Genomic DNA, 144,179 nt, shown 5'->3' with positions numbered 1-144,179 from the left:
GGTGCTCAGGCTCCTCTCCCAGCCAGCCGCTGTCACGGGGGATCATGCTCTCCCTGAGAAGCGTACAGCACCACCCATGCACTGCTTCCTAACCCAGCCATGAAAACACAGTCAGGAAAACCCAAATTGAGAGGCATCCTGTAAGATAACTGGCCCGGACTTTTCAAAAATGTCAATGCCATAAAAAAACAAAAAATAAAAGGCATAGAGAAACTGTTCTTGATTAAAATGAGATTAAAGAAAACTAATGACTAAATATAAGGCATGACCCTTGACTGCATCCTAGAACTTTTTTTTAAAAGCTCCGAAGAAGGCCAGGCGCAGTGGCTCATGCCTGTAATCCCAGCACTTTGGGAGCTCCAAGCGAGAGGAGCACAAGGTCAGGAGTTCGAGACTAGCCTGGTCAACATGGTGAAACCCCATCTCTACTAAAAATACAAAAATTAGCCGGGCGTGGTGGCAGGTGCCTGTAATCCCAGCTACTCAGGAGGCTGAGGCAGGAGAATCACCTGAACCTGGGAGGTGGAGGCTGCAGTGAGCTTGGATTGCGCCACTGCACTCCAGACTGGGCGAAAGAGTGTGTCTCAAAAAAGAAAAAAAACCTCTAAAGGCGACCACGATGGGCACGACTGGAGGATATTTATGATGCGTACGTCAGCTCGCAGCACAAAGCAATGCCACCATGTCTCAGTGGGCCAGCGTCCTCGTTCTTGGAGACACAGGCCGAGGCACCTGGTGGGAAGCCTCACGATGGCTGCCCCCAGCTGGGAAATGGTTCGGAAAAATACACGCAGGTGCAAACAGAGAGAAAGCAAACGTGATTAACTCAATCACTGAATGTAGATCAAAGGTATAAGAGGGTTGCCTGTATGGCCAGGCGCGGTGGCTCACGCCTGTAATCCCAGCACTTTGGGAGGCCGAGACAGGAGAATCATGAGGTCAGAAGTTCGAGACCAGCCTGGCCAGCATGGTGAAACCCTGTCTCCACTAAAAGTACAAAAAATTAGCCAGGCGTGGTGGCACACACCTGTAGTCCCAGCTACTCCGGAGACTGAGGCAGGAAAATTGCTTGAACCCAGGAGGTGGAGGTTGCAGTGAGCTGAGATCTGGCCACTGCACTCTAGCCTGGGGACAGAGCGAGACTCTGTCTCAAAAAAAAGAAAAAAAAAGTGTTCACTGTACTAGTCCTTTTTTTCATTCATTGTATTTACAACATTTTTGTAGGTTTGAAAAATTTCAAAATAAAACACTGGAAAAATACATATCTAAAATAGAAAATGGGTGTGACAAGAGAAAGGTGTGAAGACCCGCTTCATTTTCCCTCACCTCTCAGGAAAGTCAAAAGGTTACTGAACCACCCAGCCAGGGCACCTCCCCGACCCTGGAGCACTAAACCGAGCCTCCGCCTCCACATCTCTCCCCATGCCTGCCTGAGCCCTGGTCCACTCTCGCTGCCCCGGCGTCCATCTCCTTCTGGCTTTCCTTTCTTTTTTTTTTTGAGATGGAGTCTTACTGTGTTGCCCAGGCTGGAGTGTAGTGGCATGATCTTGGTGCACTGCAACCTCCACCTCCCAGGCTCAAGTAATTCTCCCACCTCAGCCACCCCCAAGTAGCTGGGACTACAGGCACCTGCCACCATGCCTGGCTAATTTTTGTATTTTTAGTAGAAATGGGGTTTCACCATGTTGGTCAGGCTAGTCTCGAACTCCTGACCTCAGGTGATCCGCCCGCCTTGGCTTCCCAAAGTGCTGGGATTATAGGCGTGAGCCACTGTGCCTGGCCCCATTCTGGCCTTTTTTACAGCCAACTCTCTATAGAATCACAGGCCTAGGCCGAAGCTCAGTTTTCCAACCTGGGCTAGGCCCGATCTCGCTTCACTGTAATCTGTTGCCACCAGATAATGACTTCCCAAAAGCTGCTTTTGTGAGATCCTTTTTGTCCCATTCCACAGCCTAAAAGGATTCCCAAGAGCTGCCAGGTGAGGCCTTGGGACCCACCCAGGCCTTCTGCGTTCACCGTTAATTGACCTGACCTTTCTGATGGTTTCCCAGCCTGCTCATATCCAGCCACATACTCACCCCTGCATCAACTGACCTGGCCTTTCTGATGGTTTCCCAGCCTACTCACATCCAGCCACACACTCACCCCTGCATCAGCTCATTCCCTCAACAATCCCCGGGCATCTGTGATGCAATCTATGCCCCAGGCTTCAGGTCCACCGTGTACACGGAGAGAGATGAAAACCACCCATTACAACATGACACGAAGGGTTCCACAGAGGACTGGGTAGAAAGCTGTGGAAGAGGATGGGCTGGGAGTCCGGAAATGAAGTGAGTTATGAACCAAGCCTCGACATCACATAGGCCTGGCCAGCTACGGCCTGAAGCGGTGGAGAATGCCACAAGTTTAAAGAGAACAAAGGTAGCCGGGCACAGTGGCTCACACCTGTAATCCCAGCACTTTGGGAGGCCAAGGCAGGCAGATCACCTGCGGTCAGGATTTCAAGACTAGTTTGGCTAACATGGTGAAATCCCGTTTCTACTAAAAGTACAAAAAATTAGCCGAGCGTGGTGGCGCATGCCTGTAATCCCAGCTACTCAGGAGGGTGAGGCAGGAGAATCGCCTGAACCCGGGAGGCGGAGGTTGCAGTAAGAGGAGATCGCACCATTGCACTCCAGCTTGGGCAACAAAAGTGAAATTCGCTCTCAAAAAAAAAAAAAAAAAGAGAGCAAAGCATGTTCAGGAAGCCCTCACACTGAGCATGGGGAAGGCGTGAGGACTGCACTGGAGCCTGAGGCCGGCCGGACGGGCAAGAGCCAGATAACATGGCCGTGTCGGTCATGAAGGGGTTCCTGCTTTGTACTGCAAGCCGTGGCGGGCGTTGAGCAACAGACTGGGGTGACCAGATGTTGGGAAGATCGCGCTGGGCTCGAGTGGTGCAGACAGAGTCCTGAGAGGGAAGGAAGGGGATGGGGAGAGGTGCTGCAGCTGCCCAGGCGACAGTGAGCTAGGACGAGCAAGGTGGTGGCAGTGCAAACAGAAGAGAGTAGAAAGGTTTCGGGAATGCCCAGGAGGCAAGGATGTAGCTGAAAGGTTATCATGGGATGGGGGAGAGGGGAGAGCCATCCTCGTCCCTCTGGCTCAACTCCTCATGATCCCAATACCCGGCATGGACACCCCCATCCAGCTCTTTGCCCTGTGCCTGCAGGTTTCCACCTCCCTCCTCCAAGCCCTCCCTGTTCACCCGGCGACCTCAGCTCAAGACCCCGCTTTCATGAAGCCCTCTCTGCAAACTCAGCCAATGGGTAAGTCTGACAGTGTTTGATTGTATCAGCAGACTCAGCCTCTCATGTTTAAGGCATGCACGTCAACCAGCAGCTGAGAGACTGGCTGTGAAGATGCAGCCACTGATACCCCCCATGGTGACCCCAGGGGCTGGAATGCAGCTGGGAATCGCGAGTGCTCAGGTGGAACTTCTGATGTCCCAAACACTCTTCTCGATGTTGACACAGTAAGCTGTTTTATCCCTGAAACAGCCCTGCAAGGTAGGGTCACCCTTTTTAAGATGAGGAAGGCACAAAGAGAGCAACTTGCCAAAGATCATATAGCTAATATGTTGTAGACCACAGTTGGAACCTAGGCAGCCTGTGCATTTAACCGCAACGTGATGCCGCCTCCCGGCAGTGCCCGATGAATGCATGATGACTTAGTCATGTGCTCAGGGTCCCGTGACACCAGGCCCCTGCACACCTCACACCTCCATGCCTCTGCATACGACACTCCCTTTGTCTGGAAGGTCTGAGCCACCTGGTCCAGCTGACAAACACCCTCACCTTCAACCCTCAGTTCAGACACCCATGTTGAGTGTTCCCAACAGTCGCCCTCCCCAGTCCCTCAGGCATATGGGTTTAAAATTCTAAACTCTACATGCTGGGCCCAAGGGAGCCTGGACACAGCCCTGGCACAGCACTTACTGCACGTGTGTGTCATGTCTTGTCCCTACCCTCACAAGTCTGTGGCGCACAATCTGCAGGGACCAAGTCCTATTCACGTTCTCTCTAGTGTCAATAATAACCATGGGTGTTGAATATTAATTGCACTACACATTGGCAGAAGCATGACTGATGATCGATCAACACAGGATGAAGGAGAAGGAAATGAGAAAGGAAGCAATGAAGCAAAGGAAAGGAGGAAGCAGTGCAGGACAACAGCGGTGTTCTTAGTATGCACCCAGCCATTTCCTAGCTCCACCTGCTGACGGGGCCTGGACATGACACCATGGTGACAATGAACACACTAAGCAGCTGGACTTTGGTCTCTAAATACCATCCCCAGTAAAGGCCTCCTTGGAGAAATGGCTGGTCCTAGGGCTGGGCTGGGGACACACAAGATGAGCCTATTGTACCTCATAGTGCCAGAAAGCAAGGACGTGGCTCAAAAAAGGAAAGAATGGGGCATGTCAAAGAGGCACAGAAGCCAACCTCAGAGAGCAGTGGTTGACCCAGGCATGGTGGCTCACATCTGTAATGCCAGCACTTTGGGAGGCCAACATGGGAGGATCACTTCAGCCTAGGAGCTGGAGGCCAGGCTTAGCATTTAGCAAGGCTCTGTCTCTACAAAAATTTTAAACTAGCTGGGCATGGTGGCATATGCCTGTAGTCCCAGCTACTTGGGAGGCTGAGGCAGGAGGATTGCTCAAGCCCAGGGGTTCGAGACTGCAGTGAGCTATGATTTGCACCACTGAACTTCAGCCTGGGTGACACAGTGAGACTCTGACTCACACACACACACAGACACACACACAGAATTCTTAAGCTCACATTACTCCAAAAAAAAAAATCATCCCTGCTCTGGGTGAAGTTGGGTGTGACAGAATGAGACAAGGGATTGTCTCAGGCTGGACAAAGCTACATGTCAAGCACCCAGCGAAGCTGGGGACCATGGAGCTGGGTCCACTCCCCACAGGCTTTTGCTGTCTGTCTCCATCACCCAAGCCCTGTGCTCAAGTCTGGCTCTGCCACTTAACAGCTGTGCCACCTCGAGCAAACATCTCGACTTCTCTGAACCTTACTTTCTGTACAATGAGGAGACAATCGACCTGCCTAACTTGCTGGGGGTCTTAGGAGAGGCACAGAGACAGCACCTGGCTGCCAGTGGGCACTGAATCCAGTGAGTTTTTATTGTTACTGTTATTAAGCCCCGTCCTGGGATATCTGCTCATTTGGTTTGGACGCTTGCTGCCCAGGTTGAAATGGGATCCCCAGTGTTGGAGGTGGGCACGGTGGGAGGTGTCTTGGTCACGGATCCCTCCTGAATGTTTTGGTGCCCTCCCGAAGGTGATGGGTGAGCTCTGAGTTCACACGAGGCTGGCTGCTTAAGAGTCTGGGACCTCCTCCTGCTCTCTCTTGCTCCCGCTCTCGCCATGTGATGTGCCTGCTCCCCCTTCACCTTCTGCCATGGATGGAAGCTCCCTGTGACCCTCACCAGAAGCAGAGGCTGGCACCACGCTTCCTATACAGCCTGCAGAACCATGGGCCAAATAAACCTCTTTTCTTTATAAATGACCCAGTCTCAGGTATTTCTTTAGAGCAGCTCAAGAATGGACTAACACATGTGCCAATCCCTCCAATGCCCTTCCTTGATGCCAACCCACCCTGGCATGACTCCCAGATGCAAGCGGCCAGTAAGGAGGCTCCCTGCTGCCCACCCAGAGACCCACCTGAATCCTCTGTCATCGATGTAGCAGTGCGCGGCGGAGACCAGCCAGTTGGGAGAGATGAGGGAAGCACCGCAGACGTGGCCCTGGCCCAGCGCATGCAGGCTCACCTGCCAGGGCCACTCGCCCTCATCCGCATCTGTGCCCCCAACAACACGAGCCTGTCTGGTGAATGACCGCAGCCCACAGTCTGCAGAGGGGGGCAGAGAACCAGAGGACAGCAAGTCAAGGTGGGGACATCGAACCCCAAGGAGATATGCGTGGGTGCCAGGAAACCCTGTGTGGGGAAGCCAGCTTTTGGTGTGCACAGCACTGCTGGAGTGGCCAGGGCATGAGGGACCCCCAAAACTATCTTTGAGCTTCACAGACTCCCTTCTGCCATGCCCCTCCTTCTCCCCGCTCCCAAATTCAAACCCGCGTCTTCCCACCTCCCCCTCCCTCATAAATGCAGCGAGGGCCTCCGGAGGCTGGCTGCTCGGCTTCACTTTGATTTGGGTGTCATCTGCCTGATTTGACGTTATTTGGGGCGTCACAGGAGAGGGGGCGGCGTGGAGCAGGGAGAAGCATCTTTGAATGCTGAGGGACACAGCTCTCAGAGGGACGAATGAACCACTGATGTGAGGTCACAGAATAGCTGCAGCTGTGCTCAAATCTGATCTGTGGCCAGCCAACGCTTCTGAAACACGGAGACTGCAAATTAAAGTATGGGCGGGCAAGGGTGAGGCCCTGCCTTGGGCTTGGGTGAGCTAGGCTGCTCTTCTCCAGGCTACTCCCCTACAGCTGTGTCTACACAGCAGGGGCCAGCAACGCACTGCAGCCACGACCTCGCCATGCTACAGAAGCCCTGAGATGCTGGCTGTACGGGCCTTTCTCCAAGACCAGAGCCAGCCCATGGGGTGGTGCCTTCATGACAACTGGCAAGGCTATCCTTTCCTCCAGGAGACGCAAGCACAGAGCTGCTAAGAGAGGTGCTGGCGGGATTGCGCCTCCAGGTGCGCCCTCTGGTGGGCACCTCACACAGTGAACGACCTGCACAACCGTACTCAGATGCCTTGCTCACCGCAGTCCTTCTCATCTGAGCCGTCGCTACAGTCCGTCTTCCCGTCACACTCGGGGTTGCCCTTGCTCAAGCAGAGCCCGTTGAGGCAGCGGTAGGTGTGTTTGGTACAAGTGACGACGTTCACTGTTCAAGGAGGAGGACACAGGGAGGGGATCAGTTCCTCTGCAGCATCTGACCAGAAGCCAGAAACCACCAACGGCGCCTCATGGCCCCTGCACCTTACCCCTCACCCAGGCCTGCCCCACCCACGCCCACTGGCCTCCCAGCCCTGCTACAGGTTCTCCACCTTCCGGAAAATTCTCCCCGCACCAGAGCCCTTTCTCATCACACTTCACCCACAGGTGGTCTGTGTTCATTAAACTCGGGGCATCCTGTGCGTGCGTGTGCTCAGGGCAGCCTCCTCCAGGGGCGAGGCCCCCAGCAGGAAGGTGGGCAGGGCGGGCCTCACCTTTGGCGCAGGAGGCCTCGTCGGACCCGTCCCCACAGTCGTCCTTCCCATCGCACTGCTGGCTCTTGGAGAGGCACTTTCCATTGGAACACCTGAAGGTCTGGGTGGGACAACCTGGAGAGGCACCAGGACTCAGCCACCAGGAGCCACCGTGAGCTGCCCCGCCCACCTGCCCGCCCAGGCCGCCCCTTCCCAGCACTCACTGCACCCCTCTTCGTCGCTGTTGTCTCCGCAGTCGTTCACACTGTCGCAGACCCAGAAGAGGGGCTTGCAGAACTTGTTCTTGCATGTGAACTGGTGGGTGGCGTCGCAACCTGGAGCGGGTTAAGGGGAGGGTCGGCCGTGAGGCCCTCATCACCCACTGCTTCCCCAGGATGCCCAGGCGATCAGAGCTACCTGGGGACCGCTTTCCGATCTGCGGAGAGACCCAAGTGGCCCTGCTCCACCAGCTGCCAAGCTGACCTCAGCACTTCCGAGACACCCACCACCTGCCCCACAGAGGCCAAGATCTCCCTATGGCAGGGTGGGGAGGGAGGCCAGAGGTCTCTACACAGGGCCAAGAGCAAAAACTCCCACCACCTCCAGCCTTTCTGCCTCGGCAGTCAGCCAGCAGGGCCATGGGACGCAGGCAGGGTGGGGAAGGAGGGTGAGGAGACCGGGGCTCCCAGCCTGACTCACTGCAGTTGAGCTCATCACTGTAGTCGGTGCAGTCGGCCCAGCCATCACAGCGCATCTCCTTCCGGATACACCGCCCCGTGCGGCACGTGAACTGCCCCGGGCACGCTGCGGGCACATGCAGGCCTGAGGCCCCCAGCACCCACCCACCTCCCTCCACTGGCTCCCGGCTCCCTCCCTCGGGCCAACCTCCCAGCCACAAACACAAAGGAGCAGGGTGGGTGCTGTGGCCCAGGGCAGGGGTTGCCCAGGCCCATCAAGGTATGACAAAGGGGTTCCTGCACCTGCAGCTAGTGTGGGAAGGGGGCTGGCCACAGACCCCAACCTGGGCTGGCAGGGTCTCTCCCCACCACTGAGGATCAAAGCCCAGGAAGCCCCGGGTGCCCTGCAGAGAGGCCGGCTGGTCGCAGGCCCTGCCCTGCCCTGTGTGCCGGGCTGCCTGGGGACCCGGAGGGCCAGGCCCCGCCTGTGAGGCTCAGCAGGTCGCCGATGCATGCGGTATGTCCTGTCCAAATGCAGTGCGGCATCGCGCTTCCTTCACTCTAAACATTTTCCATATTTCAATGTTTCTGAAATCAGGAGGCATCTGACCACTTTGCAGATGACAATGTTGTAAGGAGGCCATTGTCACCGCCTCAGCACAGGTACAATTCAGTCGCAGATCTAAGTGTTTAGATCAAAGGTGTTGGTTTATCTGAGTGTACTTTTGGCGATGAGCTAGGCCCTTGAATTTTACCTCAAATTTGGATTCCTAAGCATAGTTAAATGTCTTCCCAAGGTTATTCTATGTTGCAGGGTTGAAATAAAAACACATTGTGTATGTGGAAGAACCGCTGCTCACAGAGCCAACGGTGCTTCCTCATGTGTCTCACAATTACCCTATGAACCTAACGGTGCTAACAGGCCACAGAGGCAAGATGATCAGAGTCACCGTGAAGGTAGGCCTGAGGGACAGATGGCGGGGGAGCTCAGATGAGGGCGTCTCCAGCCGCAGGTACCTCATGCTGGGACTGTGACCCAGAAGGAAAGGGCACAGTGTGCACCAGCGCTCACAGCCAGCCTGCTTTAATTGATGCATCAAAGGTAGCGTGTTTTCCTCGCAAAGGTACGGGAGGAGTGAGATGCTCTTACGTTCTCCAGCATCTTAGAATCAGCAAAGCATGATGCTAACGAGATGCAGGGTAGACAGAACATGCGGAGCAGGCTGCCCTCCTCCCAACAACGTTCACTCACGGTCATTGGAGTCGTAGGAGAGGTATTCAGCTAAGAACCCGGTGTCGCTGTAGGACTGATCCGAGTGGAAGCGAACTGTGATCTTGTTGCTGTTGCTGGTGACGACGAACTGGGACCTCTCTCCGCAGTACCTGGAGCGGAGGCGGGGCACAAGATGAGGAGGGACAGCTGGGAGTGGGGGGGCTGGTGGGACCCCTCCCCCTGCAGCATGGGCCAGGCAGCCCCCATACCCCCGGGGACTCACTTCTCGCCATTGATCTCCACGTAGTCCTTGGGGCAGGTGCCCGTAGGCACGCCAGGCTCCAGCAGGTAGAAGAATTTGAAGCGCACCTTCACGTGCTGGTTGTTGGGTACCTGAGGGAAGAGAGGCTGCTGGGAATCCGTGGCTTCCCTCCCTCCTCCCTGAATCTGAGGACGTCAAAGGGAGGCGGCATGGACCGGGAGAGATGGTTTGCCTTCCATCACCAAGACAGGCTGGAAAGTTCTCCCAGCATTTTTTGTTTGTTTGTTTTCGTTTTTGTTTTGTTTTTGTTTTTGTATTTTATGAGATGGAGTCTCACTCTGTCGCCCAGGCTGGAGTGCAGTGGCAACATCTCAGCGCACTGCAACCTCCACCTCCTGGGTTCAAGCGATTCTCCTGCCTCAGCCTCCCCAGCCTCTGGGATTACAGGCACATGCCACAACGCCCAGATAATTTTTTTTGTATTTTTAGTAGAGATGGGGTTTCACCATGTTGGTCAGGCTGGTCTCAAACTCCTGACCTCAGGTGATCTGCCTGCCTTGGCCTCCCAAAGTACTGGGATTACAGGCGCCAGCCACTACACCTGGCCTCTTTTCTTTTCTTTTTTTTTTTTTTTTCTGAGACGAAGTCTCGCTCTGTCGCCCAGGCTGGAGTGTAGTGGCCAGATCTCGGCTCACCACAACTTCCGGCTCCCAGAAGCAGAAGGTTAAAGCGATTTTCCTGCCTCAGCCTCCGGAGCAGCTGGGACTACAGGCACGGGCCCCCACACCCGGCTAATTGTTGTATTTTTAGTACAGACAGGGTTTCACCATGTTGCCCAAGCTGGTCTTGAACTCCTGACTTTGTGATCCACTTGCCTGGCCTCCCAAAGCGCTGGGATTACAGGCATGAGCCACCACGCCCGGCCCTCCTGACACTTTTAAAGAAAGGAAAGGGAGGCAGCTCGGGCTGGGATGGCGTGAGCGGCACAGACTGGTGACTCTCTTCTCTCACACACCTTCTTTGATTTCCTCCTGACGGCACCTCTGAGACCCAGGCACTATCACCCTCACTTCACCTGGGGGCAAGCTGAGGCCCACGGACCTTCAGCCACTGCCCAGGTCGTTCTGTCACCTGACAAGGAGCTAGGATAAGAGTCTGGGTCTGCCCGACACTGCGGGGGAAGACCTGACCCCCAGACACATGGTCTCTGTGGGATTCGTTTATTTGGTTTTGCTGTTTTTGAGACAGGGTCTCACTGTGGCCCAGGCTGGAGTGCAATGGCACTGTCATAGCTCACTGCAGCCTTTAACTCCTGGCTTTAAACCATCCGCCCATCTCGGCCTCCTGAGTAGCTGGGACCACAGGCCTGCACCACCACGCCTGGCTAATTTTTGTATTTTTTTTTTTTTAAGATGAGGTCTCACTATGTTGCCCAGGCTCATCTTGAATTCCTAGCCTCAAGTGATCCTCCCGCCTTGGTCTCCCAAAGTGCGGGGATTACAGGTGTGAGTCACCACATTTGGCTGCCTCTTTGGGGTTAATAAAGGATCTCCTCTTCCCTTTCTTCTGTCTCCCTCATTTGCCATCCACCCCTCTCTCTCTCTCACACACGCACACACACCCACACACACACACACGCACACACACACCCACATACACACACGCACACACACACCCATACACACACGCACACACACACCCACATACACACACGCACACACACACACCCACATACACACACGCACACACACACACCCACATACACACACGCACACACACGCACACACATACACATCTGCAAACACACACACACACACGCACACGCACACACGCACACATGTACACATCTGCAAACACACACGCACACACGCACACACACGCGCACACACGCACACACCTGCAAACACACGCACACACACGCGCGCACACGCACGCACCACACGCGCGCACACGCACAATGTACACATCTGCACACGCACACACACGCACACGCACGCACATGCACACACGCACATGTACACATCTGCAAACACGCACACGCACGCACACGCACACACACGCATGCACACACGCACACACACACACCCACATACACACACGCACACACACACACCCACACACACGCACACACACATGTACACATCTGCAAAGACACGCACACACACACGCACACGCACACACGCACACATGTACACATCTGCAAACACACACGCACACACGCACACACACGCGCGCACACGCACGCACCACACGCGCGCACACGCACACACATGTACACATCTGCACACACACGCACACGCACGCACATGCACACACGCACATGTACACATCTGCAAACACGCACGCACACGCACACACACACGCACACGCACACACACGCATGCACACACGCGCACACATGTACACATCTGCAAACACGCACACGCACACACGTACACATCTGCACACACGCACACACACGCACACGCGCACACACACGCACGCACACACACGCACACACGTACACACACGCGCGCGCACACACGCACACACATGTACACATATGCAAACACATGCACACACATGTATGCACACATACACACAGCGAGACATACACATGTGCATATACATGCTCACACGCACACACACACATGTTCACATACCCCATAGTTCCTACCTCAATGTTCCATGTGCAGTCAATGTTGGGTGGGTAGTGGCCCGGGTAGTAGGGGCTGTTGAATGTCCCCTGGGCTTTACGTAAGTGGCCTCCACACCCTGAGAGGAAAGATGGGAGAAAACAAGAGGATCAGGAACCTGCCCAGCCAAGCAGGCAGGCAAGGACTCTGCAGCCTGAGGCCTGGAGCTGCCTCCTGGATGCCTGGATGCTGCACAGCAAGTGCGCAGCCAGGAAGGCCGGGTGTCGGCTGCTGTAGCTTGAGGAGGGCTCCTGACCCAGGCGGTCGGCCAGATGCCTTTGGCTCAAGTTTCAGCCTCTGCTGCTGACCTAGGCCAGTTCCCCAGCCACAGGGTCCAGCCTGTGGCCTCCTAAGCTCAGTCACCCCCACTAAGGCCTTCCCCTTCTCTGCGGCCCACAGGCAGTTCCGCCCTGCCCTGCCCTTCCTTACTGCTCCTCTTAGGCAGCTGGAAGAAGGTGGCCTCAAAGCCGGGATGCCGCCGCTCCGTGTTGGTTATCAGTGTGATGAGCAGGACGTTCTGGGAGGAGAGGAAGGTCAGGTTGTAGGAGGGAGGGTAGGTGCCACACAACCTGTGGGGGCAGAGGGTGGGCATTAGGAAGAGCCGACAGAACCCAAGCTTCTCACACGCCCAAACCAGGCTGCCAGGCAGAGGTGCCCGAGGACCCCATCCCTAACTCTGGCCCCATCCACAGAGGGCTAAGAATGGAGTCACAAAGACCTTCATTCAGGTAAGTCCCTCCCCCACACAATCACTGATGGAAGGAGTTAGTGATAAACGGTTCACCTTTGTTTAAAAGAGCAACACCCAGCCGGGCGCAGTGGCTCATACCTGGAGGCCGAGGTGGATGGATCACCTGGGGTCAGGAGATCAAGACCAGCCTGGCCAACACGGTGAAACCCCGTCTCTACTAAAAATACAAAAATTAGCCACGTGTCGTGACGCATGCCTGTAATCCCAGCTCCTCAGGAGACTGAGGCAGAAGAATCGCCGGAACCCAGGAGGCGGAGGTTGCAATGAGCCAAGGCAGCACCACTGCACTCCAGCCTGGGTGACAGAGCGAAACTCCATCTTGGGAAAAAAAAAAAAAAAAAGCAACACCATAGACATGATACATGCCCACAACAGAGGATTTACTACATAAGCTGTGGGTTCAATCAGAACAATAGCAGTGGTAACAACCACCATCTATCAAGAACATGCCAAGGTCGGGCCTATAATCCCTGAATATTGGGAGGCCGCAAGGCAGGAGAATTCCTTGAGGCCAGGAGTTTCAGACCAGCCTGGGTAACAGAGGGACACCTCATCTCCATAATCAAAAAAGCTAGCTGGGCATGGTGGCGCTTGCCTGTAGTCCCAGCTACTCAGGGGCGAGGCCAGAGCCTCAGGAACTCAAGGTTGCAGTGAGCTATGATTGTGCCACTGCACTCCAGCCTGGGCAACCAGGACACTCAAAAAAAAAAAAAAAAAAAAGAAAGAAAAAAAAGAGGAACCTGCCTGGCATGGTTCTCGGTGCTCTTCAATCTGTTAACTCACAATCTTCATAACAGGTCTGTGAAGTAGATACTGTTATCCCTGTCTCAGAGCTGAGGAAACTGAGACTCAGAGATCTTCAGTCACCTACCCAACATCCCATGGTTAATAAGTGGCAGGCTTAGAATTGAAACTCAGGCATTCAAGCTCCAGAGCCCACACTGCTCACAACCATATCATCCTGATTGTGTCCTCGCCTTCCAAACAATGCAACTTTATAAAAACCCTGAGAGACAGGGTGACTGATTTGGAAAGAGCATCATAATATACTTCATTTGTTAAAGCAGGTAATGAAACTGCATGCATGGGATAATCCTATTTCTTAACACACACACAGCAAAAAAGGCTGGGAGAATAGACATCAAAAATTTGGCCAGGTGCTGTGGCTCATGCCTGTAATCCCAGCACTTTGGGAGGCCAAGGCAGGCGGATCACCTGACGTCAGGGGTTCGAGACCAACCTGACCAACATGGTGAAACCCCATCTCTACTAAAAATACAAAAAAAAATTAACTGAGCATGGTGGTGCATGCCTGTAATCCCAGCTACTCAGGAGGATGAGGCAGGAGAATTGCTTGAACCCAGGAGGTGGAGGTTGCAGTGAGCGGAGATCTTGCCACTGCACTCCAGCCTGGGCGACACAGCAAGACTCTGTCTCAAAGAAAAAGAATTAACAGTGGTTATTTCTAGGCAGTAAGATGACGAGTGACTTTAGTCTTCCTTTTGCTTGTCAATTTCTTTTTCCCACTGGGACCATGTAGTTCTTTGTTGTATGATTAATAAATTAGAGAGATGGAAAAGAAGTCCTGGTTGCGAAGCTGTGGCAGCAGATGGTTCTAGATTATTCTTGGCCTGAATTTTAGCCCATTATTAATCATTAAATGTCCACCCAGCTCATTTCCATAGTCAGCCACAGAAGGCTCTGGCCCAGCGAGTGCAGGAGAGGCAGCTCACCCACCACGCACAGCACCTCTGCGCAGTACGCTCCACCCTGACGTGGGGTATCCCACAGGTGCATTAACTATGCCTTTCCGTTTTCTGTAATGCAGGTGCTTTGACATCTGGGGCCCTGCTGACTGTGGAGGGCTGGCCAACGCTTAGAGATAGGAAAGGACTCACCTGCAAGCAAACCTTCCCTATACAAACCCACCCCTGGAGGGCCCAGTCCCACCTCCTCCAAAAGGATCTCACACTCAGGGCCACTATTCTTTGCCCTAACCACCCCAGACCCAAGTATCAGAGAACTAGGAATAGCTCCTATGCCCCAGAGCCTACTGAAATTATTCAAACAAGTCAATTCTAAACCTCTCACCCTGATTTGTCTTGCCTTTTCTGTGTAAACCATATAAAGGCTCTTTTTGTTGTTGTTGTTGTTTTGAGACAGAGTCTGGCTCTGTTGCCCAGGCTGGAGTGTAGTGGTGCGATCTTGGCTTACTGCAACCTCTGCCTCCCAGGTTCAAGTGATTCTCCTGCCTTGGCCTCCCGAGTAGCTGGGATTACAGGTGCCCACCATCACACCCAGCTGATTTTTGTATTTTTAGTAGAGACCACACCCAGCTGATTTTTGTATTTTTAGTAGAGATGGGGTTTCATCAGGTTGGCCAGGCTGGTCTCAAACTCCTGACCTCAAGTGATCCAGCTGCCTTGGCCTCCCAAAGTGCTGGGCTTACAGGCATGAGCCACCATGCCCAGTCCATAATAAAGGCTCTTGCTTACATTTCCCCCTCATTTCTGTTACCCCTTGACCAACCTAGTGCTTCCTCGTGTAGCCTGAGACAGGGTCTTGCTCTGTTGCTCGGGCTGGAGTGCAGTGGTGCAATCACAGCTCACTGCAGCCTTGACCTCCTGAGTTGGAGATCCTCCTGCATCAGCCTCCTGAGTAGGCATGCACCACCACACCCAGCTAAGCTTTTTATTTTTTATAGAGGCAGAGTCTTGTTGCCCACGCTAGTCTCAAACTCCTGGCCTCAAGAGATCCTCCCACCTCCGCCTCCCAAAGCGCTGAGATTATAGGCATGAGCTACCATGCCCGCCAACAAAATAGTCTTTTCAAGGGCAGTCATCTCCTGATCTGTTGGCCTTCATATAGCTTAATACCAAAGCCTACATTTTACAACTGCGGGCAGAGCCTTCTTTCTGGTAGTTCAGGGGGGCGCACCCTGCACAGGCTGGATTTGGTATCTGGGGACCACAGAGCCTTCCTCTGCCTTGCCAAGGCTGAGAAAAATCACCTCCCAGACTCCACTGGACCTCCAGCTGAGGATCACACCACACATGCACCTTGCTGCCTGGACGTTTGGCAGTGGCCTGTGGCCAAGAGTCGTAAACTGTATCCCAGGCCTGTGCTGCAATCCGTTGAAGAAGCTGGCCCCCATGGGGCAGCTGCCAAGCTCCCACAGCCCCACCCGGCCCCCGGGGTACTCACTGCACCAGGGCGTGGGGCTCCATGGGGCTCAGGGTGTTGTACACCGTCACCAGGTCGCTGCCGCGCTCATCACAGGACGCGAGGTCAAAGCTGTGGAAGGTGAGGCTCAGCACTGAGTCGGCATCCCCCCGCAGGGCCCACTGGCAGCGGGCATGAGCCGGGTAGGGGCTGTCAGGGAATCCGGGCGTGGTGAAGCGCATCACCTCCACACCGCGGGCGTGCAGGGCAAAGCTGCAGCTGTCTGCGCAGGAGACGAGAAGGGCGTGTGTGGGGGCAGGACTGGGCAGAGCTGGGGGAGGAACCTGAGACCCCGTGGGCCTGGCCCCTTTGAGATGCCCCAGGCTGCCCTGGGCCTCAGGAAATCAGGAAAGGGGCTTCTCAGAAGGGCCTGGAAGAGGAAGGGCCTGGAAAGATCATCATAGTATACTTCATTCAGAGGGACATGCACTGGGGACCCCACTGGCTCAAGGGCATCTGGCCACATCCCCGCTCTTCCCCACCCAGAGGAGGAGGTGGGCACGATACTTACTGTCCTGGGTCCTCTGTACGGTTTTGGGGTCAGTGGCTGAAGAATAAGAAGGAGAATAAAGAATTTCCTGATACAATCCATTTCCTTATTCCTGCTTCCTTATTATCTAAAGGGAGGTGCCCGGCCAGCACGTAATCTTCTCTCTGGTGCACTGGGCCCTGGGAGTGCCGGTCCCCTGCAATGGTCCAGGGCCCAGCCCCACTCCTTGGAAGGCTGGCCAGTCCCATGCCCACCCCTGGCCCTCGGACTCACGGAAAGCCACCACTGAGGTGACCACAAAGGACTTCAGGGAGCGCGCCCGCGGGGGCAGCATGACTACGCGTTCCTCGGCCATGGCGCGCTCGGCCTCCTCCACCAGGTGCTGCGGGATACTGAACTCAGACCAGTAGTAGGCGATGACACTGCCCTCGCTGGGGAGAGAGCGGGGGCCTGAGGCGGAGCTCTGGGCCCCATTGCCCCCACGTGCACTTAGAGCGACTCCAGGGCACATGGGCCGCTCAGGCCACCCGCGGGGGCCCACCTGGGCCCTCCATCTGCAGAGGCCCTGCCCCAGCTCCTCTTTTGTGTCACCCGTCTTCCCACCCCGAAGCAAGAGGACTTGCCCCTTTGCCCGCTGCTCTCAGTCTCATCCCCAACCAGACCAATTCTGGAGGCCGCTCAGGGGTAGGAATGAGGTGGGGGGAACCCACTGGAATTTGGCCACAAGCAAGGACCCCCGAGTGTCACCTTCCTGAGCCTGTTTTCTGACCTGAGAAAGGAACTAGGAATGCCACCTGCCACTCAGCATTCCCCAGGGTTCAAACGAACTAGCAAAATAAAAAGCAGTTTGAGAATAAAGTCTATTTTTTTACAAAAGTATGCGTGAAAAACTGTACAAGCACAGAAAATATGGGGACTCATTGAAGCCTGCCTCAGCGCCCCAACTCCCCCAAACCCAAATTTGGAAAAACAACAAAGAATCACAGCCATTCCTGGCATCATGCCAAGCACTTCACAGGCCTTTGGGCAGCTCATCACAGCAACAGCTGCAGTCACCTTTGCCGTGGGGCAGAAGAGTCAGGCTGCCAAGTAACGCACAGGAGGACACGGCGACGACCCTCCTTGGTTCTCCAGGCCAGGACATGCAGCACCATCTCCTGCTTTCTGCCCCATACACTGCACCCCGATCATACTCCCAGCCAGTCTGGGATGCATCCCATTGAGCCTTCTCTCTGCACCCACCTGAAGGCTGTCACGGCCGACTCCTTGTGGTAGGGGCCCAGGAACGGGACTCCGCTGTACAGCAGCTTCAGCTGAGGAAGGGCAGAGACTCAAGGCGGATCCCACACAGCAATGACGCTGCCCTAAGCCCGGGCTGCCCCCTCCCCTCCGGGACCCGGGGCCCCGTCCCAGATCACCCCCATCCCAGGGCCCTGGGAGCACAGGCGAGGTATGTCCCTCCTGCCCAGCAGGTGGGACACCAGGGCACACAGCCAGGCAGGGCTCTGGGCAGGCCGCACTCACCGCGTCCTTCACCTTGCCGGCCAGGCTTACAAACTCAGTGGAGTTGGAGTTCTCGTAGGCATCCACAAAATTCTCATTTGTGATCCTCAGGTAGCCATTGAAGATCTTCTGGACACGTACGTCCCGGTCTGTGTGAGACCAGAAGGCGCTCGGTCAGGGGAGGTGGTACCACCCCGCCTGTCCCTCGCCATCCACACGGGGAATGAATGCCAGGAGGGAGCAGTGGGCCAGCCCTGACGGCTTCCCATCACTCCCCACTGGGGTTCCAGAGAGGCCAAGGGACCCTCGTGTCCTCAGTAGGCGGCCCTGGGTCTGTCCACTGAGGGAGGAGGGACAGCCACCCCTCCTCGTCCTCCCCGGAGCCAGCCCCCGCTTTACTCACACTGCAAATGCCACACGAGGAGGCCGATCCCCAGCGAGACCAAGAGGAGGCCGATCAGCACGGCGGCCAGCACCACCCAGCGCCCCGGGCCACGCTTTTCCACCTTCTTGACGTTGTTGACCGGCAGGAACTCCACGCCTTCCTCCAAGCCATTCACTTTCTGCGGGGAGAGAGGTGCCACCACTCAGACCCTCTCAGCCCTTTCCCCTGCGCCCCGCTGGGGAAGATGTTCACATTTTGTGAGGTCCGGCTTGGGTGAAAGAAGAAAGCAGGGGCTTGGGTGAGAAGAAGGGGGCTTCCCCCAGAGGCATGGGGCCCACTGCCCAGAGCGCAGACTCTGCGACATGAACCCCGGGCATGCTCTGGGAGGAACATGAGGTCGGCCTTCCCGACCACGCATCTCAGGGTCTGGACAGCACCAGGCGATCATTGCTTACGAATTGTTCATTTAAATTAAAACGCAATGAAGGGCTGTGGAAACTCGGTCTTCGAGGTCTTCCCTTCAGTGAATCATCTTTGACATTGGTGGGTGCCCCGGCCCGGAGAGGGGCCCCAGGCCAGGACCATGACCGGTGACTGTGGTGCCCCTGTGTAGACTTCTACGAGCAGGCCCTTCTCACTCGGACACAGCCCCTACCAGATTCAGTCCCCCTATCACCTGGCCCAGGAGCCTGTGGCCAGCACTCAACTGCACACCCTGTTGCCCAGTGGCCTTAATCAGCCAAAAGTAAAAAGGTGGTGCCGTCGTGGAAAAAAACGGCTCTGTGTTTAACCTTGGGAAGCCCAGTCCAGGACCGGAAAGCACAGTGAGAGGCCCACTGTGGGAATCCACACCCATGCGCAGCCCCAAGAGAAGGAAAAGCAAACAAACCAAATGCCCAACAAACAGGATGGTGACTTCCCTGGGGTCCTCCCTGCCAAGGGTGTCCATGAGGAGGGGCCAGAATACGGAGGGGCAGGTGGGGTGTCTGCTGCCCACAGTGACGGACTGGCAAAGGTTTCTGCCCACAGCACATGCCATCTACCCACCCTGAATCCTGGGGACGCACCATGGCCTGGCGCTGTGGCACTTCACTTTCGGTTTAACTACCTCACACCCCCTCAATATGGCTCACAACAAAAGCAACAGCCCATCCCAAACCCACGTGTTGGCCCTTTTAACGGTTTCCCGATGTTGTTCTTCTGGTGGTGATCTCATAATTCGACAGTGTAAATTTAAGCTGACATGTCTTGGTTTGTGACATTGACTCACTATCAACTCACTGCATGAAAGATTCTCCTCACTCCTGCCTTACTGGGATACTTATAATTCCAATTTTGGTTTCCTAATTGGCTATATTTGTGACTTGATCTAATATCACACACAGACACACATTCCAGACGGCCACTGAAAATGTGTTCAAGCTGCTTGTTCTGGAGTCGTCTCTATATTTCTAAATAATATGGCAACACCATAATCTCTTGACTCATCCATCTAGAAATCGGTTGACTTTCTATTATGACAGTGTGGATTTTAGAGTCCTTCTGCCCTTTCTCTCCCAATCCTCCCAATAGTTACAAGCCCAAAGTGGAAAAAAAATCATATCCATACTCTAGGTTTTCATTATTAGCCTGTGAAAATATTGTTCACTATTATGTTTCTTTTCTTTGTACAATTTCTTTGTTTTCCCTGCTGTGAATTTTCACTTACTGGGGTTACTTTTTAATTTGTACCCAAATCCTTACATATAGTCTAAGAGCTCTGCAGTACTCTTCTCAATCTTCTACATATAAAATCTGTTAAATAACTTATTTCATATTCTTCCTGAGGGCCACACTTTGAGAGTCCCCTGTCCCTTCTCATAGCAGTTGTCCAGAACTTCCTTCACCATCACCCTGGGATTTTTCTTAATCTTCTTCTGTATTAAAACCCTTATTTCCTGGATTCCATGTCTTCATCTTTCTTGGGTTACACTTCATTTTGGTGGAACATATACTTTTTTAAAATTTTTTTCTCACTATAAAGACCCAGAAGAGATGAACATTTACTTTCTGAGAAGAATATTTTTTGATACTTTGTATGTTTCTGAAAATACCTTAATTCTACACTCACATTTATGGAAGTTTGGCTGGGTATAGAACTACAGGTTTAAAATAATTTTCACTTAGAATTTTGAGGGCTCAGGCTGGATGCAGTGGCTCACGCCTGTTATCCCAGCACTTTGGGAGGCCAAGGCACGTGGATCATCTGAGGTCGGGAGTTCAAGACCAGCTTGGCCAACGTGGTGAAACCCCGTCTCTGCTAACAATACAAAAATCAGCTGGGTGTGGTGGCACGTGCATGTAATCCCAGCTACTCGGGAGGCTGAGGCAGGAGAATTGCTTGAACCCAGGAGGCAGAGGTTGCAGTGAGCTGAGATTGTACCATTGCACTCCAGCCTGGGTGGCAGACTGAAACTGTCTCAAAAAAAGAAAAGAAAAGAAAAGAATTCTGATGGCTCTATTGTTTTTTAGCTTCTAATTTGCTTTTGAGAAATATGATAATATTATAAACTCATTATCTTTTACTTATGACTTCATTTTCTTTCTTTGAAAGCCTTGAGGATGTGCTTGGAATTGGGTCTTTTTGTTTCCTTGAGACAGGGTCTTGCTGTGTTGCCTAGGCTGGAGTGCAGTGGTCTAATCATAGCTCACTGTAACCTTGAACTCTGGAGCTCAGGCAATCCTCCCACCTCAGCCTCCTGAGTAGGTAGGACTATAGCTGTACACCACCATGTCCAGTTAATTTTTTAATAATTTTTTGTAGAGGCAAGGTCTTGCTATGTTGCCCAGGCTGGTCTCGAACTCCTGGCCTCAAGCTATCCTTTCATCTCAGCCTCCCAAAGTGATTTTCCTGTCTTATTTTTTAGATTATGTCTCCTTTTCATCTTCCCTAGTCTACCTTTCTTTAATCCTTATTATATTTATCCTCTATTTATCCTTTCTCCATATTATCCATCTCATTATTTTTAACCTTTCAATTGAGTTTTTCATTCTTGGTATCAAAATTTTAATTTCTAAGAGCTTTCTTGTTCTTTGAATTTTCCTCTTTTATGGCATCTTGTATTTGCTTCATGAATGCAAAACATTCTCATCTTTTTATTTCCACTGAGTATATTTTCTCTGTTTTTGACTTTCTCTTCAATGTTGAAGACTTTCCTCAAATGCTGGGGGATCCTGGGTGGTTATTTTTATTTAGAAACAAGCTCCTGAAGGCTGTTTGGAAGCTCTGTGTGCATGCCTTGCCACAACTGGCTTCACTTGGGGGGACACAAGTAAGTGGCGCAACAGATTTTTTTTCTGGGCACTCCCAACTATTAGACTATATACATCTTCCTGTGGATGGTTCCATTGCTCCAGAGAATAATTTTATAATCTCCTGGCTGGAGTGATTTAAACCCAGCCACTAGCATTCAGGAACATGTAGGTGAAGAGACTCTTTCCCCTTCTTTTCACCTCTCACGACAGCTTTCCTCTGTACCTGGGGTCCTCAAGCCCAGACATTCTTTGATTCGATCTCTCCAGACTACTTTTCCCATCCACTGTGGGAGTCTGTGGGGTCTTTGTCTTTTGGCTTGGGGCCGAGGTGGAGATTTGGGGATTTCCCACAATGTCCTTTCTTGTCTCACCTCTGTCTTCTAGAATACTTGAGCCCAATCTTTTCTGAGCCTGGCAGAGAAGAGACCATTACCAAAGAAATACTGGAAGGATATTTCCAAGAGCTGAAGAGAGTCCTAAACCTTCCAATTCAAAGGGCTCAGTGAATGGTGAGAAAGACAAATGAAGCAGCACATGTAGCCAAACAGACTGTACTGTGGTGACATTTTGGAACATCACGGATAAGAATGGATCCTCTACACCTCCAGCTGTCTTTTCTCTCCCGTATTTTGCGTTTCTTCAGCGTTTGGTTCTATTTTGGGAATTTCTTTGACTTGTTCTTGCAAACCTTCCATTAAATTTAAAAAATAGCTTCATTGAGGTATCACTGCGTAAAATAAAGTGTAAATATTTAAGTGTGCAATTTGGGGCATCCATGTGCATCCATGAAACCATCCACAGCTAAGATGATGCCCATGTCCGTGGCCTTCAAAGTCTCCTCCTGGCCCCTCCCACATGTTCCTCCCTGAATCCATTTCCTGTCCCCAAGAAACCACGCATCTGCTTCAGGCTGCTTTTCCCAGAGCTTTATGTAAATAGAAATCTGCAGTATGCACTCTTCCATCTGGCTACTTTCACTCCGCACGATTCCTCTGAGACTCACCCAGGTTCCTGTGTGCACAGCAGTGCATGCCTTTCGGTTGTTGCTGCATTTATCCCATCGTTTGGGTACACAAGCATGTGTTTACCTGTTCACCTATTGATGGACATTTGGGGTGTCTCCAATCTGAGGTCATTACAAATAGAGCTGCCAGAAACACTCCCGTAGCTGTCTTTGTACTGGCGTATCAGCAATGAACAACTGGAAACTAAAACTAAAAGACACCATTTACAATAGCTTCAAAAATATGAAATACTTAGAGGTAAATCTGACAGAAAATGCACAAAACCTGTACACTGAAAGATGCAAAATACTGCTGGGAGAAATTCTAAAATACCTAAATTAGTTAAGCAATACATGCTGTTCATGAATTAGAAGACTCAATATTAAGATGTCTATTCTCAAATTTAGCTATAGATGCAATGCAATCTTTTTTTTTTCTTTTTAAGATACAGGGTCTTGCTATGTTGCCCAGGCTAGTCTTGAACTCCTGGTTCAAGCAATCCTCCTGCCTCAGCCTCCTGAGTAGCTGGGACTACAGGGTGCACCACTGCACCCAGTTGCAACTAGATATTTTTATATTATCTTTGGAACTTCCCCTTTGACCTTCTTTCAGGCTAGGTTTTCTTTAGACATCTGGTGGCTTCTGGTAGTCTTATCATACTTAAGAATGATACTTATCATACTGAGTCTTATCATACTTAGTCTTATCATACTTAAGAATGAGAAAACAGAGATTTCGGCTAGACTCTGAACAGACTGTATATGTGTATATAAGTGTAAGAAATGTAGCCGGGAACAATGGTTCCCGCCTGTAATCCCAGCACTTTGGGAGGCTGAGGCAGGTGGATCATTTGAGGTCAGGAGTTTGAGACCAGCCTGGCCAACATGGTGAAACCCCATCTCTACTAAAAATACAAAAAAATTAGCCAGGCGTGGTGGTGGACACCTGTAATCCCAGCTACTCGGGGGGCTGAGACAGGACAATCGCTTGAATCTGGGAGGCAGAGGTTGCAGTGAGCCAAAATCGCGCCATTACACTCCAGCCTGGGCAACAAGAGCGAAACTCCATCTCAAAAAAAAAAGTAGCAAAAGTGGCCAGGTGCGGTGGCTCGTGCCTGCAATCCCAGCACTTTTGAAGGCCAAGGCAGGCGGATCACCTGAGGTCAGGAGTTTGAGACCAGCCTGGCCAACATGGGGAAACCCCATCTCTACTAAAAATACAAAAAAATTAGCCGGGTGTGGTGGCGGACGCCTGTTACCCCAGCTACTCGGGAGGCTGAAGTACAAGAGTCTCTTGAACCCGGGAGGTGGAGACTGCAGTGAGCTGAGATCATACCACTGCACTCCAGCCTGGGCAACCGAGTGAGACTTGGTCTCAAAAAAAAAAAAAAGAAAGAAAGAAAGAAAAAAAAAGAAATGTAACAAAAGGGCCAGGCATGGTGGCTCACACCTGCACTGTGAAAGGCCAAGGTGGGCAGATCACTTGAGCCCAGGAGTTCGAGACCAGCGTGGCCAGAATGGCTAAATCCCATCTCCTCAAAAATACAAAAAAAAAACTAGCCAGGCATGGCAGCATGCACCTGTAGTCTTGGCTACTCAGGAGATTGAGGCAGGAGGATGATCTGAGCCCAGGGAAGCTGAGGCTATAGTGAGCCATGATCATACCACTACCCTCCAGCCTGGGCGAGACAGCAAGACGAATGAAGGAAGGAAGGAAGAGAGAAAGGAAGGAAGGAAGGAAGGAAGGAAGGAAGGAAGGAAGGAAGGAAGGAGGAAGGAAGGGAGGGAGGGAGGGAGGGAAGGAAGGGAAAAAGAAGGGAGGAAAGAAGGGTAACAAAATAATAATTTATTATGTTTAGATGTATATCCAATTCACAGGGTAATTTCACAACCATTTTCTTACTGGATCTTCACAACAATCCTGTGACTCATTCCAGACTGGCTGGTGCTATCACCTCTGTTATATAGAGAAGGCAGGGAAGAATGCTAATTTTGCAAGGTCACCCAGCACTTGGTGGCAGATCCAGAATCTGGTCCTGGTTTACTGCCTCCCAGTGTGGTTAGGTTCCAGAATTCAGGGAGCAAGGATTCAGAGAAACAGGAAAGTAGGCAGAGACTCCCATGAGAAGGGGGAAGGTGGCTGAGGGCATTGACTCAGGGATCTCCCCAGGCTCTGCCACGGAGCGAGGCTGCCAGCAGTGGCACTAGCTCAATGGTGGGTCCTCCGTCCTCCCTGCAGTGTGAGCTCTGTGGCGCCACTCAGCCCAAAAGTGCTGTCTAATCAGTAACTGGGCTGCTTCCTTTTATAACCTTAGCTCTTGGCTCCATGTTCAGGTATAACAGAGATACTGTTGCATAATCCCATCGTTTTATTGATAAGAACACTGAGGCTGAAAGAGAGGGAGTGGCCTGTTCCTCCAAGGTCACGAAGCTAATAAAGTCAGTGAAGCAGCAAAGCTCTTTTAACTCCTGGGTGGGGGAGGAGGAAGGAGGAGGTCTCAGGGAGCTCCCATCCACTTAGACACTTAGACAACTGTAGACATAACACCTCCCCATGGGGCCACAGCCGACAGGCGAGATCCTGTGCCTGTGCCTGCTTTCACTTCCCTTGTCTCTCTTTCTGAAAAGCAAACATATTTGCAGGTGCACACAAAAAACAGTGCTATGAAGCCAGGTGTCTGCTTACCATAAACACAGATAGAGGCCACGTAACTATCACAGCCTCTTCCTGCTGGCCCACTTTAGTTAGCTCCTGGCCAGAGGGCCCAGAAACACAGCAGCTCGGCTCCAGGCCACTCAGACAAGGGAGCAAGGAATGACTTCCAGGCGGGAGGTTGGGGAAAAGGGCTTGGGACAAGCAGGGTACAGACCCTAAAGGGCCAGGATCTAACAGGGACCACCACCACCCCACCCAGCAGACACGAGATCCAACCATCGCCATCCCACCCAGCTTTCCTCAGGGAGAAAGGGGTCAGATCCAGAAACCCAGGAAGGGGAGTGGAGAAGTCCTGGGGCACACCCTATTTCATCTTATCTCGTTGTCTGAAGCACACTAGAGCAACTGATGCGTATCCTCCCCAAGGCCAGGCTCTCCAAAATGAAAAGAAAAAAACACTGATTTCTAGAGGGCCAAAAAAAGAGACCTATTTTATTTGATAATATAGGAAAGATTCCTGTGGCCAGCCCACTCTCATTAATTCAGAGAAACTCACCAGGGCTGAAAGCTAAATGCTGAGCTAACAAAACCGTGTGAGTCAACCAGAGAATCCTCCCTCTGAGAGAAACGCTCTCCTGGTTCCTCAAACACACTCAGACTTGTCGCTGGGTGCAAATCCACCAGGGCCCACGACCCCACTGGCTCTGGGGACCAACAAGTCCAAAGCCAGAATTTGCCATGGGTAGCTCAGAGCATGGTTCTCCTTAGAGAGAAGCAACGGGGAAGGGCCCCTACACTTATCAACAACAAAAATACTACGAACTGCCCACAAAGCCACACACGATTCCAACCAAAGCAGATAGGGAAAATGAAGTTTCGGGCCAGACCCTTTCTAAAGATGTTCCTCATGTGGCTAAGGTTGGGTGTGATCTGCTGGGAAGGAAGGGGCTGAACCTGGAAACCTGAAGAGGTCCCTTGGAATCCTGGGGAGGGACCGTGAAGGGCAATCGCATGACAATTGGTAACCTGTTTCTGAGGCTGAAGATCAAGGTCAAGGGGCAGGGGCGATGCCACCGGCTAGGGACACAGTTCTGCTGCTCAGACCTGAGGTGAGGACAGGGGTGGCTGGATTTGTGTGCTGCTGCCAAGTGCCACTGATTTGTGGCCAAGGCTCTTGACTGACACGCTCAGTGACTCAGTGTACCCACTGACCAGGTGGGACGGATTTCAATCCCATGACGTCGTCACCCCCACCAGGGTCATGAGAACCATAAACTATCCCTGTAATTGTTCAAGCGAGAAAGGAAAGCAGAGCCCGAGCACCTGCAAGGGTCTCCCCGGGGAAGAAAGCATTCCGTGGCAGGCTGAAGATGCCTTCCTTTGCAAGGGAAAGACAGAGCCAGCACAGCCTCGTGGGCGCTCCCTGCCGGACTGGCTACAGGTTGCGCTGGATCCTAGCCAGATTCCCTGGATACCCAGCACGACTCGAGCCCACCTCAGATGACAGCAGGGAACGACTGCCAAGAATGAACTCTGTGCTGTCACCTGGGCAATGCTGAGCTGAGACAGATACCACAGGGATGCTGCAGGACGGCCTCTTCATCAGGCTGCTGATTATAAACGGACCTGTCTCCGGCTAGGAGGGACCCCACATAGACAGGCCCTCCCTAGTTAAATCAGCAGCCACCGGGAAGCTCCAGGAGCTGGGCACAGAGCAGGCAGTCAGCAGGCTCCTGAGGGCGGGACTTCACCCCACCTGCCACCATGGCAGTCCAGGGCCCAGCACGGGACCTCATAAGAGAGGACACTTGAGTGCTTATCTGGGAATGACCCAGGGGCAAATGAGAAAGGAAAAGAAAGCCCACACTGGAATCCTCCCACCCACTCCCCAACTAGGGGCAATCGATCTCTCTAGAAGCCAATTTTCACGAAACCTGCAAAAGCCTACGGTTCCCATTGATTGCAACCCCCAGCATTTCCTGGCCTTGTCTGGTCGTGAAAAAGAACAATAAAAATCAACTGAAACAAATGCAGTGTTTGTTCCACATCCAGATTCCCAAACCCCTCTCCCTGGAGATGCTGATGTCATGCGTCAGAAGCAGGGCCTGGGATTTGGAAGTTTTTATCAAGTGCCCCAGGTCATTCTTGGGAACCTGAAAGTTGGAGAAACTCCACCCACCATTTCCTGGAGGCTCACCCCTTCCCATCACCAGCAGGAGGAGCTGACTTAGTCTCAGCTGGTCTATTCTGAGCAACCACCTGGGATGCAGGGAAGCTGCTGTGCCAGGTTGAACTTTGCTTCCACGCCCTGCGGACCCTCCCACAATTGGTTATAAGCATAGTCCCAGAAGTCCCTGAGGCTATCACTTTTCCCAGAAATACACACTCTAGCTCCTCCTGGGAGAGCACAGGGCCAGCTGCAGGCCCAGCGAGCTGGTAGTAGACACCCCAAAACCCCAGCCCACCCACCTTTCCCTTTGACCCGTCACCGCCCTCAGCTGCCTCACCAGAAGGAGCTGCTGGAAAACAGGTGGGTCTACAGGGCCCCAAGGAAGATCCAGAAATATCTGTAGATCTGTAACCCCAGCCCATCAGGGGAACACAAAGCTGACCCACAGCCAAGAACTCCCACTGAAGGAAGTAAACCACGAGTCTCCACACCTGGTTAGAGCCTGAAGGAAAGTCCCCCAGGGCCTGACTCAGCCGGCTGTGAGGACGTTGTCAACACAAAAACCCAGTGGTTCTCTGCCAGCGAGCAGCCAACTCCTGCAGGTTCCAAGTCCCATCCCAACTCCCAGCACTGCCCAGGGCCCTCCCCATGCAGCCAAGGGACCAGGAGCCTTGCACAGAGCACTCTTGACATAAGTAACGCCATCTTAGAAAACGACTTCATCTTACATTTCACAGGGCACTTTGCCGATAGGAACAAGACGTTTTGCTTAATAAATAACCAACCAGACAAGGGAATACACAAGCACACTCCTTCACTGTCGTTCCAGAGGACTCTGTGGCCATAAAAAGAGCAGGACTTTGGCAGCTCAAGATGCCATCTTCACTGACACCGTTTTGCTGTCACTCGTGATAAGCACCCAGAATCTGCCAATGAAGGCTCTGCCAACATCAGAAACTCTTCCCTGCAAGATCCACAGATGACCCAGCTCACACCAGGAGATTCTTTTTATCTTCGTGGCTCTCCCTGGACTGGTTTGTTAACCCTTTTTCCTATCCCCTTTCTCTTGATGTTAAATGTTACTTTGATGTGGAATGTTTAATCTGTACTTTTATATATTGGTTAAGAATATTATGACGTATAGTTTGCAATATTGATTGGAGTGGTTTGAGCCTGTGTGCCTGAGGCTCTGACTGTGGAGTGAACAGGAAGTACTAAGGAGAACTGTCTCTTTGGGAACTCCATGCTCGGGGCTTGTGTGATTGAAGTCGCATCAATGAGTCTGACCTTGTGGAAGGACACAAAGGTGCATGGACCTGGTGGTCTCTGACCTCGTACCACTCATGAGAATTGGCACAGTCAGCTTACTGGGCATAGTTGATTCTAAGGCCAAAGCCTCCACTAAAACTTAAATTAGAAATCAAGCCGTTTGAAAAAACAAACCGCCACCCTCTTGAAAAAGAGGCATCATCTCACTTCACCTTGAAAGTCTGGCTCCCTGAGGAAAACCTCAGGTGCTAGGGTTCTTTACCCAGGTCCTGCAGCTCCAAGAGCTGACAAGGTCTCGGCTGTTGCCAGGCTAGGAAGCTGGTGGAGCCAGAAAGGCTCATAGCAAGCATGGTCTCAACTTAGGAGATGGCGATTGACAAAACAATTTTTTTTTTTTTTTTTGAGACAGAGTTTCGCTCTTGTCGCTCAGGCTGGAGTGCAATGGTGCCATCTCGGCTCACTGCAACCTCCACCTCCCGGCTCCAAGCGATTCTCCTGCCTCAGCCTCCCGAGTAGCTGGGATTACAGGTGCCTGCCACCACGCTTGGCTAATTTTTGTATTTTTAGTAGAGACAGGGTTTCACCATGTTTGCCAGGATGGTCTCGATCTCTTGTCCTGGTGATCTGCCCACCTCAGCCTCCCAAAGTGCTGGGATTACAGGCGTGAGCCACTGCGCCCGGCCTAAAAACAAATTTTAACTCGGCTGAAAGAGGAAGCCAGCTGTTGCATAACCCCCACTCATACGGCTGGCTAAGGTGGGAAATGGAACCATTGCCCAAATAGAGCTGGAAGTCAGAAAGACTCCCTGCATGACCCCCTGAGGATGTACAGTCAGACTTGAGGACCCTAAAAATGTTAAGCCCGGCCAGGTGCGGTGGTTCACGCCTGTAATCCCAGCACTCTGGGAGGCCAAGGCAGGCGGATCATGAGGTCAGGAGATCAAGACCATCTTGGCTAACATGGTGAAATCCCATCCCTACTAAAAATACAAAAAAATTAGCCAGGCGTGGTGGGACGGGTCTGTAGTCCCAGCTATTTGGGAGGCTGAAGTAGGAGAATCACTAGAACCCAGGAGGCAGAGGTTGCAGTGAACCGAGATCACGCCACTGCACTCCAGCCTGGGTGACAGAGGAAGACTCCATCACAAAAAAAAAAAAAAAAAAAAAGTTAAGCCCCAAAAGAAAAAAATCCCTGCACTTTAAATGCAAAGTATCTCACAGATTGCCAGACAGGCAAAGAGCCAGCTTAAAGAATTTTAAGGAAAAGTAAATCCCTGTCAGAGGTAACTTTTTGGGAGGAACCCCTGGGACCAAAGGAGCCCCCTGCAGAGAACTTAGGAGATTACAATGAGCTTTGGGGTGGGTATATACAGCAAGATGTATAACAACCAGAAAAATAGTTACCAAAGATATTACGAGAATCACAGTCCTCAGGACACCAATGAGGACAGAGAATACACCAAGCAGAGTTACCAAAACTAAGACCAGATTTTTGCCAAAGACAGAGCACAGATGCAGACTGGCCCCTCCATCTGTGGGAGAATGGAGCAGACACCATGGCACTATCGAGCACAGAAATGCATCACATCCCTACACAAGCAGGAAACTGTCATGAGCTATTACAAAACTACCAAACCATAAACCATTAGAACCATCAACAAATCAGCCAAGGCTGGGTGTGGCGGCTCACGCCTGTAATTTCAGTACTTTGGGAGACTGAGGCAGGTGGAGTGAGGAGTTTGAAACCAGCCTGGCCAACAGGGTGAAACCCCGTCTCTACTAAAAATACAAAATTAGCTGGATGTGGTGGTACACGCCTGTAGTCCCAGGTACTCAGGAGGCTGAGACAGGAGAACTGCTTGAACCCAGGGGGTGGAGGTTACAGTGAGCCGAGATTGTGCCACTGCAATCGAGCCTGGGCAAGAAAGAGTGACTCCAGGCCAGGCATGGTGGTTCACGCTTGCAATCCCACCAGCACTTTAGGAGGCCGAGGCGGGCAGATCACCTAAGGTCAGGAGTTTGAGACCAGCCTGACCAACATGGAGAAATCCCGTCTCTACTAAAAATACAAAAAATTATCCAGGCAAGGTGGCGTATGCCTGTAATCCCAGCTACTCAGGAGGCTGAGGTAGGAGAATCACTTGAATCCGGGAGGCGGAGGTTGCAATGAGCCGAGATTGTACCATTGCACTCCAGCCTGGGCAACAAGAACAAAACTCCATCTCAAAAACAAACAAAAAATAAATAAAGAGAGAGAGAGAAAGAAAAGAAAAGAAAGAGTGAGATCCTGTGTCAAAAAAAAAAAAAAAAAAAAAAAAAAACAATCAGCCAAGATGTGTTCTAGCCCTCTAGGACTGGATCACATCAGCCTGGAGATCTGTCCACCCATACTCAGACCCAACAAAATCTGGAGACAGACTTGAAAAAAATCTAACACAGGGACAAAGGAATCCAAGAAAATCAGCGATCTTAGGGATGGTATGTGATAGATACAATGAATTTGCCATTCCGCTTGGAATTCCAGCCGTAAATGAAATTCAGAGAACACTTCTGTGAGGAGCACCACCTAGTCTGCAGTCCTCCTACAGGGCCGCTCTCTTGGCAAGCAGAGCCATGCAAGATACACTAGACGCGTAATTATCAGAAACCCATAAGGTAACATTTATGGCAAACTTGAAAAACATATCAAGAGAAAGGGGGTAGGAAAAAGGGTTAATGAACCAGTCCAGGGAGAGCCACAAAGACAAAAAGAAATCTGGGCTTGGCTAGGCTGGCTGTTTCATCAGTCTTTCAGGGAAGAGTCTGTAATGTGGGCAGAGCCTTTGGCAGTGGACGTTGGGTGCTTATCACCAGTGACAGCAGAGGGTGAACTGCCAAAGTCCTGCTCTTTTTATGACCACAGAATCCTCTGGTGAGGACTGACAGTGGAAGAGTATGCTTGTCTGTTTGGATGCAGTCTTTAAATTTATCAAGCAAAACACCTTGTCCTTGTTGGCAAAGTGCCCTATGAAATGTAAGATGAAGTCTTTTTCTAAGACGGAGTTACTTATGGTCAAGGGTGGCTCTATATGGGGAGTTGGTAATAACTGCCACCCACACCCCCACCCCACACCCACACACCCCACCCCGAGGAGAAGCAGCAGAGGGCCCAGGAGAGCAACACTGGATTTGGAGTCAGATAGATTTAGGTTCAAAATTCAGCTCTGCCACACTTTCAGCTATCTGGGTTTTTGAAAAAGTATCCTCCCTTAACCCTTTTTTCATCTGAAAATGAAGCCGAGCTGCTGTAAGAATTAGACGTGATATTGAAAACACCTACGTGGCACAAAGATGTCCAAAAATAATGAGTGTATTTGCCATGGCCACCACCTCCTTCACCTGGCCGTGGGCCCCAGGGGGGAAGGAGGGGACGATCCCTTGGGAGCCCTCAGAGGCGGAAGAGCAGCTCCTGGGGCCGCAGCCGTGGGCAGACTCCCTCCTCCTGCCGCTCTGGGTCTGCCCGTGGTTTTGGATCCCTAACTTGTCCTAAGGAATGATCCAGAGGCCCTTTGTGTCCTGCTCCTGCTTCAAGCCAATTGTTTCATTATTTTCAGGCTGTGCAAAAAAAGTATTTGAAACAAGGTTTTCATTGTTTTAAAAAAAGTTTTTGGAAACTACCAGAAGCTTGATGTGTAAGCTGAAGCCCAGAGCATGCTGCGAGCTGGCCAGCACTCTCTGGCCTTGTGGGGTAAACCACCCATGGGTGCAAGTGAATAGGGACACCCTGGCTGGCCTTCTTCTCTCTGCCAGAGAGTGGACAGAGGGGCTACGAGGAAGCAGGACAGCGGTGGAGCTCTCCTGGAACCGTGGGTCGGGGCAGAGTGACAAGGGCGGGCAGATGTGGACCAGCCAAGGATGGGCTCCTGGGCTCCTGGAAAGACCTGCCAGGTTGCTCCCCGCTAAGGCCCAGTAGACTTGCGCTGTTAAGGTCTTTTATGTTTTTGTTGGGGGGGAGGTGTCTATTTGGTTTTTGTTTTGTTTTTTGTTTGTTTGCTATGTTTTTTGTTTTTGTTTTGTTTGTTTGTTTTGAGACAGAGTCTCGCTCTGTCGCCCAGTCTGGAGTACAGTGGCACCATCTTAGCTCACCGCAACCTCCACCTCCCAGGTTCAAGCAATTCTCCTGCCTCAACCTCCCAAGTAGCTGGGACTACAGGCGCCCGCCACCATGCCTGGCTAATTTTTATATTTTTGTATTTTTAGTAGAGACAGGATTTCACCATTTGGCCAGGCTGGTCTTGAACTCCTGACTCAGGTGATCTGCTCACCTCGACCTCCCAAAGTGCTGGGATTATAGGCGTGAGCCACCGCACCCAGCCTTTCATTTTGTTTTGAAGTTTGAATGGGAACTCCAGCTGTTCCACCAGACCGGAGGGAGGAATGGGGCTGCCTGGCTTTTGGCAGATGGGTGAACAGTGGGTGGAGAAATTAAAATCAAAGGGAGACAGTAGGTACGCCTCAGTCATTAGCAGGAATTAGCTAATTATGTTCTATTTGGAAGGCCATAAGTGGTTATTAACCCACTTTTAAGAGGGGAAAACTGAGACACAGAGAAAAGTATTTGCCTCAACCGCTCAGGGCTCTCAGTCCTGACCACTCACCTGGTTATGCCAACCCCCCTCTGCACCGGCTCCCAGAAAGGAAAGTAGAGGCTTGTGTCAGGCAGTCCTCACTGAAGCTGGTTCTTTGCCCTCCTACAGGGTCCCACTGCAGATGCGTGAGGCTTGTACAGAGCACCCTTGACATAAGTAACTCCATCTTAGAAAAAGACGTCATCTTATGTTTCACTTTGTCAACAGGGACAAGATGTTTTGCAAATAAATAAACACAGCATCCAACCAGACAAGGACATACACAAGCTTGCTCCTCCACTGTCCGTCCTCAGTAGAAGACTCTGTGGCCATAAAAAGAGGACAGCTGCGGCCGTGCGTGGTGGCTCACGCCTGTAATCCCAGCACTTTGGGAGGCCAAGGCAGGTGGATCACGAGGTCAGGAGATCAAGACCATCCTGGCTAACACGGTGAAACCTGGTCTCTATTAAATATACAAAAAATTAGCTGGATGTGGTGGCGGCGCCTGGAGTTCCAGCTACTCGGGAGGCTGAGGCAGCAGAATGGTGTGGACCCGGGAGGCGGAGCTTGCAGTGAGCCGAGATCACCCCACTGCACTCCAAACTGGGCGACAGAGCGAGACTCCGTCTCAAAAAAAAAAAGAGGAGAGCCAGGCACAGTGGCTCATGCCTGGAATCCCAGTACTTTGGGAGGCTGAGGTGGGAGGATTGCTTGAGCCCAGGAGTTTGAGACAAGCCTGGGCAATGCAGTGAGACCCCATCTCTACAAAAATTATTTAAAAATTCGCTTAGCATGGTGGCATAGCTACTCAGCAGGCTGAGGCGGGAGGATCACTTGAGCCTGGGATGTCAAGGCTGCAATGAGCTGTGATCATGCCACTGCACTCCAGCTTGGGCAACAGAGCAAGATCCTGTCTCAAAAAAAAAAAAAAGGCAAACAAAAGAAACAAAAACCAAAACAAGAGAAAAGAGCAGGACTTTGGCAGCTTGAAATGGCTCTTAATTGACACTATCTTGCTGTCACTCGTGATAAGCACCTAGCATCTGCCAGCGAAGGCTCTGCTGACCTCAGAAACTCTTCCCCATGAAACCGACGGACTGCCCAGGTCAGAGCAGGAGGGTCTTTTGTCTTCATAGCTCTCCCTGGACTGGTTCATTAACCCTTTTTCCTAACCCTTTCTCTTGATGATAAATGTTACTTTGATGTGGGATGTTTAATCTAGACATTTATATACTGATTAACTATATGATTAAGTATGGCCTGCAATGTTGACTGACTTGTGGAGTGTCTTGAGCCTCTGTGCCCGAGGCTCTGACTCCTGAGCGAACAGGAAGTACTAAGGAGAATTGTGTCTTTGGGAACTCCATGTGGCTAGTGGTTTTTATGATTGAAATTGCATCAATAAAAGTCTGACCTTGTGGAAAGACACAAACGTGCAGGGACCTGGTTATCCTTGACCTTGCACCACTCAAGAGATCCCCCCAATATTGCAGAAAAGCAAACTGAAGCCCAGAGAGATCATGCTCTGCAGATCCAGCAAGCCCGTGCCTGAGTATTTATCCAAAGGAAGGAATCGAAACAAGGATCTGAAGAGACAGCTGCATCCCACGCTCACTGCAGCACCGTTCACAGAAGCCAAGAAGTGGGAACAACCTAAGCGTTCCTTAGCGAATGAATGGATACACACAAGGTGGTCCATACATTCAATAAGAGATCCTGTAATAAGTGTTCTTATCACAAAATAATCATAATTATTATAAATAAGTAGAATAATAGATAAAGGGGGCAGGAAGAAACTTTGGAAGGTGATGGATATTTTGCAGCCTAACTTAGGTGATGTTGTCACTGGTGTTTGCACACATCCACACTCATCAGGTTGTACACATTAAATAGAAACAAAAGAAATAAAAAACAAAACGAGAAAAGAACAGGACGTCAGTAGCTTGAAATGGCTCTTAATTGACACTATCTTGCTGTCACTCGTGATAAGCACAACACTGGTATCATCTGCGGGTCTTATTCAGACTTCCCGTTTCACTGCTACTCATGCAAATATTACATTCCATTCTATGTCATTGCTAGCACAGGCCGCTGTCTCTAACATCACAAAGAGGTACAGCTTTTTGTAGATCAATCATACCTCAATAAAGTAGTCTAAATCAATAAATACAGTGTTGATTTCAACAACAACAAAAAAAGAACACTGCAAATGGGCCCAAGAGATGGTCCCCTGCTGTGCCCATCCCTGTCTATGGGTTGTCACTCCTTCCACATTGGCCCAAGGGCACTGGCTCCCCCAACTCTCACCTTGGCTCTAGCCAGGAGGGCCCCCAAGCCTGTTAGGGACCAAGAGGTTCCTAGGCAGACGCATCTGCCTGCTCAGAATGGCTGCGCTCCCCTGCCGCCTACCGAACCCTGCCTGCCCTCGAGCACACGGGCCAAAGCTGAGTCTCACCAAGAATCCTCCCGGGACCACAACAAGCCATGGTACTTTCTCCCTGGAGCCTTACCTCTTCCCCAACCTGCACCATGCTGGGTGGACCAGGAAGTCCTGGCTGGTCACGGGGCCCCGGTTTCCTTTTCCTACTGCCTCTCTCCCTCCCCTTCCACCCTCGACCTTGCCCAGAGTTAGCACTTGATTGATTAATTGATGGATTGAGGGAAGGTCTTCTCTCCTCATAGCCAGACTTAGGCAGCCTCCTCCCCAGGGCAGGCTGGAATAATCCACCAGTTGCCAAGTGCCCTCAACCAAGAAGGGGAGAAAATACTCAGTCCACATCTCAGGGCTCTGCTGACAGTTCCCCAGGCTCTCTGGGGTCAGACCTGGCCTGGCCACCCACTGTCCTCAGGCCCCATTTAAGGTTGGACTTTGCTGGATCTCTCCTGGTCCTCAGTTCAGTGTGTCGCCCTCAAAACACACACACCAGGACATAACCTCTTTTGCCAATTCTAGCCAGAGAATTCCATCTCTGCCTCTCCAGTTCCACTAAGTTTGCACCAGCCCTCTCCTTATGTGCCAAAGACCTACTTCCCGGCCCAGCTGCCCCACCTTCCTCCTGCCCCAAGTCACCGGACTCACAGCAGAAGCATCTGCCTGCAGCAGCACAACCAAGTAGATCCCCCAAAACCCAACAAGAGAAACAAGAGGTGCAGCCAGCACCTCATAACTTCTTTTCATTCATTTTCTTGACTTTTTATTAAATTCACATTCTGATTTCACGAGCTAGTGTGCCTTCTATTACTGACATTTTTATGGAGATACTTGTAGATTTCCATACAGTTGCAGGAAATCATACTGAGATAATTGTGCAACTTGTCCAGTTTCTCCCAACAGTCACACCTCATAAACCTCTATCATAATACCACAACAGCAGGATCATCCGCGGATCTTATCAGACTTCCCGTTTCACTGCTACTCACATGAGTATTAAGTTCCATCTATGTCATCGCTAGCGTAGTCCCGTCTCTAGCATCACAGTCAACATTTTGAACAGCTCCAACACGAGGATGCCCAGGGCCTTCTGTAACCACAGCCACCTCCCTCCTGTCCCCCACCCCTTCAGCTCCACAATTGCTAATCCATCCTCTACTACTAACGTGCTGCCATTTCAAAAATTATGTTATATAGGCTGGGTGCAGTGGCTCACGCCTGTAATCCCAGCACAAGGCGGGTGGATCACCTGAGGTCAGGATTTCGAGACCATCCTTGCCAACATGGCGAAACCCTGTCTCTACTAAAAATACAAAAATTAGCCGGGTGTGGTGGCGGGCACCTGTAATCCCAGCTACTCGGGAGGCTGAGGCAGGAGAATCGCTTGAACTCAGGAGGTGGAGGTTGCAGTGAGCCCAGATTACACCACTGTACTCCAGCCTGGGATAGAGCAAGACTCTGTCTCTCAAAAAAAAAAAAAAAATTATGTTATATAAATAAATAGTATGGTATGTATGGGACTGTTGGCTTTTTTTTAACTGCACAAAATTCCCTGGAGGTCCTTCAAGTCGTTGCATCTATCAGCTTGTTCCTTTTCATTGCTGAGTCGTATTTCATGGCATGGAGGTGCCAGGTCTGTTTCTGTCTTGGTGGACCCAGGGATCTGCAGAAGCTAGTGGGAAAGACCCAAGCCCGCCTGCAGCCTCTAGAACTGGTTAGGTTCTAAAACACTCTTCCACAGCTACAAATCTGAGCACCTGTTTTGGGGAAAGGACCAACTGTGCAAATAGGGCCCCCCCTCCCCAGGGGAGGGCACCAGGAGGTCTATGTCCTCTCTTAGAACCAGACTCTGTCCTGGTGGAATAGGATACAAGCGAGGGGAGAACTGCTGGATCTACCCTCAAAACTGGATTCTCAGAGCTGGGACAGATTCTCCAGGGCACGTCACCCACTTCTCATCCTCGCGGGACCATCCTTTTGGAAGAAACAGTGTTTTCCTTAGTACCAGCATTAGGAAGCTCTTCTTTCCACCACGTGTGATCAGCACCGCAATCACCTCTGCACTAATTAGCACTGCAACAGACCCAGCCTAGTTTCCCAGCTCAGGAGACGCTCCAGTGGAAGCTCTACCTCAGTGTTCGTGTGCTCGCTCACTCTGCACATCCTCTGGCTAAACATGCTCAACTCCTCTGATCATTCAAACAAAATGTCTTCTAAACCCTGGCCATCTGACTCAATCTCACTCTTAGTCAGCTTCCCTTGAAGACACTATTTCCAGAATTCACCAGCATAACCCACAAAAAGTCTGACCAGCGTGGCCTGCACAGAGGCTGCTTGCCAATTACCTCCCTCATTCTGTTTGCTCTTTTTCCATTAATTGTCCAATAATGCGTTCAAGTAACACACCCAAACAATAAAATGATTAAAATAAGAAGAAGGAAAGAATGATACGTTCCCGTGATGAAAGCTTATAAGGCAATCAAAAATAGTTTTTCGAAAAGTAGAGGCCGGGCGCGGTGGCTCACACCTGTAATCCCAGCACTTTGGGAGGCCGAGGTAGGTGGATCATGAGGTCAGGAGATCGAGACCATCCTGGCTAACACAGTGAAACCCCATCTCTACCAAAACTACAAAAAAATTAGCCAGGCGTGGTGGCAGGCGCCTGTAGTCCCAGCTACTTGAGAGGCTGAGGCAGGAGAATGGCATGAATCCCAGAAATGGAGCTTGCAGTGAGCTGAGATCATGCCACTACACTCCAGCCTGGGCACTCCATCTCAAAAAAAAAAAAAAAAGAAAAATAGATAATGACATGGAAAAGCTATCTAAGATAGAATGTTAAATGAAAAAAAATAGGCTGGGCACAGTGGCTCATGCCTACAATCCCAGCATTTGGGAGCCCAAGGCAGGCAGATCACTTGAGGCCAGGAGTTCAAGACCAGCCTGGCCCATATGGTGAAACCCCCATCTCTAATAAAAATACAAAAATTAGCTGGGCGCGGTGGCACACACCTGTAATTTCAGCTACTTGGAAGGTTGAGGCAGGAGAATTGCTCGAACCCGGGAGGCAGAGGTTGCAGTGAGCCGAGATCGTGCCACTGCACTCCAGCCTGGGCAACAGAGCAAGACCCTATCTCAGGGGAAAAAAAAAAAAAGTCACTCCTGCCCTTTAAAACTCAGCTCAGGCATCTCCTTGGAGTAATTCTTGGAGATCCCTCCCCAACACCTCCCTCCCAGACTCATGTCTTTACTGCAGAGTGGAATTAGTGATGACTCCATTTGGGGGAGAATAGGTGTGCACACAAACAGCAGAACACGCACACAAGACTTGTGGGAGAATATAAACCAAACTATTTATAGAGGTTCTAAAATCTGGGAGAGGGAATTTCAGAGGAGTTTCACATTTTACACTGTACATTTCTATACTGTGAGACTTCAAAAAAGAAAAGCTTCCTAAATGTTGTAATGAGGAAAAAAATTTTTTTAGAAAACATGCATAGGCAATACCAAATTGTTAAAATGTCTCTGTAGGGGTATTTGTGTCATTTTTTTTTGAGACAGAGTGTGGCTCTGTCACGCACGCTGAAATGCAATGGCATGATCTCGGATCACTGCAACCTCTACCTCCCCAGTTCAAGTGATTCTCCTCTCTCAGCCTCCCGAGTAGCTGGGATTACAGGTGCCCACCATCATGCCTGGCTAATTTTTGAATTTTTAATGGAGATGGGGTTTCATCATGTTGGCCAGGCTAGTCTTGAACTCCTGACCTCAAGTGATCCACCTGCCTTGGCTGGTGGGATTACAGTGCTGATTACAGTGCTGAGATTACAAGTGCTGGGATTACAGGCGTGAACCACCATGCCCAGCCTCATTTTTAAATTCTTACTACTTATCTGAGTTGGCCAAGTTTTCTTTGAACATGTATATATTAGCCTTTTAATAATAATTTTTAAAGGTATAACCAAATAAAATCATGGGGGGAAGAAAACACACTTGGATTGGGCAGTAACACTTGCATGCCTGGTCTCTCCCAGGCTTGCTGTCAACTCAGAACTCTGGGTCTCGTGGTTTCTGCTCCGTGGTTGAGGGAGGTGGTTCGGTGAGCGAAGCACTGACTCCTGACCCAGACAGATGCGTTCTGCTCAGTGCAGCCTATCAGACAGGCTGTCCAGATGCTCTGACTCATGATCAAGTCATACAAGGTATTGGCTTTTCCCTCCCAGCTGGTGTCATCTATGGAGCTGATAGGCAAAAGCCCCAAGTCCTCATCTGAGCTGTTACTAAATGAGAAATGGCACAGAACCCAGGAAGAGGTGAGAAACAGCCTGAGGTCACCACCCAAAGTGACGTGGATCCAAGAACAGACCCCCCCTTAGGCACAGCCTTTCAATCAGACACAAGCCTACCAGACCTTCGATCCTCCAGCACCCAGTGCTCCATGCCCAGCAGACAGGAGGCCAATAAAACCCCTTGTCCAGGATAGAAATGGTGTGTGCACAATGACCAACTAGATACATTGAACCACAGACAGTAAGGAGGGGAGAGAGGCGTGAAAAATGATTTGTCGGCAGAGGTGGGTGAATTGGTTTTGATTTTAAAACTTCCACCATAATTTTTAATCATATGTATAATACATAAAGCCACATCTAAGTAAAGCCTGTTGAAATCACATCGCCAGCTGTGCCCCTGGTCCACCAGCTAAGGAACCTCATCAAAAGGGGAAACCAGACAAGTTGGTGTATGATGTTGGTAGCGCACCAGCACTGGTACCAGGTGATCACCACTTCCTTGTTATGTGCTCACAGCTCTCTGGTGAATAACGTGTTCTAGCAGTTTGCTGGGGATACACACCATCACCATCATCTCAGGAACACAATTTTTTTTTTTTTTTTTTTGAGACAGAGTCTCGCTCTGTCGCCCAGGCTGGAGTGCAGTGGCCGGATCTCAGCTCACTGCAAGCTCCGCCTCCCGGGTTTACGCCATTCTCCTGCCTCAGCCTCCCGAGGAGCTGGGACTACAGGCGCCTGCCACCTCGCCCGGCTAGTTTTTGTATTTTTTTTAGTAGAGACAGGGTTTCACCGTGTTAGCCAGGATGGTCTGTATCTCCTGACCTCGTGATCCGCCCGTCTCGGCCTCCCAAAGTGCTGGGATTACAGGCTTGAGCCACCACGCCCAGCCAGGAACACAATTTTAAAATGGCATGGTGGTGAGCTCCCAGGCTTTGAAGTTGCGCAGATCTAAGTTTGAATTCTTACTCTACTTCTTACTGCCTTTACACAAACCCTTTGAGCCTCAGGATTCTCATCTGTGAACTGGGCATTTTTTTTCCCACATAGCTGTTGTGAGGATAAAGTGAGGTCATGAATTGGAGTGTAGATATTTAGTGAAAGGTAGAAATAACTGTCATCACATTCTTCTCCACCCTTTCACCATCGCCACCATCATCATCTTCCCCACCACCACATCAGCATCACCAGCGGGGGCCAAAAAGAGTCAAAGGATCCAAGATTTTGATCAGTTAGCCAACTATCACAGGATTCAGGGAAAAACCCCAAAATATTGCTAAGCCCAGGCAGAACACGAAAATTCTGAAAATATGAGCATCTGAAACAGAACATTTAGCAGGGAACTGTTTCTGGAAATATTCTTAACAAAGCCAAAAGGGCATCGACTGCCCACGAGCACTGAGCAAACCCCAAACACACTTCTCACACTGCCAGGCCAGGCTAAGCACTCTGAGAATTCCAGAAGTTTCTATTCCCATGCTACCAAATGGTTTCTGTAATTTAGTCCCAGGCACCTCAGAAACATCCTGAGAAGAGAAATCCAGTTTCTTACCCAAATCTCATGAACTCCCAACCTTTAGTATTCCATCCCCTCCTGAGCCCGGTGGGCTGGCAGCCCTGTTTCCATGTCACAGCCCACATAGGATACAGCAGGGCCAGACTACCTGGGCTCCAATCCAGATTCCACCACTATTTTGCTCTGCGACCTCAGGCAAGTTACTCAGCCTCCCTGTGCTCCATTTTCCTCACCTATAAAAAGGTAATAATGGCCGGGCGCGGTGGCTCAAGCCTGTAATCCCAGCACTTTGGGAGGCCGAGATGGGCGGATCACGAGGTCAGGAGGTCGAGACCATCCTGGCTAACACGGTGAAACCCCGTCTCTACTAAAAAAAATACAAAAACTAGCCGGGCGAGGTGGCAGGCGCCTGTAGTCCCAGCTCCTCGGGAGGCTGAGGCAGGAGAATGGCGTAAACCCGGGAGGCGGAGCTTGCAGTGAGCTGAGATCCGGCCACTGCACTCCAGTCCGGGTGACAGAGCGAGACTCCGCCTCAAAAAAAAAAAAAAAAAAAAAAGGTAATAACAATAAGGCTGGGCCGGGTGCGGTGTGGCTCACGCCTGTAATCTCAGCACTTTGGGAGGCCGAGGCAGGAGGATCACCTGAGGTCAGGAGTTTGAGACCAGCCTGACCAACATGGAGAAACCCCATCTCTACTAAAAATACAAAATTAGTTGGGCATGGTGGTGCATGCCTGTAATCCGAGCGGCTCGGGAGGCTGAGGCAGGAGAATCGCTTAAACCCAGGAGGCAGAGGTTTTGGTGAGCCAAGATCACACCATTGCGCTCCAGCCTGGGCAACAAGAGTGAAACTCCGTCCCAAAAACAATAAGAATAATACTAAGTCCGGGTGCAGTGGCTCACACCTGTAGTTCCAGCACTGTGAGAGGCTGAGGTGGGCAAATCACTGGAGCCCAGGAGTTCAAGACCAACTTGGGCAACATAGCAAGACCCTGCCTCTGTAAAAAATACAAAAATTAGTCAGGCATGCTGGTGCCCACCTGTAGTCCCAGCTACTGAGGAAGCTTGAGCCCGGGAGGTCAAGGTGGCAGTGAGCCATGATCGCACGACTGCACTCCAGCCTGGGCGACAGAGGGAGACCCTGTCTAAAAAAAAGGAATCATAAAAACACTTATCTCTGACAGGGGTAATACTTGGTCTCAAAGACCAGGGGGACCACATCTTACTTCCCTTCAGCCATGCCTGACCCAGGACTAGGTACAAAGTGAGTTCAATGGAGCTTGGCAGGAAAAAAGACAAAGAGCAAGGCATGCTCAATAAATGCTAATGATTATGAGTATTCACGGTGATTAGTATTCTAGACACTCGACTAATCATGGCACAATAGCAAAAGCAACATCATCTTCAGCACCTGGGCTCCCAGGCGGCTCTGTCGTATCTCCCTTCCTCTTCCAAAGACAACTTCTCTTTTAAGAGAGACATGAGCCACCAACCTGGGCAGAACCACAGACCAGAGAAGGAACAGACATCAGGGAACTTGAAGACTACAGTGTTCCGAGGGACAGAGGCCACTGGCCACAGCAGTAGGCAGTCTGGTAGTCTGGTTCCCAGGGAGCAGAGCGAGGGCCAGGTAGGGGGAGGGAGCTGTAACTGATTCTCTTTCCGCAGCCCGTGACAATGTGGCATCAGGCCAGCAAGCCGGCTCTGAGCAGATCCACCCTCTGACCATTTCCACTGGGAGCAGGCGAAGGCAGCCATCAAGCTAGGGATGGTTTCTCCTCTTTCTCAGTTTTCCCAACTCCTAAACGAGGAATTTCTAGGTGTTCCCAGGACCAAGGCAGAGGGAAGGGTCCAGAAAGACCCCCGGAGAAAGCAGACTTCCGGTCCACTCCAGCAACCGAGGCCCCACCTACAGGACAATCCTAGCTTCCTGCTGCTTTCTGCCTTCCCAACCCTCTCCCTCACCCACTGCACACACCTGCCCAGCACATGCTCTAGAGAACAAAAGAGGCTGTTCTCTAAAGTTTTATGTGGGCACAGTGGCTCACGCCTGTAATCCCAACTACTTAGAAGTCTGCAACAAGGAGGATCAATCGCCTGAGCCCAAGAGTTTGAGTCCAGCCTGGGCAACATAGCAAGACTCCCATCTCTAAAAAACAAAACAAAATAAAAGTTTAATTTTCTGTGGTGGGAGGGGCAGGGGATGAGAGGGAGAAAGGGATATGCAGCTGGCACACATTTTCTTTTCATAGAAAGATCTTTCTCCTAGAAGCTGGGTAAAGTGGGGGAATGAAAACCAGAAGGTCAGCTGGGCATGGTGGCTCACGCCTGTAATCCCAGCATTTTGGGAGGCTGAGGTGGGCAGATCACCTGAGGTCAGGAGTTGGAGACCAGCCTCAACATGGGGAAACCCCATCTCTACTAAAAATACAAAATTAGCTGGGCGTGATGGTGCATGCCTGTAATCCCAGCTACTCGGGAGGCTGAGGCAGGAGAATTGCTTGAACCTCGGAGGCAGAGGCTGCAGTGAGCTGAGATCGCGCCATTGCACTCCAGCCTGGGCAACAAGAGCGAAACTCCGTCTCAAAAGAAAAAAGAAAAAAAGAAAACCAGAAGGTCTTAGGAAGAGGTATCTGTTGCTGGCGAGTAGTTCCCTGCATCTTTGGGGCATTTCCCTGTGTTTGGCAGGGCAGGATGGCTCCTCTGTGAGGTCGAGGCCCCACTGACAACCTGGGTTCTCAGCCTCTCAACAGGCGTCCTATTGATACTATATAATTTTCTTGTTTGTCTCAAGTCCCTTTCAACTAGAAAACTCAAGCTGCATCCTTTGAACACCACACTGCAACTTACAAAGGGCTTTCATGTAAAGTATCCCGCTTAATCCTTTCAACAAACCTGGAATATATATGTCATTCCCATTTTATAGCCACAGAAACCAAGCCTTAGAGATATTGGGTAACATCTCTGAGATCACGTGGCTAGACAAGGCAGCCCCGGGTCTTGGCTGCCTATTACCTCCTGCCACCACATCACAGATGCCTGCAGTCCCAATTTGCTGACCTGGCCCTTCCAGCTTGTGTTAGAGAGATGCTATGTGCTCACCCAGGGCATATCAAGAAGCTAGTACTCATGAGTCAGAATTTAGTCCCTGTATCCCACACTACCTTGGATGGTCCCAAGAATGGGGGCTATGAGTCTAGGGTCTTCCTCACTGCTATTTCCCAGCACCTGGCACAGATTCAGTCAGTGGGTTACCTAGCAGATACTGTTATGTGAATGAATGAATGAATGAATGACCAGTTAACAAGCAGATGACTCTCTGAATAGCCAGAGTTGCACACCCTAGCCCCTAGACATCTGATTTGACCACACAACATCCGATCTTCCAACCCTGGTCTCTGATGCTTAAGTGATGCTGAGTCTTACCTAGGGCAATCGTGATCTGAGAAGCAACCAGTGGATGTTAAGGCAGCTTTATAGTCACCATCAAATACTCAACAGGAATCAAGATCCTCAGGGAAGCAGGCTTCCTGGTTCTCGTTAATGGCCATAAGAAGTGGCATCTGTGCCCCTGCTTGCTCGCAGGCAGGGCTCACACCATCTCCAGATGCAGTAACGTGCATCAGGGCCCTGAAGGCCACATGCAGAACACTTGATGGGAACAGCAGGAGTAGGGCAGAGGCCACGCCATCAGCCTTGGGAAGGGGACAGCCAGATACAAATACCACGGAACAAGGGTGCAGGGATGGATGCAGCTGAGGACAAGGAACCCAGAAATAACAGCACCCTGTGCGCCAGGCTCTGCTGACCCAGATAGCAAACCCAGGGGCAGCAGCCACACCTCCCAGCCAGGGACGGAGATCCTAGCTGCAAACACACACTACAAGGTGATCCCAGGGACTGGGATTTCTGGTGAGGCCACAGGTGGGAGGAATCTGTAAGACGGAAATGAGCTTCAGCCGATTTCCTCTGGACGCTCTGCCTCGCAGCTAACTTTGGCATTCGTCTCTTAGCTTCGCTCTCAAGACTGGATGTTCTTTAAAGGAAACAACCACATCTTACTGGTCTCTGAGAGCCTTCCCTTCACCCGTGCCTGGCCCAGGACTAGGTACCAAGTTAGTTCAATAAAGCTCGGCAGGAGAAAAGACAAGGAGCAAGCCACAAGAAGGAAAATGGCAGAGAGGGGAGGAACAGCCCAAGGGTGCGCAGAGCAAATGAGCTTCGCAGACGAGGAGGAAATGAGCAGGGATGGGGGAAACTAAAGCCAGGGCTTGCAGGTGACAAGAGAAGTCCACTGAATGTGGGATCCTGGGGGTGAGTGGAAGGTGAGCCCCAGCCTGGCCACTTGTCTGGGTGGTGAGATGGCTCAGAGAGGAGGCTGGGCCATGGGACCAGGAAGACCCTGCTTTCCCCATGTGGGCAGGAGAGTCCTAGAAAGGGAAGTCAGGAAGAACAGACTTGGGGTGGGGGCACGGGACTGCCCTGAAATAACAAATTCCAAGCAGCAAGCTCTCTGCTGAGGAGGCAGGGAGTCTAGAGCCCCAAGCAGGCAATTAGCAAGGACTCACAAACATAGCAATTACAGCAAGGAAGAGAAGGTGAATCTGCCTCACAGCAGGGCACAGGCACAGCCAGGGGAAGGGGCCCAAGTCTTCTGGTCCACTGGAAGCTTTCTTCCTTGTTGAGGGTGAAAAGTGGAAAAAATAGCAGAGCCCAGCCCCAGGTCCTGTCTGTGGTGCAGGCAGCGTCCAAAACCCCAGCGTCTGATTTTCTGCAAGCTCCCTGGGTCGAGATGCTGCTCGGACAAAAGGAATTGATCTGAGACAGCACCAAAATCAGGCCTGACTCAGGGAGCAACGGTGGAGGCTGTGGAGCCCAGGGGCACCCCGAAGGAGGGGAGAAAGTGAGGGTTGGCAGGGCAGGGAGGCCATCATTTGCAGGGGAGCAAAACCCTCTGCCAAACAGCCCCTGCCTCTCAGCGCCGCCCTGACCTGGTATGCCCTGGCCCTCCAGAAAACCTGGGGATCTGCCTGGACAGGGAGGGTAGAGACCTGGCTGCTGTTCCCGCCCGGGCACTACCACCTAGGTGGGTCTGTCAGTGAAGTGACTAGCAACCCATCCCAACTCCACACAGGAACATGTCATCTTTCTGAGATCTTCCAATAGGTCTTTCATTGTTCTTTCTGACAAAGAAGAGCTTCCTGTTTCGGTACTTTGCAAAAGGCTCAAGACATGTTTGTGTTCCCACATCCCTTCCCATACAGCCCAAAGGGCTCCATCCCCTCTCGCGAAGCCCAGGCAAGCCCGACTCTGGAGTTCCTAGCTCCAGCCCCTGTGTTAGCCAAAGCCCTGCCTCCCAGTTGTCTTCTGACGGGGAAGGAGAGAGACAAAACAAATTTGCTGCAGAGGCCAAGGATGGCTGAGACTCCAAACTCCCCTGAAACTTCACTTCCGCCCAAATAACCCCACTCCGAGCCCCTGGTTTCTTCCAGATGTTCACTAACAGCGCTAGAGTCACGGAGGGGCCGAGACGCAGCCCCTTTTTTCAACTCAGGGAAAGGACCGAGGGCGCAGGAAGGCCCAGGGGCTTCCCGCCTCCCCGGCGGGGCGCAGCCGGTCCGGTACCAAAGGTCCGGCCAGCCCCGCCCGCGGCCCGGCACCCGCTGAACAGGAAATTCCACCTGCGAGCCCAGCGCTCGGCCACCCACTGACGCGCCAGGGCAGCCGGCGGAGCCCAGCGCCGCGCTGCAGGGTCGGGCGGGCGGAGCTTCCCGGCGCCCCGCGCCCCCGGCCGGCGCTCACCTCGTGCCGCGAGCTGTACTTGAGTCCCGCGCCGAAGTCCTTCGGGCCCCCTCCGCCCTTGCGGGCCTGATCGCCCCCCATGGTCCCCGAGGCCGGTGGCGGGTCTCAGAGGCGTCGTCCCTGCCGGCGGCCGGCTCCCATGGCCCGCGGGGCGCGGCGCGCGGCGCAGGCGGCGGAGTTCCGGGCAGGCTCAGCGCCCCCGGCCGGCGGCGGTGCCCTCGCTCTGGCGCGCTCGCTCTTCCTCTTCCTCTCGCTCCGGCTGCAGCTCCGCTCTCACTCTCCGGCCCGGCCCGCGCAGGTAGTTTCAGGGTGTGGCCTCGGCCCGCCCAGCCCGCCGCGCTCGCCTGCGCACCTGACGGCGCACCTGCCCGGCGCACCTGCCCGCCCCCGCTGGCCGTGGGGGAGGCTCCTCCCCCCGGCTCTGGTCCTGAAGGTGAGGGAGCCTCACTCGGGTGGTGGTCGCTAAGGCCCTCACCATCACCACGACAGCGTTCACCCACCGCTCCGGCCTCGCAGGGGCCCTGCCCCGGGAGGGCAGCCCTTTATCCACCTCCTTGATGCCCACCGTGTTTTCCCTCCTCCCTCATGCGCCCCCGGTCCCTCCCCTTCACCCTGCTCACTTTGCTACAGGACTAAATCTCATTATGAACCCCCCAAAACCAAACAGAAACCAGAACCGCCCCTGGCCCAGCCTCCCCGTCAGCCTTGCAGCCTCCTGTTCTCCAGGCGGGAGGCACTTGCTGGCGCCTGGGGAGGTCCGGTGGCATGAGCTGCTCCACCAGATGCCCTCTGAGCCGTCCCAATGCCCCTCGCCACTTGCAGCATCTGATGCTTCCTCAAATGTCCCCTTTCCCTGGATTCCCGTCCTACTTTCTAGTCCTAAATGTCATGATTCCCAAAGTTCTTCCTTCACTTTCATCCCTTTCTTCTCTAGGCTTTTTCTCTTGGCAGCACGTCTCGTCTCGTCTTATGGCTGCAGATAGGAAAACCTCCCTCCCAGCACAGACACCAGTTCTGCCTTAGCGGTCGCCTGGGGACGTCTCCATAATGTTCTACTGTATTCCATACCCAGTGAACATTACCAAGCACATACTATGCGCTAAGCACTGTCCTGGGTACAGGGAAACAGGAGTGAACAAAATAAAAATTCCTGCTTTGAGATCCACAAGCCCCATCTTCCTTCCCTGACTTGCCCATTTTCCACTGTTTTCTCTCATTCTAATGGCAGCATTCTCCCAGGCTCAAATCCTGGAATCATCTTTGATTCTCCACCTTGCCTACATCTCATATGCAATTAGTTCTAAATCTCGTCAAGACTCTGCTGACAAGTATAGCTCTTTCTTTCCTGCGCATTTAGAAGACCCCTATGCAAGCCCTCAGAGCCCTTCGCCTGGTTTTGTGTAAGAAAGATCTGGCTCTGGGCTGCCACCCTCTAATCTCTCCTACACGTAGCAATCAGGTAAATCTGAAACCACAGCTCCTTTATGACTTTCCGTGTCTCCTGGATCAAATCCAATCTCCTTAGCCTAGCTTCACACTCTGCCCTGTCCTCCCTTAACACCGTGCCTCCCAGCATTCCTGTTTGGAGCCCCCCTCTCCAGTCAGGCTTTCTGACCTTGGCACCCTTCCTAAAGCTCTTCATCCCCTGGAAGCTCTTCTCCTTCACACTCACCTCCGCATATTGGGTCGAAGTCACTGATGGGGTTTTTTAGTGTTGTTCTTGAGTGTTTTTAGCTCTCTGCCTTCTGGGCACAGGTCAGGGTGTTACTCTGTCTTCTCGGAAGTTAGGTTTGGCAGTATGGCTAGCGGTAACCAAGAAAATATCCAGTGAGGAGACATACCACTTGTACATAGCAGCATAAGGAGGCACTGGACAATTCCCTGCTCTCTTCTGAGATTAAACCTCTGTGACCTGTGACCCTAAGTGACCACAATGACACACACTGGATATGCAGCGTGAATGAGGTGTCAGTCAGCTTTTGGGATGTTAAGCCACCGAGAGTTGAGGGTTGTTTGTTATTGCTGCAAACCTCACGCATCCTGACTGATGTGCTACCTCCTCACCACGAGTTTCCTTCCCTCTCAACGAAAACTACCTCTGTTTGTACCTCTCTCGTGGAACTCACCACCATTTCATTTCATTTCATTTCATTTCATTTCATTTCATTTCATTTCATTTCATTCTGTCTGTGTCTTAGCTGTCTTTGCACCCTCAAAGCCTAGCACAATGACTAACACAATATCTTGGGTCAACTTAATTGAAAGAAGAATTAATCTGCTGCCTTCCGTCACATAAAGCATTCCAAAGCTAAACGGAAAATATTTATAAAAGGCTGGGCACGGTGGCTCACGCCTATAATCCCAGCACTTTGGGAGGCTGAGGTGGGTGGATCACCTGAGGTCAGGAGTTTGAGATCAGCCTAGCCAACATATAGTGAAACCCCATCTCTACTAAAAAATACAAAACTTAGCTGGGCATGGTGATGCATGCCTGTAGTCCCATGTACTTGGGAAGCTGAGGTAGGAGAATTGCTTGAACCTGGGAAGTGGAAGTTGCAGTGAGCTGGGATCATGCCACTACACTCTAGCCTGGAGCGAGACTCCATCTCTCAAAAAAAAAAAAAAAAAAAAAAGAGAAAGAAAATATATAAAAATAATTTTTCCTTTGGATTACCAATGGCACAGCATTCTTCAACTAGTGTGAGTGATGGAAAGTAAGCCAAATCCAATGTGACATAAATGAGACAGTACTCCTGACACAAAACCTGCACACGCAGTGACTCACGTCATCTCCCCACTTCCTAGGGCCTCATCTTTTATCTCATAGAGCTGGGCACTCAGCGTGGTTTAGATGCCGTATGAATGCAATGCATAGACTGCAAATGCAGACGAAGAGAAAGTGATACAGGACAAGACCCTTCCCCTAGGATGTCTGCGTGGGGATACCTTGCTGAATGCGCCGTGTGCGCACTCCTGGGAGGGAGGAGGCAGGGTAACCTGCTGGTGTTATGTGTTATGGTTATGTGTTACTCCATTCATCCCATTTGGTTTAATCTTCAAAAAATTATGAAAAGTCAGTGCTTTTGTTCCTAAATGGTAAGTGAAGGAACCCAAGAGCAGACAGCTTCAAGAATAGGACCAGATTCTCACACTCAAGAGGAGCAAATCCAGCTGAAGCCCAGATTTCAGCCTGAGGCCCGTGTCATTTCTCTGCTATAGAAAAAGTGACTCATGACCAAATTACCCAGCCTTCACCACCCACTGTGCCTTCTCCACCACCCCCTCACTGGCCCTTCCCGGCCCCAGCACTACAAAGCTGTCACCTCTCCTCTCTTGGGAGCCATCCTCTTCCTGGTTCCAGGACTGCCTTCTGGAAAAGTCACATCTGTGTCCCTGGGACCCCCTCAAGGGCATGTCCAACAAGCCCCTATGTCCTTGGGGCCGGGACCACTTAGAAGGTGTGCAAATGTGGACCTGCCCACAGGCTGAAAGGCACCGGCTGAAGCTGGCGACAACGTGGGAGCCAGTGGAGCCATGTCAGGTAGACCCAGCCCAAGTGTAAACCAGCCAGTGCTCTGCTGCCATCCAAGGCGGGGAGACCAAGGCCAAACCCAGCCAGAGCAGCTTGTGCCAGGCCTGCAGGCGACTCGCGCTCCTTCAGTAAAGAAGAAAAGTGCAAACAGCAAAGAGGTGTGGTAGAGGTTGAGAATGAACAGAATAAAGCCAAATGAACTGGTTATGGAGCTGGCGTCCATGAATGTACTTAAACCTTCTGAAACAACAAGGTTTATATGGATTCGACACCTAGAACCACTTCTGCTTTTGTGTTACCAAAGCCCTCGTGCTTCCCTGTCAAACATGCTTCATGGGGAAAATGCACTTTCTAAATGCCAGGTGTTTAGTATCCTCAAGGTAATGCTGCCTTTTCCTGCACGGTCCTTCCCACCCCATCCCCGATGACTTGCCCCCTTCCCCTTAGTGAGATCCAAATCCAGCTAAAATATCAAAGTGAATATGATTAACTTTCCCCAGAAGTTAATAATTAATCTCTTCCGTCAATTAGGGCTTATGGTATAGTTTATTTTGATCTTCCTGATACACATAAGAGCACTGAAAATGCTGTTTGGAGACAGTGAGCGAGGACAGTCCGTGGAGCTGATCAGTGTCCATCAAGTCAGCTGTCTGCTACTGAGTCTCTTCACTGAGTTTAGAAACAAAAGCATACCGTAATTTATTTATTTATTTATTTATTTATTTATTTATTTATTTATTTATTTTTTGACATGGAGTTTTGCTCTTGTCACCCAGGCTGGAGTGTAATGGCACAGTCTCGAATCTCGGCTCACTGCAACCTCCACCTCCCAGGTTCAAGTGATTCTCCTGCTTCAGCCTTCTGAGTAGCTGGGGTTACAGGTGCCTGCCACCATACCGAGCTAATTTTTGTATTTTTAGTAGAGATGGGGTTTCTCCATGTTGGTCAGGCTGGTCTTGAACTCCTGACCTCAGGTGATCCACCCGCCTTGGCCTCCCAAAGTGCTGGGATTACAGGTATGAGCCACCACGCCCGGCCAGCATATCATAATTTCATGAGGATTAAACCAAATGGGTTTGATGTGATAGTTGATGGCTGCACTTCCTCCTGGCTCCTGCACTTCAATGAGCTGGTGTGGCACAGTGGTCCTGGGGGGAACGTCTTGGCTTCTGCGTGGCTTCCGCTTCATCTGAATTTGCAGCTCATGCATTGCATATAGGTAACATTCACATGACAGCACTGAGCACTTCTGTGGGCAAGATGCTCATTCAGCTCTATGAAATGAAAGATTATGCTCTAGGAGGCCAGGCTTTGTGGCACGCACCTGTGGTCCCAGCTACTCGGGAGGCTGAGGCAGGAAGATCTCTGAGCCCTGGAGTTCGAGGCCACAGTGAGCTGTGATCACGTACGTCTGTGAATAGCCACTGTCTTCCAGCCTGGGCAACATAGGTGAGACCCCATCTCTAAACAAAAGATGATGTTCTAGGAATGTGGGGGAAAAGACGACCCCTCCTTTTGCAGCAGCATAGCGGGTTTGTGCGCCAGGAACGCCCATTTGTTTATGTGACTCTGGATCCAGCTACCTTAGCAAAGGGCATCCTCATCTGTTCAGTCAACCAGTTCCAGAAGGCATCACCGACTTCTCTTCTTTCCTTATCCCACTCCCCACAAACAACAAGCACACAAACCAATCACCAGTCGGTTCCACCTTCAAAACATGCTTGAATCTGTCTAATTCTCCTTTTCCCTCCTGCTCTGTCCCTACTCCACGCCACCATCATCTCTCCCGTGGGCTACACACAGCCCTGCAAGCTCTCCTTCCTCTCTGCTCCACTCCAGGCCTTGTGGTTACAGAGAATGGTTCCCTCTCCAGGAGCAAAGCTCCTGAAGGCAAGGACCAGTGTCTGTTGGCATCCCCAGCATGCACTCAACCAGTCTTTGTTAAATTGTTCAAAGACCACATGAATAAGGAAAAATGTAAGTAAATGTTTTCACTTTTTTTTTTTTTTGAGACGGAATTCCTCTCTTGTTGCCCAGGCTGGAGTGCAATGGTGCGATCTCGGTTCACAGCAACTTCCACCTCCCAGGTTCAAGCGATTCTCCTGCCTCACCCTCCCAAGTAGCTGGGATTACAGGCATGTGCCATCACACCTGGCTAATTTTGTATTTCTAGTAGAGACGGGATTTCTCCATGTTGATCAGGCTGGTCTCGAACTCCCAACCTCAGGTGATCCACTCACTTCGGCCTCCCAAAGTACTGGGATTACAGGCATGCGCCACCGCGCCCAGACTGTTGTCACAAATTTTTTTATTGTTAAATGTGGTAGAAATATAGAAATCAGCATAAAACAAATATAAAGCTTACTGGATTATTATAAGGCAACTCCGTGGAAGACCAGATGTGAGTCTGGGCACAGTGGTTCACACCTGTAATCCCAGCACTTTGGGAGGCCGAGGTGGGTGGATCACGAGGTCAGGAGTTCAAGACCAGCTGGGCCAAGGTGGTGAAACCCCATGTCTACTAAAAACACAAAAAAATTAGCCGGATGTGGTGGCACGTGCCTGTAATCCCAGCTGCTCGGGAGACTGAGGCAGATGATTGCTTGAACCCAGGAGGCGGAGGTTGTGGTGAGCTGAAATCGCTCACCACAGAGCAAGACTCCTTCTCAAACAAACAAACAAACAAAAACAGAAGACCAGATGTGAGAGGAGATAGAACCTTGCCAACCCTCACACCAAACCCTCCATGGGCCCGTCCCCAAAACAATCCCTCCTCTCCCCAGTAAGAGTCTGACATGGATGGTGGTTACTTCCTTGTTTTTTTGTTTTGTTTTGTTTGTTTGTTGAGATGGTCTCTCTCTGTTGCCCAGGAGTGCAGTGGCACAATCACGGGCTCAATGCAACCTCGACCTCTCAGGCTCAAGCAGTGCTCCCACCTCAGCCTCCAGAGTTACTGGGACCACAGGCGTGTGCCACAACGCCCAGCTAATTTTTGGGGGTTTTTTTTGGCCATCTTGTGTGGAAAGACTTTTTTGCCCCTGTGGTAAGGGGTCTGGCCATGTGGCCCAGCCTGGTCTTGAACTCCTGGGTTCAAACAATCCTCCTGCCTCTGCCTCTCAGAGTGCTGGGATTATAGGTGTGAACCACCATGCCTATCCCCTTGTTTTTCTTTATATGGTTTTACAATCCAGGCTTGACTCTCTTTGCACCATAGTTTACTTTCTGCCCGCCTTTTTTTTTGCCTGCTTTGTTTTCAATGTCTTTTAGGTCACTTTAATTTAATTAATTAATTAATTTGTTTATTCATTTTTTATTTTTATTTATTTATTTATTTATTTTTGCGATGGAGTCTCGCTCTGTGACCCAGGCTGGAGTACAGTGGTGCGATCTTAGCTCACTGCAACCTTCGCCTCCCAGGTTCAAGCGATTATCCTGCCTCAGCCTCCCAAAGTGCTGGGATTACAGGCATGAGCCACCGCGACTGGCCAATTTAAATTTAAATTTTATTTTATTTTATTTTGAGATGGAGTTTGGCTCTGTCACCCAAGCTGGAGTGCAATGGCACAATCTCAGCTCACTGCAACCTCTGCCCCCTGGGTTCAAGCAATTCTCTTGCCTCAGCCTCCTGAGTAGCTGGTATTACAGGTGCATGCCACCACACCTGGCTAATTTTTGTATTTTTAGTAGAGACAGGTTTCATCATGTTGGCCAGGCTGGTCTCGAACTCCTGACCTCAAGTGATCCACCCACTTCAGCCTCCCAAAGTGCTGGGATTACAGGCATGAGCTACCGTGCCCAGCTGGTCACTTTTAACCTGTAGGTTCCCACTTCATCTTTATCACCCCCCTTTACAGTTTCTTTGCTGAAGAAACCAGATCATTCGTTCTGGAGACTTTCCTGCAGTCAGGATTTTGCTGATTGTGTTCTCATAGTGTAGTATATCTCATGGGTTCCTTGTCCTTTGTATTCCCCGCAAACTGTCATATCCAGAGGTGCAAGCAGATAAAGCTTTGCTTTTTCGGGAGGGAAGATGACTTCACAGGGACTGGTGTGTTCTTCAACACATGACGGGTCTGATTGTCTCAGATTGTGAGCTCTGCGCTTGAATTTTAAAGTTGTGAGGAAATGGTAACAGCAAGATTTCAATGTTTCATTCCTTGCTTCTTTACTTTCTGGAATACTTCTAGAAAGTGAAATTTCTCATCATCTATTTGGTTACCCTGTGGTAAGGTTTGTATAGGAAAGGAAGGATAAATGCCCGAGTCTCCATTTATTTATTTATTTGTTTGTTTGTTTGTTTGTTTGTTTATTTTCGGAGTCTTGCTCTGTCGCCCAGGTTGGAGTGCAATGGCACAAACTCTGCTCACTGCAACCTCCACTTCCTGGGTTTAAGCGATTCTCCTGCCTTAGCTTCCCAAGTAGCTGGGACTACAGGCCTGTGCCACCATGCCCAGTTAATTTTTTTGTATTTTTTAGTAGAGATGAGGTTTCACCATGTTAGCCAGGCTGGTCTTGAACTCCTGACCTCAGGTGATCTGCCTATCCTCTCCCCTTATTTAGCTGGTGCAAAATAGTTGATTCCTTAACACCTTCCAAAGGCACCAATTGGTGTGTGTTTGCTTGTTTTTGTATTATTATGAACTTTTGGTATTAAACATATGTGATATGTCTGGATTCGTTGCTGTTTTTATTCTTATTGATGTTCAAAGTGTCCCCTCTTTGGCCATTCTTTAAGTCAGCTCTGGGTCCTTTTGACCCAATTCTTGTCATCTTTGATTTTTTGTTTACTTTCTGGCATGATGTTGCAGATGCAACTTGCAGTTTTCCTGCCCACACATGCAATCAGCCGTTTCTTTAAGACATCTTAATAGCTTTTTGTGAAACGTGATCCTCCAAGGGGATGTTCATGTCTACCTGGTCGTTGTTCCTGGTCGTTGTTTCTGGGGCTTTTGGTAGGACAAAGCCAGGACTTTTTGAAAGAGATGAAACACTCAACATGTTCGTATTGATACTCCCAATTCTAATTTAGGACCACAGGGTCCTGACTTATTTGAGCTGGGATCTGTATTTTCTTTTTCACACTGAGAATTGTTCTCACATCACTTTTTTTTTAAAACTCTGATTCCTTAATCAAATGAAGGTAACAGGTGTAACTTTCCCATTAGAGTTCAGTGAATTGGCACTTAATGGAATTTTTGTCAACTTGCAGCTCACAAGCAACAGAATAGCTAATTTGAGGGAGAAAAAAGGAAATTATTTTAAAATTGTTAGGAGGTTCACAGAATGCCTGGGAAGGCCAGAGAGCTGAGAGAGAAGGAAGCAGAGCCAGAAACAGCCCCAGTCACACCACAAGGCTGCAGGGACACCCCCACTGCTCCCGCCCAAGCAGATGCTGTCAGAGCTCATCCCCTGAACCCAGACCCACTCACCAGTGCCACGGCCGCTGCTGCCCCAGGAGCAGGACGCTTCTACCTCCATTCCAACAGAAAGTGGGCTCACTGCAGTGCCTGCGTCCTTTGTTGCCTCTTAAGTCTCTTGTGAGTGCATCTCATTAGATCCTAAGTTACATGTCTGTGCCCTACCTACAAGGGAGATGAAAAGGAGAGTTCTGGTTCTGTCTGAGGTAGGCAGGACTCAAAAGATGGAAAATCTCCAAATCGAAGAGGGCTGTTCAAAAGACACTGGAGTGTCCCTAAACTGGGTAAATGCGGACGCACGGAACTGTGAGTCGAGTCTGGGAGTGTGTCCTCAGAGCTTTTCTGAACACACATTTCACCGTGGGTCACTTGTTTGATGCTCTGTTTCTCTGACTTCCTCTGCCCTGTCCACATCATCAGCACATCCAAGTTCATCCCTCCTTCCATCTAATACGTGTAGTTCTGCCCCGGCCTGCTCCCTGGCCCAGGTGCCTCGTATTCATTAAAATCAAAGTCCACTGATTCACTTGTTTACATGCTGAGTTCAGTCATCAGCTGAAAACATTTACCACCTAAGAAGTCATTCCCCGAAAAGTTTCAATTACTAAGACCATGGATTTACACTTACTATGAATAGTGATATTCTTCACTCTAAATGTATGTTGGGTCTTGAGGTATTAACTAACATTATGAGGCCAATGTGATTAATGAGATTAAAATTTAAATGCCCAGTACATGAAGACAAGCCATACAATCTCTTCAGTGCTTAAAGTCATGCAATACTCGATTTAGTAATTTACAAAGTTTCATTAAGAAATGATAAATGCACAGCTTGAGATTTCTTCATTAAATGCTAAAGGCAAAAAGCTATAAACCATGGTAGGATCACTTTTTCTTGCCACAGTAAAAGTGGCTGAAATAATACACAGAAGGCCAGGCACAGTGGCTCACGCCTATAATCCCAGCACTTTGGGAGGCCGAGACAGGCAGATCACAGGGTCAGGAGTTCGAGACCTGCCTGGCCAACATGGTGAAACCCCGTCTCCACTAAAAATACAAAAATTAGCTGGGTGTGATGGTGGGCGCCTGCAGTCCCAGCTACACGGGAGGCTGAGGCAGAAGAATTGCTTGAACCGGGGAGGCAGGGGTTGCAGTGAGCCAAGATCGCACCACTGCACTCCAGCCTGGGTGACAGAGTGAGACTCCGTCTCAAAACAAACAAACAAACAAAAAACACAGAAAAGGATATGGCAACACTATAATCCATTCTTCTGTCAGTGAATACTGTTAGAAGATACACAGAGTTGAAGAAACAGGTAGAAAACAACCTTTAGAGCATGGGAGTTTTGATGAAAGCACAGATGTTTCCAATGTAGCTCCGCTCATGGTGTAATATATGCAGATTTTTCTGGTCACGAAATACAAATATTATTTTTTTCTTGCCGGGCGCAATGGCTTACGCCTCTAGTCCCAGTACTTTGGTACGCTGAGGCAAGTGGATCACTTGAGGTCAGAAGTCTGAGACCAGCCTGGCCAACATGACAAAACCCCGTCTCTACCAAAAATACAAACATTAGCCAGGTGTGATGGGGCACGCCTGTAGTCTCAGCCACGTGGGAGGCTGAGGCAGGAGAATCTCTTGAACCCAGGAGGTGGAGGCTGCAGTGAGCCAACATGGTGCCACTGCACTCCAGCCTGGGCGACAGATCGAACTCCGTCACACACACACACACACACACACACACACACACACACACACACACACCAAAAAACAAAACTAAAAGCAGCTTGATTGAGGTATAATTGCACGTATTGAAAGAGTCCAATCTGGTAAGTTTTGACACATATCTACACCTGTGAAATTATCACCACCATCAAGTGCTCTTTCAGTTTTGATAGCCATGAAATAGAGTATTGTAACAAACTGACCTTCGAACCAGATTTTCTAATTGCTTTATTTCAAAGTACTAAAACACGATGACAAAAATAAGATATGGGAGAGCATAACTCCCATCCCTTAAGTTCAGGTTGCAAATGGTGCAGCGTGACAGTGCGGGGAGGGGAAGATTCACTTTAGACAAACTGACAAGCGCCACCTCAGCCAGGGGTCAAGGTCAACATCAACAGCAGTAAGTCATGTTGACGGTGTACCCTTGATGGAATAGGAGGACAGCTCACCTCTGTGGTCTTCCTCCTAATAACACATAACCCACGCATTACCATGAGAAAAACCGACAATACCCCACAGTGGGACATCCTACGAAATACCTGACCAATTGCTCCTCAAAACTGTCAAGATCATCAAAACAAGGAAAGTCTGAGAAACCTTCACTGTCCAGAGGACCCTAAATACAATGTCATTTCTTGGGAGAAGATAGAAGACAGGGTCGGGCGCAGCGGTTCACGCCTGTAATCCCAGCACTTTGGGAGGCTGAGGCGGGCGCATCACCTCAGGTCGGGAGTTCGAGACCAGCCTGACCAACATGGAGAAACCCCATCTCTACTAAAAATACAAAATTAGCCAGGCGTGGTGGTGCATGTCTGTAATCCCAGCTACTCAGGAGGCTGAAGCAGGAGAATCGCTTGAACCCGGGAGGCGGAGGTTGTGGTGAGCCAAGATCGCACCATTGCACTCCAGCCTGGGCAACAAGAGCTAAACTCCATCTCAAGAAAAAAAAGAAGACAGTAGGTAAACACTAAGGAAATCTGAATCAATGATATGGACTTCCGTTAGGAGAGAGGAAGGAGAGAATGAAAGCAATTATTTTGCACTAAAACTAGCAATATTTGACTGGACCCAAAAGGCTTTGTACTGTTATTAAATAAAATTTGGAAAAAGCATTTCACCTTTTTTATGCCTTCCAAGTTTCCATTTATAATACATGCAGATAATTTTTAAAATAACTATACATAGTTTAAAATAACTGTATATATAGCACACACTAAATGTTTTATTGATGGAGGGCACTGCTCTAATCAGAAAGAGGCAGTGACTTCAAAATTTTAAGTTCAAGCAAACTGGGCATGGTGGCTCATGCCTTAATCCCAGCACTTTGGAAAGCTGAGGTGTGTGGATCACTTGAGGTCAGCAGTTCCAGACCAGCCTGGCCAACATGGTGAAACCTTGTCTCTACTAAAAAATACAAAATTGGCTGGGTGTGCTGGTGCACGCCTATAATCCCAGCTACTCTGGAGGCTGAGGCACGAGAATCACTTGAACCTGGGAGACTGAGGTTGCAGTGAGCCGTCACTGAACTCCAGCCTGGGCGACAGAGCAAGGTTCCATCTCAAAAAAGACCACAGAAAAAAAAAAAAAACAATCAATCAGATCTGAGTTATCTTGTATCTTGGCCACAGATCTCTGACAGATTCCTCAAGAATGTCATGCCCCTGGCTGGGTGCCATGGCTCACACCTGTAATCCCAGTACTTTGGGACACCGAGGCGGGCAGATCACAAGGTCAGGAGATCGAGACCATCCTGGCTAACGTGGTTAAACTCCACCTCTACTAAAAATACAAAAAATTAGTTGGGCGTCGTGGCATGCGCTTGTAGTCCCAGCTACTCAGGAGGCTGAGGCAGGAGAATCGCTTGAACCTGGGAGGTGGAGGTTGCAGTGAGCCAAGACTGTGCCACTGCACTCCAGCCTGGGCGACAGAGTGAGACTCCGTCTCAAAAAAAAAAAAAAAAAAAGGCATGCCCCATCCACTTCAAGATTCTGCAGGGAAACCCATGGCTCCTGTCACATTCTCTGGGTATCCGGGCTGCTCCACAGTGGAAATGCACTAACCAAGTCCGTGGCGGTTACTGCCTGTCAAAAGTATGTACCCACAGAGGGCAGGACACGACTTCCCCTTATTTCACAGGCGGTAACAGGCAAGATACAAGCTGACACCCGTCTGCTTGTCTTATAAGGACCACTTTACCCTTCGCCTTAGAGTCCATTGTACATAACCGTGGCCTTTGGCTCTGCCCCTAACAGCATGTGACCTTGTGTGACCTTGTGGCCATGTTTCAGCTGTGAAATAATCGGGAGTCATAAGGTCCCTTCCAGTTCCCTGTATCCATTCTATGTCCATGACTTCAAAGTACCACAAGACAGCATGTTCCTTTAAAAAAAAAAAAAAAAAAAAAAAGGAACTTTTTCGCCTGCTCCTATGAGAGTGGACCCTTGGGCCTCTCCAAAACATTACATCCTCATCTGCACCTCCCAATGAGCTTTGTCAGTTGTCACAGCAACAGAAACCAGAGATCGGGGGCATCTGATGTCCTGGCTCAAACCTCAGCTGCCGGGCTCTGATTTGCAGCTGAAAGCAAACAGGTAGGTAGAAGGACCTTCGCACCTGTTGGCTGTCAGCACCTGAGGCTGGCCGCAAGGTGGGCAGGGCCACATTCCCCAGAGGTCAAGGCTGAGTCACCAAGGCAGAAACCAGGAGATGAGCTTCCCTCAGTTCCCAGGAGGTGGGTGAGCCACCAGGGAGCAGAGTGGAGCCAGCCTAGGGTGAGGCTGCCTGGCAGCCCTGCCTCTCATTCATTCCACGTCATCTCTCAGGCCTCCCCAGTTCTCAGCTAACCCTGTCTCTGCAATGACCCCATTTGGGTAATGAAAGTGTAAATAGAAACCACTGCAGTTTCACCAGCCCCAAACTCCTCTCTAACCCACCAGCAAAGGGAATGTGGGTAACAGGTAAGAGAGCTGAGCAGCTGGATGGGTATTGGCTGCGATGCCCCCGCCCCCGCCTCCCCCAGGACTGAAGTACATTGAATAAAGGAGAACTCCCACTGAGCCGGGTTTGCATCTCTGCTCCACCCCTTACTGCTCCGTGGAAGACCTCAGCGTCTTTTCTGGAAGAGGGGAATGCCTCAAAAGGTTAAGACTAAATGGAGCTGGGCGTGGTGGCTCACGCCTGTAATCCCAGCACTTTGGGAGGCTGAGGCGAGTGGATCAGGTCACGAATTCGAGACCAGCCTGGCCAACATGGTGAAACCCTGTCTCTACTAAAAATACAAAAAAATTGGGCCGGGCGCGGTGGCTCAAGCCTGTAATCCCAGCACTTTGGGAGGCCGAGACCCGTGGATCACGAGGTCAGGAGATCGAGACCATCCTGGTCTACACGGTGAAACCCCATCTCTACTAAAAAATACAAAAAACTAGCCGGGCGAGATGGCGGGCGCCTGTAGTCCCAGCTACTCGGGAGGCTGAGGCAGGAGAATGGCGTAAACCCGGGAGGCGGAGCTTGCAGTGAGCTGAGATCCGGCCACTGCACTCCAGCCTGGGCGACAGAGACGGAGTCACCCCAAAAAAAAAAAAAAAAACAAAAAATTAGCCAGGCACGGTGGTGCACACCTGTAGTCCCAGCTACTCTGGAGGCTGAGACAGAATTGCTTGAACCTGGGAGGCAGAGGTTGCAGGGAGGCAGAGGTTGCAGTGAGCCGAGATCGCGCCCCTGCACTCCAGCCTGGGCAGACTCTGTCTCAAAAAAAAAAAAAAAAAAGACAAAAATGCGGCCCTGACTTGGAGGCAGCTAGTACATGGCAGGTACTAAGCTCAATGAAGCTGGTCTGTTAGCTTTGAAATCAGAATGACCCTGAGATCAGTTTCCAGCTGATACTGCAGAGGGTCAGGTGACAACGCTCTGCAGAGCACTCCAGCAGAAACGGGTTTTGAAAAACAAAGTTCCCTCTTCTTCAGGGCTTTCCTGGCAGCAGCTTCAGTGACCAATGCAGGCAGAAGGGAGAGGCTGACCGGGAAGTGGCAATCACCATAAAGACCCAGCCTATTCACCCGGCTCACAAGATGCTTCCTGGCTCATAAAACACTCCCTGGTCCGGTACCCTAGTGAAGATTCGTCATGTATGTACACACATGTACATCTACACACAAGTATGTATGACATTACCTTATTATTACTCCATATATTTAAACTGGCATTAAACTAGGGTAGGGACTGAGATTTACCCCTGAATTGACCCGCTTCCCTGTAGCTGGGCATTAAAAAAACCTTAGCTCAGTAGATAAAACTGGTCCCAGGCAGAAAGCCCTCTAAGCAGTTGTCAAGGCCACAAACCAAACACCCCATCAATGAGGGGATAGGGCCTCCCCGTGTCAGGTTATTTAAGCAAATGGAAGCTACAAGCATTTCCCTGAAAATTCAGCCACAGGCCCTTCTCGTTTCCAGTAGCATTAAGAAGTCTCATATTAGTATCAGTAGCCTAAACTTTGCCAGACAAATGCTCTATGCAGACATTCCCTCTACTTTGTTTTCTAAATGCAAAATGGCATTGGAACCCTAGAGTCAAGGCTTGAGAAGACGTATTTCTGTCTGTGAGGTACAGCTGGGGTCCTTCGTGGAAGGCAGGTCTCACCCTCCTGGAGGCAGGGGGCAGAAGCATCACACAGATCAATGCCGTGGTCAATGAAACAAGCAGTCTCGGTGGAAGTTGAAGGATTTATTGATGTGTTTAAACTGTGTACATTCTCCACAGATCATATTAAGGAGCTTGTAGGTGAAGTTTAATCTGTGCATAGTGGGTAGAGACATGAATAGGGTCAAAGGGGAGGAAAAAGGAAAAAAAAAAGTCACAGAAAAATAAAAATACACCACAGGTTACCAGAACCTTCAGATTTAAAAGAAAAAGCAAAAGCAGAAGCTGTGGGCATCAACATCAACTGTACAAGCATTACAGAGACTCATGTGAAGAAAACAATTGTTCACAGCGCTCCACAGTGTCCACAAACTCAGTTTCAGGGACAGCCTGGACTACTTTCCTTTCACACAAACAAACCTCCCCATGTTCTCTCCTGGGCCAGCGGCCGCCTCCTTGGTGTGGTCTTCTCTGAGTGAACGTCCCAGGGTCGGTGACAGGAGGGGTGGAGGTGAGGGGACAAAGTGGAGGCTGAGGGTCAGTGCCTTTGGAGAAGGTCCAGAGAGGAGGGGCCTGCACCTCTGGACAGCTGGAAGGGGAAGTGAACAGTAACAAGCTACGGTAGGTAAATAACAGACAGAGAAGAATGTCAAATACAAGCTACAGGCTAATCTCTGTGGAAGCACTGGATTCTGAAGGAAAGCAGCAGTGGACACCCTCATCTGTATACACGAAGCTCTCTAGAAGATGCTGGAATGAAATGCCTTTAACGTCCTTGGTGACGGGACTTTTACGGAGACACAAAGGTATCCAGCCGTGGAAACACTGGACTTCAAGAAACTGGTCCTTTCACATCATTTTGCAAGGGTATCCTCACGTACTTCAGTGGCCATTACAGTTCCCTATTCCACCCCATTTCTCAGCAACTTCCTGAAAGCTCATTTAAAAAGGGAATACACTGCCTTTTTTTTCTTTAAATGAAAGCCAGGACAGTGAATGAGCCTGAAGAATTGACTTACACAACGTAACTGGAACAACAGCCTGCATATAAGTCTATTATTGAAAATCGACATTTCCCATTTATTATACATTGACAGCATGTGTCAGACAATACAATCGAAGTGGGGTTTCTGATTAATTTAAAAAAGAAAACTACATCAAATATCTGCAATAGATCATTTTTTTCTTTTAAGGTTTATATATCATATATTGTTATATTAACATTTTCACCCATTTAAAAGAATGGAAATTGCAGTTCTACAGTAGTACTTTATATAGTCCTACAGTCCAGGAGGTCAGGATGTCGGACGCAGCCCCTGGCAGCAGCTGCTGGTCGGCAGTCAGTCGGCATCGTGGGATCTTCTGGCCTGCCTGCACCCCTCCGCCAGGGCTGCCGTGCTCCCTGCCACCTAAATCTGCATCTGTTCCAGGTATTTGTAGGTAGGGTTCTCATAGCCATGGTTCTGCATCTTGTTCAGGTGACGCTCTTCTGGGGTGAGCATTGGATCAACCTGGAAGAACAAAACCTGAGGGTCACTGTGGTGTCTGGCAAGAGACCTGCACAGGGTGTTGGGAGACCTGAGCCATTTGCTGCACGATTCCCTGAGGACCAAATGCAGCCAGCAGCCCGTTCCCACAGGACAGGCCAAATGAGAACCGGTGGTAAAACACAGGAGAAAGAAAATAAGGGGATCAAAGAGGCAATGCTTTTGAAACGAGAGCCCTGAAAGCTTAGCCCTCACGGAAGATGACAGTCAACTGGATGTCCTAGCACCATGGTGACAAGCAAGGCTCTGCGCCACTGCTTACTACCTGGGCCAGCCAAGGCAAGCCACTCAGTAGTAGGCTAGCAAGCAGACAGTGGGACCAGGGGATCTCTGGTCTTTTTCAACTCTGAAATTCTACAGCTAGGCCAGTCTCCAGCAAGAGATAAAACCAAATAACTGGCCAGGTACAGGAGCTCATGCTTGTAATCCCAGCACTTTGGGAGGCTGAGGCAGGTGGATCACTTGAAGTCAGGAGTTTGAGACCACGCTGGTCAATATGGGGAAATCCTATCTCTACTAAAAATACAAAAACTAGCTGGGCATGGTGGCGTGCACCTGTAGTCTCAGCCAGGCAGGAGGCTGAGGCACAAGAATCACTTGAACCCGGGAGACAGAGGTTGCAGTGCGCTGAGATCACACCAGTGCACTCCAGCCTGGGCAACAGAGCGAGACTCTTTGTCTCCAAAACACCAAAACCAAAAACAAACAAAAAACACAAATAACTAAGACCAGAACCTGCACTAATTTCCCAGGGCTCACTAAGGTACTTACTGTATTTATATTTAGGGACCAAGGGGCTCTGGACATTCCCACTATTCACTAAGGAATGAGTGGCAAGAGAAGTTCAGTAACCAGCAGAAGACAGAACAGAAACAGTCTGCTTCAGCACTTCGTAAATTTCCTGTTGCTCCCTCCCCCCATTAAAAAAAAAAACATACCTGGAAAAAGGAACACTAAGGAAATAATCTGAGAAAAGAGTTTTCACCCTCTGTAGCATAAAATGTTCACACGACTTTCTGACATTCATAGCCAAAGCCCAAACTAACGCTGAAATTTGGCAACAGCCCCTTGTGGCAGGGGCTGATTTCCAAACACATGACCGAGCAATCCAGTGAGTAACTGAACTGATGACAGCAGCATGTCCAGTACTCGAGGAGTAAAGATGCTTATTAATTCCACAGGTTCCCACCCCCACCCAGCCCACAGTGCAGAGCAGGCCCTCAGCAGCCCAGCTCCTCACCTCCACGATCCCGTGGCTTATGGTGCCATACTGCCTCTTCCTCAGCATCACCAGGCTGATGACGATGACTGTGGCAATGGCCACTGCGATGACCAGCAGGCCAATGAGGGCACTACTACTCAGACTGAAGTCCTCCCGCAGTGGGCCCACAGATTCCTACGTAACAAAGCAGATGTGGAACAAAGTCTCAGTGACCATCTAGCAGCCGTGAGGCAAGTAACTCACTAAGGGCCACGCTCCTGGAAGGGTGAGCCCCTAAACCCAAAGCAGCACCAAGATCCTGCTTCGCAGGGAACCACGCGTATGCAGAGAACGCCCACTCTTCCCAATCTCCATGGAGATTCTAATTTTAGCTTTCTTATCCAAAAGTATGGGATGCTGAGGATGAGGGACCCTTATTAACTCAGGCATCTCTCCTGCTTTCTACTTGAACTGAGAAGGTCCAGAGGAGAAATACCTAAGACTGACAGGAAACCTTAGGTTCTGGAGCTAAGCACGTACCCGCTCTTCCTCAAGGCCTCCAACTCTCTCGGCATTGAAAATCATTTCCTTAACATCCAGAGTCTCGTCAATGACCTGAAACAGTCATGAGAACGTCGGCAGTGAGCGCCTGGGTGAACGGGGAGTTTGGTATTTGCTGCCTCCTTCCTCTGCTACCTGCTGCTTGATGGAAGGAAGCAGGTACCTGTGGGACTTCCATTAACCAACCAGTTCTGTCACAGCCTTCCAAATCCACTCCCCAAACCCCTAATGAAGGGGCAGGTATGGAGGGAAGACTATATTATGGCAGCTGGTCCTATATGCGTTTTCCTTCAAGTAACCGTTGTGGAGACGTATTTCAGAACACATTGCCAAAAAGCCACATTTAGGCCGGGTGTGGTGGCTCAGTAATCCCAGCACTTTGGGAGGCCGAGGTGGGCGGATCACGAGGTCAGGAGATCGAGACCATCCTGGCCAACATGGTGAAACCCCGTCTCTACTAAAAAATACAAAAAATTAGCCAGGCGTGGTGGCGGGCGCCTGTAGTCCCAGCTACTTGGGAGGCTGAGGCAGGAGAATGGCATGGACCCGGAAGGCAGAGCTTGCAGTGAGCCGAGATCGTGCCACTGCACTCCAGCCTGGGTGACAGAGCAACACTCCCATCTTAAAAAAAAAAAAAAAAAAAGCCATATTTAACTATCAAACTCAGTTGAGGATAATCCAGAACTATAAATGATAGAAAATACTAAGTGAATAAAAGGGGGTATAAACCTAAGGCAGTGTAAGAACAAAACCCAACACTAATCCAAGTATTAACTCTACTCACTTGAAAATGGCCTCTAACAGGTTATTCTTATCTTTAGTTGTAAATTATTTTCCTACTCTATAGCAAGAGATGAGCTACTGCTGAGAAGAGCTCTTTAATCCTTTTCATATCCAGATGCTAAACACCACGGCCAAGTCAGCGGGAGTCGTTGAAGCCCTCCAACCTTCTACCGTGTGGAAAATGAACACAGACGTGCACCTGGAAGCATCTGACATCAGGTCTCTCACTCTAATGAGTCTCAAAAGTAAAGCATGTTGGGCAGAAGAAAGCACAGGCTCACCATGTTTTCATCCACTTTATTCTTACTGTTTATCACTTTCTCTTCGGCACCGATCAGTCCCCCATCCTGCTCTCCCACTCCAGATCCTGTGTGGAGAGAGATCACGGCTGAGTTCCCAAGGACGGCCCATCTCACACCCATTGCACAGAAGCAGCAAACTCCCTCCTGAGGGCCAGTGAGCCCCTCCCACGCACCTCCCCCCACAACTCATCTGTCACCGCGTTCACATGTCTGAGGGTGCCCTGTGCTCTCTGAAGATGAATGAGACAGGCATTTGCAGAGACTGATGGGTATAATGGAGGAGGAGGGAGTGCTTACTTGTCTCCAACTTGGGAAAATGAAATGCAAGCCTTCAGAGAAAATGTTTATTGTAAGATACACAGAAGTGGAGCCCAGAGGCATCCTAGCATGGGAAACACACACCACCATTATAGGAGAAGTGACTGAGTACCTGCTACCCACACCCGGCTGCCACAGCACCCATCCTCACAACAACCTGCACGTTTGCCTTGGACATAGTAGGTGAACCCACAGGGAATTCATTCTGCCTCAAATCCCCTCCCCAACCTCAACTCTTATTTTTCCTTAGAGTTTCAGTTGGTCCTGGGGAGGTTCCCAGGTGATGGCATTTATAATCACAGTTTGTCATTATGGATTTCTTCTTGCATCTCCCATCACACTGAATCCCTCTCAGTGTCGGGATCCTAGATGCTCATATCCTAAGTGGCTATTAGAAGATAAACAGGAAGGAAGCATTCCATCTATAGGCAGAATTCTAATATCAGCATGGAAAGCACCTTTCTCTACATGGAGCAGCAAGAATAGCAACTCTCTTCTTGCCAAGGTCAGACACTGCCTGAGCAACATCACTCGTGTGTGGCGCTCCGAAGGACAGTATCCAAATACGCGGCATGACGATGCAGCACAGACCCAGGGAGGGAACGTGAGAGGCGGTCCTCTATTTTTAGTTCCAAAGCATGTGATTTCTAGCTATCATAAGAATAACATACAGTTCAACATGTATGTCTGTGATATGAGCCTTTTATAACTAGATCAACCTGACAGCATACCTGGCATTCTAAGGTAACTACCTGCAAGTGAGATTTCAACATGAGGACACGCAAAGCACTGCTGTCCCTGGGCTCGTCAAAGGCAGGTAATGGCACAAGGCACAGCCACAGCAGAGCTTCTGCCTCACAACTAGACTTGTTCTTAACACATAGCAATTTGTAACAGCTTCCCCAGTTGCTGAACTTGGAGGCTAGCTAACACAGTGCAGTCAAAAATGATGCAATTTTTCTAAAGCTTCAACTTTAAAGATGTCCACGACTTGATTCTAGTTAAAGCAGAGCCAGCTTTTGTCTCAAAATGCCCATGAAATAGCAATACTGCATTCCAACTATTTGAGAAAGAGGGATCTGGAAGGGTATTGCCTCAGCGAGGATGCTTATGACCAAGCCCAATCAATCGTAATTCTGAGCTCCTTCCATGTTTCTCTCTCGCAGAATTTTAAAGGTCACACGGGCAGGATTTTATTCAAAAAGCAATGTGGCACTAAGCCAACTAAAGGCCTACTGTCGCTGGACACAGTGGCTCATGCCTATAATCCCAGCACTTTGGGAGGCCAAGGCGGGAGGATCGCTTGAGTCCAGGAGTTGGAGATCAACCTGGACAACATGGTGAAACCCCATCTCTACTAAAAATACAAAAACAAACAAATAAAAAAACTAGCTGAGGGTGGTGGCATGCACCTGTCACCCCACCTACTTGGGAGGCTGAGGTAGGAAGACTGCTTGAGCCCCAGAGGAGGAGGTTGCAGTGAGCCAAGATTGCACCACTGCACTCCAGCCTGGGCGACAGGAAGACCCCATCTCAAAAAAATAAAATAAAATAAAGAAGACCTACCACCAGTCCAGACTGTTATAATACACTTTTGGTGGTATAGCCCCCATGTTTCTTTAAAAAAACACAAACAAGTGACTTCAAGACACCAAAGTTAATGTTTAAATTGTCCCAACTTGTAACAGTTAAGTATAAAGGCAAAAGCCGGTTAAACTTCTAGAACATTCATCTTTCTCAACATCTCAGTTATGCTGTTGAATGTCGGCACATTCATCCCCAAGAATAGGCATATCCAAGTAGAATAAAATAAAGCATCTATGCGTAAGTCATTTTCAGAAGATTCAAATCACACTTTTGTGTTCTGAGAACAACCTGTGGCGTAAAGCAGAACACCAGCTTCTTAGCCAGGCAACACCATTTGGCCCATCCATAAGAAGTCTGCCAAAGCCAAGGGCGGGCTCATACAACACACTGTGAACAAGAAGTGCTGAAATGATTCACAATGACTGGGCCGCCCACCCACCTGGGGGACCCCGTGACACCCACAGCTTCGGTAATAAAATCACACGGGCTTAGAGGACAGAGAACTGGGTTCAAATCCTGGTTCCTCCACTTCTTAGAGCAAGTCATGTCATCTCAGAAACTTCTTCAATTATGTAACACAGAAAATAGAGCTAAAAACACTACCCATTCTACAGGGACGTTCAGTGGACTAAGATCAAGTATGCAAAGCATTCCCCATAGTGCTTTACGGAGCGTGAACTGTTTTTGAAAACTGGAGACTCAGTACAGTGAGCTGGGCTGTCTCCACATGTTTGATCCATCGGCTTCTGATGTTCTGAGGAAGGCTACAACTCAGGGGACATAAGACAGCTGGCACAGACAAAAGGCAAGGAGAGCCAAAAAGAAAAGACGTAAATGGGAATTGCAGAGAAAAAGAGGGAAAAGAGAAAGACTCTCCACCTTACTGTAAATAAGGCATATGTACCCAGATACAGCAGTTCACAACCAACCTAAGTTGGAAATACTTCTAAAAATCTACCCCGATTAAAAGAGTCATGAAATCTATTTTGGCTGCTGTGCATTCTCTGACATCCCAGAGGGAAAGCTTAGCATGACCACGCGGTAACCAACGCCACAGAGACTGGCCTCGGAGTGCTGGAGTCAGGTCAGCTAGTTAGCAATATGGAGGTGGGGCTGCTCTGACTCCACCCACAGCCGCGCCGGAAGAAATGAGGTGGGGAAAGCCAGGTGATGGCATGAAACAGAACGTGAAGCTTCAGACACACTGGGGAGTGGAGAGGAATGAAGGTCTTAAAGGGAACATCTTGGACAAACCAACCTTTTTTCATTGGGTGGTACAACTCCGGCTGAGTGTCTAGCAGAAAGGAAAACAATAAAAAACAAAATAAAATAGCACAAAAGGAGATTAAGAAAGAAAATGGCTTCTTTTAAAATTTCTATCTTAGAATTTCTCTATAAAGTGAACAAAAAGTATTCCTCCTTAAAAACACCATGCCTGAACTATCCCACAAACAAAGCAGCAGTAGAAGCCACAGCAAATCACTGGAGGGTATCCTTGATAAGAGAGAAAAAAGTAGGTCTGTCTTGGGCCTTTTTAGGGAAACTTTGGGAGATGCCTGCACTATTTAGCTTAGCCCACATAAATATTTTTCTTAGAAAAAAGCGAAAATTGAAGTCAGTGTTGGTTGTGGTTTGCTGACAGGGAGATAAGGTCCTACTTCAGGTATATCCAAGCTGCCCTGACCCCCAATAAGCACATAAGAAGTTTTCTAAGCATGGCCATGCAACAAACCCACGGAGATTTGGGAATGGCACGGTGCCTCTTCATCTATCTGCCACTTCCTCACATCCTGTTTTATTTCTGAAGAGTCAACTGCTCTGGGATAACTAGTTTAGAAGGCATTTCCGTTAAGGTCTGAAGGCTAACATGGATGTACCTCCATCCCCCTACTCCCAGTCTGATGCCTTCCTGAGGCCTCTGTTCCAGTGCTATATCCCGTCAGGTCTGTGACTGCAGGACCAGATTGGCTTGGGTTCAACTCCTGACTCTCCACTTACAAGCTACATGACCTTGGGCAAGTTACTTAACCTCTTTACACCTCAGAATCCCCACTTGGGGACACTCGACTACCCACCTGCGAGGGTTACTGTGAGGATGGAGAGCATCCGCTGAGGTGCTTAGCTAACGCAGGCATCTAGTAAGGACTATGGCATAGCTGTGGGCCATTCTTAACTTTACCCTATCAGCAGCAACAGCAACAAACAGAACTGACGAGGGGAACTACCCTCAGGGCACTGGGCTCAGCAACTTGTTTATTTCTGGAGCAGGCTCACAGCTTTTAGAGATCCTCTTAGACACTGAGAAGCAGCAAGGGAATAGAGGGAAGAACGTCTGCCCAGGAGCCAGAGACCAGCTTCCTACCCCACCCCATGTCAGAGATATGACCCTGCACCAGCCCTGTCACCTCCTCAGCCTCTCCAGCACCTACCTCCCAAGACAGCTGGGCAAAGGTAACAGCCTAACAGGAAGGGGCTGTTTCAACTGCCAAGTGCCTCCCACATGTAAGAAGTGCACAAGTTGGAAGAAGTGGGGGTTTGAAGCCACCCATCTTGACATAGGAGAATTAGTCTTAACCTCATGGTGACATTGACACCAATGATTTGAAAGCATCTAGCAGGGTCCTTGCACACAGTAGGTGTTCAATGAATCCGGTCTCCCTTCCCCTGACTCTCACAGGAACACCATCTCCCAACTCAATTTGGTTTTCAAAACATTGACTTCAATTCTCTCATTTTGTCCTCCCTCTGCTGCCCAGAAGTGGCACCGTCGCCCATACACACCTTCATTCTCAGGTAAGGCTGGGAAGGGGTGGAAGGGGTGGAACGGCGGGATCTCCTCACTCTCCTCAGAGCTCACCCGGACGTCCACAGGGGTCTCTGAGATGGAGGCAGTGAACTGGTCCACGTCTGCACGCTGCTCCTGAAGGAGCTCATCTGATGAAGACAGGGCAGGGGACAGAGAGCAGGCTTCAGAAGGGCCTGGTGTCCAGGCACAGGATGCTCTAGAGCTCCAAGACCCACTGTCGCTCCCAGCTCCTGCCTCAAACACCTTCCCTGATTCTGTGGCACCACAGAGCCCCAGCACCAGGGACCCCAGGGCGTCGTCCCACGCACCCCTGCCTCCACCTCCACACTCCAGTTAAGTGGTATCCACAACACCACAGATTTGGGGGTTTTTAAAAACTGTACATATTTAAGGTATACAATATAATGATTTGATATACATATACACCGTGAAATAATGTCTGTAGTCAAGCAAACACACACATCACCTTCCAGAGTTACTTTTTTAAAAAATAAGAATACCCCAAATCTACTCTCAACACATTTTTAGTATATAGTACGGTATTACTAAGTACAGTCCTCACGCTGTCCATCCCATCTCTAGACGTATCCACCCCACGTAACTACAAGTACCGCTTCACACCCTCTGACCTACTTCTCCCCGATGCCAGTTTTCAATACTGACCACACACCATGACTCCCAGGCCCAAATTCTGGACCTACCGCCTGACCTCGGCCGCACCTAAATCCTACTTAGGTCTCCACATAACACCCAACAGAAATGTCTATCTTAACATGTATCAAGACAGCTCCGGATTTCCTTCTCCAGCTCAGTTGGCCATGGTACCACCATCCCCGAGCTGCCCACAGCGGAACCCTAAGTGCAATTCTTGATGCCGCTCCCCCAGCCGCACACGCAGCCCTGGGCACAGCCCCACACACTCCCCTCAGAACACATCCTAGAGACCGTCCCCAGCTGTCCCTGGGGCGCTCCTTCTCCTGCCCCATCACCCCTTCAGTGCATACTCCCAACAGCGCTCTCCTGGATTTCTATAATCGCTTCCTGGCTGGTTTCTAATTTTAATCGACTCTACACAAAGCAGCCAAGTGAGCTTTTAAAAATTCATAATCCAGATCTAGTCTCTCCCTAGCTGAAAATCCTCTAACGGCTTCCCATTATCCTAAAATAAAAACCAGACTCCTTGATTTTGCTGACATTTCTTCCTGATCTGGTCCCTGAATACTTTGGCCGCATCCCCTTTGCCATGTTGTAGCCACACTGATCTACTTAAATGTGATGCCTGACTTCCACCTGGGGCCTTTGTAGCTGCCACTCACTCTGCTACCAACGTCCTCTCCCACTGTGATCTTACCATTCGGATCTCAGGCCACCATCCCCAGAGCCAGCCGCCCCGATCAGCCGCTCTCTACCACTCTGCCCGAGTTTTAACTCTGCACAGCACTTATCACCACCCGACATTTATTTTCTTGTTTTACTGTCTGTTTTTCTCCTATCGTCACATGAACTCCAGCAGGTACTATCTGCTTGTGGACCATTTTACTCTGTGACACACAGCAAACATAATAAAACTTGTTGAATAAATGAAGAAGATAAAGACTGGGAGAGGAAAAGGAGGTGAGAATTATATAAAATCAGGTGCCTGGAATAATCAGAATTAAGGAGGAAAATGGTAACAGGAAATCTCCTAGTCTCTTGCAATTTCATACCCCAGATATTCTTTCGCTAACGGAGTGAAGGTCAGTGAAACCCAAGGCTCCATGGCTCACGGCCAGTGCAGCTGTCCTTGGTTCCTCCTTCACCTTGCCATGGAAGCTCCAGTGGATTCCAGGCTTCTGAAGCCAGGGTGTGCTAATGCCCCACGTCACAGGCCTTGCTTGCTCATGTCTCTCTACTCTTGCCTAGCTTTCCCTCCTGAGCCTCTGCAACAAGTCCCACATGACCTTGACACAAACAGCTGGTACCCACCAATTTCCTCTTGAATTTCTTGGGCTACATAAGGTACTTTGTAGAGCAGAGAGAGGCTTTGGTTCCTTCTTTCTTCAATCACGTGGAGATGTGTCATCACCTGGAAGCAGAGTTAGGGTGCAGAGGTGTTGTGACTGAAAACAACTAGGCCAGCTGGAACCTGCAGCTGGAACATCGACACAACTTCTGGAAAAACCACTTTACAAAGTATATTCTCTACAGAGTCTAGCAAAGCAACTGGTCAGGGGAAATGTACTACTCCTCACTCCATATTTACTGACTGCTAAAGTATAAGAACGTGTTCAGCCTGGGCGTGGTAGCTCACACCTGTAATTCTAGCACTTTGGGAGGGTGAGACAGGAGGCAGGCATAGTACTGTGTGCCTGTAGTCACAGCTACTTGGGAGGCTAAGGCTGGAGGATCACTGGAGCCCAACAGGTTTAGGCTACAGTGAGCTATGACTGTGCTACTGCACTCCATCCTAGGCAACAGAGCAAGATCCTGTCTCAAAAAAAAAAAAAAAGTGTTCGAACTGTATAATTCCCCCAGCTGATGTGAGAATTTATCTAAAGAGAGTGCTCCAAGTTAAGAGACAATTTACTAAAAAATGGCCACTAGCTACTGGATTTTCATTCGAGGCACTTAATACTAATCATATTGAGTTTAACAACAAAAAAAAAGAACCCCAATTTGTACAATGCTGAACGTTCTGTAAGGTTTTGCTGAGTGAAAGAAGAGAGTCAGTCGATTTCTACCACTGGTCAGATTAGATGGGATTAAAAAAGACTGAAATTACTGGCTGAAAAGTAGACTTGGCAACACAGGGAACTATTATGGATTTTGCTTAGTGAAGCAATTGCTTAAATGATTATTGTGGTAAATAAAGAATTAGTTTATTCCTATTTAACTGTTATTTTTTGAAAAACTCATGCTGAGGTATAAATAAACCTGATTTTAAGGGGGTGATACAGGGAGACTCATCTACCACAGCTCACTGCCTTTTCTGAATGCAAAAGTTCTTACTAAGGTTATTCATTTAAAAAAAAAAGCCATTAGAAGTGGTCACTATTTTTACAGCTTTTCGGGATGGAAGTGAAAGGTGACTTGGGCTAGCATCCACCCCAATGACATGGCGAGGTGTGTTGCTGCAGCTCCCATAAGCAAAGCAAAGTTATCCCTGCCTGGTTAGACCTGCAATTACCAACCTTTTCCTAAAGAGGGCGCTGGAAACCAATGGATTAATTACATGGTTGAATTGAAGCCATTAACATGAAGGGTCAACATGGGAAAAAAAAGCTAAATGGAAAGATGCTTTTATTGTAGACTAATATCTCTCTGACCTTTCAAAGCAAGGATGAAAGTAATTTAATTTTATATTTGCCATTGTGTCAATCAAGGAAAGCGCAAGAGTGCCTTGAAGAAAAAATGCAAATGGAGCCAAAATGCAACACCCACAGGTTCAGCAAGCGTTGTCCTGCTACACCTCCCCAGAGGAACAGGTAGCCGTGTGAGAGAGGACGGTTCATACACTCACAGAGGACTAGAACCACAGGGTGGGAGACTGGAAATTAGTGTCTCTACAGCAAACCACTGGCTATAGTATGGGGTAAACTCATATCCAGACAAGTAGGTATGGCACAAGTTACAACAGGCTGAACATCTGCAAATTTTTCTAATGTTTAGATAACAGAATAGGGAACAAGGCAGAAGGTAAGCTTTGCCAGAATTACAGCTAAGAGCAGACAGTAAGTAGCAGACAGGAGAGCTGGGTTTTCTCCCCAAAGGTGTTTTAAGATGGGAAGTTTCTACTTCCCACATTACTTGGTGTGGAAGCTTGATCTCACTTGCAGGAATTCTCTATTTACTATACTGATCAAAATCTCTCCTTCCCTTCTACTCTCACACAAAACTGGCTAAAATACAACACAATAATTTAATTTTAAAACAGGAAGTTTGGAAAGTGATTAAGTCTTTTCAAAAATCAAGTAGACCCCAAAAGCAAGAGAACTGTTTGAACCCGGGAGGCGGAGGTTGCAGTGAGCTGACATGGCGCCATTGCAGTCCAGCCTGAGTGATAGAGTGGGACTCCGTCTCAAAAAACAAACAAAAAAAAACCCACAAAACACCTGCTCTTCACTATCTCTACACTAGCGTGTGAGCTGCTCAAGGGCACTCAAGGGAGTCAGCCCGGCAGCACTGAATGCCATTGTGGAGTCTGGCACTCAGACAGACCCCAGCTCCACAAATGGAGCAGCTCAGCTCCAATACCCCAAAGGCCTTTAGGCACGTTTCCTTTTCATCTTCACACACACACCAGCTGTGGGGAAGGAGGATTTCTGGACCGACAGGCCAGCACCCGTGCAGTGAGCCCATGTACCGTGGCACTCACAATTGGCACAGCACTGTATTTACAATATGAGAGGAAACAAAATAAGATCAGCGTTGTTACTATAAGGCCCTCTAGGAAAACTAACAGGATGGGCTACGAGACTTCCTGTTTACACGGAAGCTAGCAGTCTTGTAGGCAAGTTCATTTTTATGAATATAAGAAAGTAAAACTCAAGTTAATATATGAACACCACCAATATTAGAAATAGGAACCAGAAACAAACCTCTATAGATGAAAGTAAAGCTGGACAAAACCTAGGAATGTAGAAGTGTCTGTCTAAACAAAAACTATACTGCACAAAACAAGAGACCAATTTTTAAGATCTGCTTGATAAATATACCTAGAAAATGATCTTGAATATTGGTTCTGGCAATACTTAAATCAGAAATAAATAATATAAAAAAATCGGAAATTGTTTAAGTACAAAGTAGTTAATACAAAAAAGTATAAAAAAAGATGTTTTAAAAATAGTACCCTTGCAAAAACCAGCTCATGTACCCAATGTCTTTGGAAATCAAAAATCATTTTCTAAGGACTAATAACAAGCACAACTAGCAGTCCTGTTCAACCAGTAGTGCTGTTCAACCATGAGTCAAGGCATCATGTTTCCCACTGGAAACGCCCTCACGGCAACAATTTCTACTACATCTACTGTACCTGGGATTTCATCTGGGCCGCCTTTTCTGGGTCAACAGCCAACACATGCTGGTAATGACGGATGGTATGCAGGCGATCTTTGTTTTCAGCACGGACATAACGCCGTAAGGCCTGGAGAATGCGATGAGGCTGCAAGAGAGAACAGTTGTTTTAATATCCAGAGACTAGAGAATTGAAAATAGGCAGGAAAACAAAAGCTTAAAAAGTTCACTTAAGAATGTAAAGCTCAGCTAGGCACAAGAATGAAAGCTGTAACTCTGAAAGCTTTTTTAGCTTACCAAGTAACTAAAAAACTGTCTAGGTAAAATAGCAAAACTAAGTTCTAAAGTTATATCGGCTCCTTAACATACAGTATTTTCCAGAATCTCCAGCCCACTGTTCTCTTCAGATCTGTCCTTTTTCCTGGCTCAGCCTCTGACGTCTGAATCACAAGCTAGGTAGTCTCCCGTGTCTCCCAAAGAGAGAAGACTTGAACTGGCTTACTTAAGGAGACAAATATCCTCCTAATTCTTTCCATCCCCCAAAGCAAGACAGGTTAGTGTTAAGGGACAAAATCATTTGAGACCACTCACACAAGAGTTTCAGAAGAAATTACTTTATCCCTTTCTTCATAATCTTATTTACAATGTAACTTCTTCAAAAGTCTTCATGAAAAGCATGTTTCCATTCTTTGAAAGGAAGTTCAATAACTGGATAATTACCAATCAATTTCCCAAGGTTATACTTTTCTAGTGTAAAACACTTTCACATCACAGGTGGTATACACAGGCATAAAGCGATGTCATGCTTAGCATATATACATAGATATTGGAATGTAATACCTTTTCCTCCCTAATCGTCTTAGCTTCAGCTTTGCCAGAACTAGTCATACAAATGTCACTTTTACTGACCTGAGTGTCATACACTGGTCCCCTACATACACCACCTCAGGACAGGCAGCACTAGGCGCAGGACTCATCAATGATTTGGCTCTGTCTGTGACTCACCCGTGGTGGGTCAGACTGCAAGGCAGCCAGGTAGTTCTCCAGAGCCATCCGACGGCGGTCGTTCAGCATAGCCTCCACTCGGGCCAGGTGAGTCTCCACCAGCTGCTGCTTCTCACTGGCTGCTTCCTTCTCTAAAGCTTTAACCATGGCTTGGAAGTGCTAAACCGAGAGAGCAGGAACCACATATGATTTGTGGCACCCGGAGGAAGCATAAGCAAGCAACCTTAGACCGCAGTGCTTCTCCTGTCAGTGCCCGTGCAAGACAGTAACAGGTTCGGAGATTGGAGCAAGGGTAGGATCCACAGTCTACTTCATTCTACCTTCATTCTACTTCTATCAGGAGAATTACTTCCTTCTTTAAAGAGAGCAAGTTAAATCTCAGTGTCAGAGGGCTTCCTTAATATAAGTATAACTGAAAGTGCTAGTGCCTGCAAGCCCAAGGCCTCAATATGCACTATAAAAAAAGGAACACTGTCCTTCCCACATTGCAGCAAGGCACCAACTTCCAAACCCTGAGACGACTGACCAATGGGAGATATGTGGTAGGTAAGTTCTGTTGAAGCATTCCTGTCATTAGGTTGGTGCAAAAGTAATTGTGGTTTTTGCCATTACTGTCAATAAAATCATGAAGGGCACGTTATCTGTGAGGTATCCGGCCAGGTTTACAGGTACAGTTTAAGCCTGCTGAACTAAATTTCCCTGAACAAAATGCATTGGCTTCTGTAAGAATTAAAATTGTTAGATATTCTAAATGATCAATAAAAAAGGTTGTTAAAATTACTTTTAACACTTTATTAAAGTGTTAACATTTGGAGGAAAGACATTTCAGCTAAACATAAAATGATTTAAAATTTACACAATCAGTTTTGTAAAAACCAAATCAGTCCTGGAAATTGCTATCCCTATTCTTAGCAACACTCTTCTACTGAAGGGGAATGCAGTTTGCTGCTATGATTTTAGTTATAGTCGACAAAGTTAGAGATGAATTGTATCAGAGATCTTTATTTTCTATCCTTTGACTTTCAATTAGTCTTAAAAAAATTCAGTACTGCTGAAAAACAAGTCACAGTCTAAGATTGAAAATGGCAGAGGACTTTTGCCAGGAAAGCAGAATTAACAAGAGGAGCTGAGCTAAGGTTACCTTCTGGCATGAATTAGGTGCGCTCTGGTGGCGGTCTGGTTTTCTTCTACCATAGGTAGCAACATGTGAGGTGAAAAAGAAAATAGGCCAGCTGCAACTTCCTTGTAAGCCCTCACCTAAAAGGAGGTGGTGTCCAATTCTAACTTCGTTGGGAATGGGGCTCTGACCGTATTTTCCAGTGGTGAGGCTGAAAGCTATGTCCCTGGAGAAGGCATCTTACCTGAATCAGAGTCTGCCTCTCTGCTTTGGGGAGGTTCTTCGCTTGAAGCTCTGCCTCTTCCCATTCCTTCTTTACCTAGAACAAAGGTCGAAAACACTGTCAGCAGTGATTAGTACCCTGAAACAACTCCTCCAGTTTCTAAAAATATCGTCAGATGCTAAATCTAATAGGAAACTACAAAAGGAAACCAATCACATGATGCCTTATGAGCTCAGCATTGTTATGCCACAGAAGGTTCTAGGCCTCAACTATCCCCAGATGGAGCCTCAATTCCATGACCTCTTTGTTACATAACCTTGGGTAAGTTATTTAAAAGTCTCTGTGCCTTAGTCTCCTCACCAAAAAAATTGAGGTTAATACCTACTTTTCAGAGCTGATGTGGATAAAACAATGAGCATTTTTCAAACGGTAAGCCCAGCATGGGACTGTGTGGGATTGGGGTGGAGCTTAGGCCTAGCAAGACATTCCCTTTTCAATTCTCTTTCAATCCTGAGTAAATCCAAAAGAAAAGATGCACTTTGGTGTTCCTGCTGCTCTCTTATAACCCTTTTAAAGGAAAAGAAACACCTGAGACTCAGAATCTTCCACAGACAGCAGTATCTGGCTAGCATGTATTCGGACATGTTTGCTTTCATCGAATATATTTGTATGGTTGGTCACTTTCTTCTCATGGCAAATGGTACTTAGCTTTTTATTGATAACAGTGATACAAAGTTTCCTTCTTTAAAATAAAAGAAATTTTAAAGCAAGTTAATTGCCCAAAAAAAAAAAAAAAAAAAGGCAGATAACAGTATAGGAAGTACTCAGCAGAGTGTCTGGGACATGCTAAGTGCTCAGAGGGTAATTATATTATTATCTAGATGCAGGTGGGGAAGAAGTCCACCCAGAAGGCAGGTCCACTGGTAACTCTCTCCTGCCTCACCAGTCCTTACACATCAGCATGACAATCTAGGAGAAGCTATTACTTTTCTTCATCTATGAGAACCATGCTACCCAGAGCCAAGTGCCATGAAGACGAAGGAATTGTCGAGGTTTACCCTGTCCATTCGGTTGCGGTGCCGAATCTCCAGCTGCTCCTTAGCCTTCTGGAAGCGAGCATGCTCATTATCATCTGCAGAGGTCTCGAAATACACATCAACGTCATTGGTTGGCAGAGGAGTTGGAGGAACTGAAACAAAATTACAGAGGGAGTTCTCTTTGGGATCAGGTGCACTGTGCTCTAGGAAGAAAACCCAGCTCAGGACCTGCAGAATGGACTCAATTTGTTCTGTGGCATTCTCTAAGCGCAGGGTGCTGCTATCTGCCAAGACTTCACTTGGTTAGATTACAGTGGGCAATCTTCCTTACACAATATCCATCAACCATGTCAGACCATGCTAATACAGCAATTTATTGGCAGCTACAGCACCACCAATGAGGCATCTACTTAAGACCTCAGGGCTGAAAAAGAGGTGCTTTCTTCTATACCTTCCCTTCAGTGCTCGAACCCTGGAAACCTAAACAATAGCTACTTTATTGCTCATAACTGAGCATCTGAACAGAGACAAGGGCAGAAATCAGACCCTGTAGAGGCACTTTTATGCAATTCTCTATTTTTGAAGACATTTATTACTCAGGTACCTCCGCTCTTCTGGCTATCTTTGAGTCTTAATTTAAAATGGAAAACAGGCTCAACTGAATGTTCTTTGCATATACGCTGGGTAGAGAACGTCCCAATCACTCCAGCTGTAATTTTGAGTTTTCAGTATCACTGAAGGACTCTCAGTGCCACCAAAGTGACAGAACCAACAAAGATAAAACTAAGTTGCTCTATTTGACAAGGACACCTTTCACCGATATGAAGATAGGGCTTTTTGATCCATGACACTGACCAATAGGGCTTCCCAAGCGTTCCCCAGAGCACAGGTCTATTGGAGCACCTCCGACTGCTGGACGGGCATACTCTTATAGGGCCCAAACAAGTGAGTGTCTGCACAATGGAATTTAGCCTGATAAGGGAAAGGACTAAGATGGCAAGTTTACTCAGTCAGCCTCTCAAGACATACCTAAGGTAACCCTTACTAGCCTAATTCATACAAGATTTCCCAAGCTGGTGTGGACTTGCTTGGTAGATTATGACACAATTTCAGAGCTAAGTGGAGAGTGAATGGCAAGATTCAACCAATTTTTAATTCAGAAGCAAATTCACCTAATTTCTAGAATTGCATCATTTTAATACATTAAAACAACTGTATAATTGATGAATATAGCTACAAATTAGCCAGCCAGTTCAACTTTTTCTGTCGGAAGCATCTTTTGTTTGCCCCTTTGTTTAATAGAACTAAAAATGACAACTAAAGTCATGAAGAATATGAGCCCTATGTAAGTTTTAAAAGGATGTCAATATCCCACTTTCAGATTAACTAAATTAGAATCTATAACTTAGTAAACGCCATTCCCCAAGACACTCGGAAGCTCAGTGAAGGAGAACTTCAAGCACTGCAGTCCATCGTGCAGATCAGCGACACGTGCCTGTGCTGTAAAGGCCTGAGCGCTGGAGACGGAGCCTTTGGCTCATATAGCTGGACTGGATAAAGATAACAGCAAACACTGGCTGCTTCCACCCTCCCTGGGACCAGAGTGGAGAGGACAGTGGGCTGAAAGGCTTTTTTCTGAAGACACCCTGGGTGCCTGTGGAATCACCCACTCACAAAGCCGGCACATCCGCCAGCCTCAGCCCCTTCGAAAAAGAACAAAAACGTTCCCACTGGAAGGAAACCTGATGCTTCTCAACCTGCACAGCCCCCAGGCAGAGGCCCCACAAGAGCATGAACACTGCTTCTCCGAGGCAAATCTTATCCAAGCCACAGCAAACAGGAGTTTCACAGACCTGCCACTCCATCATGTCTCACAGCACCTCCTAGCTGACCCTTCAGGTAGAGCTCGCCGCCTCCACACTCACTGGCATTCCTCAGCCTTCAACCCAAGTTTTACAAAGTAGTAAGTCTCACAATCATTTCTATTTCTAAATCTTTCCTGAGAACGCAAAGTTTATTCACCAAGGTTCCCTAAGGACTCTTTTTTTTCACCTTTCAACTGTTAACAGAATAAATCAGCTTTCCTGGAGTTGGAAGGGAAGCACTCAAAGCATTGCCGTATTACATTAAGATTTGAAAGATCTTTTGGTAGAAGGAAGGAAGAGGGAACATGAAGAGATTTGAATGAAAATCCATCAGAGGTATAGCCAAATCCTTCATAGCAAATTATTATTCCAACAAATTCCAGAGTAGGAAAAACTGTCTGGCCTGAGGATTTTCCTAATGTGTAGGTTAGTGCTGCAAGGTGAGAGTGTGAAGGTCTTAAGGAGAAAAAGGAGTAGCTGTGGAGAAAAGGGAAACTCTTGGTAGAAACTCTTCCTACCCACGTCCAGCATAAACCCAACTCAACTGAACCAGTGACCTTCCTGTCACACCAAAGCACATACCAGCTAAAATCCTCTCACTTCCTAAAGCTGTGTGACCCGGTTGCACAATATTGAAGAAACACAGTGAGTCACTACCACTTGGCTGCTAGCTCTCTTCTAGAGTGCATTATGCAAGATATTTCAATATTCTAGACTGTCCAAAGTACTTCATTGTCACTCCTTTCAAGAGCAGGCATCCCGTGAGCTGGCATGCATCACAGGGGTCAGAGACAGGGCAGTTCAAGACAGGGCAGTTCAAAGACAGGAACGTTCAGTGCCTCTAAGCTAGAGCCAGCCCAAGGCACAGCTGCCTTCCCCACCAACACTACAGTGGCCCGGGGCCTGCAGACTCCACAGCCGGACGAGAAAGGACAAGCCCCTGGCCGTGCCGCCCGCTATACCAAGGCGGGTGTGCACCACCACCACCAAGCACCACCAGACGCACGGTGAGCACAGGACATGAGAACTGAGCTTACCACTGCCGGCAGGAGAGCAAAGCCTAGACCTAGAAAGCACAAAGATGAGGGGAAGACGACCGACAGCAAACACCCAAGTGGGCAGGGACACCACACAGATGCGGCCACGAGGACGGCGGGGAGACGGACGCCGGACAGAACGGTGCTGCCGCACAGGACCAGCGCAAGGCGGGACTTACTCATCGCTTTACACACAGCCATACAATAATCCTCAGACTCAAAATTGTTCCTGTTGCCGCCGCAGCCGCCATATATAAAGCGCACGCACTTTCCCTTGGAGAGGTCGAAGTACCAACGAGGCATCACGGCCCGGCAGGGTCCCGTCATCGCCTCCTGGGAGCAGACAGCTGTGTGAAAACGGTCAGAGTGTCAGCAGGACAGAGGCAGTGACGTCAAATGTTTCAAAATGCTACAGGCCAGCAAGCCGGGGAATGGGCTGGGGGAGGCCTGAGATAGGACAGAGCCCAGAGGCCCTGGCTGGCAGAATGCTCCAGCTCAGGCCAGCTGTGCTGAGGACAAGTTGCTTCCCCATGGAGCAGAGACATTTAGGAACTGGGATAAATATTTTTTTGGCACCCTCTGGAGTCTAGATCTAAGTTTAGATTGACGTAGAGCAATCCCTTTGTCTCACAGCTGTGAGAGCCTCGCATTTCTGATCTGTTCAGTGGAGTTATCTGCCTAGTCTGTCTACTCAGGAGACAATGTGAGTGGAAAGGCTGTTTTAAGTGGTGATACTGGAGCAAAGACTAAAGCACCTAGAACAGACAACTGTTTCCCTTTTTTTGTTGTTGTTGTTGAGACGGAGTCTCGCTCTGTCGCCCAGGCTGGAGTGCACTGGCGGGATCTCAGCTCACTGCAAGCTCCGCCTCCCGGGTTTCTGCCATTCTCCTGCCTCAGGCTCCCGAGTAGCTGGGACTACAGGCACCCGCCACCTCACCTGGTTAGTTTTTTGTATTTTTTAGTAGAGATGGGGTTTCACTGTGTTAGCCAGGATGGTCTCGATCTCCTGACCTCGTGATCCGCCCGTCTCAGCCTCCCAAAGTGCTGGGATTACAGGCTTGAGCCACCGCGCCTGGCCTTGTTTCCCATTTTTATGTTCTCTGAGGCAAATCATAAACTTCTCAACTGGTTAAGTAATTTCCCCCAACTTGGGTCCTAAATAATTCTTCAGATCTTAATTGCTTTCAAATATACAATCAGCAGGAGGCTGCATGTTACTGGCTCTGGAACTACTGCAACCTTTTCTTGTTTTAATTGGCAAGATGAAAAAAACTGCAGGCCCTAATCTGTTACCAGCAGGTCAATAAATTTCACCCTCCCAACTAAAACATCTGGACAAATAGGGCAGCCTACAGATTAGAACAAACTCAGGAAAAGAAAAATCAAGAAAGCCAGTTCTATTCTAAGAGGCCAGGACTTGAGTGGTATCTAAGAGGGGAGCTCCCCTTAGGGAGGGAATGTTTTAGGCTGAACGTGGAAGAATCCTGCTGAAGGGCGGACTATGCTGTCTTTCTTACTCTCTAGTCCTTGTTCTCCAATTCAATCCTACACCTTTCCCTGGATATGCCTGCCTGCCCACTTTGTTAAGACGGCACCATCACTGCACTGAAGAGCTGAACTCACCTTCAGTGCAGAGATACCACACCTTTCCTTCTATGACTGACTTACCTGTAACAGACTCAATGCAAAAGTCTAAGTGAATAATTACCATGTGGATTTCAAAGCCATGGCTCTACATGGGGTTACCTTTGACGTCGTGAGTAATTTCCTTGTCTGACATGGTGCCATCGCTGTTGGGTTCAGTGGGGTTCTCCTCATTGTAGTCATCTCCTTTAAAGGTGTCGTAGTAGTAATCTCGGTCTTCCACCACTTCCTCCCCTTCTTCCTCATCCTCATCATCCTCATCCACAGCTGCTTCTGTGAAATCTTCCAGATCTGCTTCAGTAGGAAATTCACTGAAGGCCAAAATAGAAAAAAGGAAGGTTAATAACTCCTATGTGCAAAGCACAACAATGGGTCCCGTCTCTATTCTGAAACACAAAAACAGACGCAGGAAATAAGCTCAACACACATTTCACTGCGCCACTAAGCCCCTGAGTCCAGCTACATCAGCAAACGGGAAGCATTTGAATCTAATCAGGATAAAACAGTAAGACAAATCCAAATTCAGGGATGTTATGTTAAACAAATGGCATGGACTCTTAAAAAATATCATAGTAACCTGCAGAAAATAACACAGCCCAGAATGACGTAAACACAAAAGTCACAGGTACTCCCTGTGATTGGCGACGGCTAGAATGAAATGTTAAGCTTAATCAACTCTAGCAGAACACAAAGGAATGCCCAGCTTATCCAGAAGTGAGGGACTAGCAGCCAGCAGCCATCTTTACCAAAGGGCTAACGAAAAGGCAAAATGACTTCACAGCTCAAAGTAGAAGTTACCTTTTATAAATATCATAGTCTTCCTCTTCCTCCTCTTCTTCTTCTTCCTCTTCCTCCTCCTCTTCCTCCTCCTCTTCTTTTGATACAGACCCAATAATCTTTGTCTGAGGGCAGCACACATATTCAGTGCCATGGAACTGGTCTACCCCACATGGGAGCAGCATGCCGTAGCTATATAAGGTCATTCCCTGAGTCAGACACGCCTAAAATAAACCCACAGACCATATCAGAACATACTCCAGAGTAAATGTAGTCAAATACACTCTGATCTCTACCCTCATCCAAAATAAACCCCTATCAAATAACTTTGCAATGCTTTCTCTTATGAACACATAAATTTTCTGTCAAAAAATTGTAATATTATTGTAAGATTTATACACGTTAATTTACAATGGGAAACATGATCTGGTCCAAAAATACTGAAATCCCAAATGTGGAAAAAAGTAAGGAAAAGAGACGTTTTCTTCTAGTAATGACCAAAGCCAGATAAGGTGGTCAATGTTAATTTATATTCATCACTGTTGCAAGCACTACTACTTCAGTATTTGATCAAAGGAAGACTACTGACAAAAGAGCAGAGCCAACCACATTATAGAAGACAAGAAAGGGTATTTCTTACCACCAGAAAAGTGAGATGGCATGCAATCCTGCCTGTGCATATGTCCAGACCCACATTTTCTATAACTGGCGATTTCCATGCAGGCCTTAGGGTTAGGATGGTTTCCTGGGAGCCTCACCAGCAGCATACAATATTCTCGCTCAGCCACCTCCTTAACATCCTCAACTTCAGGAGCTGCACTGTCAACGCTGAACTGTCCTATACAAATACCTACTTCTCTCCCCAAAATTTCTAACTTATAAGACAGAAGTAATTATAAATCTTAAGGAGATAAGGGCAAAACAAAAGTAACTGAAAAGCATGGTGAGATTTGGAGAAAACTGCTACCTTCTTTCCTAATAGATACAACAAGAGCTGACTTTCCCCCGCTTAGTTCTCTTACCTCTTTGACTACTGTGTGCCAGTGCTGGTGATTCTCGCACACCTCCATCCGCTCTTTGTGGAAAAACTGGCACTTTTCTGGAACTAGCAGAACATCACTTACAAATTCACCCACTGGAAAAGAGAACCTTTGTCAAAGTGGATCTGACCACGATTTCAAGGTGAAAATGCCCCTCACTGAAGTTTGTGATGATAGTTTACACAGCCAGGAGCAGTCTAATGTATACGAGCAGGTGCACATCTCGTACCTTCAAAGGCTGACTGGACAGTACAGTTCTAGCCAAGCAGCCACAAGAACTCACCAATCTGTCAAGAGCCATGATGCCACGGACCTCTGAAAAGCCCCCTGACTGCAGCCCTGCTGCAGGGCTACAGCAACACGTGACGGGGAATATAACAGGATCGCCTCCATGCCCACCTCAGACACACACGGCTACTCTCTCTTTCTCTCTCTCTCCATGGCTCTCACTTCCGTAGTTCTGCCCACACCTCTTCTAATCAAATGCCGAAGAAACTAAAACCGGCTGTTCTACTGAAGTACAGATGAGTCTTACTTCAGAGAAAACACAATGTAATAAATGAATCCAGTAAGAATAATCAATGATTAGTTACAAAGGGGCAAAGGTACCTCTACAGTGGGAAGCCCTGGAAAACTACCTTAGCCAGATAACCAATTTAACATACTGATAATGAGCAAACTGGTCTGTGTGACGTCCTACAAAAGACTGTATCACCTACACAGCGTTTCTGCCAAAATATATGTCATTTGAATCTAATCATGCTGAAACAGTAAGACAAATCCAAATTCAGGGATATTATGTTAAACAAATGGCATGGACTCTTAAAAAATATCATTGTAATGAAGGTTTTTGTTTTTAAAGAAAGACTAGGGAACGATTCTAGATGAAATGTAGTATGTGATCCTTTTAAAAAGATATAAAAAAAACACTAGTTGGACACTCAGGAAAATTTCCCAAACATGACAACTGTATTGTCATTATATATAGGAGAATGTCCCTGGCTCTTAGGACAAACCAGCTGAAATACTTAGAAATGAACTGACATGGTATCTCAACTTACTTTCAAATGGTTTAGCAACACAAAAATATATATGAGATGCAGAGAGAGAAAAACATCAGGCAAAATTCGAGAATCTAGGTAGAGGGTATAAAGGTATTCACTATTACACTTTCTAAAACTTGTCCCAAACAGTTGGGACAAAGATACACACAGCTGTTTATTTACGGGGGAAAAAGTGGTATCTGATTTGTTTCCAAATAATTAGGGTTGTGAGGGAGTGGGCCTATAGAAGGAGGAAGACTGGCTCATGAACTGATGATGGTTACACAGCTGGGCAACCAGTACGTGAGGGTGAACGGTACCATCGTCTCGTTTGGCCGTGTTTGTAACTTGCCACAATAAAAGGTTAGAAACATAATATACACATCACTGGATGGTCACCCCAAGGCTCTGATTCAGCAGTGTAAGGTGAGGCTCAGTAATCTGCACTGCACATACGTCTGCCATGTGCTCCACACAGTGTAGAGGGAGAGAAAAAGAGGGAGAGAAGTGTGCTTAGCCCAGGGAGAGATGCAGGAAGCAGTGGCAGGAAGATGCAGCAGGCAGGGTAACCTCTGAGGTTAAGAAGGGAAAACCCTGAAAATATCATGAGAAAGTAATGTGGTCTAAGAAAGGGCTTAGGCTCAGCTAGTGGGAAGTCTATACAGACCCGCCCCAGCCTCGCCATCATGGATGGGTCTCTCAGGATCCTCTGCCTTGGGCCTCAGGCTCAAGCACTGAAGTCAGTCTTTCTATTGCCCCAGTGGTAAGAGGAAGGGAGTTGCTGATGTGGTAAGTATGGGAAGATGGGCTCCTGACATAACAAGCTGTAGCAGTGTAACAGCCCCCCCACATGAAAACAGCGTTACAAATGGCAGTCGCGTTTCTCAGCACTGCTAGCACAGGGATTTTGGGATCAAACAGCTCAATGTGACACTGAGGCAGGAATGCGAAAGTGAGCTTGACACACTGCTACCCTTGAGGACCCCAAAGGCTCTAGGGGAGGCTGTACCTGCATACAGGCTTTAGCAATCAACTAGACTTATAATCACTGCTTAATTTAAAAATAGCAAAAACACCAATGGTAAGCTAGAATCTGCCTCTACGGGGACGAACAACCCTAATACTCAATCCAAGTAGAAATCACTTCAATTCTGACATCCAACCACCAACTCACATGGTTTAATGTGATTATTCTGAATTAACTAGGCCGTTTTTATATTTGTTCATTTATGACAAAAAGCAACAGAAGTGTATACTTAAGGAAAAGTATATGTAGGGCTGAATGCCAAGGTTCAATCTCAGCACTGTCATTTACTAAGAGAGTAATCTTAGCCAAGTTACTTAACCTTTCTGTCCCTCGATTTCTTTATCTTGTGGGGACTAAATGACATAATCTACACAACAAGAAAAGCTTAGAACAGAAACTGCTGCTCCACATTTGAGTTTGTTGTTTAAAATAAAAACAGAAACTGATACCTGGTAGGCATTATTGATGTTAATGTTACTGTCAAGTCTTGGGTAACGAGTTTTATACGAACTATACAACCACACTCATAAAGCAATTTATTTTTAAGCAACACTTAATGCACTTTAATTTGTAAAGCCTCACTTTTAAATGTACAATTGCAACATCAAAAAAAACTTCAAGCAGCAATTTCACTACTAATCTATATTCTACATAAACACTACAACGTTTTTTGTTTGTTTGTTTTTGTTTTTGCTTTTGAGATGGAGTATCTGTTGTCACTCTGTTGTCCAGGCTGGAGTGCAGTGGCATAATCTCAGCTCACTACAACCTCTGCCTCCCGGGTTCAAGCGATTCTCCTGTCTCAGCCTCCTGTCTCAGCCTCCCAAGTAGCTGGGACTACAGATGCGTGCCACCACACCTGGCTAATTTTTTGTGTTTTTAGTAGAGAGATAGGTTTTCACCATGTTAGCCAGGATGGTCTCGATCTACTGACCTTGTGATCCACCTGACTTGGCCTCCCTAAGTGCTAGGATTACAGGTGTGAGCCACCGTGCCCGGTCAGAAATACTACAACCTTTAACTAAATCTACATAACACCTTGGATAAACTCAAAAATGATGCAAAGTAAAAGCAAGCTGTAAAAGGTCAGGTACAGTATGATGCCATTAATGTAAATTTTAAAACACAAAAGCATTGTTTATAGATGCATGTGAATGTTGCAAAAAGAACTGAGTTCGAGACCAGCCTGGCCAGCATGGTGAAACCCCCGTCCCTACTAAAAATACAAAAATTAGCCAGGCATGGTGGCATGCACCTGTAATTCCAGCTATTCAGGAGGCTGAGGTTGCAGTGAGCCGAGATTATGCCACTGAACTCCAGCCTGGACAACAGAGACTCCGTCTCAAAAAAAAAAAAAGATGGAGATGAAGCAAACATGACAGAACATTGAAGAACTGAAATCAGGAGGGTCAGCATATGAGCAACCATCACATTATGTTTTATCTCTTCAGGATGCTTGGTATAATATTTCAGAATTAAAGTTTAAAATCAAAACCTTTTTGGAAATGCCAAAAATTTAATAAAGTAATTCCATGCTAAACCATAAAATTAAATGCCACTAATCTTCAGCTATTCCATGACTGAGTCAATCTGTCTGATCTCTAAAAATCAAAAAAGAACACCACTGAATTTGAAAACAAACTAAATTCTAAAATTTAACATTTTTTTTTTTTTTTTAAATGGAGTCTCATACCATCACCCAGGCTGGAGTACAGTGGCGCAATCTCGCTCACTGCATCCTCTGCATCCCAGGTTCAAGCAATTCTTCTGCTTCAGCCTCCTGAGTAGCTGATATTACAGGCGTTCACTACCATGCCCAGCTAATTTTTACTATTTTTAGTGGAGTCGGGGTTTCACCATGTTGGTCAGGCTGGTCTTGAACTCCTGATCTCAAATGATCCTCCTGTACCAGCCTCCCAAAGCGCTGTGATTACAGGCATGAGCCACCATGCCTGGCCTAAATATATATATATATAAAAACACACACACACACACATTTTCTTTTTAACAGTACTCTTTGATTCAACAATTCCAGTTCTAAAAATATACCCTAAGGATGTCTGGAGGCAGTGGCTCACGCCTGTAATCCCAGCACTTTATGAGGCTGAGGCAGGCGGATCACTTGAGGTCAGGAGTTCAAGACCAGCCTGGCCAACATGGGGAAACCCTGTCTCTACTAAAAATAGTAAAAATTAGCCAGGCGTGGTGGCGAATGCCTGTAATCTCAGCTGCAGGGTGGAGGCGGGGGACGTGCATGGGACAAAGGCTGCGGTGAGCTGAGATCACACCACTGCACTCCAGACTGGGTGACAGAGACCCTGTCTCAAAAAAAAAAAAAAAAAAAAAAAAATACACACACACCCTAGGGAAATAACTAGGCAAGTGAATTAAAATATTCATTAGTGTTATTAATATCAAAAAACTAGAACAAACCTAAAGGTCCATTAAGAGGGAATTAATTAAATAATACATATATACAACAGAATACTAAGGGGTTACAAGAAATATGGCTTATGTGCATATTTAACATGGACATTTTTCCATGGCAGTTTAATAATTTTTAAAATCATTGAACAAACAAAAGCAAACCCACTGCATATCTCTAACCCCTTCTTCAGGCTAGTTACTTCAGGCCAACTTTATCTTTTTTTTTTCCAACCTTATCTTTTATTCAAAGATGTACGTATCCCTAAAAGTAGCACATGATAATAAAAGCTCAACAATGTCAAATAAAAATAAACAGAACTTAAAAAATAAACAGAGGAGCATATGTAGTATAATCACATTTAGGGAAAAATTTAAAAGCATATACATTTCCACGTGTATCCAAGGAAAAAAATTTTCATCTATACCCCAAAATGTTAATCACAGTTAACTTAGTACAGAAACTGAAAATAATTGCTTTTGTCCCCTTCCCCCAATGCAAACTTCTTTTATTGAAAAATAAACTCCCTTTAAAAAAGACTGAAAGAGGAAACACATTTCAATCCCAGCATCCACTCTATCATTTCATTGCTACTCTTTGCCTTTGCCTTTGCTACAATTTTTTATCAGAAGCTCCTAGGGAAAAAAATTTACCTAGGCAGATCAGTATTACTCTGTTTTATAGAACACTGAAAATGGTTTGCTTTCACTTTAATAGTTTATATCCAATCTGGTAACATCCTCAATTTAATCAGCAAAGTATAATACAATTGCCACAATTTCCTAAGTCACTGACAAACATAAAGCTCTATTGTTTTTGCTGATCAATGAATATGGCAACATAGCAAAACCTAACCTATACAATATTCATTTAAGCTGCAGTTAGGATTTATCTCCAATTTCTAATCATCCCTGTGATTCAGCTTTTCTTTCCTACTACTTCTCTCCAGCAGTGCTGTGGCAGCGATCCAGGTGTTAGAGCTTTTTCAGAGTTGCTGAAATTCCTTTCAGAATAAATAACAAAGGCTGTTTACCTACTTGAGGAAACCTCCAACACCAACACCCATGTGTATAAGTACATCTACTACATACCCTGACATGACTATTACACACTATATGCCTGTATCAAAATATCTCGTGTACTCCATAAATATAGACACCTACTGTGTACCCACAATAATTAAAAATTACAAAAATTAAATAATAAATTTACTACAAAAGCACATTCCAGGTGCAAACAGGAAAACCATGTAATTTAGGGAGGTGGTAAAAGCTACACCCAGGTGGGAGAAAACAGCCTATGTAATGAGGCCAGGTGGTCACCCGAGGTATGTTTCAGGGAAAACAGGGTTCAGAGACGTGAAGGATCCATGCTACCTCTCACGAGTGGAACATTCACCTTGCACAAGAGTCCATACTAGGAACAGGGTGAACTGTCGATGGCTGTCATGAACTCAAAGGCTAGAAGATTTGTAAAAGGACACCTGCAATGGACAAGGGAACTATGCCAACAGACCAAGGTACAAATGCAGAAGGCAGCACCTCAAAGCTGCCGAGACCAGTTCTGTTTTCAAAGTAGATATTAAATCAGAACTTTCGTAGTTTTCATATCACAATAACACTACCTGTCCAAATCTCTGTCCAAAAATAACCAAAAACAAAAAACAAATCATCTAAGGCCCAGGTCTGGATTTCAAAATAGCATTCCCCACTAAAAGAAACCACGGTGTCTTAAAGAAAACAAACTCCAGGAGTGGAGTAGGGAAAACACAGAATGGACTTGGAGAATCTTTTGTATCAGAAAGTAAAGTTCTCAAAGGATGATAGGGACATGTTAAAAGGACACAGGAACCAGCATAAAGGGGCCCCCACTGGCCAAATGCAGACAATGAGTATAAAATAAAGCAAATGAATGTAGACACCATCTTAGCTAGGTGATGAAACAAACGGGTATCGCACAACTCCTACTATGATGCAATGAGAACACTTCTGTGATACTCCCCTCAAAAATGAATAAATCAAAAGGATCACAGAAAAACACAAATTGCAAGGCATTCTATAAAGGAACTGAGCTCTGTGCAGTGGCAGTATTATAGCCAATGAGGTTTATCTGAGGCGTGAATATTGCCAATTGAAAACTTCTATAAAGGAACTGGCCTGTAGTTTAAAAAAAAAAATCAATGTCACAAAGGAAAGGAAATATGCAACATGTAATCTTAGATTAGATCCTGGATGTTACTAGAACAACAAGTGAAACCTGAGGAGGGTCTGTAGATTAGATATTGGATCAACTAGATGCTGCCTATAAGATCTTGATTTTTGATGCCTATACCATGGTTACGTGGGAGAACTTCCTTGTTTTTTAAAAATACACACTGTAGTATTAAGGCATAAGGATACCATGTTTGCCTTATTGCCAAATGATTCAAAAAGCAACAAGTCTCAAGTATGTGTGTGAGGGGTGGTGGGAAGGGAGAATAAGACTTTTTACCACATTAATCAAATGTTAACAGTTGGGAAAATCTGAAATCTGGGTGAAGGGTACACAGAGGAACTCTGTGCCATTTTTGTAACCATTCTGCAAATTTGAAATTATTTTTAAACTATTATTTCTTAATTTAAAAAAGCAATAGCAACTCTAAAAGACTATCATCAAAAGGCTTTCCAAGGAGTCTATGGGGGAAAAAGGTGGTGGCCATTATTAACTAAATGATGTCAGTTCTGCCTGGGTGCTCAAAGGGGAGGTGATAGTGGAAGGGACACGGAGACATCAACATCTAACTGATGAGGGAGAACTGCAATATGTCTTTCCTACTCCCTCCCTTCAACTCCAGTCATGTCGTCCCTCATTAGTTTAGGCTCAGGCAACTGTGCTTATGTAAAACTACCAATGGGTATCTCTACTGATTGGTTAAGAAGTTGTCCAAATGGATACTGGGGTAAACATGAATAACGAACTGTCTAAAGTAACACCAAAGATTGTATAACGTTTTATTCAGTGACCACAACGCAAAGAAGGTACCAAATGGATATGGTTAAACTGTCTTTTATGCATTTCATTAACAACAGTATTATTGTTTGGTTCTGTAACATGCTAACAAATTTAAACTATATCATTTGGGAAATAAAGCAATAAAATAAAATTTCGGTTGTGTACCAACTACAGCAGCATTCTTGTGTTATAATTATCGTAAACAGTATATCCTATATTCTAGGCACTACCATGGTGCTGAGGGGACAAAAAAGACTAAAACAGGGTCGCTGCTGGCAAGGTGTTCACAGCATAGTTGGAGAAAGGTCTATGAAGAATCATGGTACAGTGTGATAAGTGCAATGGCACTAGCAAAGAGTATTACAGAAACCTGATGAATGGATAGAAAATAAGACCAGGAAACTCCTGAGGTAAGCCGTGCAGGAAGAACTTCCCAAGCAAAGTCAGCAGAGGAAAGCCATTCCAAACACTGAGAGCTGGATGGTGCGTGACCCAGCACCCTGGGGTGGTCAATGCTGATAAAGTCTAAAGCATGAGATCACAGACAACAGGGGAGTGTTGAGTAAGGGCCAGATCCTGGAGTTTTGAAGCCATGCTAACGAGTTTCAACATTCAAGATTTTGTGCATGAGAGACATGATTCGGTCTTTATTTTCAATCAGCAGGCAACAGATTGGACAACCAGCACTGAGAAACAGCATGGAGGCTGCTCTTGGCCCAGACAAGAACTGACCACAGGCTGAGCTAAGGCAGTGGGAATCTGATGCAGGAAGAGGACACAAGCCAGAGATGACCACATTTTTGACTCATAGCACCCTGAGTGTCTTAGGAATTTTTTCACAGGACTCCTGGGCTAAAAAATACCTAAAAGTTAAGTAGTTAGACCCAACAACTTAATACGTCACTACATTTCCCTTGAAAAATCAAAAATATCCTGGAATGCCCTGTGAGTTTTGCTGCAATGCCCCAAGGAGTCTTGGCGCCCAGTTTGAAAATCATGACTGTGAGTCTATTTAAGGGGTAAGTATCAGGCTGGCTCAGAAACTGACCGGATACAGGCAGATAAAGGATAACAGAAGAATCAAAGAGTCTCCCAGGTCCCACTCAGATGTCTGGGTGGGGAGTGAAGCTGGAAGGTGACAAGGACAAACAAGAGGAGATAATCATGCTGCAAAGTCTTTAGGGGGAGCAATCAGAAGGAATGATTTCAAGTACTTTCTATCCACTGTCTACAAATATTCCAGGATAATCTCATTTCACTTTCAGTTTGAGAATGTTTTTAATGAATGAATGAAACCTCATACCTAGAGATTTCTCAGAGCCAAACAGAATAGAAAGCATCCTTCAACCACATCACACCAAGTTTTTAACAAGTCTCCAATCTTGAGATGCTCAAAGTAAACGGTGGTAAGCACACATGATGTCCCTCTTTCTCCTTATGAACACTTTTAAAATAAACTTAATTGCCACACACTTTAAACACTGTGGTTCAGGGGCGCTGCTTCTTCCTGTTGCTTGGCTATTGCCCCTTGCTACATGCGGGAATGAGAAAAAGTATCACATTCCACTTTGTTGCCATCAGCAGTTGAAGGAAAGGTTTTAAAGAAGGAAGGGATGAAGGAGAATACGTTAATAGTTCCAATTACATATAGCTACAGAACCACTCAGGATGTCTATATTAATGCTGTATCTACTTTAATCCCATCAGGGCTAATCTAAAATTGACTGTTTTTGCCCTTTGAAGTTTCTGTGACCAAATCTGTTCCTGAATCACCCAGACCACAGATAGGTGAGTGTAATTCCAATGTATCAGGCACAAATGGTTAAAATGAATCTATTCCCTGAGCATGTGAAGCAACAACTCTGTTTCTGCACAGCAAACTGTTGCCGTTTTACTCCAATTGGCTCTGAATGTTGACACCAGCAACACAGTCATGAACACCCTTACCAGCCCCAAACCCCTCAGAATGGCAGGTCCTATAAGCACTGGCCCTGGTACCCTTGACTGTCCACAGGCTGCTGCTGTAAGTCACTTTTCTTTCTCCTGAAAACTACCAGAAGTTTGGTCAAATGGTGCAAACGTGTGTGGGATGAAGTAAGGGAAACAGAAGATTCTTCTCCTGGGGCTGCTTTCTTTAATATTACTCCCCACTATCACCGTAAACCACTGATATCTAACAATGTGAGGGCATAAGTGCGATTGCTCTGTGGGTAGCACCCTTATTCAGTGCCGGGGAAGGATGTCTACAATGGGAAGGCAGTCAGTCATCACTGAGAGGAGGTCAACCACCGACACTCGAAGCCAGTAAACACCCCTAAGAGAAATTCTCCCCAATAAATGCATGCCGCACTCAGCTCCTTAACAGGTGTAAATATTTCACTGTGAGCCAAGAGAAAATTAAATTTAAAATGGGAGGGGGCTGGCACTTCCTGAAAAGTAACCAAGAACACTCACCAAGACACTTGAAAGGTGTAACAGTGTGACTCTTGCACTGCTTTTTGTCCCTCCGGCACCAATTGTCAATAGTGACCCGCTGGTTTGCCTCCATCACATTTGTGATCTGTAGCTCTGGATACATCTGTTAAGAAAACAAAAACACACACAATAAATCAATCTGTAGACAGACATGCACATGCAAGTAAGGATGGAGTATCTAAGTTTACTCAGCCTCCACCCTTATCCTATAATACATCTAAAGTTCCACTCCATTACCCCTGCTCCAACTGAAGTCATCAAATAAAAAGATACTGTATTAGTTTTCTTTTGACAGTTCAGACTTCTGAAAACTTCCATGCCTTCTCTTTTCAAAAGGAATATATATTAAAGGACAAACAAAAGCAGCAAGCTTTTAGCCCAAAACAAATTCATGAGATGTCAAGTTTGCTTGTAGAGCAGGTGTTGAGTTGATGAGTCCATGAGGCAAGTCTATGGAAACGTCTGTCAATGAAATTACAGAACAACTTCACCCCGGCCCTGTGTGCTCATCTTGGTAAGAAGTGGTGGCTCATGCCCATAATCCCAGCACTTTGGGAGGCCAGGGAGGACTGCTTGAGGCCAGGAGTTTGAGAGTACCCTGGTCAATGTAGCGAGACCCTGTCTCTATCAGAAAAAAACAAATAAAAGTTATAACATCTCGTATCATTTTCTCTTTAACCCAAAGTTGAATCAGACCTGAGATGATCATTTATAATACTGGTGGCTTTCTATCAGTAAGCAGGAAACACAAGCATACACTTGACATGTTTTGTTTTCTATCTTCCAAGACAAGTGGGAGGAAGAGAACCAGGCTGCACTTTCGTGGTCCTTGCCAGGCTTCTGCAGCATCCCTTCCTTAAACAACGGAGAGCTCACAGAACAGGCAGGCAAAGCCTTCGAGAGGTCTCGGTCATACCACACATTTAGAAACAAAACACTTGAGGCTCCAGTCATTAGCATCTTGGTCTTACGTCAAAAGAGAATGACAATATCTATTTCTAAGGTAAAGAGATTCAACCCCGCCCCAGAAAAATGGTTTTAACTTGCTGGCAACACCCTTACCTCCTGGCAGTACTGAAGAACTTCTTCTTTTGTTTCAAAGCAGCTCTTGGTGCCTGTTGGATCAGGTTCCCACTTCCCAGTCTGAATGTTCACATGCATATTTAACTGCCCACAAAACATTGCGATTTGAGGTTCAGCAACAGCAAATCCTGTTCCAGCATTGGCTGCAAGAGCCTACCAAAGGAAAAAAATTGCAGGTTTACTCCAAAAAGGCTAGCACAGAGTCAACAGTCATTCAGGTTTGTGACAGAATTCATCTTTTAAAAACCTTAATTATTTACTATTTGTATCTTTATAAACAAATCCTTTTCCCAGGAGCTGGAACAGAATAAAAAGCGACTTTTGGATATATATGATCAAAATTAAAGGCAAAGGAAAAATCTTATTTATTTATTATACTTTAAGTTCTAGGGTACATGTGCACAATGTGCAGGTTTGTTACACAGGTAGACATGTGCCATGTGGTGTGCTGCACCCATTAACTCATCATTTACATTAGGTATATCTCCTAATGCTATCCCTCCCCACCTCCCCACCCCACAACAGGCCCCGGTGTGTGATGTTCCCCACCCTGTGTCCAAGTGTTCTCATTGTTCAATTCCCACCTATGAGTGAGAACATGCAGTGTTCAGTTTTCTGTCCTTGTGATAGTTTGCTCAGAATGATGATTTCCAGCTTTATCCATGTCCCTACAAAGGACATTAACTCATCCTTTTTTATGGCTGCATAGTATTCCATGGTGTGTATGTGCCACATTTTCTTAATCCAGTCTATCATTGATGGACATTTGGGCTGATTCCAAGTCTTTGCTATTGTGAACAGTGCCACAATAAACATATGTGTGGCATGTGTCTTTATAGCAGCATGATTTATGATCCTTTGGGTATATACCCAGTAATGGGATGGCTGGGTCAAATGGTATTTCTAGTTCTAGATCCTTGAGGAATCGCCACACTGTCTTCCACAATGGTTGCACTAGTTTACATTCCCACCAACAGGGTAAAAGTGTTCCTGTTTCTCCACATCCTCTCCAGCACCTGTTGTTTCCTGACTTTTTAATGATCGCCATTCTAACTGGTGTGAGATGGTATCTCATTGTGGTTTTGATTTGCATTTCTCTGACGGCCAGTGATGATGAGCATTTTTTCATGGGTCTGTTGGCCGCATAAATGTCTTCTTTTGAGAAGTGTCTGTTCATATCCTTTGCCCATTTTTTGATGGGGTTGATTTCTTCTTGTAAATTTGTTTAAGTTCTTTGTAGATTTTGGATATTAGCCCTTTTGTCAGATGGGTAGACTGTAAAAATTTTCTCCCATTCTGTAGGTTGCCTGTTCACTTTGATGGTAGTTTCTTTTGCTGTGCAGAAGCTCTTTAGTTTAATTAGATTCCATTTGTCAATTTTGGCTTTTGCTGCCATTGCTTTTGGTGTTTTAGACATGAAGTTCTTGCCCGTGCCTATGTCCTGAATGGTACTGCCTAGGTTTTCTTCTGGGGTTTTCATGGTTTTAGGTCTAACATTTAAGTCTCTAATCCATCTTGAATTAATTTTTGTTTAAGGTATAAGGAAGGCATCCAGTTTCAGCTTCCTACTTACGGCTAGCCAATTTTCCCATCACCATTTATTAAATAGGGAATCCTTTCCCCATTTCTCGTTTTTGTCAGGTTTGTCAAAGATGAGATGGTTGTAGATGTCTGGTATTATTTCTGAGGGCTCTGTTCTGTTTCAATGGTCTATATCTCTATTTTGGTACCACTACCATGTTGTTCTGCTTACTGTAGCCTTGTAGTACAGTTTGAAGTCAGGTAGCGTGACGCCTCCGGCTTTGTTCTTTTGACTTAGGGTTGTCTTGGCAATGCGGGCTCTTTTTTGGTTCCCTATGAACTTTAAAGTAGTTTTTTCCAATTCTGTGAAGAAAGTCATTGGTAGCTTGATGGGGATGGTACTGAATCTATAAATCACCTTGGGCAGTATGGCCATTTTCATGATATTGATTCTTCCTATCCATGAGCATGGAATGTTCTTCCATTTGTTTGTGTCCTCTTTTATTTCACTGAGTAATGGTTTGTAGTTCTCCTTGAAGAGGTCCTTCACATCCCTTATAAATTGGATTCCCAGGTGTTTTATTCTCTTTGAAGCAATTGTGAATGGGAGTTCACTCATGATTTGGCTCTCTGTTTGTCTGTTATTGGTGTATAGGAATGCTTGTGATTTTTGCACATTGATTTTGTATCCTGAGACTTAGGCAAAGGAAAAATCTAACCCTCAATCCCCATCTGGGATACTTCTAACTTTAGAACATATAATTCAACTGCAGTCTGTCCTCGTAAAAGCAAATCTACTTTCTAATCCTTTGCACACACCAAATCATGAAAGTAGAGAATTACTAAAATTCCAATAATTTTACGTAATTTACCCCGAAAACAAAATTTTACTGAGTAACTACTGTTTTGCAAAGCAATATGCTAAATGTTTAGGATAAAAGAGTGGGCAAAAAAGTCATGACCTGCTTTCTTGGGGCTCTAATGCAGGAGTTAAAACTCACAAAAAGTATGATCACATTCCCAAATGTCCTAAGAAGGAAAAGAACATGGTGTTGAGAAAGCACATAAAAAAGGCATCTAGGCCGGGTGTGGTGGCTCACACCTGTAATTCTAGCACTTTGGGAGGCCAAGGCAGGCAGATCACGAGGTCAGGAGTTCAAGACCAGCCTGGTCAATACGGCGAAACCCCCGTCTCTACTAAAAATACACAAATTAGCCAGGTGTGGTGGCAGATGCTGCTAATCACAGCTACTCAGGGGGCTGAGGCAGGAAAACTGCTTGAATCGGGGAGGCAGAGATTGCAGCGAGCCAAGATCGCACAATTGCACTCAAGTCTGGGCGAGAAAGGGAGACTCCATCTCAACAAAAAAAAAAAAAAAAAAAAAGGAATCTGACCTAAGCTTGGGTAGGAAGCCGATCAAGAAAGCTTCCTAAAGAGAATGACACTTGAGTAGCGCTTTAAGCATCCCATGTGGAGGCAGTGTTGATTGTGAGGCAGAGAGGTGCTGAGAGAGGCATGCGGGGACAAGAGTCTGTAGACCAAGAAAGGGCTTCAGTACTTATCACTCAAGTCTTTGAGACTTCAGTGAGAGGCTTTAAGCATAAAGTTACTATTTTCATAACAAAGCTCTGAAGCTTTCTCTAGTTGCACAGTGAAGAACAGACTGAAAGGAAATGAGTGTATGCAGGGAAATCATTCAGGACACTGAAGTTGCACATTCCAAGAGAGGAATAAATGGTAGTTTGGGCTAAGGTGGAGTGGTGGACAGAGAGATTCAAGAGACCACAGAGACTAAAATAGGCCAAGGTGTGATAACTGATATGAGGGATGAGGAACAGGAAGATATCAAGTTTGGCTCCCATGACTCAAAATGTGATGGCATCATTCATAAACACAGAACACTAAAGGGGATTTCACGAACAATTTTATCTCATGTTGGGTAAAAATAATTAACTATTCCATAAGATCTGTCTTTGGCCTGTAATCCTTTTATGTGCAGTCTAACCATTAACAGTCCAGAAACTATAGGTGAGAAGTGACATTACGACAGCAAGGCTCCTGCAGACATGCACGAGAAAAGCACAGGCATCAGCCGGGCACGGGGGCTCACACCTGGAATCCCAGCACTTTGGGAGGCTGAGGCAGGCGGATCACCTGAGGTTGGGAGTTTGAGACCAGCCTGACCAACACGGACAAACCCCATCTCTACTAAAAATACAAAATTAGCCGGCTGTGGTGGCAGATGCCTGTAGTCCCAGCTACTCAGGAGGCTGAGGCAGGAGAACTGCTTGAACCTGGGAGGCAGAGGTTGCGGTGAGCAGAGATCACGCCATTGCACTCCAGCCTGGGCAACAAGAATGAAACTCCATCTCGAAAAAAAAAAAAAAAAAAAAGACAGACAGGAAGACAGACAGACAGACAGGGAGGGACGGAGGAGCACAGGCATCTCTCTAGAAATACGCCATTACTCATGGTTATAGCCATAAGAGTTAAGTGTCCCCAGATGCAAAACTTCCTTCAAAATTAAAAAAAATAAATAACAGTTCTTAAGTTAAAACTTGTGGAGGAGGAGGGTTAGATTATATGGTCTACTATGTTGTTCTTTTTAAAAACAGCATATACATAACATGGTTTTCCTATCAACAAGAAAGGGTAGCTTTGATACCCCCAACTTTTTTTTTTTTTTTTTTTTTTTTTACAGGGTTTTTCTCTGTCAGCCAGGTGGAGTGCAGTGGGGCAATCTCAGCTCATTACAGTCTCGACCTCCTGGGCTTAAGCCATCCTCCAGCCTTAATCTCCAGAGTAGCAGGGACCACAGGCATGCACCATCACACCCAGTATATACATATTTATTTTTTGGTAGAGATGGGGTCTCATTATGTTGCCCAGGCTGGTCTCAAACTCTTGGGCTCAACTGATCCTTCTGCCTTGACCTCCCAAAGGACTGGGATCATAAGCGTGAGATATCACGCCTAGCTGACTTTTAAAATATATGGAAAACGTATAATTTTCTAGGAAACATTGATTTATGCTGATGAACTACACAGACAAGAACAATCCTTCTAATCAGGAACTTAAATTTGATTGTGAAATATATTATGGTCTTTTTCCAGGACCAATTTACCATCTGACATATGTTTTGCTTCGAAGCTTATTAAAATAAACCTGCTTTCTACTAGTATAAGAGAAGGAAGCACCAAACCTAGTTGGACAGCTGGAAGAAAGCTAATTTGGAATTAAAATGTTGCCAATATCTATCAGGGCTGAAAAACACCTCAATTAAACCCAGCAAACAATTAGCACCTTTATTAACTAGAATTGACTTGACCCTGCTGGGATGAATACTCATTGATTAAAGTGGAAGGCCCTATGCCTTCAGTATGAATGCATGTGAAGCTACAGACTAATGTGAGTTCCTGCTTCCCCCAAAGAAGGAAAAAACACCTAAAGATATGTGTAAAAGGAACACACACCTATGCATAGGTAATACCCTAGTGGTGCTCAATTCAAACAAATCAAAAGGTATAAAGGATGCACAAGACAGACGTGCTTAATTTTCACACTTAGTTCAAGATGTGTACCAAGCCGGGCATGGTGGCTCACACCTGTAATCCCAGCGCTTTGGGAGGCTGAGGCAGGTGGATACCTGAGGTCAGGAGCTAGAGACCAGCCCGGCCAACATGGCGAAACCATCTCTACTAAAAATATAAAAATTATCCGGGCGTAGTAGCGTGCCTATGGACCCAGCTACTTGGGAGGCTGAGGCACTAGAATCGCTTGAACCCTGGAGCAGAGGTTGCAGTGAAGCCGAGATCGTGCCACTGCACTCCAGACTAGTCAACAGAGACAGAGAATCTGTTTCAAAAAAAGAAAAGATGTGTACTAAAAAGCCTGTTCTTTTGTAATCTAAGGATTGTGACTAAAAACTTGGATTGTGTGTGGAGAAAAATGGGGATATCCAAAGATAAAGGTAAGGAAACCCCAGGGATATTTTTGTGCACTGAAACCAGGGCTCTCACCCGAATCCTTTGCTTCCCACTTCAAAAGCTCAGGTAGAACTAAGTGAAGAAAATCAGGAAGACATGATAAATACGTCTATGAAAAGCCAAATCTACAGGTCAGAAGGAATGTGCTTCCTAAACCTGCCATGAAAGAACTCCTATAGTTAAATCTGAAAGCTTCTGAGCAGTGTTTCCTAGATTCTCTCTGGCCTTCTATATTTTTACATTAAAGGCAGCTACTAAACAAAACAGATTTCAGGTGGTATTTAATTTTTCAGCAGTTCAGCCTGCAGAAGGAGAAACCATTTACCCCTTAAATTCCAAAAATGAATATAGCTAAGAAACAGTAATTAGTTACATGAGGTCACCCAAGCCACAGTGTGGAATAGTCAATTTCATCATAAAAAGCCATTTATCAGCACCAAAGCTTATGTTCCACATGTTACTCATTACGCTTGTTGGCTGGAAGACCACAAGAGTTCCAACTGTATAAATGTTCAGTTTATGGGTCAACCACTAAGGTCAACACATCAGTGGTAAGTGCATTTCAGCTCTGTGCTGAGATGGTCAGTACTCTCTTCCCTAAAGAGAATCTTAAAATACCAGAGGTTAAAGCAACAGGAAGAGGCAGCTAAGCACCAAACAGATCCTCACATCAGTTACCACCAAGAAAAAGCAGAGAAACTGGAATCAATCCAGACAGCTAATATGCTGTAGTGATTCACTTTTGAGTTCAGAAAGATTAATCCTTGTGGTCATGAGAGACTCTCAAGAAGGTATCATCTGAAATATAAAAAGCCTCTGTGGACCATGTTTTAGGAGTCAACTAATCAAACATACCCCAACTTTACCTAGAGTATATGAGGCTAATTTTTTCTGTAATGTTTGTACTTCTACCTTGAAAATGCCCTTATTTAATGTGCTCTCCATTTCCTTAAGCACAGACTGTGCCTTGATCCATTACATTAACATATAAATCAATCTGTTTCCTAATCTAACATGTTACAAATGGGATTTTGCTGCCAAGTCAGCACTTCTGATATCCTGTAAACCTGGAGTCCTCTACAAAAAAAATTAATGCCCCATGCGTTGGCACTTAAGCCAGTCCTTGTGATCTATGCACATTGCAGCACTTTTAAGGCTTGGAAAACAAATTGCATCAACTGCTTCCCTAGCCCAGCACTTCCATTTTGCTTAATAATTCATTCTTAATAAGAAATTCCATTTTATTAATTTGGCTTGGGGAACAGTTTAGCAATCCAAGGACAGAAATTCAACTTGGTAAAAAGTGCTTCTAGTAACCTGGTCGAAAACCTGAAATGGCTTAAAGAAATAAATATGTAAATCTAAATAAATCTAAGTCTCAACCTACTTTAAAATCAAGGCCTTTAATCACCTCAAGTGATGTAACTCCTGGGCCCATCGAAGCCCACCTTCCTTCACAAAGCCCTCAGGACCAGGCAGTCCTCTCCCTCCAAAGCAAATGTGCACACCCAGTTATCTGTGCCCTCATTGAAGCTACTACTCCAGGATCAAATCTGCCTCCAGGGTTTGTGAAGGTGCCTGCCATAGAGGGAGCCTCTTACCATGGACATAGTTTGATCCTACTACTGGGAGAATCAGGTCTCTGTGAATGGGAATCCGGCTTTATGAGACACACGAGTATTCAGGTTTCACCCCGCGAAGGCAAGGTAACGCAGTTCTAGTTCTAATAAACGCGGAATGAAGCAGGCCTTTGAAGCATCTAGTTACCACTCGCAAGCTATTGATAGCGAAAGGTATGACGCTCTTGCTCAAAAACCTTTTTTAAGGAAAAGTCGGTGAAAGGACCATCTATTAAAAGATATGAAGATCCTATATATTATTTTCATTCATATTTGTTCAAGTGCTGAGGTACTTCAAGATTCACGAATTAAAACAACTTCAATTTATGCCCATGATGAACCTTCACCAAAGATTTATCACCAAAGATAAACGGAATGAAGTGAAAAAAAAAAAAATCCTGTTCTTAGCATCCTTTCAAGGTATCTTACCCAAGATATTAGCTACAAAAGGGAAAACAATTACTTGAGAACAGAGACACCCACCAGACACCTACATTAATCTCATCCACAATGAAACATTTGAGGGTGCTGATCAGGGAAGACCGGGGACTGCAACAGATCTGAGAAGACTAAGCAGAAATGACAAGTAAATGCAATGCAGGCGCCTGGACAGGATCCCGGAACAGGAAAAGGACATTAGTGGAAAAACTGCAGCAATTATTTGAATAAGGTCTGTAAGTCAGTTAATAGTGCTGTGCCAGTGGCAAACCTGGTTTTGATCACTGCATTACAAGTTATGTAAGATGTCAACATTAGTGGAAACAGGGTTACGGTATAGGGGAACTCTTGTAGTATTTTTGTGATTTTTTTTAAGTCTAAAATTTGTTCAAAATACAGTGTTTTTGTTTTAAATTCTGCTTATTATATGCCTAGAATTCAATCTGGAATGCATTGTTTCAATATTAAGAGTCCAATCTGTCAAAAAGAGAAGACACAATTTGAGGTGGAAGAACTAGTAATAAAATTGAAACAGCTTCAATACCTGAAAAGTGTATTGTTCTAAACACACGGGCACGCATCCTAATACAGTAAAGCCCCATGTGTACACATATTAAATTATATTTTTCTGCAACTGGAAGACTATTATGATTCTGACCCAGAGCCTAATGTGTAAGAAATGCCACATTTTTTTACTGTCCAAACAGTGACCACAGTTTGAAATCTTAAGAGTATCTTTTTCAGCAGCAGAGAAGTAAAGCTTCAAACCACTCTCTAATAAAACAGCAAGATTCTTGTTAAGCATTTTCTGGTTTTATAGCAGTAAAATGAGAAAACCTATTCTTGAGAGTTTGCATTACATGAATGGAAAATTCCTGGTCTTTTTATTTTTTAACATTTACACTTAATTCTAATTAGAAACTGGTGAACTGGGTGTAGGGGGAAAACTCCAAGTGTAAAAGGCCATTATTCTTACAGTGACATATGCCAGCAGTTAGGTATCATTTTCAAAGGCAGTAATTTATACAAATAACCCCAGCTTTTATTAGAGCTTTAAATATTAAAGTATAAATGAGGTATCATTTCCAAGATTGCAAATGGTTTAGGCTGTCTCCAACGCTTTTTATGGTAATTTGGAAACATGGTAATTTGTCCATCTGGATTAGAGTGGTAAGGAGCCAGGCATCATTATTTAATAGAGGTCTGTCTTTCAGTATGTGTCTGAGATCAGAGCTAAGGGAAGGTTTTGAAAACATACAAATACATAAAATACTTTCATATTAAAAAAAAAAAACATGCAGAATGGTGTTCACACACCTGAAATTCTCAAATGAACAGGTTCTTCATCGGTCCCTGTGTTTTTTTCTGATTGCCGTTATAAAATAGGAAGTCCAAGAAACTTATTTCCGGGGGGTATGGAGACATTAGAGACCGGCCTCGGCCAATCATTACTTTTCTCCTCACCGCACTACTGACGTGGGAGAAAGACCAAGTGTGTGGCTTTAAGGCACAGACACACAGTGACTGAGCCCCACCTCCATCACTGACTGGCTGTGCCAACTCTGGCAGGTCACCTAGCCTCTTTGGGCCTCAGTTTTGTCATCTATAAGGTAATGACAATAACAGTTAACTACACATCAGTGCTGCTTTGATGTTTAAATGAGTTAATACATGTTAAGTGTTTGAAAAGTACTTGTCACATAGAAGCGCTCTTCAAGCATTGGCAGCTTTTATTATTACCAGGTTTTAATTTTTTAATCTACAAAACAGGGTTACTAACATACCGACGGCTCAGGGCTGTTGTGAGGATTAGATTAAGATAATACGCAGAAGCACAATGCCTGCCACAGAGCAAGCACTCAGCACTCAGACGTTAGCATCACTATCATCAGGCTGGCTCTTTCCACTCTCTGGCTGCAATTACGCAGAACTGGGGCTTGAACCCAAGGCACACAAGGGAAGAGGCCACGAAGTCCCCACATGACTGGCCATCCTTCCCAAATCCAGGATGGCATGAAATGGGTTTAAAACAGTGAACATTCCTTCTTTACCCATTAACTATGGACATGAGGAAAGCAGGTTACATTAATGCTTCATATTTTGTGGGAATTCAGTCACTAAACGTTTAGATGAATGATTTAATACAGTCCTACCATTTAAAAGAAAATTGCCAAAGAGTTGCTGACTTCCTGTGTGGCCCAGTTTCCGGGACTTGGAAGTGAGGTCAACATGAATCTGCAGTTAACTATCAAGATACTTCTGTGATCATAAGAGCACTATGCAAATCATTTCTCTAACCTGGTTTTCCTGATGGACATTCTGTCCGCTTCCTAGCTATGTAATCTCATGGAAGTTATTTAATGTCTCTTGACCTTAGTTTTCACTTTGTGCAACACAAACAGGGTGCTACTCAAAGTTTAGTTATTAAATGAGACACCTACAATATTAACTTTGTTTCACACTATAACAGACGGAACTCTATTTTCCTAAAACTCCCCATGCTTGAGAAACACGGCTTAGAAACAAAGATGGCTTCCTCACTAAGTCAGGATTCACTGTGACTCCAAAGCAAAGTAGGCATTTGTCATACTTTGCAAGACAAGCCAACTGCAGAGGTCAGGAAGGCAAAGGCCTCAGAATTAATATAAGATGATCTAAACGGTGTGAGCTTGGGCTTCACATTTGAACTCGTTGGCCGGCATGACTTAGGAGGTTATTAAGAGTGCACCTGACCAGCACGTGCAGAGCAGGGCTGGGGGGATGTAGACAGATGTTTCCTAAACCTTAAAGAGTGAAGTGATTTCAAGTAACAAACACTGAGAAGTACTACTGATTAAATATTAACAATAAAATACGTTTATTCTAAATCATTCTTATTGATTCAGATGACAGAAATAATACAAATGATGAAGAGTTTTCTGTAGAATATCTGAGCACAAACCTGGCAATACTCTCGGAAATTATAAGCTTCCTCTGGCTGACGTGGTACTCTATGATAGACACTTTGTTTTCATATGCATTAAGTCAGTCATTAAAAATCAGGTTAAGCATAGTTTGAGTATTTCATATACTCGTAAAAAATTACACTTCTTTTTAAAATATTCCATTTTTCTGACCAACTATTTCACTAAATAAACACTCGAATTAGACCTCACTAGATCTCTTTTCCTTTAATGTATTTGGGGAAAAAATAAGAAAACAAATTCATGCAACTGAAAACTTTTTTTTTTTTTTTTTTTTTTTTTGAGACGGAGTCTCCCTCTGTCACCAAGCTGGAATGCAGTGGCGTGAACTCAGCTCACTACAACCTCCGACTCCCAGGTTCTAGTCACTCTCCTGCCTCAGCCTCCCAAGTAGCTGGGACTACAGGCACGCGCCACCACACCCGGCTAATTTTTATATTTTTAGTAGAGATGGGGTTTCACCATGTTGGCCAGGATGGTCTCAATCTCCTGACCTCATGATCCACCTGCCTCAGCCCCCCAAAGTGCTGGGATTACAGGCCCAGCCAAACATCCATGTCTTAATATATATGATTATTTTTGCCAGTGTTTTAAAGCAGAGGGTCCCCAACATCCACTAGGGGGACTAACAGGGTCTACAAAAGGTTTCCAGTGGCCCCCCTGAAAAATGAGAAACCTAAGAAAGATCTAGTGTGCATGTGTTATGCACACATAGACATGTAAGGGTACAGAACTACTAATAGTCCTCGCTTAAGAATAACTGTCCTGAATTCTTTTTTTTTTTTTTGAGACGGAGTCTCGCTCTGTCGCCCGGGCTGGAGTGCAGTGGCCGGATCTCAGCTCACTGCAAGCTCCACCTCCCGGGTTTACACCATTCTCCTGCCTCAGCCTCCCGAGTAGCTGGGACTACAGGCGCCCACCACTTCGCCCGGCTAGCTTTTTGTACTTTTTAGTAGAAACGGGGTTTCACCGTGTTAGCCAGGATGGTCTCGAACTCCTGACCTCGTGATCTGCCCGTCTCGGCCTCCCGAAGTGCTGGGATTACAGGCTTGAGCCACCGTGCCCGGCCAACTGTCCTGAATTCTAATATCATCTTCTACCTTTTGTTATTAAAATGGTTTCATAAAACGATGGCAACAATAAACAGGTGCTATTTTTTAAAAATTATTCTTCTGTAATATTAACCAAGAACAACCTTATCTATTTAAAACACTTTTCCTAGTTCTATTATTTCATAAAAACCAAACATTGGAAATCACAGGCTTACGTTTTTCTTGTGGAGGTTTTTTTGTTGTTGTTTTTGAGCCAGAGTCTCACTATGTCACCCAGGCTGGAGCTCACTGCTGCCTCAACCTCCCAGGATCAAGCAATCCTTCCACCTCAGCCCCACAAGTAGCAGGGACTACAGTCACAAACCACTACACCCAGCTAATTAAACAAATTTTTTTTTTTTTTTTTTTTTTCAGAGACGGGGTCCCACTATATTGCCCAGGCTGGTCTTGTCCTCCCAGCCTCAAACAGTTCTCCTCCTCAGCCTCCCAAAGCGTCAGAATTACAGGCATGAGTCGCCATACCTGGCCCTTTAATTTCTAAGGTTCTGTTATGCTGAAAGGCACAAAATTCTTGGGTGAATAACCCATATCTTTGCTCATAACAAGAAAATATGACAATCTGCCAAAATGATTTTCACAGGGCAGGGAGAGAGAAACTTTACATTCTAAATACAAATTTCTATACAGTCATTCTGCTATTTTATTAGGTGCACACAACACTCAGATATCGATCTGGACGTAACAAATCAATTTAACTTCTAATGCCCATTAAAACGGTGAAAAGAACAAAAATACAAAACTGCTCTACCCTTTCCAAATTCAAAGCAAGTTAAAAGACATCTTTCCTATGATTTATGTGGCATTTAAATTTAAAAGTCAATCAGACTGTATTACCAGCTTACAGCAGATCTGCTTGCAGACAATAATTCTTCCTGTCTTGGACCCATGCCCATGTGCATTATTGTAATTATCAACAATTTGAAAAAATAAAGTAATAAAGCAAGTATGAGCCACTAGTCAGTATGTTTCCTGCTTGCTGCACTGGCTATTAGTTAACCTTCTGGGGTTCAAACCACCTAACTGCTAAATAAATGCATAAACGACAGCAGGAAAAGCTACCCCCAAGTAAAAAGAATGAATAAAAGGAATGTAAACGTGTGTACGCACACATGAACCCACATGGTGTAAAATCCAACAGCACCTTTTTTGGTATTTTTCAGAGACAGGGTCTTGCTCTGTCACCCAGGCTGGAGTGCAGCGGTGCAATCACAGCTGATTATAACCTTCAACTTCTGGGCTCAAGTGATCCTCCTGCCTTGGCCTTCCGAGGAGCTGGGACCGCAGATGTGCACCACCACACCTGACTAATTTTTAAATGTTTTGTAGAGATGAGGTCTCGCTATGTTGCCCAGGCTGGTCTCAAACTCCAAGCCTCATGCAATTCTCCAGCCTCAGTCTCCCAAGGTGTTGGGATTACAGGCATGAGCCACAGGGCCCAGCCCCAACAGCACTTTTGTACTACTTGTCAGGTGGGCACTGGGAGCCCTTCCGTATCCAGCCTCCACCCAGCACTCGGAATCACCTCAAGGCAGAACACACTGCTCTTCTGTTCCAGAGAATTCCGAGTGGCTTGTGTGGCATGCAAGGCCCACCATGATACAGCCCCTGCCACACTCCAGCATCCCTCCAGTCCAGCACCACCCTTGATGTCACAAGCCAGGGTCTGTCTCACCTCAAGGCCACTGTCCTCTCTTGTTGAGGATGACCGTCCTGAATTCTTATGAACTCCCGGAACTCCCTTCCCCTGCTGTTGCCTAATCAAGTGCAGGGGTCTCACCCTCAGGACTCTGCTCAAAGGGGCATTCCACGGAAGGCCTTCTCCTCCGCCAACCCATTCCAGGTGTTCGCTCTCTCAGGCAATCGGAAACGACCTGCTCACTGACCTGCAGTGTCCATCTCCCATCACTGGAATGTGAGTTCGTCAAGGGCAGAGACCGCACGTATTTTCCTAACCACTGTATCTGGGAACAGCACCTAGCATGCAGTAGCTCATTTATACCCAAGTAAACAACTGACTGACTCTAAAGGCTACGCTCTTGGTGTCTTCAAGATATTGCGCTAAACTAGTATCCATCTGCAGGTAATTCTAAATCAACAGTGTTCTAGTCTTCGTACAAGGAGACCTACTAAAAATTGACAAATTAAATGACCAAAAAAAAAAAAAAATGTATGCAAGATGGCAAGTTTCCATTTTTTTAATTTTAATTTTTGTCAAGTGACTCCAAGTACAGTTTGAGAAGCCACATAGTACAAGGCTAGAACTCATACTAGAAGGACAGCCTCCACCCAAGTGGAGCATGCTCTGCAGAGGCTGCGCTTCCACAGCTATCAGGCCTTCCACCTGCTGTTTATCTCCACATGTCTACATAACATGTTTTATTTCTGTATCTTTTCAGTGCAGATACTATCCTCAAGTGTTTTTAATTCTTAAACTGCCAAACCCTACACCCATCCACCAACTTGTCCCATAGTCAAATCAATACTTCTTTATTTTCATTGTAATTATTACTTTTAGAGAAAGGTCTCTCTCTGTTGCCCTAACTGGAGTGCAGTGGTGCAATCATAGCTCACTGCAGTCTCAAACTTCTGTGTTCAAGCAATCTTCCGACCTCAGCCTCCCGAGTAGCTGTGACTAGACATGTCACACCACACCCAGCTAACTTTCATTACTTTTTTGTAGAGACAGAATCTTACTGGTCTCAGGTAATCCTTCCGCCTCAGCCTCCCAAAGAGCTGGGACGACAGGTGTGAGCCACGCATCTGGTCTATTTCTATTATAACATAAAAGCATACTGTGATTACAATTCCTTTCTAAGCATCTATTTCCCCATTAGAGTAAGCAACTGCAACTTCTTTTACTTGCTTGGTTTCACATGCATTTGCCACCAATTCTCCCTGAAATTGTCTGAAAAGATCAGTAAAACTCCCTTCAGTGTCAGACACACGAGCTGACCCACTGGTTTCAGTCCCTCCTTTCTAGAACGCATCCCTCCTCCGGCCCTCCATTTCCTTGCTTCATCTGGACCAATTACTCTCTCTGCCTCGACACAGCTCTCATGACTCCTGAAAATTCCTTCCCCTTTCTTTGGTTTCGACTCAGTACTTCCTTCTTTCTCGACTTCCTGTTTTAGTGGCTCACAGTGCTCCATAGCTTCCTGAGAAAGGGTGTGTGAATGGAAAATTTCAAACATGACAGATCCCAAAAAGGTTTTTATTTTATGTGCACGTCTTGTCAATAATTTAGATGAGCACTAAATTATAGGCTGGAAATAATTTCCCTCAGAATTTGAGGTCTTCTAGCTTTCAGCACTGCTATTGATAAATCTAAAGTCATTCTTCCTAATCCTTTGTGCAGGTCTGGGTTTTTTTATATAGAGAAGTAAATTCTGGCCAGGTGCAGTGGCTCACGCCTGTAATCCCAGCACTTTGGGAGGTTGAGGCGAGTGGATCATTTGAGGTCAAGAGTTCAAGATCAGCCTGGCCAACATGGAGAAACCCCATCTCTACTAAAAATACAAAAATTAGGCCGGGCACTGTGGCCCATGTCTGTAATCCCAGCACTTTGGGAGGCCGAGGCAGGCAGATCACCTGAGGTTGGGAGTTCGAGAACAGCCTGACCAACATGGAGAAACCCTGTCTCTACTAAAACTGCAAAATTAGCTGGGCGTGTTGGCGCATGCCTGTAACCCCAGTTACTTGGGAGGCTGAGGCAGGAGAATCGCTTAAACCCTGGAGGCAGAGGTTGTGGTGAGCCAAGATCACCCCATTGCACTCCAGCCTGGGCAACAAGAGTAAAACGCGGTCTCAAAACAAAACAAAACAAAACAAAAAAAAAAACCAGCCAGGCGTGGTGGCTCATGCCTATAATCCCAGCACTTCGGGAGGCCAAGGCAGGTGGATCATTCAGTCAGGAGATCAAGACCATCCTGACTAACATGGTGAAACCCTGTCTCTACTAAAAATACAAAACAATTAGCCAGGCGTGGTGGCAGGCGCCTGTAGTCCCAGCTACTCAGGAGGCTAAGGCAGGAGAATGGCGTGAACCCAGGAGGTACAGGTTGCAGTGAGCAGAGATTATTGCCACTGCACTCCAGCCTGGGTGACAGAGCGAGACTCCGTCTCAAAAAAAAAAAAAAAATACAAAAAAAATACAAAAATTAGCCAGGTGTGGTGGCACATGCATTAATTCCAGCTACTTGGGAGGCTGAGGCAGGAGAACAGCTTCAATCAGGGAGGCGGAGGTTGCGGTGATGCGAGATCACGCCACTGGCACTCCAGCCTGAGCAACAAAGTGAGACCCTGTCTCAAAGAAAAAAAAAAACGTTCCAAGATTTTCCCAATCTCTGGTATTCTGAACTTTCAAACTAATATGTCTTGGTGTGGTCTTTTCATCACTCACCAGCCTGAGCTCTTGGTGGCCCTGTTGGCCTGGACACAGAGTCCTGTGTTTCTGCTATTCTCTTTCTGAAATTCTCATTAGTTATTATCTTAGACCTTCTAGATTGACCTCCTATTTATCTTTTCTAGTTTCTTTTTGTTTTCTCCTTCTGGAAGATTTCTATTGGGGTCTTCAAGTTTGGCTTCCACATTTCTAATTTCCAAGAACCCTTTGTTATCTGAACGTCTTTAAATTTCAAACAATTATTTCATAGATGTAATGCCCCCTCTTCTCTCCTTTGAGGTAAGAACTTGTCTTTATTTGTCTATTCCCTGCATTGCCTTCAAGTTGCTTTTTCTTCCTGTTTTGTTCTCGTTCATGTTCAGGTGTTCCTGAAGTCTTTGGTGATCCTAAGCCATCTAATTCGCATTTAAGAAGGGAACACTAAGAAGATGGCTGGACCGGGTGCGATGGCTCACGCCTGTAATCCCAGCATTTTGGGAGGCTGAGGCGGGCGGATTACGAGGTCAGGAGATCGAGACCACGGTGAAACCCTGTCTCTACTAAAAATACAAAAAGAAAAAAAAAATAGTCAGGTGTGGTGGCAGGTGCCTGTAGTCCCAGCTACTCAGGAGGCTGAGGCAGGAGAATGGCATGAACCTGGGAGGCGGAGCTTGCAGTGAGCCGAGACGGCGCCAATGCACTCCAGCCTGGGCAACAGAGCGAAACCCTGTCTCAAAAAAAAAAAAAAAAAAAAAAAAAAAAGATGGTTGGAAGTTCCCTGCACATGTGCAAGGTCAAGAGTAGCCTTTGCCTCTGCCCCGGGCCTGCTTAGGGCGACTTTCACTACTCAGTCCCTCACAGTCTGCTGGGCCCACTGTCCCCAAGTCAACCTCAAGTCTTTTCCTAGACTGCCAGGTGAGGAGGGGTATTCAGGGGGCTAAATGCTCACGTTTAGTTTCATCTATGTTCCCTGGGGCCTCAGCATGTCTTCAGAGGCCCTGGTGCTTTCCATCTCTCAGATCTGAGTTTGCTCTGCAAATGAGGATGCTTTTAGTTGGCTCCTCCTGGCTAAGATTAGGTCTCAGCCTTTTCTGATTTGCTGGCTCCATCTGTTTTCCATCTTCAAGATTTCATAGGTATCTCTTCCTTCCTGTTCTTTGTTAGTTTATTCATACGTTAACTGTATTGAAAACTAAGTGGCATTCTATCAAGACAGAGTTAGAACAACTAGAATACTCCACGAGCATCTTTTGAGGCGCAACAATTCAACAGCTACAATGAATATACTGGAAAACTAAAGATGGGAAAGTATTCCCAAGATCATAAGCTTTTATTTGTCATAAACATAACTTTGAAGAAAATAAAATTCTGACCCTTTATTCAAAGATCATTTCACTTGATTACTTTACAGTTATGTCAGTCAACACACTAGCCACTGGGTCTTATGGGTTGAATATGGTCTCAAATTTCATTTACTGAAATCCTAGCCCCAAATACCTCTGAAGGTGACCTTATTTGGAAATATGGTCACTGCTGATATAATTGGGAGGAGTTCATACTGGAGTTGGGTGGGTCCTTGATCCAATATGACTGGTGTCCTTCTGAGATGGGGAAATGTGAACAGACAGACATGCATGCACACAGAGGGAGCGCCACGTGAAGACTGAAGTTACGCTGCCAAAAGCCAAGAGCAAGGCCTGGAACAGACCCTTCGTTAGTGCCTTCAGAAGGAGCCCAGTCCTGCTAACACCTTGACCTGGGACTTCTAGCCTCCAGAGAAGTGAGACAATAAATTCTGTTGTTTAAGTCACTCCATTTGTGTCATCTTCGTTACGGCAGCTCTAGTAAACAAACACACTGGGTAAACAAGACTCAGTATGTGTATTCAGGGAGCATATATACCCTGAGACAGCATCCAATGTAGAGAAAACAGGATTACAATGTAAGGTGCACACTGTGAATGTGAGGTGAGGACATGGAGGCAGCGAGCACGCTGCAACTGAGAAGAGCTCTAACAGAAGCATGCACGGACTCGGCACAGCAGAGCAACAGCTATGGGGGAAGAGGGGCTGAGCCTTCACAGCTCTTCGCCAAGGAAACTGCGCTTGGGCTCCCTTCCAGCGTGTGCTTGACTGTGCCATGCATACTTCAGAGGGTAGAGGGTGTGATCAGGAAAGATTAAGTATAGACAGGAGGCCAGTTAGGAAGCCACTGCATTCATCCAGGCGAAAGATGATGAACAAAGGCAGGAGCAGTGCGAATACGAAAGGGACAAACGAGAAATACTTGGACAGGGGACATGAAGGAAGGGTCGGAATGAGTCCAGCTTTCTAATTCTGACAACTGGGAGAATGGCAAGGCTAACAGTCAAAGAAATCGAAGAGGGGTTGTAGGGAGGGGACTGAGGATTGGAGACTGATAAACTTCAGTTTTGAGTGCAGCACACTGGACGGACTCACAGCTTACCAAGTGCTGCATTTTCTGTCCAACAGACAAAAAAGAGAATGGACGTTCCAGAGGGTAATGTGAGCTGCAATTATGGATTTTCTATTCATCGCCAGGCTGGAAGAATTTTAAGCCCAGAGATTAGGCAGAACCGCCTAGGGAGACTGTGCAATGTGAAAAAAGAAGGCAGTCTCTATCTTCTACAGGTATATTATTAATATTATAAGTTGGGAGTCTTTCTGAACAAATACCAAAAGAAAAAAAAAGGACACAAATTATGACCGAGATACTTACGTTTTTAACATCATTTTATTTTACTTTTCGTATCACTTTAAATATTGTTAAAAACTTAAGTATCTCGGTCATTCTGGAGTGTCTTCTTCATGGACTAGACTGCCTGAGGTCTCAAAATTTAAAGTTAGTGAAGCAGAGAAGATGACATTTGCTTTTCCTGGAAAACTACTGGAGCAAGCCTGAGTATCTGGTGTTGCTTGCTCTAAGAACCTTCTTATTTCCTTCCAGTTTATATGCCTAGATGATTCTCACTGCTAATTCACTGTACATGAACTCCTCAATCACGTCAAGAACGAAGTCAGAGATTTTCCCAAAAACAGACTCTTCAAGGTCTCTTACTCCCAATTTCAGCTAACTTCTTGGAAAAACTCTATGTTTCCTTACCAGTGCTTGCAGCCTTCCCTGAACAATGATTTTCTTAAAATTGTATGGCTTTTTCCCCCCTGGAAAAATCAAACCATCCTTTCCTTGTCCTAAAAATTCCTTCCTTTGATGACTTACAGATATCACCCAGACCAAGTTTAACCAATTATGCTGAGTGAATGGGGTAATTTTGGGGCCACCTGAATTCAAGTTACAATAATATGCCTCATGCATCCACATTTTGTGACAAGTTCAGCATCTTCACTTACTACACATACACACAGAAAACTACACATAAAAACTGCTTGGCTGGGAGCTTATCAGGCTTGAGTCTATGCTCTGTATTTAATCTTTTAAAAGCAATACTTAAAATATTGTAATCTGATTTTAATCTGTCCTGAATACAATTCCTGTTGTTTAAAAACAACACTAACCAACACTGAGTTTCAATGACTTTTATAAATTCACAAGATTAATCTTTCAAAATGATAGCCCAGTAGGATATTTTTTAAATGTAGATCCTGAGGAAGCTAATCAAGCCACAAATAATTCTTCTAATAGGGGTGGGGAGAAGTGGCTAGAGGGAAAAGCATTCTATAGTATTAAGAAGAAAGCCTCTTCAGAAGAGGATAAGGGGCAGGGTGGAGTCCAACCAATCACAGGGCGATTCTGCTATGAAATGTGGTTTCTGGTTCACTTGAAATCTGCCATGGTGTTAAATATTTACTACAAAAGATCACTTCAAAGCAACGTTCTCTTTTCCTCGTTTTCAACAAAGGCTGAAAACTCAACTGCCTCTACATCAAAGACAGGGAACAGGGAGCTGGAGGGTTAAGACAAAAATGGAGACCCACACTCAGCCCCCTCGGGGAGACCACAGGCTCTCTTCACCAACTGAAGTGGGGCTGCTGCTACTTAGCCCCTGCTGCCAGATGTTCTAATTTCTTTAAAACCGGAGTGGAATTTTTATATTAAAACCCATGATCTTTGGAAATGGATATATTTACTTTGATTTTAAAATACAAGGAAGGTCAAACGGTAACAGCCAAATAAAACACAAGGACAGGCCACATTCTGCCTGCAGGCTGCAGTTCTTCAATCTTAACTTCAGGTTACGTACTAGGTATCACAGTGAGGACGCTGATGACAGTGACTCTAAAATAATAAAAGTCAAACACCTTACACTCAAAAGCCATAGTATAAACTAAAATTAATTGTATTCTGTTAATTACAAACTTACAGTAATTAACTTTAAAGCTCTATGACATTTGAGGGTTAGAAGACAATATTGTTAAGATGACAAGACTACCTAAAACAATCTACAGATTCAATGCAATACTTCATATCCCAACAGCGTTGTTTCATTTTTTTACAGAAACAAAAAAATCCATCTTAAATCTCACAGTCTTGAGAAAGAACAAAGACTCATACTTCCTGATTTCAAAACTTACTAGGAAGCTACACTAATCAAGTAATGTGATACTGACATAAAGACAGACATTTGGAATACAGAGCCCTGAAATAAACCCTCACATATATGGTCAATTCATCTGCCAGGACAATTCAATGGGGATGCAACAAATGTTGCAGACTGGATAGCAACTTGCAGAAGAGTGAAGCTGGACCCTTACCTTAAACCATATACAAAACTGAACTCCATGTACCCTAGAACTTAAAGTATTTAAAAAAAAATTTTTTTTTGAACTCAAAATGGATAGAAGACCTAAGCTTAAGAGCTAAGACTATGAAACTCTTAGAAGACGAGTTAGGAGAAAAGCTTCATAACATTACATTTCACAATGATTTCTTAAAAATGACATCAAAACTACAAGCAACAAAAAATAAACTGGAATTCATCAAAGTTAAACTTTTGTGCATCAAAGGACACCACTGAGAGTGAAAACATAAACTGCAGAATGAGAGAAAATATCTACAAATCACATATCTAATTAACATCCAAAATATATAAAGAACTCCGACAACTCAACAATAGCAACAAAACCATCTAATTTGAAAATGGGGAGAGGACTTGAATAGACATTTTTCCAAAGAAGATACCCAAATGGTCAACATGAAAAGATACTCAACATCACTAGTTATTAGAGAAATGCAAATCAAAACAATAAGATACTGCTCCACACCCATTAGGATGGCTATTACTTGAAAAAGGAAAGTAACTGTTGGCAAGGATGTAGAGAAATTGGAACCCTTGTCCATTGTCAGTGGGACTGTAGAACAGTACAGTCACTGTGGAAAACAGTATAGTCACTGTGGAAAACAGTGTGGCAATTTCTCAAAAATTTAAACACAGAATTACTATATGATCCAGCAGTTTCACTTCTTAGTAAATATCCGAAAGAACTGAAAGCAGGGACTCCCACATCTACATCTACACCAATTTTCATAGCAGCATTGTTTGCAGTAGCTAAAAGGTAGAAACATCCCCAAGTGTCCATTAACAGATGAATGAACAAGTGGTATATATGCACAATGGAATATTACTCAGTCTCGAAAAGGAATGAAATTCTGATGCACGAGCTTTGAAAATATTATACTAAAGAAAATACACCAAACTCAAAAAGACATATTTTATGATTTCACTTACTTGAGCCCTACAATAGGCAAATTCATAGAGAGATTACCAGGACCTGAGGGATCGAGGGGAATAGAAAGTTAGTGTCTAATGGGTACAGGGTTTCTGTGTGGAGGAAAAAGTACTAGAAATGGACAGTGGAGATGGTTGCACAACACGGTGGATGTCCTTAATGCCACCGAATCGTACACTTAAAAATAGTTAAAATGAAAGTGTTCCTTCTTCAATATTTTGGAAGACTATGAGAAGGACTGGTGTTAATTCTTTTTTTTTTTTTTTTTTTTGAGGCGGAGTCTCGCTCTGTCGCCCAGGCTGGAGTGCAGTGGCCGGATCTCAGCTCACTGCAAGCTCCGCCTCCCGGGTTCCCGCCATTCTCCTGCCTCAGCCTCCCGAGTAGCTGGGACTACAGGCGCCCGCCACCTCGCCCGGCTAGTTTTTTGTTTTTTTTTTTTAGTAGAGATGGAGTTTCACCGTGTTAGCCAGGATGGTCTCGATCTCCTGACCTCGTGACCCGCCCGTCTCGGCCTCCCAAAGTGCTGGGATTACAGGCTTGAGCCACTGCGCCCGGCCGTTTTGGTTTTTTTTGAGATGGAGTCTTGCTCTGTTGCCCACACTGGAGTTCAGTGGCACTATCTCAGCTCACTGCAACCTCTGCTTCCCAGGTTCAAGCGATTCTCCTGCCTCAGCCTCCCAAGTAGCTAGGATTACATGCACGTACCACCATGCCTGGCTAATTTTTTTGTATTTTTAGTAGAGACAGGGTTTCACCACGTTGGCCAGGCTGGTCTCAAACTCCTGACCTCAGGTGATCAACCCACCTCGGCGTCCCAAAGAGCTGGGATTACAGGCATAAGCCACCGCACTCAGCCTGTTGTGAGGTTTTTAGTTACTGACTTAATCTTATTTGTTATTGGTCTGCTCAAGTTTTCTATTTCTTCGTGATTCAGTCTTGGTAGTTTGTATGTTTTTAGAAATTTATCAATTTCTTCTAGGTTATCCAATTTTTTGGCATACAACTGTTCATGGCATACAACTCTCATGATACTTTTTACGTGGTATCAGTTGTAATGTCTCTTCTTTCACATCTGATCTCTTTCATATCTGATTTTGTGTCTTCTGTTATTTCTTAGTCTGGCCAAGGGTTTGTCATTTTACTTATCTTTTCAAAAACTCAACTTTTACTTTGATTTTTTCTATTTTTTTTCTACTCTGTTTTCATTTATTCTGTTGCAAATTATTTTCTTCCTTCTGCTTACTTTGGGATTAGCTTATTCTTTTTCTAGTTTGAGGGGTACAGTTAGGCTGTTTGAGATCTTTCTTATTTTTTAATGTAGGTATTTACTGCTATAAACTTCCCTCTCAGTGCTGCTTTTGCTGCATCCCAGGGGTTCTGGTATATTGTGTTTTCATTTGTTCAAAACATTTTCTAATTTCCCATTTGATTTCTTCTTTGGCTCAATGGTTAAGAGTGTTGTTTAACAAGGGTGTGTTTAATTTCCACTCATCTTATGAAGCCAGCATTACCCTAATAACAAAATAGGACTAAGACACTACAAAAAAAGAAAACTATAGATCAATATCTCTGATGATCACAGATGCAACGGTTCTCAACAAAATAGTAGCAAACTGAATCAGACAACACATTAATAAGATCATACACCTGATCAAGTGGGATGTATCTCTGAGATGCAAGAATGGTTCAACATATACATACCAAAAAATGTGGCATATCACACATTAACAGAATGAAGGACAAAAATCATATGATTCCCTCAAAAGATGCAGAAAAAGCATTTTTAAAACTTCAATCTTGTTTCATAATAAAATTCTCAACAAATGGCCAGGCACGGTGGCTCACGTCTGTACTCCCAGCATTTGTGGGAGGCCGAGACAGAGGTATCGCGTGAGCCCAGGAGTTCAAAACCAGCTTGGGAAACATGGCAAAACCCAGTATCTATACACACATACCAAAAAAACTAATTAGCCAGACATGGTGGCGCACACCTGTGGTCCCAGCTACTCTGGAGGCTGAGGTGAGAGAACTGCTTGAGCCTTGGAGGTCAAGGTTGCAGTGAGCCATGATTATGCCACTGCACTCCAACCTGGGCGACAGAGTGAGACTCCATCTCAAAAATAAATAAATAAAATAAAAAATAAAATGGTAATAAAAAAAGTAAAATTAGATAAATGGGACGTCAAACTAAAAAGCGTATACAAAGCTTTGGCAAAAGAAACAATAAAGTAAAAAGGCAACCTACAGAATGGGAGAATATATTTGCAAACCCTCCATCTGATAAAGAATTAATATGCAAAATATATAAGGAACTCAGAAAACTCAAAGGCAAAAAAAACCCAAAAGCCTGATTTAGAAAACAAGCAAAGGGCTTGAATAAACATTTCTCCAAGAAGACACAGAAATGACCAAGAGGTACACGAAAAGATGCTCAATATCACCAATTACCCAAGAAATGCAAATTAAAACATCCCCTCACACCTGTTAAAATGGCTATATATTTATAAAAATAAGTATTTGCAAGGATGTGGAGAAATCGGAACTCTTATATGCTGCTAGTGAAAAAATGGTGCAGCCGCTATGGAAAATGGTATGAAGGTTCTTAAAAAATTAGAAGTAGAATTACCATATGATCCATCTATCTCACATCTGGGTATACTGCCAAAAGAATTAAAATCATTATCCCAGACAGACAGATGCATTCCCAAGTTCACTGCAGAATTACTGACAATAGCTAAGACATGGAAACAACTTAAATGTCCACTGAGAGATGAATGGATGAGGAAAATGTGATATACACATAAAATGAAATATTGTTCAGCCTTAAAAAAAAAATTTAAATCCTGCCACATTCAACAACATGGATGAGCCTGGAGAACATTATGCTAAGTAAAATAAACAAGTCACAAAAAGACAAGTACTGCATGATTCCACTTACATGGGGTATCTAAAATAATCAAATTCACAGAACTGTCACTGACACGGGCTGAAGGGAGGAAAAAACAGTTGCTGTTCAACAGGTATAAAGTTTCCATTTTGCAAGATCCACAAGTTCTAGAGATTTGCTGTATAACGTTTTATCTACAGTTAACAATACTGCATTGTGCACTTAAAAATTTAAGAGCAGATCTCGGCCGGGCGCGGTGGCTCAAGCCTGTAATCCCAGCACTCTGGGAGGCCGAGACGGGCGGATCACGAGGTCAGGAGATCGAGACCATCCTGGCCAACACGGTGAAACTCCGTCTCTACTAAAAAAATACAAAAAACTAGCCGGGCAAGGTGGCGGGCACCTGTAGTCCCAGCTACTCGGGAGGCTGAGGCAGGAGAATGGCCTAAACCCGGGAGGCGGAGTTTGCAGTGAGCTGCTATCCGGCCACTGCACTCCAGCCTGGGCGACAGAGTGAGACTCCCTCTCAAAAAAAAAAAAAAATTTAGGAGCAGATCTCATGTTAAGTGGTCTTACCACAAAAAAATGTTTTAAGGCAGGGCTTGGTGGCCCACACCTGTAATCACAGCACTTGGGGAGGCCGAGGCAGGACTGCTTGAGGCCAGGAGTTCAGGACCAGCTTGGGCAACAGAGCCAGTCCCCATCTCCACAAAAAAAATGTGGTCCCAGCTACTTGGGAGGCTGAGGCGGGAGTCATTTGAGCCCAGGAGGTCGAAGCTCTAGCGAGCTATGACTGTGCCACTGCACTCTGGCCTGCGCAAGAGTGAGACCATGTCTCAAAAAGAAAAGTTTTAATGGTTAATATATTTTATGTGTATTTTACCAGACACACAAAAAGATCTGTGGACTTTAGGCTATTCAATTTAGAAAATGCTTACGTCTTGTGGCTGACAAGTGTAAAACATCTGGAAAGAAACACTATAAATCAGTAAGAAAACATATAAGCTAGATTTTTAAAATCTGTATATGAAAAGCTTCCACCACCTCTTTCTGGGGATGCTGTCTATAGGCAATGAGGCTGACACACTGTCACAGGCTTTCCTACAATACAGCCTCTAACAAAACTAGGGTGTCCCAAATGCACCAACACCTGCAGCGGCGTGTGCCCAGGCTGACTTAGAGGGCTTCATGCTGGGAGACCAGGAGTTCCTATGAGGTTATCCAAAACAAAACACGTGGCATCAGGGCCTACGGTGGTTCCATTTGTTTTGTGTTTGTGACCAGATCAAGCGTGCTTTCCTTATTGAGAAGCAGAAAATCAGTGTGAAAGTATTAAAAGCACAAGCAGAGTCAGAAAATTAAATAAAAAACTGAGGTCAGATGAGGTGGCTCATGCCTGTAATCCCAGCACTTTGGGGGGCTGAGGCGGGTGGATCACCTGAGGTCAAGAGTTCAAGACCAGATCGGCCAACAAGGTGAAACCCCGTCTCTACTAAAAATACAAAAATCAGCTTGGCATGATGGCTGGCGCCTGTAAGCCCAGCTGCTCAGGAGGCTGAGGCAGGAGAATCACTTGAACCTGAGAGGCAGAGGTTGTAGTGAGCCAAAATCGTGCCACTGCACTACAGCCTGGTCAACAAGAGCAAAACTCTGTCTCAAAAACAAACAAACAAAAAAAATGAGGTTTTGAGTAACAAAAATTAAAAGGCTAAATTAATAAAATCTGTATGAGAAGACGGGAAAAGTGCTGACTACCATTTCTCCAACAGAAAAAGTTTCTTCTAGTTATTATATCATCTTAGGAACCATATAGTGCCTTCAGCTATGGTGTTATTTGTTCTGTCACAATGCCCGCATATAGCAATTTCATAAATGTTTGCTAATGATGATGACTATGAAGAGCCTCAAATGAACCAATGACCACAGTCTTCCACTTTCAATCAAGTCCTTTCTAGAGGTTCTTTTAAATGCCAATGAGACATAGCTACAATGATTTTTTTAAAAAGATATCCACAGTATGCTGTTTACATTAGAGAAAAATGAGAAACTTACATGTTCAAAAGAATCAAATAAATTACAAAATAGGCAGTCCTCTACTTTCACATAAGGTATATTTCTGTAAACACGAACAAGTTACAAACATATGCATGCTATTTGGCGATTCTGCTACCAGCAATATAGTAATTTATCAGATCCCAATTACCTCCAGTGTTTTAGGGGGGAAAATGCCCTTGAAAATTGATTTCCAGCATTTTATAGCCAATCCTTAATTTTTTCCACATAATTGAGCCCACTGAGTATTTACGTAAGTTCAAAGAAACTACCTAGAAAAACACCAAAAAAGCACCAATTACCACCATGTGCTTCTTATCAATAAAATAAATATTTTCCCTCCTTTTTATCACTCTTATAAAATGAGGGCAAAATGCAGTAAAATATTCAAGTAACAGTTCAATACTACTGCAAATATCCAATCACTGGCCAGTAGGCAAAATCCCTATGCAATAACTCAAAATGTTCACATAATAGTTTACTCAAATCCAAATTCACAGTATGAATAGCTATTTAGAGGGATGAATGCTGTACATTTCAAACTGCAGGGTGTTCGAAAGCCCCAAACCATGAAGGGTGATGCCCAAAAAAGCTATACACGTCATAAAATATGTAATGGCCCGGAAATTATTCAGTATGTTAAATGAAGAAAAAAATGGGTTATACACACACAAGGTGAAATCTACTCAGAGTAGTGAAGATGCACAGAAAACAAAACCAGAAAAACAAAATAGTTTTTTATCTGAAGGGTAAACTGCAGTTTTGTTTTTTGGGGGTTTGTTTTTTGTTTTGGCCAAAACTGTATTTTCTAAATTTTTCGTAATAACTTGGAGAACTTTAAGGTTTGGAGTTTGTAGCTCAAAGCGTATGAATCTAGAAAGATAAATCAGAAACTGACAGGACTCTACAGAGTTCAGTTTATGGTCATCACAGTCCAGGAACTTACAGTAAGATCCTGGATTGCTAGTGTCCTCAGGCTCCAGATAGAATGAAAACTTTTGTCTGGAACACACGTTAGCCTAGACCTCAAATTAATCAATCTGTAAGCACTTGTATAAATAAAATATCTGGCCAGGCATGGTGGCTTATGCCTGTAATCCTAGCACTTTGGGAGGCCAAGGTGGGTGGATCACTTGAGGTCAGGAGTTTGAAACCAGCCTGGCCAACATGGTGAAACCCCATCTCAACTAAAAGTACAAAAATTAGCCAGGCATGGTGGCTGGCACCTGTAATCCCAGCTACTCAGGAGGCTGAGGCAGGAGGCACCTGAATCCAGGAGGCAAAGGTTGAACCAAGACCACACCACTGCACTCCAGCCTGGGCAACAGGGTAAGATTCTGTCTCAAAAAATAATAGTAGTAATAAAGGCAATGCTCCCTTCCCCCAAAACTTACGAGGCTATTAACTTTGAAATCAGAACTTGACAAGTATATTACAAAAAGAGAAAAATTACAGGTCAAACTCACTTATTAGCAAGGAAGCAAAACTCTCAAACAAAATTTTTGCAAACCAAATCCAGAAAATAAACCAAGTCTGGTTCATTTGAGGAATGCAAAGTTCCTTACACACTGCACTATCAAAATTAAATTCGTATGATCATCTGATACTTGTCAAAAAAAGATGTTTGAAAAAAACTCAACATTCATTCATGACAAGAATCTTTGGCAAACTTAGAAATATAAACTCTTCCCTATCTGATAAAGGGTCTGGTATCTACAAAAAAACTACAAGTATCATATAAATTGTAAAAACAGTTCCCCTCTGAGAGAAGTCAGACTAAGATACTAGCTACTATCATCTCTAACTGAACATTTTAAATGGGGCAGCAAAGCAAGAAAAAGAAATAAAAGTTACAAGGATTGAATGGAAAGAAATAGAGCTGTCACAATTCACAGAATATACTCAGAAAAACTCAAAGTTACAGATAAATTATTATAATTAGTATACAAGTTTAGCAAGGTTACTGGATACAAGGTCAATCTGAAAAACAGCAATTGCATTTTCCACAACCACACAAACCAACAACAAAAAATCTTAAAGATGCCATTTATAATAGCATAAAAAAGACCAAATACCTATGAATAAATCTAACAAAAGATATACAAGATCTCTATGCAGAAAGCTACCAAACATTGAATGGAGAATTATAGAGGGCCTAAATAAAATACATGTCATGGGCTGGGCACAGCGGCTCACGCCTATAATCCCAGCACTTTGGGAGGCCAAGGCAGGAGGATCATTTGAGGCCAGGAGTTTGAGACCAGCCTGACTAACATGGTGAAATGCCCTATTATAAATACAAAAATTAGCCAGGCATGGTGGTAGGTGCCTGTAATCCCAGCTACTCAGAAGGCTGAGGCAGAAGAATCACTTGAACCCGGGAGACAAATGTTGCAGTGAGCAGAGACTACACCACTGCACTCCAGCCTGGGCAACAGAGCAAGACCCTGTCTCAAAAAAAAAAAAAAAAAAAATACATGCCATGTTCCTGGATTGGAAAACTCAGTACTTGAAAAATGTCAATTTTCCCCCAACTAAACTATAGACCCAAAGCAAAACCAAAATCCTAACAAGAAGCTGTTTTGGTAAAATGTGGCAAATTTATGTGAAAAGAAAAGGGTTACGGGAAGAGCTAAGATGCTATTCAAGACAAGCAAGGTAGAAGAGCTTGATCTAGTAAATATAAAATGTTATTACACAATAATTAAAACAATGTGGAGTTGGTGCAAGGATAAACAAAGAGATCAATGGAATAGAAGGGAGAACCCAGGAACAGATTCACACACATAGGGAGATACTTGATTACAAGGGTGACAGAGCCAAGCAGAAGGGAAGGGATGACTTGACAATAAATGGTGCAGGCCAGTATCCATAAACAGAAATGAAACGGCCCCTGACTTCACATCTACACAAAAATCCAGGTAAATTATTGCTCCAAATAAATGTGAAAGGCAAACCAATAAAGTTCCTCATTGACAATATAGGAGACTATCGTTATATCCTCAGGGTAGGAAAAGACTTCTCAAATGGGATATACAAAAAGCACCTACTATAATAAATAAAAAAAACAAAAAAAGGAAAAAAGAAACTAAAAGATTAGACATTAAAATTAAGAACTTCTTCAAAAGACATCATTAAGAGAATGAAAAAGCAAACCACAGAGAGAACAGCATTATCTTAATAACCTCAAACTGGAAACGACTCAAACGTCCATCAACAGCAGAACAAACTGAGGTTTATTCATATAATGGAGTACTATGCAGCAACGGAAATGAGTGACCACAGCTACACTCAATACACGTGGCTGTCAGAAATGTGTATAGTGAAAGAGACCAAATGCATAAAAATATATACTGAATGATTCCACTTATATGAAGCTAAAAAAAAGAGAAAAAGGAAAACTGAACTACAGTGTTTACAGATGAATGCATGGGAGGTAATACTATAAGGAAATACAAAAAGTGATTACCATAAAGTCAGAGGAGCAAGGAAGGAAAGGAGATACTGGCAGTGTTTTATTTCTTGACCTCAGTGGTAGTTACACAAGTGTTTCATTTACAAAAACAAACTGAGCTTTTTGTTTTTCTTTGTCTTCTGTGTACTTTTAAATTTTGAAAAGCTCAAAAATACTCAAGTGCTTTCAATACTGGGTGGAAGCAGCAAGGGTGGCTGGCACTTTCCTGAGTAAGGGGCTATCTTTACTTTCAGTTCAAATAGCTTGACATTCTTACCTTCTAAAATCATCACAGTATGCACAAATAATTAACACTGTGTGTTGATAAATGTGTGTTACAACTAACAACAGCCTAAGCAAATGTAATGAAAACATGAATGGAAATGTAAACTCCTACTTCAAGAGTTACTTCTTGAAAGTTCAAATGAGGCTTTTATTGGTAATGTTATATTTCTGTATCCAGTGGGGTTTTTTTTAAGGCTAAAACATACATGAGAAATAAGATTCAACAAAACTGGGGCCTGGACACAGGGTCTTTTTTACATGTTTAATTATCCTATGTGGGGAATGCTCATAACTAAAGGGAGTAAAATAAAAGCTCTAATAGCTCACCCCTCCGGGTAAAAATCCTGCTTCAGCCTAAGCAAGTTACATGTTTAGCCTTCCACAGACAAGCATAAAATATGTGAAAATACTAACGATCTTTACTACCACCACTAATCTCACATTTTCTTATCTAGGCGAAATACCTCCCTCACAGTCCATTCACGTTTTATGTCAAATTTTTCACATTCTTCACCATTCTAGTCATTCTGTCTTGGATAGCATTATCCCTTTAAAATGATAGCATTATCTCAGATCTAACAAATGCACTGTGATGTCTCAGATGTCTCCATTTTGCCAGCTAACTTAACCCACAGGTAATTTCTTCAGAAGACATTACTTCCTTCTCTTCCAGCCACCCCAGCTACATAACTTCTCAGACAGCGAACGCCCCTGTAGCAGACACTGGATTCTCACCAACATCCACAGCTTTCTTTTCCAACCAAGCCCAACTTTTTGTTGTTGTTGTTATTAAGAGGTATCACCATCTGATAAGCCCAACCCGATTTGAGGCTGCACCCTCCTCCTCCTGGCCACATGCTTCAGAAAGCAGGCCCTGAGAAGTCTAAGTCTGTGGAGGCAGTACCATTCCCCTTGCCAAGGCTTGCTTTGGCTAGAAGCATCTGATACACTTCTGTCCAGTGACACCTGAGGGGTCCTATGCTGGTGGGCTTTGAGAAAGGTCCATTCACTCTTAAAAGGAGATACATCTCTTCCTCCTCTGGACGTCACGGTATCAGAGCATGTCCCCTGGTGTTGCAGCAGCAATTCTACAACCACTAGCAGAGTGCACCCAAGGAAGGCAGGGGAGAAGGGGGGTGGGGACAGCTCAATTAAGCAACCTGTAAGTGCCCCACTCCACATACTAAGTAATATTTTTCTGGACCACAATCTTACCCCCACCACACTGGTCACTGGCCACTGATTGAGTATCTGGTGCTGGCAGCCTTCTCTCTTCCAAATAATCCCACACCTTGATTTTGATAACAATCTCTACAGGGAGCCATAATTTCTTTTCTTAAAATTGTAGGTCAGAATACAAAAATGACGCAGCTTACTACTAAAAAAAGAGAACTTGAACATAATATAAAAAGACACAAAAGAGTTGGGCCTGCAATGGCTCATGCCTATAATCCCAGCACTTTGGGAGGCTGAGGCGGCTGGATCACTTGAGGTCAGGAGTTCGAGACGAGCCTGGCCAACATGGTGAAACCCTGCCTCTACTAAAAATATAAAAATTAGCCGGGCATGGGGGCACACACCTGTAATCCCAGCTTCTCAGGAGGCTGAGGCACGAGAATCGCTTGAACCCAGGAGGCGGAAGTTGCAGTGAGCCAAGATGGCACCAGTGCACTCCAGCCTGGATGACAGAATGAGACTCCGTCTCAAAACAAACAAAAAGGCCCAAAAAGTTTTTAAAAATCAGTGAATATCATTTGAATGACGCAAAAGAAAGAAAAATCAATGGAAAATGTAAAACAGCAAAGTCCCCTGTAATTACATACTTTAAAGGATCACTGTTAACCATATGGTTTACACTGATTCATAATATATCAGAACTTGTATGAAATTAGTTCCTTTTAAGGGACACACTCGTACCAGGTTTTGGTAAAATGAGAAAGACAGGTAGACCTGAGTAAAAAGAAATCCACACCCAAAAGGCAAACATGAACCACGCTGAAAGGACAGAGCAATAGGAGCAATAGGCTTAAATAGGACGGGCACACTCCTTCCCCTAGTCGAGCTGTGTGATGTTCAACCCTTGGCCTCTACCGACTCCCTTTTTAGGTAGGGATAAGAATACTGAATTCACCAGACTGTTAGGGACTTACATAGATAATTTTCCCAAAGAGCTTGTTTTGTTTTTCTCTCCTTGTACATTAGAATCATCCAGGGAGCTTTTGAAACTGAGCATCCCAGAGGTACTCAATGACAATCTCTGGGGTTAGGGCCTAGAAATCACACACAAGTGCGTTTCGCAAAGTAAAAAGCACTATCCACATTTGTTTCTACTACTGCACTGTTTAGCTCCTAGCACAGAACCATGTAATAGGGGTTTAATAAATACCAGTAGGATGAATTACAAATGAAAAGTCAGCTGATTTTCTAATCTTCATCTTTAAACAAATAGATTACAGTTATGTTTTAAAAGACCTCATTTTGAAAAAAAGATCTTAGCCAAGTGTAGCGGTATGCACTGTCCTCCTAGTTACTCGGGAGGCTGAGGCAGGAGGATCACTTGAGCCCAGGAGTTTGAGGCCGCAGTGAGCCATGATTATGCCACTGCACTCCAGCCTCGGTTAACAGTGAGACCGTCTCAAAAAATAAAAAATAAAAAATAAAAATAAAGCCTTCACGATGCTTATGTAAGAAAAATTCCCTCAGCAAAAACAATTATTACTTGTACTTGACACAAAGGACTGGAACTCACTTCTACTTGAATGTGCCTACATAGTCCACCTTCCATCTTAGGCCATAAATCAATGTACAATACACTAAATTTAATTAAGCTTCAAGGTAATCTAGTTTAGCTATCTAAAAACCAACCCATGAAAATTGAATTATAGGCAATTTAGAATTCTCTCTCAACTAGCCCCTCCATGGAAACTACAATTACTGTACAAAGATTTATCCTTACTTTCTGTCACAAGGAAAACATTATTTTCTTCGAGTAGTCCATGTTAGCATCATTCTAAATAATAATTGTTAGGTGCTGGCTTCAATATGCAGTGGCCATTTTTATAAAATTTATGTACACGATGTATCTATTAATAGAAGGGTATACAACATTACAGTAAGGTTTCCCTGGGTAATATGATTTTAGGTCATTTTTCATTTCTTATTCGTTATCTGTACTTTTAAATTTCTTACAATGAATACGTACTACCTATAGAATTCTTCTGTTATTTTAGAAAGAAAATCCAAAAGCCTGAGAATTTAGTAAGGGTAAATACAATTAATTAATTAAACAATCTTGAAAGGGGCCGGGTGCCAAGGCTCACACCTGTAATCCCAGCACTTTGGAAGGCCAAGACAGGCGAATCACAAAGTCAGAAGTTCGGGACCAGCCTGGTCAACATGGTGAAACCCCGTCTCTACTAAAAATACAAAAATGAGCCGGGCATGGTGGTGGGCTCCTGTAGTCCCAGGTACTTGGGAGGCTGAGGCAGGAGAGTCATTCGAACCCAGAAAGCGGAGGTTGCAGTAAGCCGAGACCGCGCCAGTGCACTCCAGCCTCAAAAAAGAAAAACAAAACAATAACAACAAAAAACACGTTTTCAAATGCTATAAAGAACGTGATTGGGTCAACAAACTAGAAAACCGACAACAAATAATATCCAAGCATTGTATCAATGCTAAATTTCATTAGGTTGATGACTGTACTAAAACTTATGTCTCTGGCTCTTAGAAAATATATACCGAAGTTCTCGGGGGTAAAGGGGATAATGTATGCACCTTACTCTCAAATAATTTGGCCAAAAATGCAATAATAGATAAAGCAAATGCTGACTAGAAAAAATGTTAACAATTGGTGAATCTGAGTAAAGAGTATGAAAATTGTACAATTTATAAGATTTGAGACGGAGTCTTGCTCTGTCGCCCAGGTTGGAGTGCAGTGGCGCGATCTCGGCTCACTGTAATCTCCACCTCCAGGGTTCAAGTGATTCTCCTGCCTCAGCCTCCTGAGTGGCTGGGATTACAGGCATGTGCCACCACGCCCAGGCTGGAATGCAGTGGGGTGATCTCACCTCACTGCAAGCTCCACCTCCTGAGTTCACACCATTCTCCTCCCCAGTAGCTGGCACTACAGGCGCCCGCCACCACACCCGGCTAATTTTTGTATTTTTAGTAGAGACGGGGTTTCACCACGTTAGCCAGGATGGTCTCGATCTCCTGACCTCATGATCCACCCGTCTCGGCCTCCCAAAGTGCTGGGATTACAGGCGTGAGCCACCGTGCCTGGTGATTAAAGTTATTTCTAAGTAAAACATTTTTAACTGAAAAAGTTTAAAAATCAACACATTCAAAATTGTTCTAACAAAAATACTTAAGATCATGTTGGGCCAACTTTCAGCAAGACTTTATTTGGAAAAACATATTTTAAAAATTGTGCTAATAAAAACATATGCAGAACCAACTTTAAGCAAAATTTTAAATCAGCACCATCTAACGGAAATACAATGTGAGCCACATACATAGTATTAAATTTTCTAGGAACCATATTAGCGTTAAAAGACATGGGTGAAATTAATTTTAATGTTTTGTTTAGCCCATGTCTAAAGTATTGCTCAATTTAGTCAATATGAAAATTGAGATTTTAATTTTTCTACTAAATCTTCAAAATCTGGTGTGTATTTTATACTTCCAGTACATCTCAATTAAGAAGCTAAATATTCATAATACTTGATCTACATTTAGATTTCATAAAACGTACAGTTAAAAAGTAGATTCGCATAACCAAATTATTAAAGTTAAAAGTTTTCCAATCACTGAATCAGTTTTTAAATGTAAACTTAAATTAATTAAAATTAAATAAAATGAAAAATTCACTCCTCAGTCACACTAGTCACCCTACAGGCTCAATAACCACATGTGGCTTGTGGCTACACCCTGGGAAAGCCCGGCTTTAGATGGTAAAACAAATTCCTTCTACAAAAGGAGGAATTAACTGATAAAATTTAAGTTTATCGTATTTGTCAAAAGATTTTTAAAACGCAGTTATGATAAAAATAATGGGCAGGGTGCCGTAGCTCACGCCTGTAATCCCAGCAATCTGGGAGGCCGAGGCAGGCAGATCACCTGAGATCAGGAGTTCCAGCCCAGCCTGGCCAACATGGTGAAAGCCTGTCTCTACTAAAAATACAAAAATTAGCTGGGCGTGGTGGCGGGCGCCTGTAATCCCAGCTACCTGGGAGGCTGAGGCAGGAGAATCCTTGAATCCGGAAGGCGGAAGTTGCTGGGAGCCGAGATCCCACCATTGCACTCCAGCCTGGGACAGAGCGAGACTCTGTCTCAAAAAAAAAAAGATGATATTCCTATCAGAAGCACACCAAGGTTTCTCTCCAAGGTACAGTTAGACATCTCCCATACCACCTGTCAGAAATACCAACACAAAGCCTTCTCTACTCTGCCTCAGTTGTCATCCTTTAATTTGGATTTAAGTTTCCTGAAAATTGGCAATCAAATGGCCTTCTTTCTTTCAAATGTGGCAGAACACACTCAAGTTCCAGTTCTGAGGAGCCTAGTCATCTACTGCATAGTATGTGGGGTTTCAGCACAATACTGTCTCAGTCAGAAATGGGAGCATGCACACAGGAGAACTTGTGTCGGATTTAAGAGAGGAAGTGACCCTGAGTCCAGAGGTGGTGGTGTTTTTTTTTAAACAGGTGTAAGAGATTAATTCAGTGAACACCAAGCAACACTAAAGATCTGCCAATCAATAATTCTGTGCCAAGCAACTTGATCAGGGATTTGGCCAGAATCCCTTTGGCTAATCTCAATCAGGGCCTTCCCAAAGACATCCTGATTTAGGCCATTCTCATCTAAATTAAGCTTCGACAGTCCCTTGCCTGACAGCAAATAAACAAAATCAAATTACATTCATGTGAATAAAATTCTGATAGCTTGACAAAAGGCCCCTTGAAAGATCATTTAGTAAGTGTGAGCAAAAATACAGCTCCAAAGAACAGGAGGTACCATAAAACCATTTTTCAGAAATGTTTAATTCCTACTTTCTTCAGTTATACTTTTCAAGTGAACAACGCTGTGGCTAACAAATTTAATACACAACAACGAATTCTGTTATTATTTTTTCTCGCTGCACAAGTATTAACGAATTCTTTAAAACTGCGGAGTCCTTTACTGTGAATTCACTAATACCTGAATCATACCAGTGGGAAGCGGGGTGCGAGTGTGAACGATGGATTCTGACACCCGACCCACTAGTGAAGTCCCATCTTCCATACAAAATCCTTTATTTCTTCTCCCCATCTCACTCACCTAGCTGTTTTCATGCGACATCATATCAGGGATCACAGATACAACTCTGACCACTGTGTGGACACTGAAACAATCGCAATCCAAAATCCTCTGTAGATAAACGTTAACCATTTCTCCTTAAACCTGAACTCCTTTCTTACCCTCACAGTCATAAAGCTTTAAACAGGATGAATACAAAGGTTTTAAGCCGTTCCATCAGAGAGACTTTTTACTAGATTTATTTTTACCCGTGGAAATACGTGAACATTCTGTAGAAGTAAACATATTTTAAACCTGACGTCTTTAAAAGAAAGCTCTCAATTAATGCCTAATCAAATCCAGTCTTCAGGTCTCTCTGAAATTAGCTAAGTAGGCAGAAACCAATTGTAATTTTTAAAAGAGCGAAGAGGGAGAAGAAATAAACGACACCAGAACTACACATTCCAGTCCAGCAGTTCGAGCACTACTTCGAGAAGGGAAAAGATCAAGCCCGCCGTCTCCCTCGGCCACAGCAGGGCTCCTCCAAGGCTGCCCGCTCCGGCCCGCGCCGCGGCCGCCCCCGCCCCCGGCCCAGCCGCTTTGCCTTTCTCGCAGCGGGGATGCTCAGGGCGACCTCGAAGCACACCACTGCTGGAATTCTGACACCGAAAGAGGACGATTTTTCCAAGAGTTTACACGCATTCGCGAGCACCATCTCTACTCACTGAAACCCTCACGAAAGCGGTCAAAGCACACAGAGCGGGTTTCCTCGGTCCACGGACGCAAACAGCGCCACTTAAAAATGCGCGTCCGCGCCCCGGCCCAGGGCGGCAGAGGGAGCAGAGGCCGGCCGGGCGCGGGAGCTCCCCCGGGACTCGCAGCATCCCCGCCGCGCGCGAAGGCCGGGGCCGCGTCCACCTGGCAACAAAGGCGAAGCCCGCAGGTGGGAGGCCCGGAGCCGAGGTCCCGGCGCCGCGTGAGGGAGCTTACGGGGTCCGCGCGGGGTCGCCCCCGGAGAGAGACGAACTGCGGACTCCGGCGGGAGAGAAGCGCCCTGGCCGATGCTCGCATTGTCCCGCGGGAGGGCGGGGCGGGCGCCCGGGGGCGCGGGTCTCCGGAGGAGGTGGCGGCGCCGGGGGCGGGTTGGGGGCTGGGGAGGCCGAGGCGGCCCGCCGCCCCCAGTATCCCCGACGCCTTTCATTTGGCCTCTGCGGCGGCTGAGGCAGCCCGACCTCCAACGCTAAGCACTGCGCCAAGCAGGGACGGGCGGGGGAGGGCGCGCCAGACCCGCCGCAGCGCCGGACCCCCCGCGCCGCACCCCCGGCCAGCCCTGCAGCGGACCCCGCTGCTCGCCCGCAGGCCGCGTTCCTCCGGCGGGCAAAGGAGACGACGCTCCGGCGTTCGCCCGGTCCCCACCTCGATGTAGCCGGCCAGCGCCGAGGCGGGCGCCGTGAGCCCCACCAGCAGCAGAAGCAGGAGCCTGCCCGTGGCTGCGGCGGCCGCTGTCCCGGTGGCCGCCATCCCTCGCCGGGTCGCTCTAGTGCGCGGCTCTCAAGCTCACACACACCGACTCCGCGCCCAGCACACTGCGACCCAGAAGCATCTGAAGCCAGTTCGTCGCCGCCCCGGGGGTTTTACACCGACCGGAACTGACTTCACATTACCACGCCCTCCTTCTGCGGCTCCCAATGCCAGCCTGCAGAACCTCTCAAGACCCCGCCCCGCCGTGCGGTCCAGACCCAATCAGGGGATGGAAGAGCCTGCTCCTCCCGCCCAGTCCAACCGCGCGCCCCCGCCCGGCCCCGCCTCCGGCCGCGGACGGCCCCGCCCCCGCTCCGGACCCTGTAGCCGCCGGGCGCGGGGGCGTGCGCGCGGCGGGTCGGGGGCCGCAGCTCTGCTGGCGCGGGGCTGGCTGTGGCCTCCGCCACCCCCCGGTGCGGTTATCTGTCCCTGCTGCGCTGGTCCGTCAGCCTTCAGCCTCCCGATACGGGCACGCCCCGCTCTCCTGCCCCTGCTGGGCATTCTTCAGACTCCATTGGGTACGCCCTCTTTTTGATTCTGGAAATGGTTTTATTAAAAACAGGATGAATTAGGAGTCCGGGACGGTTTGCCAAGGACTGTCCCCCGAGGCAGGGGGAGGATCACAGGAGGCAGCCATCCTCCTCCCCCTAGCCGTACTCAGGGCGCGCCTCTCCCCCGCTGCTCCGCCCAGGCCTCTCCGCTGGGTCCTCGCCTCTGAGCCCGGCTGCGCTCCGCATGCTCGGCCTCCGATCCTTAGGCCTCTCTTCCTGACCCTTCCTTCCCAGCGGCCGCCCAGGCAGGGATAGAGACCAGGGGTGCAAGAACCACGCGGGCCTCACAGCCCAGGCCCCCTTCCTCGTGTGTTTTAGGAAGAGATCACGCTGTTTCTTCGGTTGAGGCGCACTAGCGGGAGACCTGCTTTTCTGCCTTCCTGCTCCGCGGCATTTCCACTTCACTAGAGAAAAACGTCCTGCTGCCCCATTTAGCAATTGGCACAGCCTCGCCACCGCCAGGGCTCCGCTGGCCTTGTTTCCTTTCAGTAGCCTGTGAGTTAGGTACTGCCTTCTGAGAGGCCTGGACTAGCCCCTTCAGGTTCAACTACATACATAACACAACCCCTACCCCCAGGACACTGACGGTAGAAAGGAGGAGACTGTCTGCGGAGTAGAGGAGGGCGGCTGTAAGAAGAACCCGGGATTTTCCAGCCTTACTTTGCACCACTCCCCTACATACACAGTTCCCTGTGGGTAAACTGGCTCTGCCCGATTCCTCCAAGAAGACACCTTTCCAGTTCACAGCCCTTCCTAACACTGTTCTGCGCCTGCAATGTCGTCTCCCCAACATCTACCTGCTGGAAGCATTTTCACTGTTCCTCGGCTCAGTCGGCTGTAGTATCACCGCTTCTGATTGCTCAGAGGGATGTTTCCCACTGTGGCACTTGCTCCCTGGTTATTTCCATACCTCTCTCAGGCCACTGACAAGACTCGGGTGTGTCATGCTGCAGTGCCCCTCACAGTGCAGGCCTCGATAAATGTTTGCCCGGTGTTATTGAACCCAGCTATCTTGGGTGCTGATACTAATTCTGGAACTGGCGTGAATTTGGCTCTTGCTATGGACCGAATTCTGTCCCCACCCCTGAAGTGTGTGCCGAAGCGTTGAGCCCCAGTGTGGGGGTTATTTGTAAATGGGGCCTTTGGGAGGTAATGAGGTTTGGATGAGGTCATGGAGGTAGTAGGTCATGATGGGATTAGTGCCTTTATTGGAAGAGACACCAGAGAGCTTGCTTTTCTCTCACACTCTGTGCCCTACCCCCAGCCTCAGCCCCCACCCCCCTCCTCCATGTGCGAACACAGCAAGAAGGCCGCCATCTGCAAACCAGGGAGAGGTTCATCACTGAGGGGCCAAAGTGGCATCTTGAGCTTGGACTTCCCAGGCTTCAAGAACTCTGAAAAATAAATTCCTGTTGTTGAAGGCCCCCCGCCTATGTTATTTTGTTGCAGCAGCCGCAGCTGACTGACACAGCTGCATAATCACGGGCAAGTTCCTCCATCACTTGGGACTCTCTTTTCTTCTCTGTCAAATGCGAATATTAAAACCTGTCTCGGCCGGGCGCGGTGGCTCAAGCCTGTAATCCCAGCACTTTGGGAAGCCGAGACGGGCGGATCACGAGGTCAGGAGATCGAGACCATCCTGGCTAACACGGTGAAACCCCGTCTCTACTAAGAAATACAAAAAACTAGCCGGGCGAGGTGGCGGGCGCCTGTAGTCCCAGCTGCTCGGGAGGCTCGAGGCAGGAGAATGGCGTGAACCTGGGAGGCGGAGCCACTGCACTCCAGCCCGGGCGACAGAGCGAGACTCCGTCTCAAAAAAAAAAAACCTGTCTCACTTCACCACTTTGTGTGATTGAACTTAAAGTGAATGTACAATAGTTAAAAGCATGAAGTGACTTACATGTAAGGGGTAGGAGGGTAAAGCGATGTATTACCAAGTGCAGATTCATCTACAAGTATGTGGGAAAAGTACGAAGTGACTACCTAAATCCTCATTCTGTTGTTGACCCTGTAGGACACGTAGCCCTTCTGGGGCGTATTACCTCACCTACAAAATCAGGGCCTTGAACTCAGGGAAAAGCAAGTGAGATATCTGAGTTCAGAGCAGTGGCCTGGATATTCATGCTTTGGAGACTGTATCTTCAAGACTGAGCTCTAATATCATGGGATAGCACAAGGAAATACAGGAACATGATTTAGAGGGCCTTCAGTCTAAACTTAGGTCTTGAAAGAAGTTTATTTGCATTTTCAAGTTATGGAAGGATCGTTACTAAGAGCTGATAGCCCCATTCGTCAACATTCTGTACTTTAAAATGTTACTGTCTTCTTATGAAATGACATGGACGGGAGCGTACCTGGTCTTGCAATTCTCAATAATTTTTCATCCCAAATATGCACATGTCAGTAACCAAGGCTTATGAGTGGTATGTTTTCATTTTATTATCTTTTGGGCATAAAAACAAAAGACCCTAAAATAACCTCCTGGCTGGGTGCGGTGGCTCATGCCTGTAATCCTAGCACTTTGGGAGGCTGAGATGGGTGGATCACCTGAAGTCAGGAGTTCCAGACCAGCCTGGCCAGCGTGGTGAAACCCCATCTCTACTAAAAATACAAAATAAAAATTAAAAAAAAAAGAGCTGGGCATGGTGGCAGGCGCCTGTAGTCCCAGCTACTTGGGAGGCTGAGGCAGGAGAATCGCTTGAGCCCGGGAGGCTTAAGTTGCAGTGACCCGAGATTGTGCCACTGCACTCCAGCCTGGGTAGCAGAGCAAGACTCCATCTCAAAAAAATAAAAATAAAGTAAAATCAAATAACCTCATGTTTCTTCTACTTTCTTAAGAATCAGACTTTCTCCTAATTCTCTTCTATGCACACTTAAGATGTGTACATTTCCTTGTTGAAAAAAAAAGTTGATTTTCCTAAATGTATACTTAACCTGAGCAGAGCCCTCTCATTAATTTGATACCTATTTATCCAATACCTATTCAGGCTAGGTACACTTGGCTAGGATAATTGCCCAAATCAGGATGCTTTTCAAAATCAACTAAGAAGTGTATTTTTATTTTATTTTATTTTTGAAACAGTCTCACTCTGTCACCCAAGCTGGAGTGCAGCAGCATAATCACAGCTCACTGAAGCTTTGACCTCCTGGGATCAAGCAATTCTCCAGCCGCATGCACCACCACACCCAGCTAATTTTTTTTTTTTTTAACACTGTGTTGCCCAAGCTGATGTCAAACTTCTGAGCTCAAGTGATCCTCGTGCCTTGGCCTCCCAAAAGTGTTGGGATTAGAGGCATGAGCCACCGTGCCCAGCCAGGAGTTTATTTTTAAAAGGCACATTTTAAAACCCAATGTCAGAAATTCTAAATCTCTAATGCTAGGGTGACCTAAAGAAATTGGTATACATTTTTACACCAGGCCCAGTGGTTTATGCCTGTAATCCCAGCACTTTGGGAGGCCGAGGCAGGCGGATTACTTGAGGTCAGGTGTTCGAGACCAGTCTGGCCAACAGTTACTACTAAAAATAGAAAAATTAGCCAGGAGTGGTGGTGGCTAATTTCCTGTATCCCAAGCTACTCAGGAAGTTGAGGCAGGAGAATTGCTTGAACCCGGGAGGCGGAGGTCGCAGTGAGCTGAGATCACGCCATTGCACTCCACCCTGCGTGACAGAACAAAACTCTGTCTCAAAAAAAAAAAAAAAAGAAAGAAATTGGTATACATTTTTAAAGCTCTCTAGATCATTCTAACCCACTAATATTCATGAGAACTGCTGCTCTGGTAGAGTGATTACTTAATTCTCGAATATCATGGACTGGGAAAAACACTTTTTAAGTGGAATAACTAATTTTAAGTTACCAGTTGTTATGTTTTGTTTTGTTTTCCAAATAAATGCATTAAATTAAAATGCAACTGTATTATCACCACCATCTCACTAAAGAAACAACATTTAACAACAAACTCAGGATAGTCATCTTTTGAAATTTAAAAATTGAGGCTGGGGGCAATGGTTCACGCCTATAATTCCAGCACTTTGGGAGGCCAAGGCAGGCGGATCACGCGGTCAGGAGATCCAGACCATCCTGGCTAACACAGTGAAACCCATCTCTACTAAAAAAAAAATACAAAAAAATTAGCCGGGTGTGGTGGCGGGTGCCTGTAGTACCAGTTACTCAGGAGGCTGAGGCAGGAGAATGACGTGAACCCAGGAGGTGGAGCCTGCAGTGAGCCAAGATCGCACCACTGCACTCCAGCCTGGGCGGCAGAGCTAGACTCCGTCTCAAAAAAAAAAAAAAAAAAAAAAATTTAAAAATCAGATAACATAACTTTTTGGCCAAGTTAATACATTGCCTTTGTTGTTGTTTTCATTGTAAATCAGAATGGTGAATACTTTATAATGGAATGGCCCTGATTTAATATATGTGTTAGAACCCTTGTGGTATGGGAAATAAGTATGAATCAATTCTATGCCTTGGCTTATAGCTGATCGCCTTTAAATATCTCCTTCCTTCTACCCAGATTGCCCTTCCCCCTCATCCACAGCCGACTCAGTATTTAAGACTTAGTTCAAGTGTCACCTGCTCATGGAGGTTTTCTGCTCCTCCCTTTCTTCTTCAAAGCTGAGTTTGGTGCACCTCCTTTTTGCTCCCCCTGACATTCTGTATGTACACACCTCTATCATACTATGTGTAAACTAAGCATTAGTTGTTTATTTTCCTTTCAGTTTCCTTAATTATTACACGAGTCCCTTGAGGGGAAGAACCATGTCCGTTCATGTCTGTACCTCCACAATCTAGCATAGTGGTTGTGCTTAATAGGTGTTCAAAAAATATTTGCTGACTGAACACAGAACTAAGTGAGCTGTACAATCTGTCAGTGAAGCTAAAACCTGGATGTGCATAAGCATAGCGGTAGGTGGAAAGTCATAAATGGCTTAAGAGAAGTGAAGTGTTTTAGGAAGAGCAGAGGAAGTTGGTTACAGCTGTGTGAGGACACCAGGAGAGGATCATAGAGAAGAGGATATCTGAGGTTCCCTGGGAATATGTACAGGATGTGCTCATGCAGTCTCAGGAGAGGACAAGAAGCATGGAAGGAACAATGCAAGCAAAGTCATAGCACTGGAAAAACATGATGGAGGAGAATATGCCAGTCATATTTCACTTAACTGGAACCTAGGGTTTGTAATACATAATTAAGGCAGGATGGTTGGTGGGTTTACAGAAAAGATACTGAGGAGCCATAGAAACCTTTGGGCAAGAAATAATTAGAGTTGGCTTTTAGGCAAAAAACGAGTGTGAGAGCTACATGAGGGATGCGGCAGAGCCTGGAGTCCAGGAGGCAGCTAGGAGCCCACTGTGATCTTGGAGAAAGAGAAAATGTGGGCAGAACTAAGGGAGATGGGGTGGAATTAGAAAGGAAATGGTTGTAAAAGGTAAAGTCTATGGTCTTGGCCAGTCACTGAATAGGGGAGTCAGTGGAATAGAGTCAAGGAGAAGGAAGGAGGGATAAAGAGAACTTGAACCTCTGAACATAGACTTGGGAGAATATGGTGATGATGATGCCGTTGGCAGAAATAGGGAAAACCAGAAGATTATGGGGACGAGAGGAAGGTGGAGATGTGAAATGTCAGAATTAGAATTTTGGGAGTTACCTTCCAAAAGGCTGTTAGTTAAATGTATGAGCTAGCGAACAGGCAATGCCACAAGAGAGGTAGAAAGAACCCAGAGGGATATATTATGTTCTGTTCAACCACTCTTTGTCACCACGGCATAGTCGAAAACTAGAAAAGGCCAAATAGGGTGAGGACTAAGAAAGAACCACTGAACTTTGAGATCATTGAATTTTGTCATTGGTCATTTCTTTGAAAGAGTAAAAGCTATTTGCAGGCTGTAAAGGTTGAAGTGGCTTGGAGGAAGGAGAGCTAACAAGTACAGTCTTGTCTCTTCTCAGATGTTCCCTGTTGAAAGAGCAAAAACCAGGAGAGTAGCTGTTGTAGGGTATGGGTGGAGAACTTTGTTGTTGTTCCTGTTTGTCAGTGATAAGGAGGTGGAAGGGAAAAGATTGAAAATGAAAGAGACACAGTTGAGATTTGTAAAATGTGTATTAACCCCATTTTACAGATGAGGAAACTGAGTCGCAAAGAGGTTAAATAACTTGTCAATAGCCAAAACCAGTACTAGCAGAGAAGGAAACTGAATCTTGGTTTTACTGACTTAGAAATATACGGTCTCCTGATCACATCATGCTAACCAGCTCCCCACCAAATATCAGAAAATACTAGTCTGATACAGCCCTCAATGGACACATGAAAATGTATCAATGGCTTGCCATTCTTTTTGCTTACATTTTCAGGCTGTGTGATAATTCGTAAAGTCACATGCTTAATAATAAACAGAGGAGTTCCTATAAAAATGTGACTCAAGAGGAGTCAAAAATTTATTTAGCTATTGCATCTTTCTCTCCTACTTAGAAACTTTAAAAAAGATCAGCCTTAGGTTGAATTATTGTCTTTTTTAAATTTTTTTCTGAGATGGAGTCTTGCTCTGTTGCCCAGGCTGGAGTGCAGTGGTGCAATCTCGGCTCACTGCTAGCTCTACCTCCTGGGTTCACACCGTTCTCCTGCCTCAGCCTCCCGAGTAGCTGGGACTACAGGTGCACACCACCATGCCCGGCTAATTTTTTGTATTTTTAGTAGAGATGGGGTTTCACCATGTTAGCCAGGATGGTCTTGATCTCCTGACCTCGAGATCCGCCCGCCTCAGCCTCCCAAAGTGCTGGGGTTACAGGCATGAGCCACTGCACCCGGCCTTATTTTTATTTTATTTATTTATTTATTTATTTGAGACGGAGTCTCACTTTGTCACCCAGGCTGGAGTGCAGTGGTGCGATCTCAGCTCACTGCAAACTCCACCTCCTGGATTCAGGCCATTCTCCTGCCTCAACCTCCCCGAGTAGCTGGAACTACAGGTGCCTGCCACCACGTCCGGCTAATTTTTTGTGTTTTTAGTAGAGACAGAGTTTCACTGTGTTAACCAGGATGGTCTCCATCTCCTGACCTTGTGATCTGCCCACCTCGGCCTCCCAAAGTGCTAGGATTACAGGTGTAAGCCACCACGCCTGGCCAGGTTGAATTATTTTTTATGTTTTTGTTTGTTTGTTTGTTTTCTTCCCTGTTTGTGTTTGCTTTGTTTGGTTTCGTTTTTGAGACAGGGTCTCACTGCGTTACCCAGGCTGGAGTGCAGTGGCACGATCATGGCTCACTGCAGCTTCTATTTTAGCAGGCTAATGTGATCTTCCCACCTCAGTCTCCTGGGTAGCTAGGACTACAGGCAGGTGCCACCACACCCTGCTAATTTTTATATTTTTTGTAGAAAAGGGATTTTGCCAGGTTGCCCAGGCTAGTCTCAAACACCTGGGCTCAAGTGATCCACTGGCCTCGGCCTCCCAAAGTGCTGGGATTACGGGTGTGAGCCACCACACCCAGGCTTTTTTTTTTTTTTTAACTTATTAGAGATGAGGTCTCACTGTGTTGCCCAGGCTGGAGTGCTGTGGCTATTCATTCACTGGCATGATCATGACACAATACAGCCTCAAACTCCTTGGCCTTCAAGGATCCTCCCGCTTCAGGCTCCTGAGTAGCTGGGATTACAGGTGCGTACCGTCACACCCAGCTCTTTAGGGTGCTTCTGTGTTCTGTTTGCCACTGATGCTGAGCAGGTGGAATCACTTCTCAGAGGGACGCAATGCAGTTGCTTGAAGCAGAACAGGTTTAACCATATATAATACACATGTTTACCACATTAATATGTAATTAAG

At 46.5% G+C, this 144,179-nt stretch overlaps 2 protein-coding genes, 1 long non-coding RNA gene and 1 pseudogene across 6 annotated transcripts in view; 2 read left to right on the top strand and 2 right to left on the bottom strand.

Moving 5' to 3' along the window:
* The window catches only part of ST14 (suppression of tumorigenicity 14), a 51,855-nt gene extending 4,172 nt beyond the window's left edge, over positions 1-47,683 (bottom strand). The window contains exons 1-16 of the mRNA XM_023185877.2: positions 47,412-47,683; positions 18,400-18,559; positions 18,018-18,145; positions 17,736-17,806; positions 16,767-16,924; positions 16,515-16,550; positions 15,986-16,226; positions 12,460-12,599; positions 12,012-12,109; positions 9,377-9,486; positions 9,133-9,263; positions 7,903-8,007; positions 7,428-7,538; positions 7,225-7,338; positions 6,777-6,899; positions 5,720-5,906 (exon numbers count right to left, since the gene is read on the bottom strand). Of these exons, the coding sequence (XP_023041645.1) occupies positions 5,720-5,906; positions 6,777-6,899; positions 7,225-7,338; positions 7,428-7,538; positions 7,903-8,007; positions 9,133-9,263; positions 9,377-9,486; positions 12,012-12,109; positions 12,460-12,599; positions 15,986-16,226; positions 16,515-16,550; positions 16,767-16,924; positions 17,736-17,806; positions 18,018-18,145; positions 18,400-18,559; positions 47,412-47,492 (1,994 nt within the window). The 5' untranslated portion in view covers positions 47,493-47,683. The remainder of the gene's footprint in view (positions 1-5,719; positions 5,907-6,776; positions 6,900-7,224; positions 7,339-7,427; positions 7,539-7,902; positions 8,008-9,132; positions 9,264-9,376; positions 9,487-12,011; positions 12,110-12,459; positions 12,600-15,985; positions 16,227-16,514; positions 16,551-16,766; positions 16,925-17,735; positions 17,807-18,017; positions 18,146-18,399; positions 18,560-47,411) is intronic.
* On the top strand, positions 3,208-5,467 carry LOC111522106. Its single transcript, XR_002725163.1, has 3 exons — positions 3,208-3,305; positions 5,029-5,169; positions 5,337-5,467. It is a non-coding gene; the product is annotated as an uncharacterized LOC111522106 (long non-coding RNA).
* A 15,111-nt stretch (positions 47,684-62,794) lies between the features above and the next one.
* Positions 62,795-135,972, bottom strand: APLP2 (amyloid beta precursor like protein 2). 4 transcript variants are annotated; one of them, XM_023185873.1, is made up of 18 exons: positions 135,711-135,972; positions 97,591-97,764; positions 96,508-96,631; positions 86,550-86,662; positions 85,549-85,751; positions 84,853-85,061; positions 83,286-83,453; positions 80,226-80,356; positions 79,189-79,263; positions 77,828-77,986; positions 76,842-76,970; positions 73,796-73,895; positions 71,806-71,958; positions 70,283-70,318; positions 67,099-67,184; positions 66,014-66,088; positions 65,513-65,668; positions 62,795-64,236 (listed from the first exon to the last, which is right to left on the bottom strand). In XM_023185873.1, the coding sequence occupies exons 1-18, from the start codon at positions 135,813-135,815 to the stop codon at positions 64,135-64,137; spliced, it is 2,298 nt and encodes a 765-aa protein (XP_023041641.1). In that variant the 5' UTR covers positions 135,816-135,972; the 3' UTR covers positions 62,795-64,134. The 4 variants fall into 4 exon arrangements, with proteins under 4 accessions (XP_023041641.1, XP_023041642.1, XP_023041643.1 ...); XM_023185874.1 differs by lacking the exon at positions 70,283-70,318; XM_023185875.2 differs by lacking the exon at positions 83,286-83,453 and having other exon boundaries at positions 63,774-64,236.
* Positions 93,132-93,296, top strand: LOC111522122 (annotated as a pseudogene).
* Positions 135,973-144,179: the final 8,207 nt, after the last annotated feature.

Source organism: Piliocolobus tephrosceles, chromosome 13 (genome assembly GCF_002776525.5).
Source record: "Piliocolobus tephrosceles isolate RC106 chromosome 13, ASM277652v3, whole genome shotgun sequence".
NCBI classification, from domain to species: Eukaryota; Metazoa; Chordata; class Mammalia; order Primates; family Cercopithecidae; genus Piliocolobus; species Piliocolobus tephrosceles.
The sequence above is the reverse complement of the archived record's forward strand: the minus strand, read 5'-3'. Positions and strand labels throughout refer to the sequence as shown.

What these genes read in the sequence shown, in the direction of transcription:
- APLP2 (XM_023185873.1), bottom strand. Translation starts at nt 135,815, where the DNA reads ATGGCGGCCACCGGGACAGCGGCCGCCGCAGCCACGGGCAGGCTCCTG. An exon ending in AGAGGCAGACTCTGATTCAG is followed by an intron (nt 77,987 to 79,188) that starts GTAAGATGCCTT and finishes CTCTCGGTTTAG; the next exon opens with CACTTCCAAGCCATGGTTAA. An exon ending in ATAAAGTGGATGAAAACATG is followed by an intron (nt 66,089 to 67,098) that starts GTGAGCCTGTGC and finishes TGACTGTTTCAG; the next exon opens with GTCATTGACGAGACTCTGGA.